At 55.8% G+C, this 119479-nt stretch overlaps 30 protein-coding genes across 30 annotated transcripts; 13 read left to right on the top strand and 17 right to left on the bottom strand.

Annotated features, from left to right (window-relative positions):
* Nucleotides 1–4539: 4539 nt before the first annotated feature.
* HRG_02175 (reverse transcriptase (RNA-dependent DNA polymerase) domain-containing protein) lies at nucleotides 4540–6361 on the bottom strand (the record flags this gene model as incomplete). Its single annotated transcript, XM_044860646.1, has 6 exons — nucleotides 4540–4733; nucleotides 4948–5495; nucleotides 5543–5663; nucleotides 5776–5920; nucleotides 5987–6035; nucleotides 6111–6361. 6 exons carry the CDS (start codon nucleotides 6359–6361, stop codon nucleotides 4540–4542), a joined length of 1308 nt encoding a protein of 435 aa, XP_044724279.1.
* A 6342-nt stretch (nucleotides 6362–12703) lies between these two features.
* Nucleotides 12704–14347, bottom strand: HRG_02174 (TGS domain-containing protein; the record flags this gene model as incomplete). The annotated part of the gene is made up of 8 exons (XM_044860645.1): nucleotides 12704–12726; nucleotides 12927–13047; nucleotides 13111–13357; nucleotides 13426–13816; nucleotides 13886–13942; nucleotides 13988–14171; nucleotides 14245–14265; nucleotides 14327–14347. 8 exons carry the CDS (start codon nucleotides 14345–14347, stop codon nucleotides 12704–12706), a joined length of 1065 nt encoding a protein of 354 aa, XP_044724278.1.
* A 708-nt stretch (nucleotides 14348–15055) lies between these two features.
* Nucleotides 15056–19782, bottom strand: HRG_02173 (ankyrin repeats (3 copies) domain-containing protein; the record flags this gene model as incomplete). Its single annotated transcript, XM_044860644.1, has 8 exons — nucleotides 15056–15574; nucleotides 15640–15866; nucleotides 15927–16925; nucleotides 16992–17406; nucleotides 17458–18876; nucleotides 18967–19165; nucleotides 19211–19391; nucleotides 19455–19782. 8 exons carry the CDS (start codon nucleotides 19780–19782, stop codon nucleotides 15056–15058), a joined length of 4287 nt encoding a protein of 1428 aa, XP_044724277.1.
* A 2025-nt stretch (nucleotides 19783–21807) lies between these two features.
* On the top strand, nucleotides 21808–22691 carry HRG_02172 (calpain; the record flags this gene model as incomplete). The annotated part of the gene is made up of 4 exons (XM_044860643.1): nucleotides 21808–21924; nucleotides 22008–22264; nucleotides 22323–22355; nucleotides 22457–22691. 4 exons carry the CDS (start codon nucleotides 21808–21810, stop codon nucleotides 22689–22691), a joined length of 642 nt encoding a protein of 213 aa, XP_044724276.1.
* Nucleotides 22692–22720: 29 nt separating this feature from the next.
* Nucleotides 22721–23784, bottom strand: HRG_02171 (3-oxo-5-alpha-steroid 4-dehydrogenase domain-containing protein; the record flags this gene model as incomplete). The annotated part of the gene is made up of 3 exons (XM_044860642.1): nucleotides 22721–23112; nucleotides 23163–23561; nucleotides 23616–23784. 3 exons carry the CDS (start codon nucleotides 23782–23784, stop codon nucleotides 22721–22723), a joined length of 960 nt encoding a protein of 319 aa, XP_044724275.1.
* A 564-nt stretch (nucleotides 23785–24348) lies between these two features.
* HRG_02170 (WSC domain-containing protein) lies at nucleotides 24349–27133 on the bottom strand (the record flags this gene model as incomplete). The annotated part of the gene is made up of 7 exons (XM_044860641.1): nucleotides 24349–25200; nucleotides 25298–25377; nucleotides 25564–25611; nucleotides 25851–26178; nucleotides 26260–26429; nucleotides 26516–26869; nucleotides 26926–27133. 7 exons carry the CDS (start codon nucleotides 27131–27133, stop codon nucleotides 24349–24351), a joined length of 2040 nt encoding a protein of 679 aa, XP_044724274.1.
* A 2650-nt stretch (nucleotides 27134–29783) lies between these two features.
* Nucleotides 29784–33124, bottom strand: HRG_02169 (PCI domain-containing protein; the record flags this gene model as incomplete). The annotated part of the gene is made up of 4 exons (XM_044860640.1): nucleotides 29784–30131; nucleotides 30219–32678; nucleotides 32739–33002; nucleotides 33122–33124. 4 exons carry the CDS (start codon nucleotides 33122–33124, stop codon nucleotides 29784–29786), a joined length of 3075 nt encoding a protein of 1024 aa, XP_044724273.1.
* A 910-nt stretch (nucleotides 33125–34034) lies between these two features.
* On the top strand, nucleotides 34035–34604 carry HRG_02168 (ubiquitin-like protein (HubA); the record flags this gene model as incomplete). Its single annotated transcript, XM_044860639.1, has 2 exons — nucleotides 34035–34155; nucleotides 34198–34604. 2 exons carry the CDS (start codon nucleotides 34035–34037, stop codon nucleotides 34602–34604), a joined length of 528 nt encoding a protein of 175 aa, XP_044724272.1.
* Nucleotides 34605–36472: 1868 nt separating this feature from the next.
* HRG_02167 (GGL domain-containing protein) lies at nucleotides 36473–36821 on the top strand (the record flags this gene model as incomplete). Its single annotated transcript, XM_044860638.1, has 2 exons — nucleotides 36473–36633; nucleotides 36701–36821. 2 exons carry the CDS (start codon nucleotides 36473–36475, stop codon nucleotides 36819–36821), a joined length of 282 nt encoding a protein of 93 aa, XP_044724271.1.
* An 848-nt stretch (nucleotides 36822–37669) lies between these two features.
* Nucleotides 37670–38306, top strand: HRG_02166 (rdx family domain-containing protein; the record flags this gene model as incomplete). Its single annotated transcript, XM_044860637.1, has 2 exons — nucleotides 37670–37771; nucleotides 37908–38306. The coding sequence occupies 2 exons, from the start codon at nucleotides 37670–37672 to the stop codon at nucleotides 38304–38306; spliced, it is 501 nt and encodes a 166-aa protein (XP_044724270.1).
* A 700-nt stretch (nucleotides 38307–39006) lies between these two features.
* On the bottom strand, nucleotides 39007–40218 carry HRG_02165 (calcineurin-like phosphoesterase domain-containing protein; the record flags this gene model as incomplete). The annotated part of the gene is made up of 4 exons (XM_044860636.1): nucleotides 39007–39102; nucleotides 39161–39460; nucleotides 39582–39983; nucleotides 40039–40218. The coding sequence occupies 4 exons, from the start codon at nucleotides 40216–40218 to the stop codon at nucleotides 39007–39009; spliced, it is 978 nt and encodes a 325-aa protein (XP_044724269.1).
* Nucleotides 40219–43206: 2988 nt separating this feature from the next.
* Nucleotides 43207–46901, bottom strand: HRG_02164 (PHD-zinc-finger like domain-containing protein; the record flags this gene model as incomplete). The annotated part of the gene is made up of 6 exons (XM_044860635.1): nucleotides 43207–44260; nucleotides 44327–45360; nucleotides 45420–45923; nucleotides 45978–46289; nucleotides 46365–46795; nucleotides 46838–46901. 6 exons carry the CDS (start codon nucleotides 46899–46901, stop codon nucleotides 43207–43209), a joined length of 3399 nt encoding a protein of 1132 aa, XP_044724268.1.
* Nucleotides 46902–48837: 1936 nt separating this feature from the next.
* Nucleotides 48838–51427, bottom strand: HRG_02163 (leucine rich repeat domain-containing protein; the record flags this gene model as incomplete). Its single annotated transcript, XM_044860634.1, has 5 exons — nucleotides 48838–49407; nucleotides 49465–50347; nucleotides 50405–51225; nucleotides 51274–51342; nucleotides 51395–51427. The coding sequence occupies 5 exons, from the start codon at nucleotides 51425–51427 to the stop codon at nucleotides 48838–48840; spliced, it is 2376 nt and encodes a 791-aa protein (XP_044724267.1).
* A 6870-nt stretch (nucleotides 51428–58297) lies between these two features.
* On the bottom strand, nucleotides 58298–59236 carry HRG_02162 (uncharacterized protein; the record flags this gene model as incomplete). The annotated part of the gene is made up of 1 exon (XM_044860633.1): nucleotides 58298–59236. One exon carries the CDS (start codon nucleotides 59234–59236, stop codon nucleotides 58298–58300), a length of 939 nt encoding a protein of 312 aa, XP_044724266.1.
* Nucleotides 59237–59729: 493 nt separating this feature from the next.
* Nucleotides 59730–61105, top strand: HRG_02161 (biotin-requiring enzyme domain-containing protein; the record flags this gene model as incomplete). Its single annotated transcript, XM_044860632.1, has 2 exons — nucleotides 59730–59802; nucleotides 59892–61105. The coding sequence occupies 2 exons, from the start codon at nucleotides 59730–59732 to the stop codon at nucleotides 61103–61105; spliced, it is 1287 nt and encodes a 428-aa protein (XP_044724265.1).
* A 217-nt stretch (nucleotides 61106–61322) lies between these two features.
* Nucleotides 61323–64226, bottom strand: HRG_02160 (OPT oligopeptide transporter protein; the record flags this gene model as incomplete). The annotated part of the gene is made up of 8 exons (XM_044860631.1): nucleotides 61323–61810; nucleotides 61888–62102; nucleotides 62171–62203; nucleotides 62286–62491; nucleotides 62553–62748; nucleotides 62795–63019; nucleotides 63068–63407; nucleotides 63470–64226. 8 exons carry the CDS (start codon nucleotides 64224–64226, stop codon nucleotides 61323–61325), a joined length of 2460 nt encoding a protein of 819 aa, XP_044724264.1.
* Nucleotides 64227–65159: 933 nt separating this feature from the next.
* HRG_02159 (3-oxoacyl-[acyl-carrier-protein] synthase 2) lies at nucleotides 65160–66633 on the top strand (the record flags this gene model as incomplete). The annotated part of the gene is made up of 3 exons (XM_044860630.1): nucleotides 65160–65561; nucleotides 65636–66358; nucleotides 66472–66633. 3 exons carry the CDS (start codon nucleotides 65160–65162, stop codon nucleotides 66631–66633), a joined length of 1287 nt encoding a protein of 428 aa, XP_044724263.1.
* A 365-nt stretch (nucleotides 66634–66998) lies between these two features.
* HRG_02158 (uncharacterized protein) lies at nucleotides 66999–67265 on the bottom strand (the record flags this gene model as incomplete). Its single annotated transcript, XM_044860629.1, has 1 exon — nucleotides 66999–67265. One exon carries the CDS (start codon nucleotides 67263–67265, stop codon nucleotides 66999–67001), a length of 267 nt encoding a protein of 88 aa, XP_044724262.1.
* Nucleotides 67266–69129: 1864 nt separating this feature from the next.
* On the top strand, nucleotides 69130–70193 carry HRG_02157 (ubiquinol-cytochrome C chaperone domain-containing protein; the record flags this gene model as incomplete). Its single annotated transcript, XM_044860628.1, has 2 exons — nucleotides 69130–69541; nucleotides 69625–70193. 2 exons carry the CDS (start codon nucleotides 69130–69132, stop codon nucleotides 70191–70193), a joined length of 981 nt encoding a protein of 326 aa, XP_044724261.1.
* Nucleotides 70194–70560: 367 nt separating this feature from the next.
* HRG_02156 (dihydrofolate reductase domain-containing protein) lies at nucleotides 70561–72542 on the bottom strand (the record flags this gene model as incomplete). The annotated part of the gene is made up of 7 exons (XM_044860627.1): nucleotides 70561–71070; nucleotides 71160–71331; nucleotides 71592–71663; nucleotides 71724–72207; nucleotides 72264–72304; nucleotides 72367–72445; nucleotides 72506–72542. 7 exons carry the CDS (start codon nucleotides 72540–72542, stop codon nucleotides 70561–70563), a joined length of 1395 nt encoding a protein of 464 aa, XP_044724260.1.
* A 517-nt stretch (nucleotides 72543–73059) lies between these two features.
* Nucleotides 73060–73750, top strand: HRG_02155 (short chain dehydrogenase domain-containing protein; the record flags this gene model as incomplete). Its single annotated transcript, XM_044860626.1, has 3 exons — nucleotides 73060–73153; nucleotides 73258–73448; nucleotides 73517–73750. The coding sequence occupies 3 exons, from the start codon at nucleotides 73060–73062 to the stop codon at nucleotides 73748–73750; spliced, it is 519 nt and encodes a 172-aa protein (XP_044724259.1).
* A 36-nt stretch (nucleotides 73751–73786) lies between these two features.
* Nucleotides 73787–74224, top strand: HRG_02154 (short chain dehydrogenase; the record flags this gene model as incomplete). The annotated part of the gene is made up of 2 exons (XM_044860625.1): nucleotides 73787–73849; nucleotides 73910–74224. 2 exons carry the CDS (start codon nucleotides 73787–73789, stop codon nucleotides 74222–74224), a joined length of 378 nt encoding a protein of 125 aa, XP_044724258.1.
* A 376-nt stretch (nucleotides 74225–74600) lies between these two features.
* HRG_02153 (ATPase family associated with various cellular activities (AAA) domain-containing protein) lies at nucleotides 74601–79601 on the bottom strand (the record flags this gene model as incomplete). Its single annotated transcript, XM_044860624.1, has 6 exons — nucleotides 74601–76301; nucleotides 76361–76636; nucleotides 76695–78397; nucleotides 78452–79098; nucleotides 79141–79280; nucleotides 79329–79601. 6 exons carry the CDS (start codon nucleotides 79599–79601, stop codon nucleotides 74601–74603), a joined length of 4740 nt encoding a protein of 1579 aa, XP_044724257.1.
* Nucleotides 79602–81928: 2327 nt separating this feature from the next.
* Nucleotides 81929–82294, top strand: HRG_02152 (uncharacterized protein; the record flags this gene model as incomplete). Its single annotated transcript, XM_044860623.1, has 2 exons — nucleotides 81929–82027; nucleotides 82082–82294. 2 exons carry the CDS (start codon nucleotides 81929–81931, stop codon nucleotides 82292–82294), a joined length of 312 nt encoding a protein of 103 aa, XP_044724256.1.
* A 429-nt stretch (nucleotides 82295–82723) lies between these two features.
* HRG_02151 (fungal zn(2)-Cys(6) binuclear cluster domain-containing protein) lies at nucleotides 82724–84286 on the bottom strand (the record flags this gene model as incomplete). Its single annotated transcript, XM_044860622.1, has 3 exons — nucleotides 82724–83443; nucleotides 83510–83647; nucleotides 83720–84286. 3 exons carry the CDS (start codon nucleotides 84284–84286, stop codon nucleotides 82724–82726), a joined length of 1425 nt encoding a protein of 474 aa, XP_044724255.1.
* A 7654-nt stretch (nucleotides 84287–91940) lies between these two features.
* Nucleotides 91941–94368, top strand: HRG_02150 (putative dihydroflavonal-4-reductase protein; the record flags this gene model as incomplete). Its single annotated transcript, XM_044860621.1, has 4 exons — nucleotides 91941–92798; nucleotides 92877–93813; nucleotides 93881–94260; nucleotides 94321–94368. 4 exons carry the CDS (start codon nucleotides 91941–91943, stop codon nucleotides 94366–94368), a joined length of 2223 nt encoding a protein of 740 aa, XP_044724254.1.
* Nucleotides 94369–95263: 895 nt separating this feature from the next.
* HRG_02149 (dihydrouridine synthase (Dus) domain-containing protein) lies at nucleotides 95264–96943 on the top strand (the record flags this gene model as incomplete). Its single annotated transcript, XM_044860620.1, has 3 exons — nucleotides 95264–95365; nucleotides 95435–96636; nucleotides 96715–96943. The coding sequence occupies 3 exons, from the start codon at nucleotides 95264–95266 to the stop codon at nucleotides 96941–96943; spliced, it is 1533 nt and encodes a 510-aa protein (XP_044724253.1).
* A 1156-nt stretch (nucleotides 96944–98099) lies between these two features.
* Nucleotides 98100–98580, bottom strand: HRG_02148 (uncharacterized protein; the record flags this gene model as incomplete). Its single annotated transcript, XM_044860619.1, has 2 exons — nucleotides 98100–98338; nucleotides 98412–98580. The coding sequence occupies 2 exons, from the start codon at nucleotides 98578–98580 to the stop codon at nucleotides 98100–98102; spliced, it is 408 nt and encodes a 135-aa protein (XP_044724252.1).
* Nucleotides 98581–99999: 1419 nt separating this feature from the next.
* On the bottom strand, nucleotides 100000–101242 carry HRG_02147 (uncharacterized protein; the record flags this gene model as incomplete). Its single annotated transcript, XM_044860618.1, has 3 exons — nucleotides 100000–100518; nucleotides 100570–100991; nucleotides 101053–101242. The coding sequence occupies 3 exons, from the start codon at nucleotides 101240–101242 to the stop codon at nucleotides 100000–100002; spliced, it is 1131 nt and encodes a 376-aa protein (XP_044724251.1).
* A 1374-nt stretch (nucleotides 101243–102616) lies between these two features.
* Nucleotides 102617–103585, top strand: HRG_02146 (uncharacterized protein; the record flags this gene model as incomplete). The annotated part of the gene is made up of 1 exon (XM_044860617.1): nucleotides 102617–103585. One exon carries the CDS (start codon nucleotides 102617–102619, stop codon nucleotides 103583–103585), a length of 969 nt encoding a protein of 322 aa, XP_044724250.1.
* Between the last annotated feature and the right edge of the window lie 15894 nt (nucleotides 103586–119479).

Genomic DNA, 119479 nt, shown 5'->3' with positions numbered 1-119479 from the left:
CCAAAGCCGGCTACTGAGGATGATGGCTACGTACACGATGTATGTAGGGGAAACAACGGTGGCGGATGTTGCCCGCACACATATGTATGTTTGTATGTGGTTGCAAAGCGCACATGCACCAGTGCAGTGCCGCGTCCAACGGGGAGGGCGAGAGACGAGCCTTCTTCCTCCCCCCAAGGGAGATGCAATGGAGGAGGCAGCGGTAGCAGCAGCCGTCTCAGTGGTGGTGGACGAATGCGTATGCGAGTGTCAATGTGTGAGCGTGCATACATATACAAGTACAACCAGTACCTGAACCGCTTCGTATGTACTCGATGCAACAAAGAGTCTAGGGGTGGGTGGGATTGAATCTAAAGGGGAAAATGGACGAGGATGGATGGATGTATGGATTTGGGGCTGTGTTTTTTCCTGGTGAGGATTTTGTATAAGGATAGATGAATGGATGGATGACCAGTGCCTTGCAGTTGTCTATGTATATATGTATTTGTATGAGGCGTTCTCTGCGGTAAGAGAGAGAGAGAAAGGGGGGACAGAGGAGTGACAAGAGAGGGACAGCGTGAAGAGGGTGGGAGAGAGACGGAGATGTAGAGACGGGAGCGGATGGGGGGTATGACGAGACAGGACAGGGACGACAAGCATGTATGTATGTACGAGTGAGTACAGGCAGCAAGCATGTACTCGGTACAGCAAGCCATTTATTCGTCCATCAGTCGCAGCTGGGGTGCATCTGATGTGCTCGTGGCCATGCTGACCTGACATGGACTCTGTGCCTTGGAGAATAGAAGCATTGTGGTGCAACCCTAGTCAAAGGTTGATGAGACGGGTGCCCAACGACGACGATATGCCTCGGTAACACAGCATCTGGAGGAGGGGGTCGACTAATATGATGGTGGCTCGTTTTTCAACGACCATCATTGCCTGTACCAACGACGCTAGTTAGCCGCACACACAGTACGAGGACGATGGCGCGTCGGGGAGAGGGCAAGGGGAGGACAGAGGGAAAAGTTTACTGTGTACATGGCTCGACGCCGCCATGTGCAACGGGAAATCCGGGGACGGATGACGGATGCCGTAATGGGCAAGGAATGGAGGGAGAGACCCCGGTCTCAGTTCGACCAGGTCCCCATCCCTTGGCTTGTTGTTTATCCTTTTGGGCTCCAAAGAATCCCGCCTTGGGCTCTTGGCAGGAGCGGCTGGCCCCTAGGGGTCCCCTAGAGATCCCCTAGGGATCCCCGACTTCGAATCGATGCATGGCTTGGAACCACGGCGATGGAGGCGGCCGAGGAGAAGGAGAGATGGGAATGTCTTTGACTTTGAGAGCGCGCGAGGGATGCACACGGAGAAGCAAAGGCTTGTTGCTCTGCCGAATCAAGAGCCGTGGATGTGGCTTTTGGACACTATCCATGTAATGCCCCATCATGGACAAGTTATTGGGGTGGCTGAATATTAGGCTGCTGGTCCCGGGAGGCTATTTGTTTGCTGCGGTCCGCCGATGCAAGGTCACAACGCCTCCTTTGCGACGGACAAGGGGTGCTTGTCCAGATGGAGAGGGCAGAGTTTTTCTTCCTTCCCTTGCTGGTCGAGCATCATGTTGCCGGCGACGTCTCAAAGCGCTCCTTGGCCCTCGCTTTCTTTTTCTTGCCGCTTGGCAGAGTCTTCTTCACCGGGGAGAGGCCCGGACCGCGGCCTCTTGTTGCCTGGTCCGAGACAAGACAGACAAGCCCCGGCGAGGCCGCTTTCTGCGAAGCGGCTGGACCACGGGGGCGGGAGCCGTGGCCGTGACCGTCGTTGAACTCTGTCGCCAGCAAGGCCGATTCGTTTCCTCGTCGTTGCGCAAGCGAGGGACCGCCGCGAGCAGGCTGAAGATGAGAGAGAGCAAGTACTGCATGTAGCCTCTTGCCATGACGGTCAGCTGATTACAAAGTACATGTACCGCAGGCACTGTACTTGGCGCGCACTGGAACGGTACTTTTGCCTCGCCAGAGCTGCACCTGTCCAGCCAGATATGCTTTGTTAGGCTTGTCTCGGAGCGCAGGCGACATGGTCATCAAACGCCATCAAATGCCATCATATCCCATTCCTCGCACCAGCTGGACAGCAATGATATCCCAACGTCTTCACCAGACAACAATTGGTACAAAAGCATGTAGCCATTGTTCTCTCGTCCGTCTCACCAAGGGTGGCTCGTCAACAACACTAAACAATCAGCTGAAGAAGTAAAGTAAATAAATAACACAAAAGTAAATAAAAAAACAGCATGTATGCAGCGGCCCGCTTCCGAGAGCACTTCGATCCAAATCGCTTCAGCCCGGCTCCAATCCAGGGGGGCGGATATCAACTCCGGCCTTGCTTAGTGCAGCCACTGTCTCATGCAGCACAGTTGGTGCCGAGAGCTGACCTCGATGAAAAGCAAGGCGTCCATCTCTAGGAGTTGAAGAGGTGTGTAAAGGGCAAAAAGGCATGTTGGCTCTTATACTTCCTACTTGCTCTCTGGTCCTAGACTTGGGCCCCTCCGTTCATCCCACCACTCAACCCGGAGCACACTGCTCCATTTTCATAACGGACATTGCTGTCTTCTCCAACACAATATCAACACGTCCACAAGCACGTTTATATCCAAGCGACTTCTCTCGACCTTTGTCGAAATATCTCGATGTTAATGTCCTAGTGGCCCAGTGAATAGTCTCTTGAGGTTTTGGAACAGGAAAAGCCCGCCAAGTTCCTCAAAGTTTCTCAACACTCGATTTCGCCCCAAAGCGTCTAGTTTTGCTGACGAGTGTAGATTAAGAAACATATCTACTCAGAACACTCTAACAATACAAACCTGACTTCTCACAATTCGGTGCTCCATATAGATTGTGAAAGGCTGGCCCGGAGTTTATTCAACAAGCAGGTGCCTAGGTGTTGTCTATCTAGAGCTAAGGAGGAAAAGAAGCTGAACTCGAGGCGTAGCCTCGAGTGCGAGCTTATATTGCCCTTCTCGGAATGTTCTCGCAGCTTCTGGGTCCGCGGGCCGGTGTTGCCACCGGAGCACGACCCACCGGACCCGGTACAACCGGGTTCACCAGCCGGGCACAGCCCGTGACATTACCCCTTGTCCTCCGACCAGGTCGGCGTCTGGGGTTCTTGCGTTCCTGCCAGCGTCTCGTACCTCTCCCTAGGGCCATCATTGGTCTTGATTGGCCCGTACTTGTCCTCGAATGCCTTCATCGCAATTGTTCCTTGCAACCACTCAACTGGCTCCCAAGTCGGCTCTGCGTAGCCCGTCCATCGCACTAGTGCTTGCCTGAATTCCCCTCGTCCCCGCTTCTTCCATCTCGCGCAGAGAATCTCGTCGACATCCCACAGATTCGTGCCGGACTCATCTTGTACCGGTGGTGGCTGTGCGTCATCTACCTTTGGCCAGGAGCCGGATCTTGATGCGCCCGCCGCAAAGGTCAACATGAAATCGCGGGTAAATTGAGCCACGAACATCGAGCTCAACAACGTGCGAACTAATTACCTTCGTGACTGTGTACTTGTGATGCAGCCAGTCGAGCTTCTTGCACGGTCGTGGCGATCTGTAGTTTGCCATCGAGAGCCACACCTTGTCACCAACTTCAAATCGCTCCGCAGGCTGTCGCTTTGCGTTGGCAGCCTCTTCTTGTTGTTGCTGTGAGGAGGCCATCACTGCTTGCATGTACTCATTGACCTCCTGCAGGCGACTGAGTAGGCTATCAGCTCTGCTTTCCTCTCTATGCCTCGGTGGCTCTTCCGATTCCTCGACGCTGATGGGATCGACGTGGTAACCATGCTCAGCGAAAAGGGGCTGATCTTGGTCGCTGCGGATTCACGATTGTTGAGTGCCAGCTGCGCGGCAGGGAGCAGTTCTCCCAGTCGTCCTGCACGTACGACACGTAGGCTCTCAGGTAGGCCTCGATCTCCTGGTTCATTCTCTCTGGCCTCCGTCCGTCTGAGGATGATAGGCCGTGCTCAATTTCTGCGTGACACCTGCAAGACGGCAGAACCTCTTCCAGAACCTACTTAGCCAGTTGCTCCCGCGGTCGCTGACGATGGACCGTGGCATTCCGTGAAATCGGTAATGACACTGGAGAAAACGGTTTGCACACTGCTCAGCTTCCATGTTGTCCATCACCTCGAGGGTCACAGCCTTTGTCAGTCTGTCCACAATCACCCACAGGTACCTTGCCTTGCTCGGTCCAGTAGGCGGCAGATCTGTGATGAAGTCCATGGACAAATGGCTTCGGGGTCGATCTGGAATCGGCAGAGGCTTGAGAAATCCCCTTTTCGACTGGCGCCAGATGTGTGCTCTGCCGCAGGTGTCGCAATTGGCTACGTACCGGCGAACCAGCTGGGACTGCCCAGGCCAGTAGAATCGCCGAGCCACAATAGCCAGCGTACCTTCCCTGCCGGGATGACCGGTCGCAACAGAGTCATGCGACTGCTGCACAATGCGGGTTCTCAACTGGTCTTTCTCAGCTTCCTCCTGGTTACCCTCCTCTCCGGATCCACCCGGCACCCAAATACGGTCTCTGAATGTCAGCCTTTGCCTGCGTCGATCGCACATTCTGAAATCTGGATCTTCAGGCCCAGCGAGGGCGGGAAGGCACGCTCGCGATCGCGGACTGCCTTATAGGCTGCCCGGAATATCGAGTCCTTCGCCACCGTTTCGTCCCAGAGTTGCTGCAGGTCCGCTACCTCGAAGACCTTCATCTTCGGCAGGGTGGATGCCTCTGAACAGTCAGAACTCATCGCGTTGATACATGCTCTTGTCGATGATGGAATGGCACTATCCGGTATCAACTGTATCATTCTTCCTTGTTCCCGCTCGTCGTCAATGCCCTGTGGCTTGTCTTGTTCACGGCGGACAACGCATCAGGCACGACAGCCTCGCTTCCCGGTCGATACTCGAGCTTGAAGTCGAACTGGGACAATTGGCTGCCCAACGGCTCTGCCGTTCCGTGAGCTTCTGGCGTGTCATGAAATACTCCAGGTTGCGGTGATCGGTAAGGATTGTAAATGGGCCGCAGCTCCTAAGTTCGGCGTTCCAGTTGTCGAGACATCTCATGATGGCAAGCATCTCCTTGTCGTGAATGGGATAGTTGTACTCCGCTGGCGAAAGTCGCTTCGAGAAGAAGGCGCATGCGTGTCGACGTCCATCTGGGCCTTCCTGCGACAGGACGCCTCCCAATGCGTAGCCTGAGCAATCCGTCTCCAAAAAGGTCGGGAGGCTCGGGTCCCACTGCTTGAGCACCGGTGACTCGCAAAATCGTCGCTTCAGCTCCTGAAACGCCTCGTTCTCCGCTCGTCCCCAATGAAAGGCAGTTCCTTTCTTAAGCAGGGCATCCAGAGACTGCGTGATCTTGGCATAGTCGGGGATGAAGATCCGGTAATAGTTGGCGAAGCCCAGAAAGCTTCTGACACCCTTCACCGTGGTCGGGGCCTCCCATTCGCGGATGGCGCGCTGCTTTTCGGGGTCGCAGGCGATTCCTTTCCTGCGTTGACGATGAACCCAAGGTATTTGACCTCTTGTACCGAAAACTCGCACTTCGCTGGGTCTAGGTGCAGCCCAGCGTCGGCGAGTGCTTGGAGAACTCGTCGCACCTTAGCCTCATGATCCGCCTTCGAACCGCTCGAGTAGATCAGTACATCATCCAGGTACGCTGTGACAAAGTCGTCCAGCCATTCGCGCAATACACTGTTCATGTATCGTTGGAATGATGCCGGGGCGCCGCTCAGGCCGAAAGGGCACACGAGCCACTGTAGAGCCCAAACCTCGTGCGAAATGCAGTCTTTCCTCTTGTCCCGGAGCCATGCGGATCTTATGGAAAGCGGCCACCACGTCCAACTTGGTGAACCACTTAGCCTTGGCCAGATTCTGCAGGGTCTCCGCGATGAGGGGCAGTGGGTATCGGTCGCGCTTGGTGATTGCATTCAGCGCTCGGTAGTCGCAACAAAATCGCAGCCCTCCATTCGGCTTCCGCACGAACAGCACCGGCGCGGCAGCCGCTGAGCTACTCGCTCGGATGAATCCTCTGTCCAGCAGGTCTTTCAGGGTCTTTCGCAAGACCAACAGCTCTTCTCGTGACATGTTGTAGAGTGGGCCCCACGGAAGGGGTGGCTCGTTGCCGTTCTTGTCAGGCTGCAGGTTGACTTCATGATCCACACCCGGTCGATGTGGCGGCAGCTTCATTGCCTCTCCTGGTGAGAATAGGTCGCGGAATTCTTTCAGCACTTCTGCCGGGACCTTCTCGCTCGGATCGACTGGCGGCTTCGGCTGAAGCGCCTCTCTATATCCGACAAACTGATTGCATGAATCGAGATCGCGTTGCACTTCTTGCGTCTCTTTGCGCGTCGACATTCCGCCGTGAATACGGCTGCCGACACGAGTCTTGCGCTTCGAATCGCGCGTATCTTGGCGGGCTCTTCCTGCCCAATGAGGCGTATCGTCACACCTGCCCTCCCATGGTACATTCGCTGCTTGGCAGCATCGTACACGACGTGATTTCTCTCCATCCAAGGCCGGCCGAGGAACATGTCCTGGCCCAGGCTTGGGATCACGTATGCAAAGACACGTTCGTCAAATCCAGCTGTCTCGACCACAACAGCCACGACCCTGGGGATATGACACTCTTCGCTGACTCTGAGAATCCCCCAATTTCTCGTGGTTTCGAGTCGACGAAGGGTATCCGCAGCTTCCGAACAAGGGCTTCGTCGATCACGGCATAGCAGTCACATCCACAGTCGACAAGGGCGCGTATTCGATAGCCTCGGTTTACCCGCGCGTTGACTAATACAGTCCGACTATTCATTCGTGGCTTGAACGCTTCCCAGTCCCGGATGTCTGCCTTTGCAGGCCCCGGCGCCCGCTTTCGCCCCGGGGCTAGTCTTTTCCCGCCGACTCGTCCTCACTGGATGCTGCGGTTGATTCCGAATCATCTGCGGCATCGGGCTTCTTCATGCGCGCAGCTTTAGGTCGCTGTTGCTTCCTTCGCCAGGAAAGACCACCTGGGCTGGGCAGTCCACGATAAGATGATCCGTCCGACCACAGCGATAGCAGCGGCGCTCATCCTTCGGCTTCTTATCGACATGTCGACGACCCTTCGACTCGTGGCCAATACGGTTGATGTCCGTCATCTTAACATCTCCGTCGGGGTCCTCCGGTTCCTCCTGGGTCGTTGCCTTGGTAGCTGTTGAGGCGTCCGCTCAGTCGACGTCGGCTGCCTACCGGGTTTCAGTCTCTCCAATCTGCCCGCAATTTCCTGAACTCTCGCAAGCCATCCCTGGTAGTCGTCGGTACGGCTGTGACCAAACTCTCTTGGAGGCGTGCATTTATTGCGTTCTCTAGAAATACGATCTTTGCACTGTCCGGCCAGTCTGCTCCCCCGGCTTCAGCTAATGCCTGTTCGAATCGGGGAAGGAAGGACGCGAGAGGTTGGTCTTCGCGCTGCCGCATAGTTCTCAGCGTGGCAGCAGCGCGGGATTGGATGTTGCTGTCCTGGTAGGTTCGGTCGAGGTATCGCATGAACTCTTGGGGTCGTAGCTACCCCAGGGCCTCCCGCGGCGTAAAGGTAGCGACCACTTGCTGTGGTCGCTCGTCCAAACATGAGTTGATGAGGTACCAAAGTTCGCGATTTCCACTGTAGTAGTGTGCATCAAGGTCCAGCTTGTCTCGCATCTGCCTGGCCCAGGCGGAGTAGCTCTTCCGTGAGCCGTCATACTTGGGTGGGTTGGGCAACGGTTTCCGCATTCCAGTACCGCAGGTTTTGGGAGGGCGTGCCCAAGCCAGGCGTGCTCTCGCCCAATCCTCGTGCCACTGGCGGCGATTGCAAGTCGGCGCTCTGCGGCTGCGCTCGCCCGAGTTGCTCCATCAGCAAGGAAAGTTGGTCCTGTAGAGGGCTGAGAGTCGCATTGACCGCTTCTTGAATGCGTTGGTCAATCCATTGCTGCTGGAGACTTGGGCTCACTCTGCTGGTCCATCCTGACGAGCAGTCTGCAGCTTGCGGTATTTAGAAGGAGCTCTAGATATGTGAAAGGCTGGCCCGGAGTTTATTCAACAAGCAGGTGCCTAGGTGTTGTCTATCTAGAGCTAAGGAGGAAAAGAAGCTGAACTCGAGGCGTAGCCTCGAGTGCGAGCTTATATTACCCTTCTCGGAATGTTCTCGCAGCTTCTGGGTCCGCGGAGCGGGGCCGGTGTTGCCACCGGAGCACGACCCACCGGACCCGGTACAACCGGGTCCACCAGCCGGGCACAGCCCGTGACATAGATGAATCGTGAGTGGGTGTCATTCTAAGCCATTGAGCGATGGCACTGGTAGCCTAAGCCGTCGCAACTTCCGATCCTTGGGCTGTCATCGTGAGCCATCTCTTGACGCGGAGCTGGCTGCGTGGCCACCGCCGACAAGAGAGCCATCTGTCCCTTACCAGTAAGAAGCGAACAACACAAAGCTGCGGGTCAATGTGCGAGTGAGGCCTTCATCAAAGACACTGGCTGTTTATACGAGTTTATGAGTGCTCCGATGGGTATACAGGTGCACATAGGTAGCTACCCTCGAATATCGCATGAGTGCAAGCAGAGAGAAATAAGATTGCCATTGCATGGCATCGCCAGTTGGATTCCTTGTCTCGTCAGGCATGGGATCACGGGCCCATTGGTGAAATGCTTCGGTGATATATGCCCTGAGAAGGTAAGCTTTGTAGTGATTTACGTGGCGAAATCCATTGAGCACACCATAACTTAACAATGATTCACATTTCGGTAACATCATGACAGAAGGGCGCGAGCGTGACACGTCTCGACAGATTATTATAGAGGTCGCGCGTTAAAAGAGCATTATAGTCATTAGATCCTCGGCTCTCCCGTCTCAGCATTGATTTCTCACTGAGCAACCATCGTCCGATGTCAACTTGGTTCGAATCCAACCATACCGACTCCGGCCGTTGCTTTCCGTCTTTTCAGTGTCGGACCACTCGGAGCCAGGTCTATGTTCCGAAGAAGAAGTAGTCAAGAGCACCGCGGGAAGCCGACGACGACAAGCCGATGTCAGAGCAGAGTGACGACTTCACCTATGGCCCCAGTGTACCTGGTACGTGTAGGACAGTGTCGACAATGAGTATTACCAGCTGGTCGGGGGGCTTGTCAAGGACATGAAGCGGAACAGGAAAGTACCGGGGACGGATGATGCCTTTGGGCCCGGTGGAAGCGCCGAGATTCATCACAAGGACGCCGGAGAGTGCGACACCAAGTTGAGGGCGCCCGGACGAGACGCCATAAGGACGCTGGCCGCGATTGAGCGAGACGGCTCAAGTCTGACAAGAAGCCTGCAAGCTCTGGGGGGGCAAGTAAGTCGGCGAGATGGTTTCGGGGCTGAGGAGCCCGAGGCCAAGGCGGTTGATCTCGAAAGCGCGAGGATGGCAGGGGCTTGCGCCCAATGAAGAGGACGGCTGCCGATAGACTTGTATCGTGCTTGGCCGACTAGTAGATACTGTACATGTCGATTGTCGACATGTCTCGAGGCTCGCCCCGGCAAAACGGACCCGGCCTACAGCATGTGGAGAGACGGCGCATGCCGAGTACAAGGCGGCAAAGTATTCGCCATGTAGGTGGATGAAAGAGCATTGGACACTCTCCCCGCGCGCACGGGCCAAGAAGCTGCAATTTGATGGAGACCTGAGGGCGTGTGTCTTGACAGGATACTCTTTCCTCCTTTTCCCTGGTCCTCGACTTCAGCCTGAGATGCTCAGCTTCAGCCTCTGGGCTTGCCCCTTTCTCCCATCAGACGAATTAAGCTACTGGGCTATCGATCTTTGCCGTCTCCGTACTTGCTCCATGGTCCACGAGGGGCAGAGCAGGAAAATAGTGCTAAGAAAGGGGTCCCTCGGGAGCCTATCAGCCGCCGCCGGTGACAGCAGCAGCAGCAGCGTTTTTTTATCTCCCTGTTTCGCGATAATCTCCGGCTGCGGGACGGACACGAACCGTTGGGCAGCAATCCATCATTTCAGTCTGAGAGAATGAAAGACTGCTCTCCCTTCCCCTTTGAATCGAGTCGGCTGCTTCGGACGAGGATTATTAGCACCTTGCCCACACACACACACACACACACACACACAGGCGTACACACACGCACACACAAACACGCACGCAGGGCAAGGTCGTAATTAGCAGCCGCAGCAGCAGAGGCTCTCTCCAAAGTCCGTCCACCGCTCGCCGGCTGGGGTTCCAGTTGGCCCGTCCCCGTCCAGACCCCCTGCCGGTGCCGCCGTCTAGGTACCTGCCTACCGTCCCATCATTTTTCTGTGTGGGGGGCGGGAGAAGTGACTGACTGGTTGGCTGTCTGTAGTCGCACAGGAGCCGTCATCTATCTCTTCCATTCCACTGCGTTATCGTCCGTGTCTCGGAGCCCAGGCCAGGCATTTCATCCAAGATTCGTCGTCGGCGAGGAAGACAGGGGCGACACGAGGCCTTGGCAATACTTCAACTCGAGGCGCTCAGACACAGGGCACGCCTCGGTTCCTGCTCATGTTGGATGCCACGCCAGAAGGTCGAGTCAAGCCTGGTCGACGCCTCGACGACTGGAACCCCCAAGGATGATGATATATCCCATCTGCGCCGCCGCCGCCGCCGCCGCCTATAACGCCGTGGTGGTGGCCCAAGGGAAAGAGAACGAGAGACGGCCAATGGCGAGCCCGGCCAGGACCAAATTGATGTGACGCAAGAAAAGCAGCAGACACTTGGCCTTGGTCATTATCCGCGGCGGTCGAGGGGAGAAACATGCCATCAGTCAGGCAAACTTGCTATACTGCACATAGTCGATAGTCGATATCCGTTCTGTCTTGCCTCATCGAGGCCACCAGGCCGTGCGTATGTATGCAGGCATTTCTATGTACACACAGTAAGTAGGCGGTAAGGTGGTAATTACGGCGGTGCTATAATTAGTCAATTACCATATAAACACATACAGTAATAAATAATCTACGTCGGTAGTCTGTCGTACGAGCCCACGCCTTCGGCGACGCATGACCAAGCAAGGTCGCGTCGAAGCTTTTTCTTGCCGGCTGCGACTGCTGCGAGGAACAGACACCGGACCTGCGTCTGGGCCGCATACGAGGCCGCCTTGTGCCAGTTGTCTGTCCCATGGGATGCAAAACAACGTGATTCCCCCCAAACGACGAGCAACGACACGACATGCTAACGTGCGTCCATGCAACAACCCCAGTTACTTGCCTAATCGGGCTCAAGCATGCGTTCGAGGAGATACACACATGTTAGCTTATAGCCTCCTCGTTGCCGCTATAGGCAGGTTGCCTGTTGCCCTTCTCCGTCTGCCAGCCGCGCCAAATGCTCCGCTCATCTTTTCGACATGTCTGTCTCTGCTTTCTGTCCCTTATACGCATTGGATACATGGTATTCTAATATTATTGAGCCAACGTACCAAAGGCGAGATATCAATCCCTTTGTTTCACCCATCAGCCCAGCTCGTCCGCCTCGCCTCATGCTGTATCACACAATGGCCAAAAGCAGCCAGCCCCCGACACCTCGTGTCGTCGAGTCCGCACGCGCTCTCTCTTGATACATACTTACATATAACTTATGTACGGCGTACACAACCCATCATCCAGACACTGGAACCGTGCCGCCTCAACTTTGAGCTCCCTCCCTCCTCCCCTCTTCGCCATCGTCGCAATTCCTACCCACCCGGAGGCGCGCGCAAGAGCCGGAATCTCGTCAATTGGACGAGTCCATACCGTCCTCTTCCCGCCCCGGCGGCAACAGGAGCTCCCTGAAAGGCCCATGGCCAGCCAACACACCCACCGAGAGAAGGAGGGAACGTCGATCCAGGATGCGGTAACCGCCAGCCAGCACAATCGTCGAATCGTCTCATCTCCAACCCAAGACCCGTCCGCATAAGCGCCCTGCATGCGAGACAAAGCCCGCCTGACCTCTGCATGCCTGGCACATCCTACACATCCTACACATCCTACACATCCTACCCATGTTCGTGAGCAGATGGGTGAGTGTGCACGGCTCGCTCACCTACGGTACATGCACGCACACGTATGTGCTGTCTACACTGTCCCGTCGTTGCTGAGCCCACGTTTCCTCTCTTCTTCTCGTGAGGCCGCAGATCGTCCAATCCTCGGCTATGCACAACAACGTATCGTAGATGGTGGCGCCCCCGCATATGCCTGCTTCGCTTATTCCCATGGCTATCGCCTCTAAAGTGCATGCTGCTTCTCGGCCGTCCCGCATTCTCCTCATCCCGCTTGCCCCCATCCTTGCTACTCCGCTCGCGCGTAGCCCATCTTGCCAGGCCTCTATTACCCTGGTCCCGGGCCCGCCTCTTTTATGACGGCATCTCTGCCGTCCATCGTCAATTATCGTAATGCCATTCCTCAGCTCTTTTCCCCTTCCCGGTCTCCCGCCTTTACCATCGGCGACATGCTGCTGCCGTCAGCCCTGCAAACTTGCCGAATTCGACCGCAGCCTTCCCGCACCAGTTTGACCGGGACGCCGTTCCGTCAGGGTGAGATCGACATCGGTGACAGGGTTTGTCGGGCACGGCCAACCGTCGGGCTTCCATGCGCACCCAGCACTGGGTGCACGAGGCGCCGCAAATGGAGCGTGAATCGAGATGCCGCTTGCGCTCGCCCAATAGCCCGACGAGGCCCCCCACCCTGTATACCCTGTATAGCCCGTTGCCCATCATCGCTTGACAATGGTCACTACTGCTGATTAGCGCCGCCGCGTCCAAAGGGGGACTCAACGAGCTGAACAAGGGGGCAGAGCGGTCTGTCTGGACGGCGCGCGCGCGACAAACGTCTAATGCACTACGCCGCTTCCGTGACGCACGAGGCTCTCGGTTCATGCTTTCCCGGCGCTTCCAATTGCGCGGCCTTCACGTGTGGGGGCAGCAAAAGGCACTCACCGACATCCTCATCCTCCAGCTCATGAGCCAACCCGACCCTTTGCGGTTGATGCTTGACCGACTTGCCGTAGACAATGGCTGTCTTGAACTGCTCCACAATACTGCGATGGATCGCGTTGCACTGCGCAGCAAAGCCAAGGGTCAGCCACAAGACACACCGCCACGAGTGTTGCACTCGTCTTACAAAATCTTCCATGGTGCACTTGGAGGCACGAAGCACGACGGGGGCCGAATAGTCTGGTTGTTTGCCTTTGGGCTTGGTGTAGACGCGTTTCAAGCTGAGCTTCTCCCACATGGACTCCATGAGCTCATCAACGTTCCAGCCGTGCTCGGAGCTGATGGGAACTGCGTTGGGGATCCGATAGAGGAGATCGAGCTCTTCGATACTGATTGAGTCAATCTTGTTGAGACAGTACACAACGGGTATATAACTGGTTTCGGCATGTCAGTCACGCGTCCTGCGTCCTGGGCCGCGGGCATCGTCGGGTTGGCGCCTCACCTGCGGCTCTTGGCTTCGAGCACGTCAATCAGGTCATCGACTGTCGCGTCGCAGCGAATGGTGATGTCTGCTGAATTGATGCGGTACTCGCTCATGACGGCCTTGATCTCATCCTGGTCGATGTGCGAGAGGGGAACGGTACTCGTAATGTTGAGCCCGCCCTTGTCCTTCTTCTTGAATGTGATGTTGGGCGGTTCCTTATTGATTCTGATGCCGAAGCCCTCCAGCTCCGCTTCGATGACGCGTTTGTCTGTCAGCGGCTTATTCACGTCAAGAACTATGAAGATGAGATGACACGTCTTGGCGACCGCAATGACCTGACGACCTCGTCCTCGGCCGTCTTTGGCACCCTCGATGATCCCAGGCAGGTCGATCATCTGCAAGGGGGCACCTGTCGATATGGAACCGTCAGCGGAGAGGTGGCTGCCATAGCGCCCGGTCCTTGGTGCGAGACACTCACCATTGTAAATGACTTGCCCCGGCACACTCGTCAAAGTCGTAAACTCGTACGCCGCCGCTTCGGAATGCTGGCCCGTCAACCTACTCATCAACGTACTCTTGCCCACTGACGGGAAACCGATGAAGCCAACACTAGCAACGCCAGTCCTCGCAACATCGAATCCCGAGCCGCCACCGCCGCCGCTGCCGCTACTCGGGGTCAGCAGCTCTCGCTTCAGCTTGGCCAGCTTGGCCTTGAGCTGACCCAGGTGGAAGGACGTGGCCTTGTTCTTTTGCGTCCGGGCCATCTGTGTGCCGCCGGAGACGGGGCGCGTTAGGAAAGGAATAATCGGGCTGACGAGCTTGTTCGTGGTTTCTCACCTCGGACTCGATCTCCTTGATCTGTATGCGGTTTGCAACGGTCAGTATCGTGCAGACGGACTCTTGGGGTTGGGGAGCATGCCTTTTCCACCGTGGTCGACATGATGGCAAGCCGCTACCGAGTGTTATGCTCTGGTGTGTGTTTCGTTTTTCCCTCGCGGCTCCGCGATGCCCTTCCAGTCGCTGCGCCTGGTCCTGCTCGTGAGAGAGATCAAGGTGCCGCCGCTGTGGTAGTTGAGCTGGTGGGGTAAATAATTTGATCGGGGGCTCGGCAGCAGCCAGTGATGTAAGCCTCCAGCGCGAACGCTAACAGTTGCTTACTAAGCCCATCTGCCACTCGTCGTGCCTCTTCTGATCGGCATTTGAGGCAAGACCTCACACATCATGAAGCATCAAAGTTGGGCACATCACAAGAATCGATCACACAAATTCATCGGAAACATCGCTTCATGTGGCGTCTCTCTGTCCCGTTCGGGCTCGGCAACGGCCGACAGGTATCTCGACAAACTCAAGACATCAAAACGCCCAGCTCATGCAATCGCCTTGCCACTGCAAAGCAGACATCTCAACACAGTAGGAAAGATGCCGCCGCAACCCGGGAATCATCGGGCTATCCCAGCCCCCAGTCCTTATGCATCGCAGTATGAACATGCTCCACGGCCCGAGTCCAACGTCAAGGCTGGCCGTCCGCTCTGATTGCTAGCAACGCTTGGCACACAAAAAGTCTTGGAGCACAAAATATCAACATTATAATGACAAAGGACCAACGAGTCCAGTCGCCTCGTCGCAACTCAGTTTCGGACTTCCGTGCTTAGGAGCCGTTGACGCCGTTCGAAGTCACCCCATTCGTGGCTGTGGGGCCGTTTGTCGATTCGTGTGTCGGGTGCCCGTTTGCGCCGTTCACCACGGGCTTGGCCGGAGTCGTCGTCTGACTGCTGGGCGACGAGTGGACTCCGTTCACCACGGGAGGGGTGTGAGGCCCCTTGATTAGGTGATCCAGGCCCTGGTCTAGGCAGATACGCTCATAGTCTGGGTCGTCGGGAAACACCTGCACCAGGCCTCGTCGTGGAACGCGGGCTTCTGGAAACGGCGTTTTGCTGGTCTGGTGGCGGGCCGGGACATCCTCTCCAACCATTTCTCCGTTGACGTAGTACTTGTTGCGAGGCGCGAAGCCATAAAACCGCTCGGCGCCGGGATCTTGCTTCCACTTCTGCGCGCTCTTCCATCCAATGGCCTGCTCTTCACTTTCCAAAAGCTCTCGATATTCTACGGCGAGCTTGACGTTTCGTAGATGCGGTATGTGCGGCACCGTGTACAGGAGATCGGACACCTAGGGGCGTCGTTGTCAGCGTACCAGACCGACCAGTCGGTATTCCTGCCGGGGTCGATGCATACCTTCACAAAGAACATGTCCATGGCGAGGAATCTCTCCCACGCTGCATTTTTAAGCCGCTCCTTTGTATCGAAGTTCATGGCGGATGGGTCTTCGTCGCCATAGTAGCCTGGAAGTTGCCGTCCAAGATCCCAAAGCTTGTCCGAGATGAGAGCGTAGCGGGTCCACTCGGTTCTCCAGATCGTGAGCTTCGCAAGAGATGAGACGGGTGCTCGCTCCCATGCTGTGTCTGTAAAAGATGACGTTAGCCTCAACGCCTGCAAAGGTTGGGGGTTCGCGAGCGCCTTACATCTGGAAAGATCGAGGTCCTTCTCGCCTAAAAGCAATGCCACGTGCGTGTTGAGAACCCACAGCTCGCGGCCTGCGGGAGTGCCGTTTGCTTCCTGGCGGATCGTGTCGTATCGCGCGCCCAGCATGCGTTTGAATTGCTCAGCAACAACAGTCGTTTTGGGGTTTGCACACATGTCGAGCCATCGCAGCAGAGGGGGCAGTTTGTCGAGTCGGATGCGCTCCTGCTCCTCACGGATGCGCCTCTGTTCTGCTTCCCGCGCTGCTCGTTTTCTCTCGACTTCCTCGCGATGGGCACGCTCCCGGCGCTCTCGTTCTTTGCGCTCCTCCTCTTCGCGTAGTCGACGGGCTTCTTCGGCAGCCTCGCGTTCGACTTGTTCCTTGCGCAATCGCTCTTCCTCCTCGCGCCGCTTGCGTTCTTCCTCTTCCTTCATTCTCCTCTCCTCCTCCCGCCGCTTCTTCTCTTCTTCTTGTAATCGGGCAGCCTCCTCGGCCTCACGTCGTTCGCGCTCTGCCTGCTCCTGGCGTTTCCGAGCTTCCTCTTCTTCCTGTTTCTTCCTTTCCTCCTCGGCTTTGCGTGTTCTCTCCTCTTCTTCACGCTTCCGAGCCTCTTCTTCACGCTTTCGAGCCTCTTCTTCACACTTTCGAGCCTCTTCTTCCTCGAGTTTCCTCTTCTTCTCCTCGGCTTCGAGTCGCTTCCGCTCTTCTTCCTTCTTCGCTTCCTGTTCCGCCAGCTCCCTCTTCTTCGCCAGCTCGTCTTCGTCGCTCTCAATCCGGGAAGTGTTTGCTTTGTCGTTGGCCTCCGGTCGGTCTATGTCCAGCATGGGCACGTCGACATCCTCGGACTTAACGTGGATCGACTTCTCGACCCCGATGTTATTTATTCGCCCAGACCCATAGTGTGAAGGGCCTCGCTGATCATGACCGTCCTTTGAACCATCATCACGCTCCTTTCTACTCCCCGTCACGGACGGTTTCGCTGAGATGTCACGAGACGATACTGTCTTGCGGGGTCGCCCATCAACGGAGACGGGACGGTTCGGCCGCCTTTCTGCCTGGTTCTCACCGTCCAGTCGCCGTCGCTTCACTGCTCCGTCGACATGGTCCTTGTCGCCGTCGCTAGGCCGATCGGGCGTCACGCTGGACCGGTGTCTCTTCGTCGCCCCTTCCCCGGGGGAATGGTCCCTCGATTCATCGCGCTTCAAGGCCTTGGTTCTGTTGTGGTACTTTTCCGATAGCTTGGACTTGTCCGTGCCCTCGTCAGTCCTCGAATCGCGGGGGCTTGCAGGCTCCTTGATTGCGCGTTTTTGCCTGTCCCGCTCTCTGCTCAGTTCCCCCTTGGATACCAGCTTCCTCCTAGGCTTAGCGGTCTCCCCTTCAGAGGACATGCCTGTGACGTCTGACTCGGTGCGCTTGGCCTTCTGAGGCTTGTGAGGAACTGCAGGCGAAACCTCGCGGTCCGAGACGTGAGAGGCATCTTTCTTGGCCCGTCCGGTGGCTCGCTTGTGTGAATCGTCTTCGCCTCGGTTCACGAGTGAATCAATTCGCTTCTTTTCGCGGGGACTGCTGATCTTGGGCACAGTGCCCTTCTTCCTGGGTTCGCCTTCCCGTGACGGGCTCGAGTGATTGCGCTTGTGAATCCTGGACAGTTCCTTGGAATCGTCGCGTCGCGCAAGTTTGTCTTCTCTGTCCCTTTCGCGCTCCCGTCGTCCTCCCGGGGATTTGGTCGTGAGAGCCTCCTTGTGGGAGCGTTTGTATTCATCGTAGGCGTTCTTCAGCATCTGTTCTTCTTCTTTCCAGTTCGTACCCTGGCGACGTCTGGCAATCTCGTAGTAGGTTTCTCCCTTGAATCTCCGGGTGGGGTCGAAGCCCTGCTGCTCCAAGAGTAGCTCGATGACCTTGATGTTCTCTTGGCCTATGGCAGCGAGTACAGGCGTTGCAAACTCGGATGGCAAGGATGGGGCCGGGCCGGGGTCCGCGTTGGCGCCTCCCAGGCCCAACAGTAACTGAATCACGAGGTCGTGCCCACCTCGGGCCGCGGCGACCATGGATTCCGGGTCATCGTACCCCTCTTTGACCTGCAGGATGCGCGCCACGGTTTCCTCGTCGCCTCGACCGGCAGCCTGACGCAGGGTCTTATCGTCGAGAGGCATGTACAGCAGATCGTTCCTCGTCTTGGTCGAGCGGACAGTCCCGCTCCTCCGCCCCGTCGAAGCCGACGCCAGGGCTGCTGGTGAACGACGAGGGCTGTCCGGGGCGTGCGAGTCATGGTAGTCGTGGTGAGAGGTGCGGTCTTCCGAGGTCCGTCGGCGTTCCCCCGCGCGTTTTCGGGCGGCCATGAGCGCGGCGCGAATGTCGTCGGCGTTGTCTGTATCCTCGCTAACGCGGTCGAGGGGCTCCTCGCCATTGACATTGGCTTTGCGGGGGTTGACCCCAGCATCCAAGAGAAGCTTGACGACCCCGAGGTGGCCGTTGTCGACGGCGTCGAGCAGTGGAGTGTCCTTGTCGTAATTGACACAGTCCAGATTGCACCCAGCCTCGATCAAGAGCTTGACGATGTCCTCGCAACCATTAATTGCCGCAATTTGCAGAGGTGTGTTGCCTGCGTAGTCGGCCACGTTCAGGTCCTCGGGTCGCTCCCCCAGCCGCTGCTTGGCAGTCTCGTATTCACCCCGGGCACATGCACGTGCCAGAAGAGTCTGTCCGTGAGCGTCGAGATGTTTCTTGTGTGGAGCCATCTTGGCCGGGGATATGTTGGAGTCCGCCGTCACTGGGGTCGCGAGGCTACGCAGCTTGGAGCTGCGCGGGTGGGGGCTCCCGCCGGCGGACGAGTCGTCGGAGTGGTAATCGGTGGACTGCAGGGGCGGCGGCAGACGCTTCTTCTTGAAGTGGAGACCGTTGGAGGACTGGGAAGGGAGCTGCGTGGAAATGCTCCGCCGATGCTGTCGTGGCTGGGGGGAGATGGAGCGCGCTCGGTAGTCATGAGGCTTGACAGGCGTCGACCTGGTGTCATTGGGCGGTCGTGGGCCGTCCAGCTGCACACTCGTGGTGCGTTGGCGCCGAGCCTTGCGGCAGTCCACTTCGTCGTCGGACTCGACTTTGGGGGCCTTTCGTTTGTGCGGCAGTAAGCGCTCGCCCGACTTGAGCTTGTCACGCAACAGCGCCTTTGAAGAGGATAATTTATGGTGGCTATGCTGCTCCGAGTCGGACGGTGACGAGAGGCCGGCGTCGGAGCGACGTCTGTGGTGATGTTGGGAAAGCTGATGAGGATGAGGATGATTTTGCTGCTGCTGTTGCTGCTGTTGTTGCTGCTGCTGCGATTGGTTTGGGGTTGGGGAATCAGGTGCTGAGCTCAAGCCGCTGGAACCGCCCTCTTTGTTGCGAGGGCGACGGTCCTTATCAAAGGATCCGGAGGCCGCGACGCGCTTCTTTGCTGCACCGTCACCCAGGTGGTTGCCAGGTGCACCTGCATGATCAGGCGCGCCTTTTTCATCGGTCCCGTCAGGCCTGGGCTTAAGCTTAGGCTTACCTGCCTCGCCATCGCTTTCGCTCTTGTCCTCCTGTCTGACCTTTCGAGCCTTGGAAGGAGAATGGCCATCTTTGCCCGGCAGCACGATGGTCTCGGCGTCGGAGTCGCGATCTCCGGGCACGTCGCCGCCGGGGCGGGCTGTCAAAAATGCATCAGCGGCGGCGGTGGCATCATTCGCCTTGGGCTTCTGGTCCCTAGGGGGGGGCGATGCCCTGAGGCTCGTCGGCGACTTGGGCCTGCGCTCAAGCTCGCAGCCCGGCTGCCGTAGAGGCGAAGGAGCGTCAGCAGGCCTCGTCTGGTCCGACTCGGCAGCATTCTGCGCATCCATGACATTTATCGGAGGGAGAGACCGGCGACTGCCACCATCCTGGAGGTGAGAAGCGAGACGGGCGCGCCGGGGATACGGAGGGGACGAAGTCGGGCGGTTGATTTGGCTGGTCGCGAGGTTGGAGCCGGCGACCCGACCAGACTCTGGCAGCGAGCAGCCCCTATGGAGAAATCGCCACAACGGAAACCCCTCCCGCAGGAGAAACGGAGCTGGAGCTTGGCGGGTTGGGAGGAGGCGAAATTGAGTGAAGTATCAGGGCGGTAGCTCTGTACGCGATAAATGAGGGGGCGATTCGAGGCGATTCACGGGAGTGTCGATTTACGTAGGTGGACAAGGTGAGAGGTGTTGGATGAGATGAGAGTGTCAGTCAAAAAGTCAAAGTCACGGCCCAGATTTCAGCGCCAGGTAGCTCGGTTAGAGAGCACTAGGCGCATTTGCTGGGGGGTGCTAGCAGGGCGGGCAGGTCAGGTCAGGTAAGCAAAGCGGGCAGGCGAAAGGCGGAGCGCTGCAAGAAGGAGGGAGCGAGAAAACGAGCCTGCCTTGGCCCTCTCAAGCGACTGAAAACGGGACCCCGAAGATATGCAGAGACAAAAGTCTGATCGCCACCGGCTGATTGGCCCATGCAGGGGGCGAGTACGGCGGGCCACAAGATTCTCGAGGTGCAGTTTTGGGCCGAAACACCGACCAGCCATCACGCGAACCGATTCTTTTTCCCCTCCCGGCCCCCCACACCTCTCTCTCGCGCGGAGCGTGTGCCGCGGCTACATTGCTTCGCCGGGGTTTGCTCTGGTTTCACTTCCCTCGACCTACGGTGGCCTGTCGTTGCAGCATCTTGGAAGAGGAAGAGTGTGCCGGTCCCTGGCTGGCGGGGACTAGTACCTCAGTACATGCATTAGCGTACGGCACAGTACAGAAGCGCCTGCCTCGGGTACCTGCTCAGGCCAGGCCAGACAGAAAGTACGAGGCATCTTGGCAGATACAGTGCAGACGAGGGGCCGCCTGTGCAATACGCACAGTAGATATGCACCTTGCCGACTGAACCAGGAAGTGAGGCCTGGGGTACTTAAGGTAGGCAGCATGGCAGGTATCTTGGCTGGCAGACACCCCACACAGTACAAGCAGCCTCTGCCTCACCTTAGGTAAGCTCACTAGGACACAGGTTTCCTAAGCTCCGCGATCGCTCCCCACACCACATATGTACCTCGCGCTGATGTAATGCCGTACAAGCAAGTTTGCTCAGTCAGGTGTCCAGTAGGAGTCATCGACGCCTTCCGCTACCGGCCACGGACGACAAATAGCACCAGGTGCCTGTTAGTGTGCGCGTTCTCGTGCGCCGCCCGAGTACCATGTAGGGCGAGCCAACCCGCCTGCTTGCCCTCCCGATGTTGGTCTCCATGTTGTACCTCGGGGAAGGTGCTGGTGGTACGGAAATCCATACCCCGGTAATTCGACATTGCAATGTACCTAGGTGTACATGCAGTATGCACGTATCGCGAATGATCCGTGCGCGCTCCCAGGTCAGCCGCAGCCCACAATGGAAAGACAACGCATGGCCAAGGGAGAGCGGGCGGAGAGCGGGTGAGGTAGCCTCTATATGTACATATTGTACCAAACCCCCGCCTTTCTTGTCTCCTCTGGCTCTTTGTTCGACGACGCGCCATTTTTGAGGCCCTGGCTGGCTTGGCGCGTCGATATGTCAAGTCAACAATAGCCTTCAGATCCCGCGTGCCTTCCTCCGCTGTCCCCGTCATCGTCGGCCGGCAAGAGCCCACTGGCGTTTCCGTCTGTTACACCGACGTCAGCCACGCTATGAGCGGTCCGTTGCGGCCCTCGAGCATGCTCATCCGTCCTCGTCTCACGCCTCTCTCCGCGTCAAGTCAACAGGGACGGCAGCCTACATACACGCACATGCGCTCCCTCGCCCGACTCGACTCCCGCCCAAGCAGATCAGCAGCCCGCTGCGCCACCCGATAAAGCTCCCCACCAATTTCCCTAGCTCCGTTACAACTGCCGTGGCCACGCATCATGGACGCCTCCCTCCCCTCGTCGCTCGAGGCCGCCAGGGTCCAGGGCCTCCCCTTGGCAGCATACTACATTCCCGATTTCATCACCCGAGACGAGCAAGACTGGATCCTTGGAAAGGTGCGCTATTCTCACCGCACCCGATGCTACAGGAGCCTCTCCGATAATTGACTATGGCCTGATCCTCGTCCTCCTTGAAATAGATTGCTGCAGCACCCAGGCCCAACTGGAAGCAACTCACCCATCGCAGACTCCAGACGTGGCCCTCGGGCCTTGTCCAGGACAAGCTGCTCCATGCACCGCTGCCCCCGTGGCTGGAGGACCCCGTCGTCACCCGGCTACTCTCTCTCCCAGTGTCGGAAGGCAACTTGCAACACATCTTTGCACAAAGCCCGCACGCGCGCCCGAACCACGTCCTCGTCAACGAATATCCCCCAGGCGTTGGCATAATGCCTCACAAGTTAAGTACTTGGCTCTTATAGTCGGGATGTCGCCTTCAGACTGCTCATCCAACCTAGGACGGCGCCGCGTATTGGCCAGTCGTGTGCACTGTCAGTCTAGGGTCCAGCCTTTGCCTGAACCTGCACCGCAGCAAGGATGGCGGTGCTCTTAACCCCACTCCAACCTGGCGAATCCTCCAAGAACCCCGTAGTCTGCTCATCACCACCGAAAGCCTCTACACGGATCATTTCCACGGCATCTCCGACATCGATGAGGATGTCGACCTGTCTGCAGAGGGAGGGGTGGTGAACTGGTCATTACTTGGCAACCCGCAAGAGTACGCCAGTGGTCGTAATATGCGCGAGACCCGCACCAGCTTGACATACCGAGATGTCCTCAGCGTATCCATGGTGGGGAGGAAACTGGGCCTCTTTGAGAAGCGGTGAAGCCAGACCGGTGATGGCCCCGACCGAGCCTAGAAGACGAAGGGAATCATCTTCCACTTGCCAGCAACTCGCTCCGTACCGAACTTGTCGACGTACCACTGCTTGGTGCCATGCGCCGTGACGCCAAGGTTGACTGCTACAAAGGTCAAGCCGCACAGCAGAGAAGCATTGAAAAGGCTACCAGCCGGTGCCGCCATCAAGGCAATGGCGAGGTAGATGAAACACTCGCAAGTGTAGTGAGGGCAGACGAGATGGCTGAACAAACCCTCGCTTGGGAGTGTGTATTTCTTGAGACTGGCGAGGTACCTGTGGCACTCGTATTGCTTGAACCAAGCCGTAAAGAAGAGGGCCAGAGTCAAGGGCACCCGCGTCGTCAGCAGGACGGGGGGGTCACGCGACTTCCACGACGCGATGATGGGGCCTGGACGAGTGTCAGTCGTGGAGCAAACGACAGCGAAGCGGCCAACGCACCGGAGCCATGGATCCAGACTGCCGTGTTCATGACGGTGTAAAAGGCCAGACCCAGGATCCAGTGGGCAGGCAGCATTGGTGTTCGTCCCGGCTTGACGACCCGGAAGCACTCGTACAGTCTCCTGGCACCCTGCAAGGCGAGCATCGACCAGGCCAGGAAGACGCGTCCCATGTGGGTCGAAGGAGCGTCCGAACCAGCCTCGGCCTGGGTCTGGGCCCGGGCCAGGGTTTCCATGGCGGACCCTCTGAACAGGTACTGCCACGCCCAAAAGACGGTCCAGGAGAGGGAAACGATGTAATAGTGCCAGAACCACGAGTGAGGCACCTGTCCGTAGCGACGGATGAGGTCGGCCAGCGAAGCAATCAAGTCTCGGCTTTGGACGGACTGCTTCTTGTCGTCTGGTTTGCGATGGGCAGCGGCGTTGCTGTTACTACTGCTGTGCCCGTTGCTACTCCTGCTCTCGTCGCTGTCGTCGTCGGGTCGCCTGGCCCCATACTCGGTCAGCGCGGCGCGGAGGTGGCGCGGGAGGATCTGCACCGCGAGAACGGCGGCGGCGGTCGCGAGGAAGAAGGTCTGGCAGCATAGCGCGGGAGGCACGGCGGCGAGGAGCTGGTCGAGCATGTTGGTGCCCGGCCTTTTCGCCCTCTCTTCCTGGGTGGGTGTGAGAGAGGAAGGTGTTGAAGCAGCGGACTGACGGCGACGACGATGATGAGAGAAGAGACCGAAAAGCAACAACCATAGAATCACGAAAGCTGCTCGACGAGAGCAGATGTCGCCGCCTCTTTATGCAACGCCCCGTCCTTGATGATCCAAGCCCCGGTTTAATCAGACGTCGAGTATTATTCAATATCTGAGGCGACGTGGCGCCTGGATGCAACTGGGACACACACCAGCCTTGCCTTGGCTACCCTGCACCTCGCCTTTTCGTGGCGTCTGCCACGTCACTTCACGCTGCTCGCAACACCTTGCATCACGAAGAAATAATAGGTCAATTCCACATCTGTCTCAGAAAAGCGAATAAAAGAATGACAATTCCTTCAACGGTCAACCCGGCAAGCCCTGTTGTGCTCTCCACAGGGCAGTCCAGCTTCACCGCCTTCTTGTTCCGCACCACCAAGCAAAAACAAACGTCTATATATCAAGGCATTCGCCAGGCCAGTCATCCATCCCCTTGATTCGCACCGCCTAGTAATTGCGACACCAGGTCTTGCACTGGTCGCCGGGATTGACCCTGCTGTTCACGGCGAGACAGTCGTTGTACTGGGCGCGGCAGCGCTGCTCGGCCTTGTCGGGCGTGTTGCCGCCCCAACCCCAGCAGTTGACCGAGTCGGAGCCGTGCCTGGCCCACGAGTAGTGGTCCTCAGTCGCGGCACAGTAGCCGTCGTTGCTGCTGCTGTTCGCATCGGCCGCCTCGGACTCGACGGCCCATGTGCCCGACCACGGCTGCGCGCGGCGCGCAAACTCGGCGTCCGTCTCGCCCTCGCGGCGCTTGTGGAAGCCCCCCTTCCAACCCAGCTGGCGGCAGCTGTCGACGTAGGTGTCGCGGCAGTGCTGGTACTGCTCCCTGCACGAGTCGACGCACACATTGGGCCGCTCGGGCCACCGGAACGACGGCGACTTGACGCTGTCGGGCTCCGTGTACAGCTTGTACGGCCTGGACCGCCAGTCGTCCTTGATGTCGTTGCACCCGACGACGGGCAGCGGGATGCCGCCCACGGGCTTGCCGGGGCCGTAGCCCCATCTGTCGTTGGTAGGCTGCTTGCAGATGTTGGTGGGCGCCGGCGGGCACGACGTGGCAGGCCGCGCAGGCGTCGGCTTGTCCGTCGCCGACGCCGGGAGACAGGGGAAGACGGACGTGGTCGTGGCTGGGGGCTTGCCGAAGCCGGGCTTGTACTTGCTCCAGCAGTCACCCTTGCCACACCGGCCGCGGCCCCTGCAGCTGCCGGCACAGTACCGCTGCACGTTGCGGCACCAGCGCTGGAAGTCGAAGCAGTCGATGGTGTGCGGCCAGCCGGCGTACTTGAAACACGAGACGACCTGCAGCGCGCACGTCTTGGCCGCAATCACGCAGCCGTGCCGGGAGTTCCAGTCGGGCAGAGGAGGGGCACACCAGTTGCCGCGCTGCCACTCGCACCTTGACGGGACGATGCTCGTGGCCGTACAAAGCAAGGCCGTCGTGGATGCCACCTCGTTTTTGGTAGTGGTGGTCGGGGCCTGGGTGGGAGAAGTCGACTCGCCAGGCTTGCCCGACGAGGCCGTTGTCTTTCCGGAGTTGCCCGAAGTGGGCGTGCTCGTCTCTCCTGATTCGATCGTGGAAGTTGTTCCTCTAGACTGGGTTGAGGAGGTCGGCTCGCCAGCGTTGCTCGATGAAGTGGCCGTCTCTTTATCTGAAGTGGTAACCGACGTCCAGCTTGGCGTAGACGTCTCGCCGGGGCTGCTCGACGGTGCCTTAGTCTCCGGAGTCGTCTCGACCGGCTCTGTAGTCTTGGACGACTCGCTAGGCGTGATGGACGAGGCAGTCGTCTCCTTCCCGGGAGCGGTCGCTGTGGAGCTACCAGGCTCACTAGACGAAGCGGGCGTCGTCTCGCCAGGTGTGCTAGTCGCTGTGCTCTCACTCGGCTCGTTGGACGTGGATCCATATGGGGTGGACGAGAGAGTTTTTCCAGGTCCAGTCATGGTCGTCTCACCAGGATTCGTCGTTGTCTCATCGGCCTTGGTCGTCTCCCCAGGCTTGGTTGTCGAAGACTCCTCAGGGCTCGTGGCAGTCGTCTCACTCGGCGTCGGCGTCTGCCCAGCGCTGGTCGATGACTCGTCGGGCTTGGTCGAGGCAGTAGACTCACCAGGACTGTTGGAGGTGGTCTCCTGAGGCTTCGTCAACGTGGCCCCCTGCGAAGGAGTCGAAGCAGTCTCCTCGGGCGCACTGGTGACCGTCTCAATCGGCTTGCTGGAGGTGGTCTCGCCGGGTTGGGACGTGGTATTGCTAGGCTGGTCTACCGTCGAGGCTGTCTCCCTCGGCTTGGTCAGGGCAGGGGTAGTCGTGTTGGGAAACTTGTACAAGGGCTTGGTCGCGGTGGCGATCGAAGAAGAAGTCGTTACCGGGCGCTGGCCGCACGGCTCCAGGGACTCGAGGTCCTTGGCGACGTAGAGGCTCAGGCGCGCGCGACCGCCGCACTTGTCCGAGGCATCGCCCCTGCAGGGCATGTTGCACTCCGACTCATGGACCTTGGCTGTGTCGTTGGCGAGAACCACGCCGCACCAACACTCACCTGCCAGCAACTTCCGTCAGCTTCCGCACGTCACTCGAGATTGACTGGTCCGAACATGAGTGAGCAAGATGGGAAAGTGGACGCACCTCCATACTCGGTACCGGCAAAGGGGAAGCCCCCCTTTTCGCAGGCAGCCAAGCACTTCTTTGTGGTAAAGGAGGAAGCGTCCGCCTTGACGGGCCACGACAGGGTTCGGCCCTTGGTGGAGTCATCAGTGAAGCAGCCCAGAGACTTGTAGTCGTCGACGGTGACGTCCTCGGGGGTCTTGGGAAAGGTGGGATCCTGCCAGACAGAGAGAGCCTTGTCGCCGCCGCAAGTCTCCGACTTGTTGCCGCTGCAGGGGAGGGAGCACTGCGAGTCTGGGACCTGCGGGCCGTTGACGGTGGAGCCGCAGAAGCAGACGCCGTAATACTCGAGGCCGGCGTAGCGGTAGCCGTTGCCTGGGACAAGAGTGAGCTTCCCCCGACGTCAAGGTGAGGAGTTGAGGAAGACGCACCCTTGCAGTCGGCGACGCACTTCTCGACCGTCATGTTGTGCTGGTCCAGGCCGGAGCGGAAGATCAAGGTCGGGTCGGATCCTTCCCGAAAGCAGCCAGAGCTAACAAAGGGCTTGAAGTCGTCCAAGCATGGCGGCAGCTCAACGTTCCACGCCTGTGAGAGCGGGACGAGGGCCAGGCCCAGGGCGGCAGCCAAGGCAGACCGCATACTCAAAGAAAGGGTGGCAGTGGAGTGCGGCCAGGGGGGTGGGGGCTCAGGAAGACGAGAACGAGACGAAGACTGAAGGAGATGTGGAATAAAATGCGGGAGGTGGCCCGTCCTGGAGAGGTGAGAGTGGAGGGTGAAGGCCAGAAAAGTCGAGACGATGAGAGCCCGGAGGACGAGGTTTATATACCGTTGGATATCCCCATCGGCTCGTTCTCGCCGCGGAACCCCCTCCCCAGCGCACGGCAGTCATCGACGACTCGTCAGCGGGAAAGCCAAGGCAGTCAGCTGAGACAGAGGCTGATTGGGGAAGCAGAGAAGCGAGGCACGACGATGCCACACTCATCCACCGAGAGAGGGCCCCTGTCGCCAGGCTGGCCCTGAATGCCGGCGGCGACGGGTTCAAAGACAGATGACCCACGCGAACGATGCGCAGGCTACATGGTGGCTGCACGGCTCCCCCGACTCCCAGGAGGGCCCGTTCCGGCAACCGGTGGGAAAGGGAGGGTTCACAGTTTGATGGAGCATCGAAGAGGGACGATGACTTGGTGGCTTACGGTGCGGACGCAGGGGCCGGTGACGGAGGCGTGAAGCCCGGGAGCATGTCCGACGTGCCGTGAGGGAAACCGAGAGAGAGAGATGGAGGGGGATCAATGGAGAGGGAAAGAGATGCGGAGCCAGGCCACGATGTGACTGCGTGTCGTCGGGTTGGCATCAGGATCCTGCGATGCAGGCAGGGATGGAGTGCAGCAGCCCTTTTTTGTTCCTTGCGTGCTGCAGGCAACCGGGTAGCCAAGCTTCCACGGTTGGATGGGGCCAGGGAGCGGAAGAGCCGAAGGAGGCGCGATGAATGTATGTACTGTACAGTACAGTATGTTGTATGTATTGGACTACTATCCCCATGCGAGAGGTGAGAGGTGAAAAGGGGAGGGGGGATAACAGAGGAAGCGGACGAGCAGGTAGGCTGCTGGATGAAAAACCCCATTACGGCTGCAACCCAGAGCTATGCATTGCTACGCTGCAAGCCAATGAGCGTCTTTGCCGCGTGGCTCGCGTTTAATAACCGTATTTCTCTCCTGGGGAAGAAGTCATCTCGTTCCGTCCATCGATATATCGCCAAATCCGTCGTGTAAATTGAACTCATGCACCGCGTTGCCACCACCACGCCCACCACGACGCATACGCACGGACAAGCCTCTTTCCGCCGTCCACCGCACACACACTCTCCCCCCCCCCGCCCTCCATCCTTGCCCAGTTGTATCTGGAGGCATAAGACTCGATGCCGTACACGGACAGCACACTCGGGCAGTCTGCATGCGCACACACACGCAAGGGCTCGCCCCCCTCCGGGTTCCCGCCCATCGGCCTGCTCCGCGACGGGCCAGGCCGCCACTGTTTTCTCCGTCTTTCATTTTTTCTATCCTGTCTCTTGACGCCAGCCCCGGGAGGAGGAGGAGCATGGAGTCGGCTTTCTGCGGCGTGGTCTCGGCCCGGCCCGCCCTCTCTCTCTCGTGAGCTTACATGGTGGTATTACACCTTTGTTTCACGCCCCATCGCTGCGTGTCCCCCGGCTTGACTGCGCCGGAGCTTCTGGTCAGAGTGCAGGTAGCTGTACATATAAACGCAAGGAGGGAGCACGGCGTGTCGAGTCAAGTCCGTAACTGCAGTACACGGCATTGCAGAGACTCTGCCGTGGAGCCGAGAGCCACGGCCACGACGGACTGAGCCGGACCATAATCTTCAAGCAAACGCCCCCTCTGTCTTGTCTTTCAGCTGTCCTCGGCTCCCGCCGGTAGAATGGAAAGAGAGGCATGGGGGGCTCATCGGGGGCCGAAAAGCAATCTTTAGCCGGTCATCTTTGTCTCTCCCTCTCTCATCTTGCTGCTGAACCTCCCACCTGAACTATCGAATTCTTTCCGCCTGGGGCTGCATTGCATATGTTGCTCTCCATCCACTCCTGTATGCACGGCCAAGGACAGACGCGAAAAAGGCATCAAAAGAGTCGACGCCGCCTTGCCCCTGCAGCCCAGCAAAAGTAGAGCCTCGAGCGTACATATGCATACATACATGCCTCGTAAGCGAGCCAGACGCCCCGCAACCCTTTCAGCCGTTCAAGGGAGCCATGCCGTGGGCGTGAACGGCTTGCGCGTGTTGGAGACGCTGTCTTGGGCCGTTTTGCCCGGGTCGACGGCCGTCATACATTCACCAAGGCTTCGTCCTCCTGCCAGTGTCAGAAACAACGCTTACCCGTGCACCCGTCGACTACGCCTTGTCCTCCCCGACCCGAGACAAGCCAGTTAACTGGTTAGCCAATTTGGCTGCCGCTTTGCCCTTTTCTTGCCTCCCGAGGACTCCTCCAAGCCTCCTCGATAGATCCCTTGCCGAGACTGGGAGGCTCACAAATCTGCACGGCTTGCCTACGGCGTCAGGTGGCTTGCCGCTCATTACCCGTCAACGGCAAGAGAACAATGTCGACTGCATGCAGTCACCAATCCACAACCCGCAATACCAGCTGCTACACCTTCTGTCATTCATTCTGCTGTGCTCGTACCTCAAGAGGACCAAGATTAGACCGAACTCTAGAGTACATGAAGCGCAACCTTTCCGTCCCGTAACGCCAGTGCAAATTTCACCTCAGCCGCTTACACTCGCCTCACGCCTTGTTTCTCAGGTGAGGAGGAACCCACTTGCCGGGAGCGCGTGACGACTGCAGAGGCTCCGGCGCCGGGGCTGGAGATTCCGTTCGCCCATTCTCCCCACGGCCCGACCCGCCGCGGTCCATGTCCTCGCCCCTTGATCCAAATCCCCTGCTGGCCGCTGGCGCCGGTGGTCCACTGTCCGCACCTCCGCCACCGCCCCCAACAGCCTTGGCCGCCTCGCGCTCTCGCCAGCTCGGCTTGTTGCCCGACAGCTGCAGGCGTGGAGGGCCCGACGGGCGGTCGTTGGACTCCGTTCGCTCCATCGGCGGTCCAGCCCGATACGGCGTGGGGCCCTCGGCCACCTTGGACGCTTCCCGCTCGCGCCAGCGGCTGGCGCCAGCGATGACGGGTGGTCCCCGCGCTTCCGGGGTATCCGTCTTCGACGGCACCGATCCCTTCTCCTTCTCAGCCTTCCGACGCGCCAGCGCCTCTTCCTCGCGCCGCTGTTGCAGTGCCGCCTTCTCCAGCATCTCCTGTCGCTCCTTCTCCCGCTGTTCCTTCAACTTGGCGAGCTCCGCCTTTTTGGCTTCCTCGCGCAGGCGCTGCTCCTCCTTCTCGCGGGCTGCGCGCTCTTCGGCCTCGCGGAGCTGACGCTCCCTCTCTTCCTGCTCTCGCTTCTCCCTCAGTTTCCGGTCACGGAACTCCTTCTTGCGAGTGGCGATCTGCTTCTCCAGTTCGCGCTCCGCATCCTTGCGGCGCTTCTCAAACTCGTCGCGGCGTCGCTCGTGCAGCGAGCGCCTAAAGTCTTCGTACAGAGGAACCAGGCGGCTGAGTCGATGCTTGAGCTCGACGCTCTCCTTGTGCTTCTCTTCGGCCTCCTTGAGCGTCTTGACCTTGAGGCTTTCATAGATTGCACGATCCTGCTCCACCTGCTTCGCGTAGTCCTCGCTCATCTTCTTTGACTCTTCCTTTCGGAGAGCTCGCTCCAAGTGGTCGATGCGCTTGCCGGTGACGCGGAGCTTCTCGTTGACGTCGTTCTTCTCGCGCTCCAGCTGAGCGAGCTTCATGGCACGAAGGCGGTTTGCATCCAGGTTGTCCAGGTCATCTAGGTCAATGTCAAGAGCCTTGTCACTCATCTTGAGATCGGCAATCTGCTTCTTGAGTTCGTCCTTGCGGACGCGGTCGCGCTCCGCCTTCAGGCGCTTGGCCTCGCGCTCCTTTTGCTCCGCCGCCAGTCGCTTGTCCTCGGCCTCCTGCAGGGCCTGCTCTCGGAGCCGCTTCTGACGGGCGTTCTCCCTGTCCCGCTTGGCCTGGATCTCGGACGCCTCTTCCTTGCGTTTCTGAATGACTTCCTTGCGTGCCAGGATCTCGAGGTGTTCCTTCTCGGCTCCAGCCTTTGCGCGAGCCAGCGCTGCGTTGCGGGCGGCCAGGCGTTCCTTGTTGAAGCTGGGATCAATGTAGTGGCAAGTCGTGTACAGAGACCGGACTAGACGCGTGAGCTGCGATCGAACAATCTCCGAGGGGGTGCTCTGCAGGCGCTGAACGGTACCCGTCTCGGATTCGGCGGAACCAGCCCCGGAGCCGCTCTGTCCGGCCTTGGCCGACGAGAATACATCGTTGTCGAAGCTGAGGACACCGGTGCCGTGGTCCATGCGAATGGCGAGATCACCCTTCTTGTTGCCATTCATGATGAACTTCTCAATGGTGCCGCGAGTGACCTGGTAGGACTCGGGGAATTGGGCAAGGTCCTCGACAAAGCTCAGATCAACCGTCTCGTAGACCTGAGACAGCTGCTGGAACAGCCTCGTGAGAATGACCTGCTGGAGAGGGACAATGTACCGCTCCATCTCGGCGTCGGCACCAATCTTTGTCAAGATGGGCGAGATCTTCTTGCAAATGGACAGAGGATGGAAGTCGACTTCGAGGATGTTATAGAGTTCTCGAATCTCGGGGCGGGCGCGCTGGAGCAGAGACTTGGACAAGGCGTCGCGGAAGAGCCGGGCGCGGGTTGGTGCCTGAGACATGCTCAAGAGGTGAGTGAGCCGGGAGTTCTTGTTCTTCTTGGCCTCGTCAAAGTCCACCATGGCACCGCGAGATCGGGTTGTGCTGATGACAGGGATGGCGAGGGCAGACAGGAGAACGAAGGATGCGGCCTTTTGGAGATCTGCATCCGAGGCAGGTGGGTTGTCCGACTTCTTTCCCTGCCCGCTGCCGACGAGGGCGGCCGACTGGCGGAGAAGCGTGTAGTATCTTGACCAGGCGGCGGCATGGAAGAGATAGTTCTCGCCAACCAGGAAGATGCGGGTGAGCTTCTCATAGTAGTTGGCCATCATGATGTTCTTTGGCGGCCGCTTGCTGAGGTTGAGTAGGGTATGGATGTCCTCGACACTGCGGAAGGCCTCCTGCCACAGCTCAAGCTCCACGGCGACGTTGAGCTGCTGGAAGCGGGTCTCGAGGTGACGCTGGAGAGTATCCGGGTCGCTCAGGTTGATGGCGTGCATCTGGGAAGAGTACTTGGCCGCGGTCTGAACGTGGTTGCGAAGCAGCTCGCAGAGTCTTCGAAACTCGGTCTTCCTGGTGTACTTGAGACAGAAGTCAAAGGCCTGCATGGCCGTGCTCTGGTAGAGAATCTCCAGTCGCGCATTGTTGCGGAGGATGTCGAGGACGGTGCGATACGCCTCCCAGAGGAACTTGAGCCAAGGGGTGACGATGGCTCGGTCGGTGCGATCACGCGACTGCTCGCCAGAGACGGTGGCGAGGAGAATCGACTCAGGAGTCTCGCTGGCTTCCAAGTCGTCAATGCTGGACGTGGCGGCGGTGGCCTCGATAGTGGACTGGACCTCGTCGGCTTTTTGCTGAGCGGCCGTGACCTTTTCGACGGCAAGCTCGATGAAGCGTTTCAAAACCAACTGTTTGCAAGCGTCAGCAGCGTGTTCGCCTCGTAATGGGAGCTATGCCTGGCGACTGACCTCAATGGTTCCAATGTTTGTGTTTTGCGAAATGTTCTTGTACTGGTAGAGGGCGTCCTTGGCCAGCTTTCCCTTCTTCTGCTCGACAGACAACTCGACCAGCAGAACCATGACAGGTTCCAGGGATGCGATGGGGACATTTCGGGAGCGCTTGCTGGTAATGTGCTCATGGAGCAGGGTCAAGGCCGCGGGGGCCTGGTTGACCCCGATGAGCTCGTGGGCGCGCTTGAGGACATTTTCGGGCTTTTGATGCGGCGGAGGAGGCTGATGGACGGTAGGCAGTTAGCACTAATGCCCGAGGGAGGCAGCGTTGAGTGAGGAGGGGAGGGGTAAGAGCAGATGGACGGTCCGGGAGGCTCGCGCGCGACTCTGGGTAGACGCACCATGCTGGGCAACCTCCTCTAAGAGTGGGTTTTGATGAGGCGAGGAGATTTGGCGGCTATGCGAAGCCGTCACAAGCCAGAGTGCGAGCAGAATGGGGCACTTGCTGGGACTCGTGGTGGTGAAGCGAAGCACGGCAGGAGGAATTTTTCAAATTCGTGTGTGGACGCTATCCGAGCGCTGAGGGGCTAGCGATCCGGGGCGAGTCACGTGCCGGGCCAATTAGGTCAGCACGCTGACAGAATGCAGTCATTGATGCACTAGTAAGGCTGGAGCATCGTGATTGAAGAAGCGCCTTGCACAACTGTGTTTGCTCCGGTTTGGAACTGCAACGGAAGGCTGCGAGGGGGCCCTCGGTCAACGGGCCCCGAGCAGTTGACGCTGAACGAGGCGTACCGTACAAGACCGAGCTAGGCGAGACCCAACGGTGGCGTTGGAGGCTTGCGAGGACAAGGCCGTAACGGAGAGAACACTCTATCGGTAAAGAAACCGCCGCCAGGGTCAGCTTTCTCTGCTGGTGCTCAACTTGCAATTTCTTCTTCTCTCTAAGTAGAGTCTGCAATGCGAACGGTCCTCGGCATGGTGCCCAAGAGCGGCGTGACCTTGTTTCCAGGCATATCCATGGTCTGCACTGCCAGGGACTTGTATCAGAACTCGTCAAAAGCCTTGTCTCCACCGAGGAGTCTGTCCAGTGAAGATGAGGTTTAGCCGACCCTCGTCCAACTTGCGCTCTCCCCAAGCGTGATCAACAGGGCGGGCCCAACTGTGATCAAAAGTCACGTGACTCATCACGGGCTACACCTAGCGAAGGTGAAGCTTCAATGAACCTTGCCAACTTCCCCCGTTTCCGACTCAAGAGACCGCGGCCCATATCAAGAGCTGTCACCTGGCACCCGCAAGCATCCATCCAGCGCCATGGCCGACAACTCTTCGAGAAGATCGCGCTCGCGATCCCCGCCTCGGCGCGCGCCTCGAGGCAGCAAGGGCTTCCGGTGGAAGGACAGCGCCCGCGGCAAAGAAGACAGTCACGGCCGCGGTGAGCCTGGGCGACGCCGAGACTATCGCGACCGCTCGCCAGATCGGCAGCGCCCGCGAGACCGCGACCGCGAACGGGATCGGGATGGGGAACGGGACCGCGGCACAGACAGGGAAGGCCGCCTACGCTCTCCACGGCCTCACGACTCGGGATCCAAGGACAAGGGCAAAAGGGAGAAGAAGGCGGCGGTGGCCCCGGCGGCGGCAGGCCAAGAGATGATTATTGTCCATGTCAACGATCGCCTGGGAACAAAGTCGGCCATCCCATGCCTGCCGTCTGATACCATCGGCCAGCTGAAGCTCATGGTTGCGGCGCGCATCGGGCGAGAGTCGAGCCAGATTATGCTGCGTCGCCAGGGCGAGCGGCCGTTCAAGGACCAGCTGAGCTTGGAGGACTACGGAATCTCGAACGGAGTGCAGCTCGACCTGGAGCTTGATACCGGCGACTGAGCGAGCATGCCCGTTCATCTGGTCCGCCGTGAACCAGGTGAACTTGGACCCTCGGTCCAGCTCGTGGCCTGTTGGCTGCCGGCCCTTGCTGCAGGCCGGCCACGGAAATCCTAGAAGGGCTTGCAACGATGCAACTTGATCGGGGCAGGAGAAACCAAAACGACACCATGGCTTGATTCCTCACAAGCCCAACCGGGTATGATTGCTAGAGCCCCCCGCACAGCAAGGCCAACTCGACTTCTTTCTGACGGCAGCACGCAATTTTTCCTGACAGAAAAGAAAAACACAAAGACAAAGGCCCGGCAGCCCAGAGATACGTTGACTGCACGGGGTCTGGGGGTTTGCGGGCATGGATGGCAAGGGCAAAGCTTGAGGGAGCCGGAAGTAGCTACGATGGAACTCGAGATGAGATGCGGCCAATGCATAGATGGCATCAGTTCGCCGAATCGAGCGTGTCTCTGGAATCCGTCTAGTCGGTGATGATGCCGATCATCTGCTGAAGAGCAGACAGTGTGCAGGTGCCGAGAATGGCAATGGCATCACCCATTCGGCTCGGCGCTATTTACCTCCTCCACCGTACCGGTGGGCCTCTCGAAGCTTGAGAGGAGGAGCCCACCAAGCGACCAGGGATCCTAGGGTCCTCCCTCGGTCTTTTGTTGCAAATGGGCTCCCGTCTGCGCGGGACATTTGACATTTGCGGCTTCTGTCCACAGGCACTGGCTTCAACAGCGCACGCCAATTTCCAGTGGCCACCTCTCACAGGCAGCCGCAAATGTCGCAGCGCCGGACCGCTCGTAGTGTGCACGTAGGTATGTTCCTTGTCTTGCTGCAAACGGGAGCGTCTTGGCCGACTTCCAAGGTTCAGACGCCTGTTTATTTCGGGCGCGCTAAGGTACCGTTACACAGTGGGTACCACGTCCAGCAAGTCAAAAGCCAGCAGAAGCAGATTGACGGGCGGAGGGGGGACGGGGCGAGATGGCCGCGTGTAGCGGGCTAGCCCTGACAAGGTAGCGGATACCTCACACCACCGCCTGGGGCTCTCGGATAATGGCGTGTGTGCGCGTGTGCGACGTTAGCGCGCGCAGAGGCCCCGAGTAGGCAGTACCTTGGGCTGGTCCGCCGGCTACATGCAAACAAACAGCTTGCGGCTAAGGTACTCTAAGGTACTCACCGGCAGAACCGCCACAAGCCCCCCAGTCCAGGTTGCCCAGCGCCGTCCGCCCCGACCCCAAAGGATCCCTCGCATCCATCCATTCCTCCTCCACGTCCCCGGTGCGTGCGTCGCCTTCAATCTTTCGCTCACCTGCTTCGCCATCGTACCGGCCATTGTTGATCGGTAAGTCGGGCGCCCCTCAATTGCCCTCTCCGGGCCGCCGGTTGCCCTTTGTCTCTCAATTGCACGACGCCTCTGCTGTGGGGAGGGGAAGGACAAAAGAGGAGACGTCGACAAGGGGGCCTGTTAGCATCTCGGGCTTCTGAAAAGGAGGCATATCCCACGACGCCGTCGACATTCAGACGCATCGTCCCAGCTTCCTGTCTGCCCACATCGCGCCCTCCTTGTCCTCCTCCGCCGCCGTCGCCAGCAGACACGTCTCTCCTCCACCATCCCCCCCGGCTGTAACGAAAATTACTCCACAGATCGCTGACCCGTTACCGAGGCAGCCATCAAACAGCTACCAATCTCGATTTTTCGCCGCCCGTTCCCACGCCCACAACCCTCCGAATCCTCCTCTGCCACGCCCTCCGCCGCCTCTGCGACAAAACGCGGAGCAACGCGCGCGTGGTGCTTTCCAGCAAGCCGTCGTCGCCCCTCACCTCACCCGCTGAGGTCCTCCCCACCACCCGATCCCCCCCGACCACCCGCCGCCATGCCTCAATACACGTCACGCGACGTCGGCGACCCGTCGCAGATCAAGAAGAACAAGCAGTCGATGGCTGACCTGAAACTACGACGGCTAACGGAGCTCAACAACCGCCTGCGCGAGGATCTCGAGCGTGAGCGCATCCCCGTCAGCACAGCTGCCAAGAGGTAAGACCGGCGACTGCTTATGCCCGTCTCTGTGAGTGTTTCCCGCTGACAGGATGTGGCAAAACAGCATCATCGCCTACTGCAACGGCACGAGGGATTACATGGTCCCGTCAGTATGGGGCGCGGTGCCCAAGGGAGACGACCCCTACGCGCCACAACAATCGGGCGGCTGCTGCGTCGTCATGTAGGCGAGGCGAGCGGTTACCCCTTGTCGCAGTGGAAGCAAAAAAACAAAACGAAGACCATCGATAATGATTTGGCGACTAGGAGCATGATGCCATGGACTTGGCGACTTGAATCACGCGCCGCCCACCGGGAAGCAACACGACCAGGTCGAACCGATGGGCGGACGGGACAAGCTACCGAGTCTGGACCCGGACGCGAGGAGGCGCAATGAGATACCCCGGAACCGGCACCTCGTGACAGTTGGGTCTGGGATGGGCGAGGAACAAAGGTTGTGTTGCTTGGCCTTGGGGAGACGGGAGCCCTCGTCTCCCGCGGCTGCTCCCGCCTGGATGGTGCATGGCGGGACGAGGGCCAGGGCAAGAAGGAAGCACACAGAAAATTTCGACATGGCCGGCCTTGGGAGAATGAGGCCGGCTAATCCAGCATGTACTAATTCCTTATGTTTTGGACGAAAGTTTCCTAGTCTCGTGTTTCTGTCTGGGTTCGTCTTGTAACTATTTTCCTCTACTTTTTTTTTACGAGGTGGCCTTGTTTACTTTCACACCCCATTTACGCCTATGCTCGTCTCTGTGACACGCATTATCGAGGGCTTTTCTCGTGTGGCTTTTGTCGCGACCATGTTTGAAGCACAGCTGCTCGAAGCCCGGTGCTGGGCCTCGCCGAGAGGCCCCAGACGAGGGGGGTACCTAATCAACCGCCCGCTGCAGGGCATCATCGCGTTTCCCCCCCTCCCCTCCCAACCTCCAGCCTCGCGCGCACCCCGCCACTCCCCCCTCTCCCGGACACCAAGAAAGCAGAGGGCAGACGAGAAGAAACAAAGCAGCAGCAGCAGCAGCAGCAACCCGCCAGCATGAGCACCACCACCACGCCCAACGGCCCTCCCGAGCCCGCCCTCCCCCGCATCACGATCCAGTTCTGCACGCAGTGCAAATGGATGCTGCGCGCCGCCTACGTACGCCCCCTCCCCGACCCTTTCTCCCTGAGAAACCAAAACTGTGCCCCCCCCCTCCCCTCCATCAACTCGAAGAAAGACAAGCAAAAATACAAAAGATGCCCGGGCACCTTGGTACTAACCACCACCCCGGCAGTACGCCCAGGAGCTCCTCTCCACCTTTTCGCTCTCTCTCGGCGAAGTCGCCCTCCAGCCCTCCACGGGCGGGACCTTTGTTGTCGCCATCCAGCACCGGCCCCAGCAGCCGGCCGGAGCCGTCGTCGCGACCTCGACGGCGACGACGACGACGAACAAGGTCCTCTGGGACCGCCGCGTCGACGGCGGCTTCCCCGAGACAAAGGAGCTCAAGCGCAGGGTCCGCGACGTCGTCGAGCCCGCCCGCGACCTCGGCCACGTCGATCGCCAGCACCACCCCGGCGAGCCCGCCCGCGACGGGGCGACGACGACGGGTAGCGGCGAAGAGGGAAACCCCGAGGTCAAGGGCGTGTCGGGGACGGGCGGAGGCGGAGACAACTGCGAGGATTGTGCTCCGTGAATCGGTACGGCATGGCAGCAGGCACGGGTACGCTTTGGTGCGCATCTCCGTGGGAAATACCATCTGGGCGAGGCCTTGGAGTAGGGCGCGAGCATCGCAGCACATTCCCTCCAAGGGACGTCACGCCCATCAGGAAATGGGAGCTCTGCACTGCCTCGAGGGACGTCATGTCGTCACGAAATGGGAGCCTTGCACTGCTTCGAGAGACGTCATGCCGTCAGGATATAGGAGTTTCTGGCGCTGTCCTGCCCTCCCAGATTTCCCCTCACCCAACCAAGTAGCCAGCAGTAATTCGCTCCCACCGCTTGGAGCTGGCCCACCAACAAACCAGAGAGGCACAACCGTGGTGTCAAAGTTTTTTTTTGATGTATATTGTATCTGTGAGCTAAGAAACAGCCGTTTGGTCGCGATCAAGTTCGCATATGAGCATTAGAGACGAATCCGAGCCACGCCGCTGACAAGGGCACACGGTACATCGACGAGACAAGCCCTCGACACGCGATGCCTCGGAGGCGGCCAACCCGACACATGCTCGCAGCCGGACCCGGGGCGTGCGAGAGAGTGAGAGAGTGAGGTTCCAGAGACGGAGAGCGCTGGCGAGGGGGCAACAGTCGTTTCGCTATGGCCCGCCGAGCCGGGCCGCTGGTTGTTCAACGTCGTCCGAACCTAGAGGGAGAACATCAAGTTCGTATAAACGCGCTCAATTCTTGGATTTGGCTTTAGGAGTGACTCGTTTGCTTCCGCTCCCAAGACCACCGTACACGTACTTTTGTTTCTTCTCAGCAGGCTTAAGGATCTGTCGAGGAAACGGGTTAGCAACCGTCGGGCGACACGAGGTAGGCGAATAGACCGACCTGGAACGAGCAGAGCAGGCTCTCGTCCACGCTCATCATGGCACCCGCGTTGTCAAACTCTCCGCAGTAGTTGGGGGCGCTGAACAGAGTCACGAGCTGTCTCTTGGAGAAGAACTCGTACCCGTCTTCGACGACCTGGTGGGCGCGGCAGATGAGATCCATGTCATGCTTTTGCAGGAATCGCGACACCACGTCGGGGCCAAAGGTGAAGGAGACGCCACGGTCGTTTTCGCTCCATCCAGTAATGTCCTTGTCGGGGTCGGACCAGAGCAAGTCGCAGAGCAGGCCGCAGTCGGGAATCTGGGATCGAGGTTAGCCCGAGCCCCGCGGACACGAACAAGACCAGAGGACGGAAGATGCGGCCTGAGTGGTCAAGCGACAAAACATAATGGTCAGAGGCAAGAGCGCCGAGTGCACTTACGTCCGTGGGCCGCATGACGCGGCGAATCTGCTCCATCGAGTTGAGGTCGGGGCTCAGACCACCGTGCATGGTGAAGATTTTCTCGTCGATGATGGCGGCGATGGGGAGGCAGTTGAAGCAGTCCGTAAATGTCTTCCAAAGCTTGATGTTGTAGCGGCGCTTGCACTCGTCGTAGAAGCCGTAGATGCGGTTGATGGAAGCGCACTCGTGGTTGCCGCGCAGGATGAAGAAGTTTTCCGGGTACTTGATCTTGTAGGCGAGCAAGAGGCAGATTGTCTCGAGCGACTGCTTGCCGCGGTCGACATAGTCGCCGAGGAAGAGGTAGTTGGCCTCGGGGGGAAACCCGCCGTACTCGAAGAGTCGCAACAAGTCGTAGTATTGCCCGTGGATGTCGCCGCAAATCTGGGAGGGGTTGCCGCGTCAGCCGAGCAATGGGCTGAGGGACGGGGGAGCATACCTTGATGGGAGCCTCGAGCTCGAGCAGGATGGGCTGGGAGATGAAGATCTCGCGCGCCTTAGTGCAGAGATATCGGATCTCGGCCTCGAGCAGCTGGACCTGCTTACCGGGGCGGCTGCCTCGCACCTCAAGCAGGCGGTCGATTATGGAGTCGAGATCGACCTCATGTTGGTCTGCCATTGTGGAGAGCTCCCTGGGCGGACCGGGGGGATGGGCGGCTGCGCGTGGGAGACGAGGCGGCGAGGAGCAGACCCGACGTGCGGGACGTGGCGGCAGCGGCGGTTGGGGGGGGAGCCTTGTGGTGCAACCAGCGAGAGAGGGCTAGGGGCGACCGGGTACGATGCACTGCGGCAATCTGCGTTTCCGACGTCAGCCTGCACCGAAAAGAAGCAGCCAATCGAGGTGCGGGGGCCAAGGTGGACGAAGCGGGCGTCGGGTGCGAAGGAAGACGAGCGGCAAATGAGGTGACGAGAATTTTTCTTGGTCGTCTGTCCAAGCAGTCGGCCGGCGCGCGCGGGGACACGCGGAAGGGGGCGAGAGCGAGAGAGGGCGCCAGGGCAGGAAAAAAAAGCGGCTACCTGGGGCGGGAGAAAGAGGGGGACCTACTCACGGACAAGGAGGCGACAGCTCTGAATAGGGCCCTATATCGAGGCGGGAAACGAGCGTCTATGTCGAAAGCTGCTGCACACAAGGCGTGGATGGAGCAGATGCGGGCGCCTGTCGCGGGGTCGTGGTGAGATGGCCTCGTCGGCTTCGTCGGCTGCGGAGAGCTTCAGGGGATACCTGAGCGTCGTCGTCGTAGTCGTCGTCGTCTTTTTCGCCTGGGCAGCGATGACCAAGTGGCGGCAGTGGAAAAGGCTGTTGTGGCCTCGTCGCGTCGAGATGGGAGAGGCGGGATGGCCAAGAGAGGAAGAATGACAAAAAAAGTATCTTGAGTCGCTGAATGAACAGTCGATGGCCGATATTCGCAGTCGTCAGAAAGAGCTCGTCGAAGTGGGCTCGCTCGAAGGTGGTTGTGAGGGGGAAAAAACCGCTTTTCTCTCCGCCAAGGGAGGAGGAAGAGAAGGAGGAGAGGGGGCGCAGAGGGCAGCGCAGAGGGCAGCGCAGAGGGCGGCGCAGAGGGCAGCGTCGAGGGATTGCGTTGGGGCGCTTCGCTTTTCCGAGTGGGCTTGGCTGTGCCGAGCCGTGCGGTTGCGGTGCTTTGCGGCGCTGTACTGGTGCGGGTTGGTTGGGCCTCGGAACGCCTTTTCTCTTGCTCTCGGCGAGGCAGAGTGTTGCAGCGTCGCGAGAGAGAAATGTATGCGCGTGTGCGTCTGTGTTATTTTTTTAATCTTTCCCTTAATCTTCTGTCTCGCTCGGGGGGGTGTAGGAAAGGAAGAGAAATGTCTGGCGAGGCGTGGCCGGGGAGACAGACACCTGAGCCACAGCGCAGGCACAGTGTTGCCAGTGCCTGCTTGTCGCCCAGTGCCTGCTTGTCGCCAGTGCCTCCTACCTGTGGCTGGCCAGCGCTGTGCTGTGCTGTGCTGTGCTGTGCTGTGCCCATGGAGCCCCCTGGGCCTGCCGACAGGGTGGCACCCCGTAGCTTCCAGTCCCGCCCGTGCTGGAGCTGCTGCCCCGGTTACCCAGCAGCTGCACCTCCCCGGTAAGGCAGTGGAGTTACAGTGCTTCGGAGTCCAACATGCGCCCATGCCCACCCGCCCTGTGCGCCCGTCGACATCATCCTTCTTCCCCTCGTCGCCAGCAAGAGAAACCGGGAGACATCTCCGACATCTCTGCGTCTTTGTTCGTGAGAGCGGCGTGCTATCGGGCGCCGTATTTGCATGCCAACCTGGTGCGAAAGCGGAATAGAGCATCTTCACTACAAAGTATACGCCGACTTGTCCACCAATAAGTCGTAGCTCGCCCAGAGGCCCCGGGCGCTTGTCGTTGTCTTCCTTGTTCCAGAACCGCTCATCATGGCCTTTTACCTCTCGCCCTTTGCTTGGCAGTCGCGCAATGTCCGTCCGGTACGACGCTCGCCGTGGTGCTGCGTGCCAGAGTTACTTTTTCCCTGCCTTGGCTTTGCCTCCCTCGAGTCCGCCAGGCTCACTCTCATCCACGTCGACCACACCGACCCTCCCGGGGCCACGCACAGACATGCAGTCGATGCCGAGTGTACAGGTCCAGATGACGCTTTGCAAGTATGTGGTTAGAAGGAAGACCTTGGGCTTCCAACCTGCAGACCCAGCATGGCGTCCACCACTCACCCGTCCTTCCCTCACTCCATCTCATGTCCCTCGGCTCAGCCAACAACCAGCATCAACTCCCCTCCGAGACACTGCCGTGACGCTTCCCCCGAAGACCTGTGACTGAGCATATACTACCATACTGTCTCCCAAAAATGACCTTGAGAAAAAAAGAAGAAAAGAGGCGACTTGCATCAACGAAAAAGGATCCATCCACAGCCTGCCTCCCTCTCTCGCCTTCTCCTTCTGGCTACCGTCCATGACCTTTACTTCGTCCATGGTCCTCCTACAGCATCATCGCCGTCTCCCGATGGCCGCCCGCAGTCCCACCCTCTCGAATCCCGTCGGCCAGTTTGCCTTTGGTCGTCTATGTAGATGAATCATGGCCCGTCGCTTCACATACTCTGCACATGCGCGTACATTTATTATACGAGTCGTAGTGCATGCAAAACTCCTTTAGCCCCTTGCATCGCTTCGTCCCATCCATACCACCACCGCACCTCGAGCTAGCAGTGTCACAGCACACCGCAAGTAAAAAGTGCCCGTAGACGCACGCTCACGGCCGCCATCCAACTCGCGCGCAAAGTCACCCTCGTCGGCACTGAATCGATATGCTCTTCTACTCATACAAGGGCTCCAAAGTACTCATTTGTGTATACACATATAATAACCCCGCCCCTCTCGGCAAATGCCTTGCGAAAAAAAAAACCCTGCCTCCCGGCCCAAGGGCTCCCGCTTGCAACCTCCCAGCGCCAATGTAAGCAGCAAACAAGAACAAGAAAAAGTGCCATGCCTCCGGATTGCAGACCAACCCTCGACGCCCAAAGCCTAGTAGCTCCGCACTCGGCATATAGTCATGAGGAAAAAAAAAAGAAAAGAATAAAAAGGGGGCCAGAGCCAAGCCACAACGGCTGTAATGGTACACGTGCTTCCTCCCTCGCCATCATCGTCTTCTCCCCGACGCCCGCCGCTTCCTGGCTTTGCTACTCGCCTTGCTCTTGCTGGTGCTCACCACAGTGTCCACCGTCGGCTCCGTATCCATGGCCGCGGCTGCCACGGCCTCGTCCACATCGGCCCCGAGGCCCCGGAGCTCCTCGTCGTCCAGGTCCGTCAGGTCTTCGCTCAGCATCCGCACCGCGTCCCGTCCCGCGGCCCAGTGCTCGCTCAGGATGGACGTGCCAACGGGCTTCATCGTCTTGAGGTACCAGAGGATGCCCCCCTCGGCTAGCGAGTCGCCGGGCTCCTTGCCAAAGCTGCCGTTGGATTGGGGGGGTGTGGGCGGCCCCGGCTGCTCTGGGCGCGCCAACGCTGGGAACCCGTGGCTCGCGGGCGGAGTCTCGGACGGGTCGACTCCGTTGCTCGCCGAACCTCTCTTGCTCTTGCGCAGCGAGACCTCGATCGCTTCCGAGGCGCCTTGATTGACGATGCCCAGCCCAGACGTGTTGACCTCGATGTTGCCGCCATCCTGACCCTCGCCATCTTCGGCCGTGTCCATGGCGTCGGCCTCGGCGGCGGCGGTGACTGTACCGCGGAACGCGCTCTTGACCGTAATCTCGGATGAGTTGGGCGCGTCCACCATGATGGTGTCTTCCTCTTCTTCGCCCTCGCGCTTCAACTCACCGCCGGCAGACGCCCGCGCCGCGTCGACACTCGCGTCCACCAGCGTCTCCAACTCCTTTTGCAGGTTCTCGTACGGCTTGTTCGAAATCTCGGACTCGACCCGCAATGCCGTCTCGAGATACGGCTGCACGGCCTTGAGGATCCGCTTCCCCAGCTTCCGGCGTTCGCGAATGTCCGTGAAGGCGCTCTTGGGCGGCGCCGCGTCTGCCGCTTCGAAGCGCTGCTCGGCAACCTCCTCCACCCTGGGCGCCGTCGCAATGCCCTCGCCAATTATGTCCCCGAGGTCCTGAGCAAAAGAAAGCGCCGTCACGTAGAACCGCTTTTCTATGCGGGTTTGCACCCCAGCCAAGCCCTTGGCGAAGAGGTTCTTGTCCAGCCTACGAGAGCATCATCCCCAGTCAGCATTTTCCTCTTCGTGTTTCAGTCGCAGGGGCGCCACGTACGATGTCGCCTTCTCAATCGCCGGCGCAAGGAGCTTCGCTACGGGAAAGTAGCATTCGTCAACAAAGTCTTGCTCGAGCTCGGCCGCGTCCACCTTCATCTGTTCGCGCTGCACCACCTCCTCGGAGAGCATCCTGAGTTGCTCGAGGTCTCGGATGATGCTCTGGCCAAACTCGATGCGTCGTGCCAGCCGCGCCTTGCCGCCGGGACCCATCGAGGCAAAGTTCCGCCTCGTCAGCTCCATGGAGGAAAACGTCTCCATCTGGAGCTGCAAGCGCTTGAGCAAGGCAGCGCCGCGCCGCGCCTCCCGCTTCAGGGTCCAGTAGCGACACGCTTCGCTCAGGAAATCCTTTCGTTTCCTAAAGGGGAAGCGCTGGATGGAAGCCTCGACCACGTCAAAGACGGCCTGCGGGATGATGGGGGCCCCGGACGGTAGCTTCCACAGGTTCTTGGGGGGCTGACCGCCCTTTTTCTTGTCGCCAAGCACGGCCGAGTTCTTGGCCCCTGTCATCTGGGACTCGTCTGGAGGGTGCTCGGTGATGGCATTGCGGTGCTGGGCGGCAATGACATTGGCAATGGCGTAGTTGTCCGCCCAGATGCGGCCCCTCATGTTCCGCTTGTAGAACTTCTTGGCCACCCGGGTGGCTTGATGAACATTGTTCTCCTGGGCGTAGTCGAGGGGGCAGTGCTTATTGCAAAACGCTTTGAGCACCATGCCGCCGTCCAGGACCGCGAGCGCGCCCTGGCTCGTCTTCATCTTAAGAAAGAGGCGAGCCCTCCTGGCGCAGGTAACATGAAAGGCCTGATAGCAATTCTTGTTTCCGCACTGGATGCACGCTCCCATCCTCTGATGGCAAATGTAGCAAGAAAGCTTCCACCTCGTCTTGGGCACCTTTTCCACATCCATGACGGGCTCCATAAAGGTGTGGTTGCCGAGCGAGATTTCGGGAATCCACATGGCGCAGAGCAGGTGAGCCCACTTGGACGAGTTGGTCTGCTTGAAGGCCCCGTCGGTGTTGGGGCAGAAGATGCACGTCTGTCAGGGCCTTGGTTAGCGCATGCGGGGACAGGGACAGGGTGGGCGGTGTAGCTCACAGGCACTCCGCGGCCGCAGAGCTGGCACTTTCGACACAGCCACTGGCCTTCGGGGATAAAGGGCACGCCGTAGCACTCTTGGTGGACGGCCAGGTTGCAGCCGTCGCAAAAGACGATGGCGTTTGTGTTTTCGCAGTCCCCGTCGTCGCACACCGCGCACTTGCTGTCTGGCTCGTCGCCCGCCTGCGTCTCGCCGTTGACGGCGGCAGCGGAGCTGGACCGTGGCCGGTGCGTCTGGGGGGGCTTGGGGTTTGGCTTGGGTATCCGTTTCTCCAGGGCGTGCCACTCCTTTTCAATCTTGGTCATGGTAATCTCAAACACCTCTCTGGTGATGGCCTCGAGCTCGTTCTGCTTGCGCTGAGCGTTGAATTGCTCCAGCCACATGTCGTCTTGCTCGTCCATGTCGTATTCGACACGTCCAAGTCTATAGTGGGGGGCGTGGTCATCCGCCTTTGGAGTCGTCGTCGACTGGTCCGCCTCGTCCTCGGCATTGCCGTCAATGGCCTTGATCAGGGTCGCGTCAGGGCGAATGAAGTGATCACTCTCTTGATAGCCAACATTGCTCATCGACTTGTCGACATAGCGCGCTTGGCCAAACGTCTTGCTCTCAAAGAGCTCGATGCGGTTCGTCTTGCGATAGGATGGCAGCTTCAGGTCGAGTCGCTCTTTCGGAGTCTGGTTCTGTATGGGTAGTATCTTGGGCGTCTTTGGGGTGGTGGCAAAGTCGACGGAGCGAGCCCCGTAGAAGCTCACCACGTCGCGATGCTGCCGCCGGGGGCGCCGCGACGGGGTCCCGTTGGACACATCAAAGGGATTCGGGTCCTGCTTGTCCTGCGGATTAGGCGTGTTACCCGTGGACGCAGGCTTTACCTGTCTCGACGGCGTCATCGAGGCGGTGGCTCTGGGCGTGCCCGGTGTCTGCATCGCCGGTGTGCTAGGCGCGACGTGCGGGGCGCCGTCCACCTCCTCGGCGGTGAAGACGATGAAGGGCTGCTCAATGTCGAGGTTGGGGTGGAACTCTTCCCAGCCCCGCTCCTCGCGAGGCTTGTAGTCCTCGGCCTGCTTCACCGAGGCGGCCATGGCGGCAGCAGAGCCCCACCGCATCTCCTCCAGGTCTTCGCTCGCGGCGGCTCGTGTGCGCGTGCTCCTCTCGCGTCGGGGAAGGGCGGACGGGGTATCTCCGTTGACAAGGTCGTGTCCGGCAGTCCTGGCCCTCGATACGGTTGCAGGGCCGGCCGCGAGGGGGGTGCCGGGGTTTTCCGATTCGAGGAAGCGTCCGCCGCCTCCAGGTCCTCCTGGCACATAGCGACGTCTTTTAGAAGGTGGCTCTGACGACGGAGACGCAGTCGTGGCAGTAGCAGCAGCCGCCGCCGCCGCTAGGGAGGCCTGTCTCGCGGCTCGTGCAGCATTGGTCGTGCCGGGAGGACGGCCTCGACGGCGGCCCGTGGGAGTTCGTCGAGGCGTGGGCGACGTTGGAGCCATATGTGTCAGCGCGGTCCGCCGTCGCCTTGTTGCGCCGGGAGGAGGGGGGACTTTTCGATGGAAGCGATGTGGACGGGCTGAATCAAGGACGAGGTAAGAGCGGAGGTTGCTAGGGGGTGCGCGCGCACTCGTCACGGGATGGGGCGGGGTAGACGATCATTTGAAAGCCGCCGACGAGGAAGATGAGCTCAGATTTGCCCACGAAGCAGTCGTGAACCGGTAAGGGGACCCTGTTGGCGCGCCGTCGATGGCAGGAGGAGGCATCAGGAGGAGACGTGACGTCGGCTGCGGCTCGGCGTCGGAAGGCGGGCGAAAAACAGACAACGCGCTGGTGCACGGACCACCCTTGGGACTGGTGCAGCTGCAGCTGCAGGGTGCAAGGGTACGTACCCATGTATGGAGTACTCCGTATCCGTACAAAGCATCCCACAAAGGGTGAGTCAGCACCTCCCGACGCGCTCCAGCTGCGGGCCCCCGGCCAATGTCGCCAGAGTCCGGGGAAGCCGGGCCTCAATCCCGGCTGCCTCACGATGCCCTTACCGGCGCCTGCCAAGCTACCTCGACTCCTCTCCAGATCCCCTTCTTCCCCGCCAGTTCGTCCTCAATGGCAAGTAACATGCTCTCCATCTTCATCGAGCCGGCCCAAGCTCAATGGCTCTCGTAGCCGCCCAGCAAAAAAACCCGTCTCCCGCCCGCGGCTCCGTGCGACGGGAAACCCCGGCACGGGACCCATCTCGGGACCCATCTCGGCAGTGCCCGATCCACTACGTGGCCGTCGCGTGGCTCAAATCGAGAGTGCCTCTCTACATGCTCTGCAGCACATGCATATGCTTGGTCGGGCCGTGTCATCGGGACTGTCTAGATCGCCTTCGAAATCTCAGATAAGATTCAGATCCCTGTGGCGCCAACCGGGGAAGCTTGCATCCCCGAGCTCGTGCAGGGCCACTGCAGTCTTCAGTCCGAGCAATTTTATGCCGCTGTTATTCCTGCGCCCTGCCCGTCGCCGACAAGTTTGTTCGGAGAACCCACAGGCTCATTCACTGCCAAGTCCAGAGCACACACCTGGCAAAGGACACGACATAACTTAATTTGCACCCAAACACTGCCTCGGCTTGTCCAATCACTGCCTGGGCAGCGTCGTCTCACTCGGCCCCCGAGAAACTCTCACTCCCCAAGGCAGCTGGAGCATAGACATTGGCAAAAAGTCAGCAGGCCAAAATAAGAGTGGCTACAACGATGCACTGGAAAAAATTCACTTGAGTGCAGAGCTCAGAGCCCACGTGCATTAGATCCGTCTACGCTACTTCTTGGCCATTTAGAAAGCAAGCCTGCTCCGATGCTCGCAAGCCCCGAGCCCGCGGTGCCCGGCCAAATCCCAAAATTTCCGAGCCAATCTCACAATCGGCTGTCATCAGAGCCGCGAAACCCACGGGCACCATTCCCAGCCGATAAGAGCACATCTTCTGACAAGAAAAGAGAAGAGAAACCAAGGGCCAAGTTCGCACAGCCGCATCTCACAGCAACTTCCGTCCTTCTCTGGCAAGCATCCTGCGTGTTCAACGGTCGCGAACCTGAAAGAAAAGCTCTAAAGACATAACCGGGCGCACTGAGAAAAGTTGGTGGCGGGTTATAGAGGGCTGAGCGCACTCATTCCGGTCGAGCCCAAACGCCGTCGTCGCTATGCTCCGTGATACCATTCCGTTACTCGTACTTGCGACCAACCAGTCGCCAACACAACCAACGAACATGAGAATCGACCAGCCAGTGTCTGACAGCCGGCGGGGTGGGGCCGGCATGCCCGAATCCAAGGGCAGAGTTGTAACAACACAACAGGGTTCAAGGGGTAGAGGGGTATCATCCAGGGTATCATGTCACCTCCAGGCCGGGGTGCCACGGAGTCGAAAAAGAAAAACAAGATAAAGACAAAATGTACAAACTAGCCCACTGTTCGGCCGCTGTGAACCGCCTGGGTGGGCAGAGCATTACTCGACATGTGCCCAGCCCGCAGCGGTGGAACGGAGGGGGAGCCCGCGGCGTTGAAGCTGCTTGTTCCGTCCCAGCTCTCTTCGCTCAAGACGCTGAGGTAGCCGCTTCCGACTCGGTCGCGCAGTGTCTGAATCTTGCGTCGGTATACCTCACCACCGACGTCCCAGTCTTGCGACTCCATGCCAGCGGCGAGGGCGCCGCTCGTGTCGAACCCCAGGACCTTGTCTGGCGAGAGAAGGTCGGGGTTGACAGCCGGCGGGCCGCTGCGGCTCTCCGACGTAATCACGGGGGGCAGCAGGACAGACTCGGCGGGGCGAGAGATGCGATAGTTGCCGGGTGGCGAAATCGCCGCGACCTTGATGTCGGGCGTTGGCGGCGCCTCATTTCGCAAGTCAACGGACAGTAGAGGCGCAACGGCGTCGCCCCTGGCCAAATCAACGATGCGTCTCTTTGAGGCCTTGCGGCGCCGCGCCGAACCAGTGTTGATCTCACTCGTCACCGTCTTCGGCGTTGGCCTCTCCTTGCGCAAGACACTGGGCTCTTTTGGCGCCCCGTAGACGATGGTAGGCTTGCTGACCTCGACAGCGGCGGGCGCGTCGGCGGACTTGGGCTTGACCACGGGAACCGAGTCCGGAATGGGGGCCCGCTCGATCAGGAGACGCCTCTCGCTATAGCTGGGGCCACATCCGTCAATGACAATGTCCACGGTGTACCCCGGGGTTGCCCGAAACAGGTTGAATATGGTCGTCCGATAGTCTTTGTGCGTCCGTGTAAAAGGATTGCCCTCGACCCAGATTTCGCGAAGGTCGGGGATTCCGGTCAGCCTCGCTAGCTCGAGAGGATCGGTCAGTCTGTTGTCCCGCAGATCCAACCTCTCCAAGGGGTACAGCTTCTCGACACCGGCGAGGGACTGAAGCCTGTTGGCGCGCAAGTTTAGCGCAGTGATGGCGGGCAGTGGATTCCGTGTGAGGGAGTGGAGAGAGTCGATCATGCAATGCGAGAGATTCAGAGCTCGGAGCGCGGTAAGGGTTGCCAGGCTATCGGGGATCTGGCCGAAAAGGTTCGAGGACAGGTCGAGCGAGAAGAGGGTGTTTGAGAGGGGCGCCAAGCTCGTGGACTGGATGGAGGTGATGGCGTTGTCCGCGAGGCTGAGATGACGCAGAAAGCGCCACTTGGACGCGGGCAAAATGCCCATGGCCAAAAGGTTGCTGGAGCTCCCTCGGGCGTGGTGGTGCCAAGAGTCTGACATGCTCGAATGCGAGCTTCCGGAGCCGGAACGCTTGATGCGCTGCGAGGTCCGCACGTTGGATGAGTGGTTCCTCGAACTGGCGGGGCGTGTCGGGGAGCTGCTTCGCGGCCGCGAGCGCTTGGTCGGGGATCGAGGGTTCCCGTCCGTGTCATCGCGGGCAAACGACGTTCTCGTGGCATCGGAGGCGTCGGTGTCCTCCACTGCTGGCTCGCTCGGCGTCATGGAGCCGACACGCAGCTCGGCGAGAGCGCTTCGGGCGTCCGGGGACCCGGGGGCCGAGGCAGCTCGGATGAGGTCGGGATGGGGTATCGTAGGGCTTCTCCGAGGGCTATTGTTGGAGGCCAGGGTCGCGGTAGGGGAGGACTGCGACTTGGACGTCCTCCGGCGCCTCTTGTCCATGTCGTCCAAGACGATGTCGATGAGGATGTCGGCGGGGTCTTCGATGCCGGCGTGTCGCAGGCTGAGGGACCGGAGCTGGTCCGCCAGCCGATCCCAGCCAAAGAATTGCCGGAAGTCGATGCTATTGACCTCGAGAGCCTGCAAGTTCTTGAACACGTAGAGGGGCACGGCCGAGTCAAAGGGAAACTCCTCGTAGCCACGAATCAAGCGGGCCCGCCAGTCGGGCGCCAGCCGCAGGCAAGGTATCTTGGTAAAGGCAGAGTAGAGGTATTTCAGATCAGCTTGGACGGCGGCCTTGTGGCGCTCCGTCCGGGCCGCCGAGATGCTGGCTCCGATGCCGAAGCTCGCCCACAGGGCCGACATGCCCGACATGACGCTCCGCATGCTAGAAACGGAGTGAATGGAGCCAACGTCGGAGCTGCGGCTCCTGGACCGCCCAGTGTTGCCGAGAAACGAGACATAGTTGTTGGAAGACTCGTGGAGATTCTCGAGGCGCACCTTCATGGGCCCGACATTGATGCCGAGCTCCTCGATGCGGGAAAGCAGATAGAAGAGGTGGTGGGGAGTCAGGGCGAGCTTGGCCGACTTGACGTTGTGAGAGGTAAAGTTGATGGGGCCGAAGGAGAAGGCGGCAGCTAGAGAGTTTGAGGTCGAGGAGGAGGTCGAGGGTCGCTCGGGCAATGGAGGAGGCTGCGTGAGAGTGGCCGCGCTCGTGCTCTGGGAGGCGCGGTGACGGACCTCTCGGCGCTGGAACTGCAGGGCATTGGCGAGGGCCTTTTCGTGGGTTCGCACAAAGGCGGCCAATTGCTGGGAAGGCGTCAGCATTTCCGCTCCCGAGTCGCCCAAAATTCCCACGTACCTTGGTGAAGTACTCTCCGTCTTCGGAATCCATGACTGTGGCCCCCTTTCACGTTTGGCTATGCATCGAAAAGCGGTCCGGACAGGGACGGTCGGTATCGCGAGTAAAGCGCCGAGGAGAGAGCCAGGAGATGCTCTTTACAGCCAGCTCGCAGGGCGGCACAGCGTGGGGAGTGGATGTGGACTGACAAGCGCCAACCTGGTTAGCCAAGGAGCGAAGAGAGAGGGCGCGCTTGACAATTTACACTCGAAAACGACGTCGCAGGAAGTGGGAAAGTGTGAAAAAGGGAGCAAACAAGGGCTGGCCAGGTTGGAGAGAGAGGGGAAGCCGGCGGTGGATAAAAAAAGAATGGTGCGGCTTTGAACAAGCGCAGGCCAGGCGACAACAAAGGGGATCGATGGCTAGCAAGGGTAATGCGGGCGTTGCACAATGCCGGGCGGGAAAATCTCACGTATGCTGCGACCGTTGGTGAAGGCCGAGTCGCCAGCACTGTCACGGAGCACACGAGGGAGGACGAGGCAGCTGGCGGTCAGGCAAACAGGGCGAGGGAGGCGGGCCTCGAGATAACGCGCGCGGCGGGTCGACGAGGGGGAAAAGGGCGGGTTGCAGAACACGGGCAAACGAGGCAGCACAGCTGAGAGCGACCAGGCCAAGAGAGAGAAGGAAGAGGGTAACTCGAGAGGAGGAAAGGGGAAGAAAACAACATGGGGCCAAGCAAGAAAAACAAACGGGGGCGGTTGCGAGGTGGGAAAGCCGTGACAAGGATGGGCGGAGAACAAAACAGCGCAACAACAGCGACCACTCACCGAGCCTAGTAGGGCGGCAATGCTGAGCAGCGAGCAGAGCAGCGAGCAGAGCGCATGAGACCGAGGCCGACAGCGAGCAAGCGCCACGAGGAGGGCCTGGCGAGAGAGGGCGGTATCGTGAGTCCCTTTTTTTACACTGCCCGTTGCCAGCAAAAGCAGCGGTTGGACGGGGGAAGAAGTGGAAGAGAGGAAAGTTGACGAGGAGAGGAGAGGCCGGGGTCCAGAAGGAGAGGGGTCCTCGGCTGCTAATGTACCTCGCTGTAGGGCACAGTACATGGCGCGGTACTTGCAGGGTGCCCTTAGCCTTACTCGCACAGGTATCATGCTCGCACGCCGCTAGTCTGGATTACAGCCAGGGCCCCGGTCGCCCCGGCGGGCACCTCGGGCTCGGTCCCAGCGCCCTGCTGACTTGCGTGCAGTCACAGGTCCCAACGGAGGGGGGGGCGCCCTGGGGACCACAAGTACCGGCTACTTGAGCAAGTCCAGGGGATGCGGGCCTTGCCCAGGAGTGCCGCATGTAACAGATGCAGCAAAAGTGCAGCAGAAGTGCTGACCGAGGCAGGAAAATGACTTGAGGGCACCGTGGTCGACGGGTTTACGCCCTCTCGACCTCTCTCGCCTTGCATGCATGCCCCGGGCACGACGGTTTGATGTGGAGAGTGCACGAGAGTGGTGAGGACTCGAGATATCTACAGTGCTCGCCGCAATGGGTACGGTACCTATCTCGGTGCCTCTGCCTGTAATGCAGTAATGCAAGAGGTCAGCCAGTCAGGCGAGCCGGCGCACCCACTGCCGCCCTGGGCGGGTGGTGGATGGACAAGCACCTCATCAGTTGGAACTGCACGCACCAGCCACCCAACAGCGAATCATCGGGTGGGCAATCTTGGCTGCCAAGGGTCCCGTGCATTAGCACTTGCAGCCAGACGACGTCTCTGCCATGACATTGCTTTCCAAATTGACGACCGTGGGCCATCGTCTCTTTTTCCCTTCCCGTCCTGTCTCGGACGCAATGTCTCTGTCTGCCAGCACGTTTCGCTGGATTACTTGGCAAAGCGTGCGACTTTTTGTTCTGTTTCTGATTCACCAGCGAACCGCGGGCTATATTTGACGCGCAGTGGCGTCGCGGATCGTGTTCGCAGAGGCACGCCACGTTCGAGACCCCGGGGCTGTCTTGGCTCGTCAACAAGTCCCCGGGGAGCTCATCGAGCGCGCCCAACGCGTCGGCAGAATTCCAGTCCTATCGCGACGACGGCGGCGGCCAGCCGCTGATGGGAATCAAGAAGGCAACAGGAACAAGGAAATGGCGGCATCGCGGGAGGCGCACGGCGACGGCGGTGGAGTCGCCACTCTGATTTAACGACGACGCATTCGCCGGCGTTGGGCGTTGGACGTTGGAGCAACCCCTGCCGCGCGGCGCACAATGGCCGGTCCGTCCACGCCAAGGCCGTCGTAGCGTGCAAGAGGCTCGGATTGGGGGACCTCTTCAGCGCTTCAGACGGCTCCTCCTTGGCGCCGGCTTTGGGGCGCGGGTGGAGAGGAGGGGCCGCCCAGACCCAAGACTGGCTCGCTGTGCCAAGCAAGGTTGTGCGACCCGAGTTGACGGCAGATGTCCGTGGGCACCCAGATGATTCTCAGTCGACGATGCTGCGAGCCATCGAAACGCCTCCCCCGCTGTCTCGTGCCCGCCTCTCACGCTACCCCACACGCGAGGTGAGGTACCTGGGCAGCGGGTACCGACCTTGATGATTTGCCGAGTCGAGACCTCTCGAGTCGGCCTTGTCGAGTGCGCCGGGGAGGTATCCGGATAAGGGACTTGGCTCGGCGTACTTTGACCGGAGGTGACGTCGGGGTAGAGACGGAAAAGGCCGCGTGCCATATGCAAAAGGCCTCTCTCTCTTGGCCCACGCTCCAGTCCGATCAAGGCCGGGAAGAAAAAGGACAAGCAAGTCGTGGCAGCTTCCGCGCCTCCATCAGCCCACGGAGCGCAAACCACACCACCGATGCTTGCCGCAGCTTTGATTGACTACATATTGTACGTACTCTGCAGGCGGGCAGCCCTCGGCAACGGGCGTGACGACTCGCCCGTATCGAGGCATCATGGTGGGCTATTATGTGGACGCATAAATCCGGCACGGGGAGGTCTTGGATCCAAAAAGAAATGTCAGCCACCCATCATGACCACCATCTTTGGTCTCTTGCCCGCAGCAGCGTCGGCTAGTGCCGAAAAATGCACCCATCGAGGACTGTCGGCTTATCTATATATACTGGGTTATATACTGGGTGTGCCGTACACCGGCAATCCGCCAAATCGCCAACATGTCTGTACCTACCTTTGCCGAACCAACGGCCACGGCCCGGCGGCTTGCTGCGAGTTTACTTGGTACTAAGTGTCCGTACAGTGAGTGAGTGTACTGTATGCTCCATGCCTGCCGACGTCGCACAGCGCCTTGTCAGGGTCGCGAGGCGCCGCTCATTTCTCGGTCGCCGCCAGCAAGAGCGTCGTGAGAGCTTCCTTGCGACCGACCCCCTGGTCCCCCGCTTTCCCGGCCGAGTCGTGCCCCAACAGCAGCGGCAAGCAGCCCGGTCTCAAAATGGCCCCTTAGCGCGACAGGTGATGCCGCGAATGGCCCGCCCGGCGCTCACCACCACCCGCTCACGCGATCATTCACCGACGGCACCGTCGCGGGCATCATCAGTCGCGGGAATCCGGGGTCAGCGCTCCTGGTTCCCCCACCTGTCGTCGACACGGGCCGGACAAGAAAAGGGGGGGCGCGCCATGAGAACAGCGGAGGGTGACCCATTGACATGTCATTGTGCCTGCCAAGGGCCCCCCCCTCCCCCCTCCCCTGCGACCCCTCCGCACACCAGAGACAGATGCTGGCCAAGTCGCCGGTACTTGCATCCTCATCTCGACTCGCAGGAAACGTTAAAAAAAACGAAATAGCTTGCACGGCAACGGGGAAACCGCTGTCCAACCATGGTCGCCCGCTCTATTCGTTCCCACACACACGCATCAACCAGGGTTTATGTGCCCCCCCGGGTATGATGGGGGATAAACAGGGCAGGACGCGGTGAGTTGGACTGGACGGTATCGGCGCTTTTTGCCTGTCTTGGCACCCGGGGCCGGTTGAGGCTCAGTTCGCCAAGACGCAGATCATGCCTTGTGTACGGAGTACAGTACATACTGTAACTGTATCTACAGTACAAGACAGACACCCGAACTCTGACATTGCACCGTAAGGTAGGTACTGTACAGTGCAGAATGTATATCGGACAGGACCCAAGGCCTCCATCCAGAGCGCCGCGCAGACATGATTGGCATCAGCAAGCGCCACGCAACTCGGTTTCACAAAGGCGTGCGCGCCCGGCCGACGGCAGTCCAAACCCGCGGCACCGTTTTGGCCCTGTGCAACACGCCAACGAGTCGTTCGTGGTTTGTGCTTCCGCCCCCTCCCCTGGGCGTCAGTGTCCGGGAAACTTGGCGTCGACCGGGTTGGCCCCTGTCTGGGGGAGCCTGCTCTCGATTCGCGCGCATCGACCGACGAGGCCATGACTATGCAGTCTATTGGCCGCACCCACGGTGCATTACAGTAATTACACGACAAGGCTTTTCGTTCTGGGGGTGGGGGAGTACCTCTCCTGTAATTAACCCTGGATAACTACCCGGCAGCCCAAGCCAACGCATGGCGCCCCGCGTCTTCCAGAAAGAGTCGGCGATGCATTGGATGCTTGCAGGCCAATCTGCTAGAAATACTTTCCGTGCTGTGCATACCACGTCTCTGCGCCCTGGATGCGACTGATTGATTTGCTTGCAGCTCTGGGCGCTTGCCCTCGAGACTCTTTCTTTCCCAGCCTGGCCCTTCGGGCTGCGATCCGACGCAGCTCCACGGACGAGAGCCTTGCGGCGAATACCGGGCGTCTGCACCGAGGCGGCCGAGCTGCCCATAACTTACATACCTGCTGAAAACTCTGCAAGCTACATACACACGGGTACGGCGTATAATCAGCCAAGACAACATGACAACAGCAACGGTGCCTCCTCGGCATGCATGTCCAGCCTACTCCGTACCGAGAGGCGCATTGGGAGAGGCTTGTGCACGGAAACCAACAGCTGTAGATGCAGTAGCCCCCGGGACCGTCTAGATGGCCCGCCCGTATGGGGAAGCCCCGAAGCAGAATTGCATCGTCATCCCGTGAGGGAAGGGGGGCGAATGGGGACGGGGAAACGCCACGACGGACCGTGTTGGAGGAGCGGTGGGGGGAGCTTTGGCTGCGACGACGACGAATAAGGGAGAAGAGGGTGGCTGATCAGTGGCGGCGACAAGGCTCTTCAAGGATTGTATTTTGTATTGCAAGTTACATGGCTGGCTGCACGAGTAATAATCCGAGGGGGCGCGCTTGACGTGTAAGTCGTTGATGATCGGGGGCGATGATCCACCTCTTGCGATGAAGGAGTTGCTCCTCAAACGGGAAAACAAACGACGGCCGGGGTGGCTTGGATGGATGGATGGATGGATGGATGACTAGGGGATCAGCAAAAATCGTGCATGCGTGTGTGTGTGTGTGTGTGTGTGAGTGTCAAAGTGCCAGTTGCGTGCGAGTGTGCGCGTGTGTGTGTGCGCGCGCGCGTTGCGTGGGTCTAGAGTTTCGGCGGTGTGCCTCGACGCTCTCTCTCGTCCATCCCCTAATCTCTAAACAAGCCATATGCATCTTAGTAATGAATGAGACGTCGTTTCGTCAGCTCATAAGGGTCCCTGCTTGCGAGGCCGATAGCCGCCGGCGCCGGGCAAAGGGGGGAGGGGAGGGGGGGCAGGAGAAGCGGATGCGATTCGGCAGAGGCCCAATGCAGAGAGAGCACATCCCCATCCCGTAGATGCACCATGTTCTTTCTTCTCCGCCGCACCGCACATTCCAGCCATCACCAGACTCCATGTCCATGCAGATATACTGTAATACTGTATATATGCCAACCAACGTACAGCGAAGTACCGGTGTGTGAGAAGGAACCTCGCGAGCTTCGTCATCGTCGTCATTTATCAGCTTCTGCTGCTTCTCCTTCGCTGCCCCCCCACCCCACGCGCCACCTGCGGCTGTCTCTGTCTCTGTCTCTGTCTCTAGACCGCCTCGGCATCTTTGCTCGCCCACCTTCCTCGCCCACCTTCCTAGCCCACTTTCCTCCCCCAACACGTCACGATGCCGGTGTGGGAAAAAAGTGCGTCATGGCATTCGGGTCGAGTTGCACTCTGTGCTGTGTGTACGTACGGATACAAATATCTCTTTTGCTTTTGCATCCCCCGTCTGAGCAAGGCCCCGCGTTTGCGCGACTATACCAACAAGTATGTATACGGATACCTATCTCTCTCTATCCCTTACAGTGCGTGCATGTGGCATCATGGCCGCGTCTCTCCACCAGCAGCCACGGTAGCAGTCAATCCCATGCTGCATCTTGAAGACCCATGTCCGAGCTGTAAGCGCCGCACCCCCTTGAGCCGTTGGATTCGCAATCTGCCAAGCACCGACGACCGCGCATTTCCGGCCCCAATCCGAATATAGGCCCTTTTTAAAAAAATAAAAAAAAACTTTACATGCGAATGCCTATCCTCGACGCTCCTCGCGTGCATGCATCGTCTCCACCACCATCCACCACGCCGTGGCTCTGTGCGCCCGCCGCCTTTGTCTCCCCCCCTCCCTCGCCACTCGCCAATTGCTCCGCCTCGCTCTGTTGCCTACAGCATCGCCGAGTCACATGCTGTGCCAAGCATATCACATTTCCTCAACCACCTTGCCAACTGCCACCGTGGCTGAGTGGGAGGCTCCAGCGGTGTGTTCCCCTCTGGATGCTGCGTCATGCAGCCTGCTCCGGTGATAAAAGGTGTGCAGACACGTGGGTAGCATCGTGGGTACGCATTGGCTGCTCTGTCTAGGTATATGTGCTTCCCTTCTTTTCCTCTAGTCGTACCTGGTATGCTCCTCGTCGCCCGACTCGGGCCTCGCATATCCGAGCGACACTCGGCCGCGCACTCCCTTCCAGCCGCTCCAGGACCGAGGCCGTTGGCTCCGAGTGATACATGCATCGACCACCGGCAAAGCAACCGCGTCATTTCCACCCTATCTTGACGAGGCGCTCCAGCGTGCGGAACCCGTCGTGCGAAAACCCCCGCATCACGTCCACCTTGAACTCCTTGCCGTCCACCCGTATGAGCCCGAGCCCCAGGTCCGTCCACGCCGCTTTGACGCCCCGAAACATGTTGACAAGCCCGCGGCCCATCCGGCGGAACGGCATTGTCAGGAGGTTGGCCACGTCGATCCTGCGCAGCTCCGCGCGCCGCGCCTTCTCCGTGCGCTGGTGCTCGAGGCGCTTCAGCTCCGGAACGTACTCGTCCGGCAGCGAGAAGCGCGACTTGAGCGCCACCTTGTCCAGGCTCGCCGTCATCACCTTGGGGGCCAGCAGCGGCATCATGCGCTTGACGCTGACCTCGAGGACCGGGCCGCTGGCGGCCCCGGAGGCGGCGGGCAGCACGCGGATGGAGCCGACAATGTTGGGCGTCTTACTGATGAGGTAGAAGCCCATGCAGCCGAGGAGGACGTAGGCCACGCCGTAGACGACGCCGACCCATTTGGGCACGCCCTCGGGCTGGTTGACGACGGTCGGGCCCGTAAACACGGTCCAGGATATCAGCGTCAGCCCGCTGGTCCAGCAGCCAAAGTAGAACCAAAAGTGCGACGGCGCCTCGTAGAGGAGAGTAGGTGTCGGCTTGGTCGCGAGGTGCTTGATGAAAGCATATCGGCTCGGCGCGAGGGTCGTGGCCTGCTGCGCGGCGGCCGGAGCAGGTGATGCCGCCGGCGCCTTGGCTTTCGAGACGCGTGGCAGAGGCTTCGCAGACTTGGGCGCGGCGGCTCGGAGGCGGAGGGACGTGGTGAAGAAACGGGTCGCGCTCGTGGCTTGCGGTTCGACGGCGGCCTGGAGCCGGGGCCGGGGTCGGAGGAAGCTCTGCCTGCCGCAGGGGAACAGGAGGCGCCTCGCCAAGCTAGCCATTGCCGACGACGACGGGTGCTCGGTAGAGACGACGGACGGGGGCCACTGGGGGGTTCAGCTTGCAGGATGTCGTCATGAGCCTGCGGCCATCAAAGGCTTGGTCGCGAGGACGGTCGAGGCCAGCCCGGTGGTTGTTCCGATGCGTGGAAGAAAAAAAAGTCGAGGCTGCCAGGGACCTGGCCGACGCGCTAGACAGGGATGATGCGGTGCCGGGCTCGGTATGTACTGAGACCTATCCAATGTGCCGGACGGAGCAGTTTAAGCCAGCTTCTCTGCCGTAAGTGCTGAGCAGTAGTTTCTTCATCCGCCAACGCAGGTACCGGTACCTCGTAGCCCCGTCCGCCCAGCATCGGCGCCCGCTGTCCCAACATTGCTCCAGACGCTCTTTTGCACACGATGCAATCCTCAACGTCACCTCTTGGGGCCTCGACGGTCGCAACGCACCCCGACTCATCTGCGCCGCCTCTTGCCCGCCCAATCGAGCCTCTTCCAAATGGCCTCGTCGCTCTCGGCCGTGTGCCGTGCTTCGGCCCGCGTCGCCAGCCGTCGAGCCGCCGCCACGCGTGGTATGTTTGGACAATTGCGAGAGACGCGAGAGGCGAATGCTTGCTACCACCCGTTTGCTGACGCAAGACTCCGGTCGACTTTCCTGCAGGGCTCGCCACCTCGGCACGATGCCTCGCCGCGCACAACTTCACCATGCCCGCCCTCTCGCCCACCATGACCGAGGGCAACATTGCCGCCTGGAAGGTCAAGGACGGCCAGCCCTTCAGCGCCGGCGACGTGCTGCTCGAGATTGAGACGGACAAGGCCACCATGGACGTCGAGGCCCAGGACGACGGCGTCATGATGAAGATTCTCTCCCACGACGGCAGCAAGTCGGTCCAGGTCGGCTCGCGCATCGCCGTCGTCGCCGACGCGGGCGACGACGTTTCCGCCCTGGAGATGCCCGCCGACGAATCGCCCAAGCAGCAGCAGGCCGCTCCCGAGCAACAGTCCTCGGCCCCGCCCACGACGACGAACCGGAGCGAATCGGAGCCCGCCCGGGCGGCGAGTCGTACATCGTCGAGCAGCGACAAGAAGCACGAGCAAAAGTACCCCCTCATGCCCGCCGTCGAGCACCTCGTCAAGCAACACGGCCTCGGCCCCGACGACGTCGCCACCATCGCCCCAACCGGGCCCGGTGGACGGCTGCTCAAGGGCGACGTGCTGGCCTTTGTCGGCACTATCAACGCCGAAGCCCCGTCGACCGTCTCGTCCCGCCTCGAGAAGCTGTCCCATCTCGACCTGAGCAACATCAAGGTCGCCCCGTTGAAGCCCGCCCCCGCCAAGGGTGCCGGGTCGCGGGAAGTCGCTGCGCCGCAGCCTCTGCGCATCAATGTCCCCGTGTCGCTCGCCAAGGCCGTCGAGGTGCAGAGGAAGATCCAGGAAACGCTCGGCGTCTTCCTGCCGCTCTCGACCTTTATCAGCAGGGCCGCCGAGGTCGCCAACGACGACCTTCCCCTCATCTCCCGCAAGCCGTCCTCCGCCGAGCTTTTCGTTCAGATCCTCGGACTCGACAAAGTCAAGGCGGCAGGCTCCCGCGGCGTCTACCTGCCCCAAATATCTGCCATCCCCCACGCGTCGATGCTCGCTCCTCCGCCGCAACCCCGGTCTAGGAAGGCCGTCGATATCATCGATGAGCTGGCCGGCCCCAGCAGCCGCAAGTCTGCGCCCAAGAAACCTGCCGCCCCCCATGTCCCGGGGCTGTCGAGCGGCGCCAACGTCTTCACGCTTGTTGTGCCCAAGGAGGAGGAGCAGAGGGCCCAAGTATTCCTGGAGCGGTGCAAGTTGATTCTGGAAGAGGAACCTGGGCGGCTGGTCCTGTGACGCTGAGCCTTCTTAATCTTCTTCTCAACAGCCCTCTCCTTGAGTCTCCTGTAACTATACGATATTAGACTAATGGAGGCATCTCTCCATCACGTATCCAAACGCCGTTTGTCCAAAATGCATCGGTGCTGCATCTAAATGCCTGGCCTACAATGGCCGCTTTTTTCCCAACGCACGCCCACAAACGAGGTTACCCCAGTGGTCAGGCAAGCCTCTGCTACCACAACTCGGGGCCAAAATGCTGGCCTGCCTCCACCTTTGCCCTCACCGCTGTGCCCTGGACGTCCATGGTGGTGGCGACGATGGTGTTCCCCCACCACTGAGGCGGCTCGACGCCATGCATGGAAAAGGCGAAGAAGACGAACAAGGTACCAATGGCAAGGCCGAGGTCGAGGCCGCACGAGGTGAGGAAGTTGAGGCGGCTCCACCACGCAGCGTGGCGGTTCTTGATCCAGTACTGGAAGATGAAGCCAACGAGCCCCCACGAGAAGAAGTTGAGCGGCGTGGCGGGCGGGATGGCGCCGGCGCCGCCAAAGATGAGCGGTGCCATGAGGTACCGCAGCGGCAACCTGGGATACCGCTTGGCGGCGTAGTAGATGGCGACGGGGGTGACGGCGCCGAGGATGAAGAAGATGAAGAGGCCCGAGTAGATGCGTCCGGGGGAGAACATGCGGTCGGGGCCGATGAGGCCCCAGATGACGGATGCTGGGGGGTGTGTCAGTGACCATATATGTGCGTGTGTTGGGGTGAGGGAGGAGGGGGGAATTGGGAAAGAGGATTACCGGAAAAGAAGACGCGGCCGCCGGGACAGGTGAAGCGGTCCCGCTGCTGGGTGTCGCAGATGTTGTCTATGCCGCCAATGGCCAGGTTAAGTACGGCGACCTGGACAAAGCACGACAGCGTCGTGGCGACAACTTGAGCCCAAAACATGGTCCTCGGTGGAATCTTCATGTAGTGACCAAACTTGAGGTCCGAGATGAACCGCAGCGCTTGCGACCTTTGGGGAAGTCAGCGGCACGGCCTATTATTTCCTATTGTAAGAGCAGCAGGCAGGAAGACACGTACATTGTGATGAAACCAAAGGTTTTGAAACTGTTCCTGCCAAGTCAGTCCTCTCTTCTTATTCTATCGGAATCCTGGCTCTGAATCGGCACGGAAAGGACGGAACGGGGCGACTTGCATCATCAGGGCCAACGGCCTGCCCGGCTGGATGTAGCCGTAGACAAACTCGGTGAGGACATTCAGGCCGATCTGGTTGTTGGTCACGGCCTCGATGATGCCGATGGGCAAGGCGAACCCGTAGGAGATGGCCACGGCCAGCAGAAACGCCCACCAGGAGAGCTGGGTGGGATACGCCAGGACGGTGTAAAGCCCCAACACGAGCATCTGCACAAAAGTTAGCCGCCAGCCCCCATGACATGAACGTGGTTTCAGGAGGGCGACCAACGGTGGCAAAGAGAGACATGTACCACCAGGTCGGGGCCTCGTCATACTTGCTCATGAGCTTCATGTGGATGTCGGGCTTCTCGCCGGTGCTGTTTTTGTATTGCCTCCAGATCTGCTTGCGGTAGTGCAGAAAGGTATGGACGATAAGCGACGAGATGGACGCAAACGCGAGTCCGTATGCAATGGCAAAAGTCGTGCTGTTTCGGTCAGCCAAGGGCTACGCCTCCTGGAGAGCCGGCGTACCTGATGAAGAGCGGGGAATAGTCCTTGTACGCCTGCTCGTTGAGGGTGAAGTCGGGGTTGAGGACGCGCGTGGTGTTGTATGGCTGGCCCGTGTTGTCGTACGTGTTGGCGTCGCTCATGGGCAGGAACTGGGCGTACCACGCGCCCGAGTAGTGCAGTACCGATGAGCCGACGACGTAGAAGAGGGCGACGCCGATCAAGACGTTGGCAATGGCGTACCTGGCGCTGTAAGAAACGAGCCGGGAATCGAGGAGGCAAAAGGGGGCGTCTTACCAAGGAGGGATCAGAGGCGAGCCGACCCAGCCAGCGATCTGGGTCCAGTCAAAGGTGATGGGCACGAGCGACAGGCCAGTGGTGCCGCCAAAGAGCTGGTTGACGACGGCGCTCTGCGGGGCGATCCAGGTGGCAAAGGCAAAGACGCTCAGGCACTGGGCTAGGAAGCCGGGGATGAAGTAGTAGAAGAAGGAGGCGACGGTGACGACGAGGAACCAGCGGAACCGGGGCATGGAGCCTCCGACGATGGACGGGTTGGGCAGGTCGTTTTGCTCATACATGGCATTCATGAGCGTGACGGCGACAAGGATGCCGGGCCAAATCATGGATGCCGGATACACTTGTCCGTGGAGAACGAGTCAGCTCAGGGTGGACAGGGAAGCAAAAGGGGACAAGGCCAACCTAGGAATTTGCGCATGACACCGGCAATGCCGTAGCCGATGGACTGCGTCGAGATGGTGAGGAGGAGCTGAAAGGGGAGGCCAAAATTTTGCTTGTAAAAGACGAGCTGGGCGAGGATAATGTCGGTGGAGTAGGCGACGGAAAAGGAGACGCTGGCCATGACGCCGATGACGCTGTGCTCCTTGACGGTAAAGGGACCCGGGTTGAGGCGCCAGCGCAGGCCGAGGGTGTTGAAGCGGGCGTCGGGCAGGAAGCGTGCCCAGGCGTGGCCGAGGGGCCAGGCGATGATCTGACCGACGAGTGAGCCGATGGAGATGGAGGGCTGGCGGAGGGAGAAGAGGGTGTTCATGGAGGCGCCGACGACGACGAGGGACAGGCCAATGACCCAGGCGCGGACCGTGTTGCAGGCGAGGTCCTCATCGTAGTTGCGGATGGCGGCGCGGACCTCGGGGTAGGGCGAGTCCTCTTGCTGGCCAGATAGCTCGGCATCCTGCCCGGGCACCTTGAGCTCGTCGTCGGCGAGCAGGCCGTCCTCGTCGGGGCGTGAGCGGTCCATGAGCTCGAACTCGTCATCCGGCAGGTTAGGGTCCATGAGGGGCTCGTTCTCAAGCTCGCCATCGCCGCTGGTGCGCGCCCAGGTCGGCGAGAGCCCGTCGATGGAGTCGGACCGCCGACGAGACATGGATGGCCTTGCGCCGGGGCCGGCGGCGGCGTCTATGCCCGAGGCCTCTGCGCCGACGCGGCCGGACGCTGCCATGTCGGCGTCGAGAGGCTTTTCGAGCCCGGACAGGTCAATGGGGTCTCGGGCGCAAGCAAGGGCCTTGCCGAGGCCATGTGGCTCTGGTGTCGAGCTCGCGCCGAGGAGAGAGGGCGAGGATCAGGACGGTGGCTGAGAAGACGGGCGGGTTTGCGAGCAGGGGTCAGAGATGAGAGCCGGAGGCGTGAGGTGAAGATGGAAGCAATTGAGTGAGCAAGTTCTTTGGATTCGTGGTTGGTGAGACGTGAAACGTCTTTGCCGGTGAGATTTGGGTCGTGAGCAGACGTCGGCCGTTGCTGTCCGTCGGCCCGGTGGCTTGTGTACATACATGGCCATCATCTGAGGTACCTGCCCGGCACAGGACGGCGTGGAGGATACTTCAGCCGTTATCAATGCGAGGTACCCAAGATGCTTTTGGTACGCGCAAGCCGTGCTAGTGGAAATTGCTCATGAGCTGGCTTGAAACGGTCTTCATCTGAACTCCGGGTTAATATCTATAGTTACTCGTCCAATGTCCCGTGGGCGAGGCGAAAAGGAGCTTCAGCCCTCCCTCCAGTGAGCCTGTGTTTCGCGGCATTACAGTGCTCCGAGTGCTGGAGCCTGCTGACATGGAAGAATGGGAGGGCATGTACTTTGTCAATGTACATATGTACACGATCCTTTGACGCCGCAGATTCGAGCCTCATTCCACCGACGAGCCTCAGCTCACCATCTTTCCTCTTCCTTCCTTGTCATAACTGCGCCCGAGTGCTCCCGTATTAACTGGCAGAGGTACCAGTCGACCTCTCTGCCGCCGTCGACTCACCCACCTTGCAAGCACAAACTACACATAGCCTCGCCTCTATCCGTCTCACCACCCACCAGCCCTCAGATGAGAGAGCGCGGCAAGCCGAGGCGCCGAACCCATCACTCGCCCATCGCCGGCGGAGCACCATGCGCCGAGTCGTGGTGACGGGCCTGGGCGCCATCACGCCGCTGGGCGTCGGCATCCGGCGCACCTGGTCTCGCCTCCTGGCCGGCGACTGTGGCATCACCAGCGTCGCCTCTCGGGAGCCCCGGGAACGCTGGCGGGAGCTGACGAGCACCGTCGCTGGCATCGTGCCCCGTGGCGATGCCGAGGGCCAGTGGCGCGCCGCAGACTGGCTCTCTGCGCCCGAGCAGCGCCGCATGTCCGCCTTTGCCCAATATGCCGTCGCCGCCAGCGACATGGCCCTCAAGGATGCCGGCTGGGAGCCGACCAGCGCAGAGGACCGCGAAGCAACTGGTGTCTGTCTGGGCAGCGGCATCGGGAACCTCGACGACATTTACGAGACCAGCCTGGCCCACCACGACGAGGTGAGTTGAGCTGGCTGGCATATTCTCATGTTGCAGAAATGAAGAAGCCGCTGACACGGGCAAGGACTGACCAGGGCTACAAAAAAGTCTCGCCCCTGTTCGTGCCCAAGATATTAATCAACATGGCAGCCGGACACGTCGCCATCAGGTACGGCTTCCAGGGGCCCAACCACGCAGCCACGACTGCTTGCACAACGGGCGCACACTCCATCGGCGACGCATCGCGCTTCATCGCCCACGGCGACGCAGACGTCATGGTCGCAGGCGGCTCCGAGTCGTGCATCCACCCGCTCACCTTTGCCGGCTTCGGGCGCGCGCGCTCGCTCTCGACGGCCTACAACGACGACCCGCGCCGCAGCTGCCGACCCTTTGACGCCGGCCGCGACGGCTTCGTCGTCTCTGAGGGCGCCGCCGTGTGCGTGCTCGAGGAGCGCGAGCACGCGCGGGCGAGGGGCGCGCACATCTACGCCGAGGTGCGCGGCTACGGCTGCAGCGGAGACGCCCACCACATGACGGCGCCGCGCGGGGATGGCAACGGGGCTTACCTGGCCATGGCGAGGGCGCTGCGCAACGGGCGGGTGAGGCCGGCTGAGGTGGACTACATCAACGCGCACGCTACGGGCACGCGCGTCGGGGACGCGGCCGAGGCGGCTGCCATAGGACGGCTCATGCTCGGCGACGAGGGCGTATCGTGCGAGTCGCAGGTGACGGTGAGCAGCACAAAGGCGGCCATTGGGCATCTGCTGGGAGCAGCCGGGGCCATTGAAGCGCTCTTTGCCATTCTGACCATACACGAGGTATGCAAAGCAGACGTCACCGTCACCATTTGCTTCCCATTCCCAACCCTCTCTCACTCTGCTCTCGCGTCCTTTCTTGTTACCTGACCCCTTTGACTGACGTGAATGCACAGGGAGTCGTGCCCGCGACGCTAAACCTAACAAAGCCAGACGTCGGGACGAGCTTCAATCTCGTGCCGCTCGTGCCGCAACAAAAGCAGGTCAAGGTGGCCGTGTCCAACAGCTTTGGGTTTGGGGGGACCAACAGCAGTCTGGTCTTTTCAAGCGCCCAGTGAAGCCATGGGAGTTGTAGACACGGACCGGTCATGGACAGAGGGTCATCAGCACTGCACTCCAGCAACGATGCGCCATTCCGAGGCAGAGACGGCCTGATTTTTGTATCAGTGTGTCATTCATCTACTTGGCACCGTCCGACCTCACCCTGTCTCTTCGCGGCCCCAGGTGCCGTGCATGAGCTATCCGGGGTGACCACCTGGCGGATACTCGATTGACTGACATGTTCCTTGGACACCGCAGGGGACCCAGCGTCCGGCTGCGAGAAACGACGGCTCTCGATGTCTTGAGACAGTCCGGTTCCGGGGAGCGGCGGGACATCAAAGTCCAAGTCGGATGGCAATTGGTTAATGGCTGAGCATATTCTCTAAAGATGCGCTGGCATCCAGAGGTCATAGATATCTTTGGTAAACCGATACGCCGTCCAGTTCTCGTTGCCTTCCGATGCCGTGAAGTTGAACTCATGGATCGGGTGACGGTAGTATTGCATATCCTTCTTCTCTACGATCACCGGGTAGTAGCCGTAGATCCGAACCGTCCGGTAGTCGTGAGAGGCCGAGAAGGTAATGATCTGACGGTGGAGCTCGTTGTCGCGCTTTCCCGGGCGGAAAAGCTCGACCACGGCGCGCGCCATAAGACTGTCATTGAATGCATTCTGACGGTCCGAGAGATCCAGTACCGCCACGCTTGACCTCGCACGTCAGAAATGGAAAGTACAAGTGATACGTCGCCATGAAAATGGACAAATCGCCAGATATCCAATTGCCGATGAATGGTGAGAGCTTATCAAGTTGGTTTTCCTGCGAAGCCTCATGCTTGAATCCTACAGAGTAGTCCGGCTATAGGCGAGTCTCGGTCAGGGAGATGGAATTATTGCATTCTTCATTGATACTCTCAATCAAGAACGCAAGCTTAGTCGCACCGAATGTCGCAAATCTCGGCCGAGGGAACGATCAATGGCATGATATCTCGAGCGACTCTCGTCTCATTTCCATCCTCTGCTCTGCGGCACGCCTGTTTGAGGGGGGCATCGCAAAAAGAAAGTCCGTTGGAATCGTCCGTTCCGAGCTTAATAAGCCGTGATATATATCCGACTCCGAGTCGTCTATAAAACTGCCCTTGGTCGCCAGTAGAGTCTTGTAATGCGAGTTTCTCTAGGGTGCACTCTTGTTTTATCTCGGCTTCCGATCACCCAGAGTTTGGGAGCTGTTGGCGCTTTGTTCAGACCGCTTGCGGCCAAGGGAGGCCGGTGACTTCTCCCTCGCAAGCGAGAGTCACACTGTATTCCCAGAGTCGAAGTATTCTGACGGCCACTGTCCTCGTTGGGTCCAGAAACGAAGAGGGTTTGCCGGACTCTGAGTATTATCGCTTGCCATCTCCAGTAGCAGTACCTCCAGAGAGAGGACATCCAGGCGATGGCCGTCGGCGCTTCTGGGGGGATTCGTCAGGAGCTCGTTGGGATCTTGATCGGACCCGCGTCGGTCTGGGGGGATTGACCTCCGCCAAGTTGTCGCGCTTTTTCGGCCGTGCGTGTGGTGAAACTTGGGAGAATCTCATGTTTTTGCCGAGGCTTGGAGTCCGGCTGCGTCGAGGGGAATATATAGTGGTGCATTACCATCTAGGCACCCGAGCAGACCTAGCACACCGTAGACGATATACGTACTGATACTGCCCTGTTCCAGTGGCCCGCAAATGCCCTGCCCTGGAGCCTTGGGATCGCGTCTTGGTGAGATGGGGGTCGCCATGTTGGGCTCGACAGGGAGACGACGGTTATATGCGTAAAAGAATGAATACCAGCTGCGCTTGAGACCTAGGTTGGTAGGTAATGCTGAGAATACCCAGTGGCCTCCATTATGCGAGTCATCACCACATCGACATGAGGGGATGTCGTTGCTCGTGCATCGACGCCTTTCGTATGACGACCAACAGCTTTCAGATGGTGGTTGGTGTGCGGGTGCGGCTGTACGCACACGCGCGGCAAGCTGGCTGACTGGCCAATGAGATGGCATCATCTAAGCGCTGTCGGCCGCCCGACCCCCACCAACAAAGCTCACCTGCGGAAAAATTGCGCATTTACCTTAGCCTTCTGGACGCACCACCCGGCTGGGTCGCGTAATCAAAAGACCCAGAAGCAAGTGATATGCTTGATTCTCTTTCGAATGAGACAGCTTTTAATATACTTGCTATTATACTTCACTGGAATCCAAGTTTGGGATTTTTGGTGGGGTTAGTGTCGTTTACCTAAGCATAAAGGGGCCGGAGCGGTGGAGCGCATTTTCCTCTGGGGCCCTGGATAAATGGATAAAATCGTCGGCGTCATGGATGCTTGGGAGAAAAAAGAAGGCGAGTGACAGAGGGCGCCACCCTCTACAACCGTTGCCCACGCCACCGCCGCCGTTGCCGCCGCCTCCTTATTCACGTCTCGATAAAGCTCCAAGCCTGCCATTCTCCTCCTTCTTGCTCTCCTTCTCCTCCTCCCCGTCTTGGCGGTAGCTGCAATGGCCTGCGAGAGGTGCAGATGGCAGGTCCGGAGCCTCGTCCAGGTCGCCAGCACTGCCAGAGCCGCTGCCACGAGGACGACGACGACGACGACGTTGACTACGAGGACGAGTGCGCCGACCACGACCAAGCACCATGCCCTCCTGTCTCCTCGAACCCCGTCATCATGGGCCCAACAGCACCAGCACAGATGGTTCAGCGGCACGGCTGAGAAGAGGATCCTCGGCATGGGAGGCTCCTTGGCCGAGTCGTACCGCGTCCTGGGTGCGTCGGAGCGGCTGTACAAGGTGTGCTCGCGGGCGGCCGACTACCACATCACCGAGGAGGCGCGCAAGAAGGACGAGGTGGAGCGGCTCGAGGATGGAGAGGAGCTGGGCCGGCCCGCCGACAAGAACAACGTCTGGCATAAGAGTGCGTACTACATACACCCTTCGGGCACGGATTGGGTGAGGAGAAGCACCATGAACTGACCTGGCCTGGCGCTCGGCACGCAGCCTTCCAACTACACCCCAGCTTCAGCACCTGGTCACACGTCACCATGCTGCACCTGTACCTGCTCAACGCGCGCGCGCGGTGCTTTGAGCGCGAGGCCTACCGCAGCTGGCAGCAGCAGCTGGTGGACCACTTCTTCTTCGAGTGCGAGAAGAAGATGCACCTCGACCACAACATCACGTCGAGCGCCCTGCGCCAGCGCTACCTCAAGGACATCTTTGTCCAGTGGCGCGGCCTGCTGCTCGCCTACGACGAGGGGCTTATCAAGGGCGACGCCGTCCTCGCCAGCGCCGTCTGGCGCAACCTCTTCAAGGGCTCCCCCGCCGTCGACCCGCGCGCCCTGCTCGCCATTGTTGGGTGGCTGAGGGCCTCGCTGGCGGCGCTCGAGGCTACCTCGGACATGGTCTTTGCCGAGCGCGCAGAGGAGATTCTCGCCAAGCCTGTCGGCGTCTTTTGGACCAGGCTCGAGGAGCCGTTTAAGCAGGGTGCTGCCGCTGCCGAGTCTGCTGCCACAAAGCCTCAGCGCGTTCCTGTGCAGACGTCGTCGCCAAAGCCCGCCGCCGCTGCCTGAAAGCGAGCGCAACGGTCGTACCACCAATTTGCCGCATCAGTTCTCGGCGAAAAGGCTGCAGAGAAAAGGGAGGATTCCATGCATGGTGGAGGGCGCAAGGGGGTTGTCCTGTACTATATGCTTTTCTACAATGAAGATGCCGGTCACGCAAGGCTACTCCGAAGAAGTCGGAGCAATCATGTGTGCGCAAGGCTGGGACATATTCCAAAAACAGTCGAGGCGCGCAAGGTGACTGAAGACGGTTAAGACATCTGTAGAGAGGCACATAGAGCCGCCTCATCTCCTCTGCCTGCACTTACTGGAGATGCTCTCTCCATTTCTTTCATTATGCGTGAGCCTCGTCTAGCCATGTCATGAGCCAGCCCGCTCACGAATCCTCTTTCTCCCACATCTGAAACTCGTACGACGTCCCATTCTCCTCGTGGCGCACGTCGTTGAGCGTCTCGCCCGTCCACTGCCGCAGCTGGTCCGACGAACGGCGCACCCACTCCCGCGCAGCGTCAGAGCCGTCGGCGAGGTTGAGGGGGAAGAAGGTGTCGCAGTGCAAGTCGCGGTCGATGGACGTGAGGAGCACGCGGCGGGTGGCCGGGTGGGCGAGGGCGGCGGCGTAGACCTGGGCGCCGCCGACGACGAAGACGCGGGCTAGGGCGCCGTCGGCCTGGCGGGCGCGGGCGTATTCGAGGGCGTCGTCGAGGGAGGGGACGCGGATGGGCGATGTCGACGGTACTGCTGCTGATGGTGCCGTCGCAGTCTGAGGGGGAGAAGCGGAGCGGGTGATGACAATGTTGAGTCTGCCCCTGAGAGGGCGGAACTTTGCAGGAATCGAGTCCCACGTCTTGCGGCCCATGATGACGGCGTTGACGGCTTGTGGAGGTGCCTGTTCCCTCTCTCACTCTGTGTCACCACTTGTCCTCTCCCGTCCACCAACTCGAGTATTCTGCTGCAGGGGAGCACGCAGAGACTCACCTGGGCTGGCAGACGCGAGGTGACGCGCGCAAAGTACCGCATCTCCTTGCGCAGGCCGGTCCAGGGCATGGAGCCGTGGGCGCCGATGCCCATGCTGCGCGTGGCGGCGACGATGAGCGTCAGTTCGGGGGGTTGCATTCTGGCGTTGTTGGCAGACGGGATACGCCGATTACTGCGGTGTGTGTTGGCGATTGGATGTGGAGGAGAGCGAAGGGTGTGGATGGAGGTTGGGGGAGGAAAATGAGAGGTAGAGTTTGATGGGTCGTGGCTCGCTGGTTCTAACTTCTTGGTGTCGTGCCGCATTAACAATTCGGCGCCTCGCAATTGGTAAATTTACATTGACTTCACAGCTCTACGAGTACATTGCCTCAATTGATACATGAAAAAGGCACCCATTTCTCTCCTACTCCTCAATCCTCGCCCTCGGCTCACAGCTTAGACTCGGGCGCCAACACCTTGGCGTCCTGGTGCGCGATGCCCAGGTGCTGGTATATCTGAGCGAATCTACGCCTCTGCTCAGCCAAGGGACCCTTCCTCTCTCGTGCGCACGGAGAAGAAACTCACCGGTCACTGCCGAAAAAGGGCTCAGCCTTGCCCGCGCCATCCGTCACCCACAGCCACGGCGCGCCAAAAGCGCCCAGCTCGAGCGCCCTGTCCGTCTCGGCCTTGAGGGCGTCCCTGAAGGCCTCGCGGCCGGCCATGATGCGGCGCACCTCGTCGGGCGCGAAGAGGCGCTCCCCGTTCCCCGGGCCGCCGCTCGAGCCGGCGGCGTCGGCCAGGGCGGCGGCGAGGTTGTCGTCGTCGCCGAGGAAGACGTGCGGCGGGGTCCAGAAGCGGCGGAACAGGGCGAGCAGGGCGGCGTGCAGCACGGGCGGCGGGTGGTTTGCCTTGATGAAGAGCAGGGCGCGTAGCGGCGACATGGTCTTGGCCATGTCGAGCAGGCGCGGCGGCGTGGCCCAGTCCGTGATGCCGACGGCGTGGGCGGCGCGGGCAGAGTCCCACGAGAGATAGGCGCCCTTGGCCTTGACCATCCACGGCGGCCTGTTGCCTGGGACGGGGTCAGAGCTGCGGAGACGGCGAGGGCACGGGGAGCGAGGGCCGCACCGGTGCTCTGCATGATGCCGCCGAGGAAGACGGGGTGGAACCTGGCTCGCCGGAGCATCAGCGGCGTCTTGGCTTCTTGAAGGGAGCGACAAGAGGCACTGACTCTACCTGGACCCCATTGGCAGCCAGCTTGTCGAGGTTGTTGAGCAAGTCGACAAAGGCGACGTAGCTGTAAAAGGACGCTGCCAGGGGGAGTGAGTCGGGGGGGCCGTTCCGGCGGTCAGGAAACAGGGAGCGCGCACCGATGTCCAGGTAGCAGTCGATGCGGCCGCGGCCCATGGCGTGTCGTGCTCGGCTGTCCGGCTGTCTGCCCGTCTGTCTACCTGTTGCCCGAGGTGGCCGACAATGGACGATGCTGACGATGGCTTTGTTGCCGCTGTCGACTGCTTATTGCTTAATATCCATCCACCAGAGAAGAGAAACAGCCGAGGCCCGGCCGTGGTGACAGCAGCAGCAGCAGCGGTGAGACAAGAAGGACGGCGGTTCGTGCCAAGGACCCCAGATTGTTCCGAGCCGTGCGCTGACAACTCCCTCGCCCCTGAGGACTCAGCACTCTCGTAATGCGCGGCTTTCGGCGGTTTTGGATCCCGCTTCGGCCCCACCGCAGCTCCGCGTCTGCCGAGGCTCGTCTCCACTCCTCCCTCTCGCTGTACTCTGCCAACAAACAAGCCCATCATCTGCTAGGAATAAATAGAGACGGCTCACGGCCTCCCCTGCCAGATACCATTCACCCCGGACCGTTTTCAAACAATAAAATACTAATATAAAAAGAAGAAGGAGGAGGAGAAAAAGAGCCATGCCCTCCCCCAAGCCCGTCGCCCTCGTCGTCGGCGCCTCCCGCGGCATCGGCCGCCAGATTGCCCTAGACCTCGCCCGCAACGACTACGCAGGTACATTGACCGACTTCCCGTCTCTTCCCACCCTGCGGTAGAGTAAAAGCTGGTCAAGCGCGAGCAAAGGAAGAGTAGTAATAAAGCGGTGGGGAAACACACAGTCGTCGTGGCCGCCAAGTCCGTCACCACCGCCGCCTCCGGCTCCGCCCCGGCCCCGGACCCGAACTCGCCCGCGTCGACAATCACGACCGTCGCGCGCGAAATCGCTTCGGCCGGCGGCGACGCAACCGCCATCCCCGTCGACGTGCGCTCCGAGCAGAGCGTCGCCGACCTCGTCGCCAAGACCATCTCCGTAAGCATCCATCCAACCCTCGTCGTCCTCCGCCGCAAGAACTGACCGACGGACAACCGGCACCCAAGACGTATCACCGCCTCGATGTCCTCATCTACAACCCGGGCGCCATCTTCTGGGCCTCGGTCGCCGACACCCCGCTGCGCCGCTTCCAGCTCATGCAGCACGTCAACCCGGAGGGCCTCTACGCCGTCGTCCAGGCCGCCCTGCCGCATCTGGGCCGTCGCGGCGGCCGCATCGTCGTCGTCAGCCCGCCCATCTACAGCCGCTTCTTCCGCGGCAAGACGGCCTACGCCATGTGAAAGGTCGCCATGAGCGTTCTGACAAAGGGCCTGGCCATGGACTTTGAACGGCAGGGCCGCGCCGCCGACCTGGCCATCACCAGCATCTGGCCGGCTGTGGTACGGACTCTGTTCAACAAACGCCGAGACAAGGCACAGCAGCCCCTGACAGTCTTCTAGGCCATCGAATCCGCCGCCACCCAGCAGTTCACAACCGCCAGCCCGGCCGAGAGAGACCACCTCCGCAAGCCCACCATCTTCTCCGACGCCATCCTCGCCATCCTCGCCGCGCCCCCCGCCCTCGTCAACGGCCAGCTGCTCCTCGACGAGGACTTTCTCCGCGCCCACGCCGGCGTCTCCGACTTTGCAAAGTACAGCCTCGTCCCGGGAACCGTCCCCCGCCGCATCATGCCCCAGCTCCTGCCCGACCTGTCCGTCGCGGAGCAGGCCGACGAGGGACGCCGCATCGACAGCTCCAAGCGGGCCAAGCTGTGACCTGGCTGTCGTCGTGGCCCGTGACGACAGCAGCAACGAGTTGAATGGGGCCAGTCGGGAAAGCACTGGCTGTATACTGACTGTATTCACCCACCGAAATACACATGTGCCAACTGTACATGTCCCTTGACTCGTATCAAAGATAGATTCCTCTAGAGTGTACATCTAGTTGTTAGCAATTGCTCATGTCCCGGTGTCACAGCCCTCAACTCCTACCCTCTCCCCTTTGTGCCCGCGCCCACACGCTTTGTCCTCGGTGTGAATATTACAAAAAGCCTGCCTCGCTCTGCGCGCTTCCACGCTCTGTCGCGTCAGCCCCTCACCCCCCCCTTTTTTTCTCCTTTTACCTGCCTTCGTGTACTCTTCTCCATCATCTTCATTGGCTGAGGGGTCCCATGCCCTGGGAGACCTCAATCTCGCCAATCGTGTCGTTGAACACTTGTGTCACGTGGCCCAGCACTTTGATACGATTCCACTCATGCCTGCGTCGCCAGATCTCGTCCATCAGCTCGCGGTTGATCTGCTGCAGCTGCTCAATGGTGCACCCCGATGTGCCGTCTGTCACCTCGGTCAGGAAACTCGCCACCGCACCCTCCACCGACAGGGGCTGCGAAGCCGATGAGCCCGAGTTGCGCATCGAGTGCAAGTCTTCTTGTAGCTCCTGCGACGCCTGCGGCCCCATCGATGCCCCGACGTCGTGTCGTGCCTGTGACTGCGAGGACGCCTGGCTGCCCGCCCGGAGTGCTCTGGAAGCTGCACCGTGCCGGGCCATCCCTTGGGCCTGCGAGTGAGGCCACGCCTCGTCGCTCGACGTTGTCTGGGTTTGGATACGGAGCGTGTCGGGTATATCCGCGTCGCTGTCGTTGCCCCCGCCGCGATGTTCTCCATGGTTACCGTTGGTCAGCTGCGTGCTCCAGTTCGACGATCGATGCGTCGACGGATCAGACGTCTTGGTCGATGCGGCCTCGTTGATTACGGCAGACGGCGACACCCCGTGCGGCAAGGGAGTGACAGCAGACTTTTGCGATATCTGCGTCATCCCAGCCTGGCTCTTGGACACCGGCTGATCGCCGTCCGCCTTGGGCGGCGGTCCCATGACCGACGAAGAAGGGGCGGCCTCGGCGTCTTCATCGACGCCACTCATGCGCACATCGGCGACCTTGGGCGTCTCGAAAGACGTCGCATCTCCGTTGCTCATGGTCTGCTGGCGTTGATGTTCTTGGCCCTGCTCCCTCTCTCCATGGCCATTCGTCGGCGGACTACGCAGTTGGAAGCGAGCCGTCGTCAGCGACCCGGGAACCCTCTCGCCCAGCGTCAGGGGGCCCTGCGAGTCGCTCTCGTTGCCGCCTGCCTGCTCCGACTGGAAACGGTCCGTGATGGACTGCATTGCCTTTCGTTTCCGCTCCTTCTCCGCAGCCTCCTTTGCCCGCTGCAGCTGGCGTTGATAGAGGCCCTCCCATTCCATGTGCGCCGTGCTGTTCTCGATGCCAGCCACATCAACCTCGACGTTGCTCAGCAGTTCGTTTGCCTTGAGCGTACGCTCCTTGTCTCCCGCATTCTTGGCGTCCCTGGCGAGAGCCTTGATGTCAAACAAAAAGTCCTTGGGCCGTGCATAGAATCCATTCGACAAGCGCTCTTCTATCGTCGTTGTCTCCAGGTTGTAATAACACTTGCCTGTGGCCGTGTCTCGCAGGACGTCGTTGCCATGCTTGTCCTTGACAATTTCAAACGGCCGAACTTCGCTTCCGGGAATGTCGGGGCGCACATAGTTCGGATCAGACTCGGCGAACAAGTAGTCGATCTGTGCCTGGGGGATGACTGGCTGTCTAAATTTCTTGTACCTTCGGTTGATCTGGTCCATGATAGGCTGCAGCTGAATTTTCAGGGCATTCAACAGTTGGTGATCCCTCTTTTGCAACGCCTTCCTCTCCGCCTTGGTCGGCGGCTTGGGCGCAATCGGGGGGGCAACGGGGAGCTCTTCGAGCACTCGCTTCTTGCGATTCTCCGGGTCCGGGAACTCGGCTGGCTTCTTCTTGACGTACGCAAGCGTTGCCTCAAAGTACTCCATCCGGTTCGCCTGCAATGGAAACAAAGTCAGCTTCGACGTCGCGCAAAGGGTGCAGCCGCGATACTCACCCTCTCCGGTCGGGGAATCTCCATCCGATTCTTGCGAGAAAACCCAAAAAAGTCACGGGCCAGGTCGATGGGGATTCCCGCTTTGTCACACTCCGCCGTGGCAAGGACAAGCACTGGGTCTGTCGGAACAATAGACTTCAACATTGTCTGGAAGGTGGTCAGGGCAACTGTCCCCGTCAATGTCGCATACCAGGCATCTATGTTGGGAATATAGATGACACTGGGCTTGTGACGTCGAACTTCGGTGAATAAGCCTACAATGACCTGCTCCATGGGCTGCAACGGCGTTAGCTGGCACGCCTCAAGGGAACAAGCAGTCGAGTCATAGACTTACCCGCCCATCAGCAAGCAGGCTGGGGAGATCAAAGTTCTGCACGTGGACTCCTTCAAAGTGGTGTAGCACCGCCGATGCAATGTAGCTCTGGCCCATTCCGGCAACGCCGTAAATGAGGAACCGGGGTCGGAAGATCCGAGACCGTTCAAACTCTTGATGCATTGTCTCCCGGCCGAACCCGTAGTCATCGTCGTCAAACTGCTCATACATGGCCTCCTCCAGCGCCGTGAGTTTCTTCTTGCGAGGCAGTAGATCGTCCAGGGCACGCTTCGCCTCGTTGAACTGGGCACGCAGCAGAGGCTCGACAGACTTGGGCAGAGGCTGAGCTCCCGACGTCGCAGACCGTTCCGAGGATGGAATCAGCCTCTTAATGGACATCATAAAGTCGGAGGCATGGACCGCAATTTTGTCCGGGTCCACCACGAGCTTCTCTCGAGACGAGTAGATCTGGGGGTACGTGCGCTGTATCGAGTTCAGTGCCGCCTCAGTGCACAGCGCCCGGATGTCGGCACCTCCGTACCCTTTGGTCTTCTCGGCAAGGGAGGCCTTGAAAGTATCCGGCAGGCCCCAGTCTTTGGTCTGGATGTCGAGGATGGCACGACGCCCTTCGATATCGGGCAGGGGAAAGTAGAACTCTCGGTCGAACCGTCCAGGCCGGCGCAGGGCAGGGTCAATATTGTCCGGCCTGTTGGTGGCACCAATGACGATAACTTGGCCGCGGCCATCCATTCCATCCATCAGGGCAAGCAGGGTAGAGACGATGGAGGCATGGATCTGCTCCTGCTTGCTGGACCTGACGGGGGCCAGCCCATCAATCTCGTCAAAAAATATGATGCTCGGCTGAGTCTTTCTGGCTTCCTCAAAGAGGAGCCGCAGCTGCTTCTCCGCCTCGCCAACCCACTTGCTCAGGGCATCGGCGCCCTTGCGCATGTAAAAGGAAATCTTTCGCCCGCCCGAGCCGACAGAGTTGGCAAGGGCACGAGCAAGAAGGGTTTTGCCCGTGCCGGGAGGACCATGGAACAAGACGCCCCGGGGCGGCGTGACGTGGAACTTTGTGAACAGTTCCGGGTAGAGAAGCGGGAGCTGCACCATCTCCTTCAGCTGGTCAATGTGTCCTTGCAAGCCTCCAACCTTGCTGAAGTCGACGTTCATGTCGACACCCAGGGGGTCCGCATCAGCGAGAGCCTTGCGATCTTTGATCTTGCCGACATTGGGCGTGGCGCCAACAGTCTCGGCGGTCAGGCCACCATGCCCAGTGCCCAAGAAGCCGCCAGGTGCCGCAGACGTAGGCGTCATGCCTACATTGCCCGCGACACTTGAGCGGTGCACCATCTCGTCGTCGCTGCTGTCTGAATCAGCCCCGCCGGCCGCCACGGTACCCCAGGGCCCGGCCAGGAGCGATCCGCCGCCGCCGCCAAAGGGGCCGAACGTGGTGTTGAGATTTCGGTCCCAGCCGCCGCCGCCCCCACCTCGTCCGCGGCGGTTTCGGGAAGGGGTCGGCGCCGGGTCCTCGGCTTCCTCCTCTTCAATGTTGACCGCAGTCAACGGTGGCATGTAGTAGTTGACCTTGGCCCGGGACCGTCTCGTGTGCTCCTGGTAGACAATGGGGGACTCGCGCCTAGGCCGACGGCGTGGTCGAGAGGACTGGCGCAGCTCGCGAGCTTCCTCGTTGAGCTCGTCGAGGTCAAACTCGTGGTCTTCGTCTCCGGAATCAGGACCGCGGCGAGAGTTGCGCCCACTTCGTCTATTGGGCCTACCTCGCGGGGTAGGCGTGTCGTCGTCATCCTCTTGAGCCTTGCCGGTCTCAGACTTGGACATCTCAGCGTCGTCGGAATCATCTCCAGGCTCAAAGTCGCTGCTAGGTTCCTGAGTGGACTTTTTGATCCGTGACCCGCGCGTAAGGCGACGGCCAGTCGTTTCGGCGACGCCGTCGGATTCTCCCCCCTCGGGCGCCAAGAGACTGGCACGAGAGGCTCTGGTCCTCCGAGTGATGGGCACGTCGTCGTCGTCGTCGTCGTCGTCGTCGCCGCCGCTGCCAGCCACTTCCTCCTTCGCAGCGGCCTCTTCCTTGGCAGCGGTTTCCGTTTCAATCTCGGGAGCAGCAGCATCCTGCATTACCTCATCGCTGCCCAATTTCGCCTCAGACGGCTCGTTATCCCGGGAGAGCTCATCGGGCTGTTCGGCGTCGTGCGCCGGCGGAACGCTGCTCTCCTGCGTGGCTTCCTGGATAGGCTCGATCGGCTCGGGGGCCGCCTTAATACCCTTCATTGCGCGAGACGAGCGTCGAGTACGTATGAGCGCCTCCGGACTCTTGCTTCGGGAGTCGCGAGAAGGCACAGCGTGCCGACCGGAGTTGGAGAGCTCAACGAAGTCATCCGTCTCAGCGGTGCTCGCACGAGTCGATCTGCGGGTTGTGAGGGCTTGGGCTGGTTTGGGGACCCTGAGCCTGACGAGTCTCCGCTTTGTGAGCTCCTCCTGCTCAGACTCGGCGACGGGTTCTGCCTCGACTCGGCCCCGAACTCGGCCTTTGCCCCGCTTTCCCTGTTCCATGTCCTCATTCTCCCCTTCGTCGTCTTCGCTGCTCTCCTTGTAATTCAGGTGATTAATGGCTGCCTTTCGGGCCCGTCGACCGGCCGCGTTGACGGGGGCGTTTTCGTCTTCTTGAGATTCGTCATCGTCGCCAAAGGAGTCGTCCTGGCTGTCGGAAAGCTCCTGGTCCTCATCGTCGTCAATGTCGGAGCCACGATATCTGGTGCCCTTCTTGCGGCCGGACCGAGAAGAGCGCGAAGGGCGGGCCTTTTTGGAGCTTTTCTGAGGCCGGTCTCTGCTGGGATCGAAGTTTTCGTCTCCGGAGTCCGACTTGTTGGGATCGAACTCCTCCAGGGCTCTCTTCCGCTTGCTGACCATGGCGGTCAGTTGTGAGTGGGAACGATGCTGGGTAAGTGATTTCGGAAGCGGTATCTGAGTGGCGCCGGGTCGATGAGAATACGGCAGCTTCAGACGCTCACTGTTCAGCCGGGGTGATTAGTCGTGGTGCTTGAGTTTTAGGGAACCATGAGCACGGCAGAAGGACGTGATGAAAACGTAGAGGGGGGGAGCGTAGCTACCTTGATGTGTCCGCGTGCGTTCAAGCAGCAAGGGCCACAAGCAGGGCGAAGGACTGTCTGAAGCTCAGAAGGCGCTGAGCGAATCTTTTTGCGAGGCGTGCATGAGCTGTTGGCGCCAGCCAGCGCGGGATCCGCGACAAAGGCCGCTGGACAAAACAAGTTGTACGTGATGAGACGGGGCGCTGGTCACGTAAATACAGCAAGCGTATGCGTGCGGGAGGAGGGGTTAGGGCTGGCGCTGAGGGTGACACCAGGAAGCGGCCGTCGAGCTGGTGATGGGCGCGTCACCGTCGCGGGTTTGTCGTGGAGGCGTCTGAGGCCAAAAGGGCGCTTCTCACGTGCAGCTGACGGCGCCATGGCTGATTAAGGCAGGGTGGGGCCAGCTGGTCCAAGCTTTTATTTCAAGGCCAGTCCATCATTAGGTAATGGGAACCCAGAAATCGACGCTTTTCAGACGAGTCCAAGACTTGAAGAAGAATGAAAAAACGACAAAATCTGTGGGGGTATTGGAACGCCAACTTGCGCAAGGAAGAACTGACCATGCAAGCACGCTATGCTATGCGACATTGCAGCTCCCTCTTTTGCGCGACACGTATCGCAACGGCGACCTGCCCTGGTCAAGACAGTTGGATCCGAAGCAGTCTGAAATAGCCCTCCGATACGAACGGACACAGGGCCGATTCCCCAGATTTCCATCTGCCAGGCACCGACCGCCCAGGAAGCACATGGCGTCATGCTGGGCGGCTCAAGCTCCCCCCCGTAGGGCTGAGGTGCCGGCCGCCGGCCCCTCGTCCCACCGCGCTTCTGCCCCGGCCGTCATGAAATCTACTGCCCTCCGCCATGGCGATTGAAGCGGGCCAAACCCTACATGGTTGCCCCTCACCAACCATTTCTCAGGCTGCGCCACCAGGAGCGTCATGAGGCCGGGACGCCCACGATTCCGACGAGAGACCCGGTCGTGGAGCCTCTCCGTTTCAGAGGAGGACTTCGGCCCTTGAGGATGACTGTCATCTCAGAACAGCCCCCCCCCCCAAACAGAGCCAAGCATGGCTTGGACCAGGTACTTGCACTCTGACATGAAGCACAAGTGGGTGTCTGTGTGCCGCTGAGGGACCGCCTGCCTAGAGGGTTTGTCATCGTGGAACCGCCTTCTAGAACAATTCGGCGGCGCGCGCCAGCCCAGGCCCAAGGTACGGTAGCCGCAGCATCCATTAGCCTGCGTTCCCTCCAAGCAAGCCGAGACGAGCAGCGTGGCTCAAGCAAGGCTCAAGATTCTTGGGTTCGCCTTGCTGCTTGGCATGTGGATGCAGACAGAACATTGACAATCGGTGATCTGCGACATCACGCAGCATTATTATTCCTCCCACCTCCGCAAACACACTGGGCGGATCAAGACCACCTAGATGAAAGAACGAGATAAACAACGTGGCTTCTCTAAAAGCACCCAAGCAGAGAGCAACGCTTCATTCCACGCCTTGTTGTGCCGTCACGAGGCCTGGCACGTGGGGCCTGGACGGGGCAGCGGCCCACTAACCGCCCCGAACTCCACTGCTCCGTCACCCTCGACGGCGCCCGCATCGGAGCTCCCTTCCGCCCTGCTTGTTTATCCTGCTGCCTTGCGCGACGACGATCCCCGCCGGCCTCCCCGTCTGGGGGCCCAGGGGGTCAAAGGGCCCTCTCATTATTGGCCCGTGGGAGGTGACTGCTGACCCTCAGCCGCATGCTGCACCAGCTTGTTGGCTTCACTCTGCATCCCCCATCCCTTATGTATCACTGTATCATCACCCTGGCCGAGGACAGTCACGCGTGCATTTATATCTCGACCTATCCCCTTTCCCTGATATGCGTGCTCTTTATTAAATTTCAGTCCTATCTCTTCTTATATGCGACCTTTCTCCTCATTCACTCACTCATCGCCCGCTTGATTGTAGAAGCCATTCTTGGTGATTGGCTTCTCGTCGCTAGTAGACCTCATCCACAAAGGTACCAGCTGGAAGTACACGCGGAGTCATTGGGTACGACAATAAAAGCCACCCCGTCCATTGCCCTCGAGCGCGATATCCATCCCTTCAAACCAACAGCATCTTGCCTCGTACCCTCAAGTCCACGTCCCCTCGTCAGTCAACCATGAACGGCTCAGCGCGACCTTCTCCAAGCGCCGCTGCCGGATACAGCCACACCACCGAGACCAAGCCCATCGACATTCCAACCCTCTCCAAAGCTTCGGTACGTTGCCGGCCCCGGGTATCAAGCACCCATGGCTCTAACGCATCGAAACAGCGCACCTTGTCCTCGTCGAGCGACGCCTGCAGCACCCGGCCCCGCTCTCCCTCCTCCTCACTGTCCTCGTCTCTCCGCAAGTCGCCCAGCTCCTGGCTCAAGGCCTCGCCCACCGTCAACGTCCACACGACGTGCGGGCGGCACACCGATCAATATTTCTTTGGCGGGCCCTCGCTGACGGAGCTTGCTCGCTCCGTCATGAAGAAGTCCTAGGTGGACAAGGGGGGGGCCGTCGTTGCGGCCATGGCAGGTTTTTGATTGCTATCATCTCTTATTACATATAATCGCTTCTCGATCCTGGCTGGCACGGGACGACCCTTGATGACTCACGATGAATGGAATGGGAACAGGTTAGAGCTTTTGCTAGAAGATCTGGAGCAGAATTCCCGAGGTCGCAGCCTCGTGATGTTTCGTGCCAATTGATAGTCAGCTACTTCGTACATACAAACATGCACCGAGTTTGTCTTCTCATCAGGACACTCTTCGAGCACATTTCCGCTCATTCCGATTCACTCCGGCTGTTCTCCTTGGCGGGCTATCCGTGCGAAATTACCCACGGACGCCAAGGAAAACCTGGCAAAGGGATGGATCACGCGCCAAGGGCCACGTGCATACGCAGCTGTTGCCTTGCCCTCGGCTGGTTCAGCACGGTTGTCCAGCTTCAGTATCTTTGCTGGGGCGATGATACGTGGCGCCGTCTATTGCTGCATATATGCCCTTGAACCTGTCCAATAGGGCGACGATCCAGCGTTTGTGCTCCGAGCTCGCAAACTCGTACGCTACGCGGACCGAGAATCCCACGCGATGCGGGCCCATGGTGCCTGAGCCCACGGACTCGACGGAGCGGAGAATGTTGCCTACGAGCTCCTCTCGCGGCTCCTCGTAGCCTCCAGGCCACTGGCACTGGGCCAGGGCCTCCTGGAAGATCAAGATGCTGGCCCAGTAGCCCATGTGCATCGATCCCATCCAAGCTATCCGGTGTTGGAAGACGGTGGCAAAGGGCGAGGTCTGGTCCCGACTAGGAACCTCATCGGGCATGCCGGCCAGGGCCTTGAAGTCTTGGTACCACAAATCGAACAATCTGCGGCAGTTGATGGCGCGCTGGGCCAGGGCAGCTATCTTTTTCGGCTCCGGCTGCTGGACGGTGCCCATGGTTCTGGATTGGCGGAGGCTGTACGTCGGCATCACAATGGCCGGCAGCTCGGCAAGCCGTTCAAAGAAGCCGTCGGCAATTTCTATCGTGCGGTTGGGCAAGTGCGGCGGGTGAATGAGGTGTCTGCCGCCATCGCGGATAAGGGGCTTCCACCCTGGCCGTGATAGAAAACATGGCTCGCTGGTTTGATTGAACATGTCGCACATGATCTTTGGCCAGTCAACATCGTGTCTAATAAGACGGGGGTCTTCTCGGAATGGTGGTGGACGGCCTACCAGAATGCCTCGGAACGCAAGTAGCATGGACGCATCCCACCCCTCAGCATGAGCTGCCGGGCCGCGCTGCTTGATCAAGGTTCCCAGGCCTCTGGCATGACGCAGCCACGCATCAGAAGACGCTGTGCCGGCGAAGAGCTTTTTAACGTTGTCAGCAGCGCAAGATGAAAGGAGAAATCCGCGTTGTCGTTGACCTGGGAGCAACCTCACCTCAAACACGCAGAGCAGCATTGCTGCACAAAGCGTCTCCGACGACTTCCACTCGGTAGCGTGCCCCAGGCTGGTCCGGAGAGCGGCCAGGGACCATCCGTAGATCGTCCGGCTGTGGACAACCATGGCTTCATCGGCCCTCTCTTTGCCCACGAGGTGCGTGGCGACGGCGCACATGGCGCCGTCCAAGACGGCCCGCGCGCCGAGTCTGCCCAGCTCGATCCAGCACAAGAAATCAGTCGCGTCAGAGAGGGAGATGCTGGCGCGGACGGTGTAGACCATGGTGCTGATGTACTGGCCCCGGTTCGGCCTCGGCGCGGCCACGAGCGCCGTCAGGTTGTGCCCGTCTTGTCCGTAGCCCCCACGGGCACCGGTGCATTCGCCATCGCCTTGCTTGCCCTTTGGTCGAATCTGGTGCTTGCCGGGTACAAACTTGAGGCCACGCTCGAATCCAGGGCATCGCACGCCGTACTTGAGGCAGTTCCCGCAGCCGGGCCGGCCCTGATCACACTTGACTCGTCGCTTCCGGCAAAGCTGACACCCACCGCTTCTCGGGACACCGACCATGGTGGCCTTGGCGAGGACGCCAACGGCTCGATACGCCGGCCGTGGGCTGAGGAGCTAGGAACGGGGGCCAATAGCTGGGTCAGCAGAGGGCGCCTCAAGGTCCCAGTGAGCCCCAGCGGTGACTTGCCGGGGAGCATCGGAACGAAGCCTCATGTTGACTGATGGGCGGGCGGCCATGAGACAGGTTAGGGTATAGGGTAGGCCGCTGCATGGATGCAGTTGATCGGCGGCTTGCGGGGTCCGGCTAGTCTTATGTAAGGTGGATCCCATTTGAACCACTATAGGGGACTTTTCAACAGTGAAGTACATAAGGCAAGTTACAGTATGTACGTGCCGAGTGCCACCTCGAAGCAAGAAACACTGATGCCAAGTATAGGTAGACAATGTGAAACGACTTGGCACCGGGTAAAACATGGCTGTAGGCATCTTTTAATGAGTTAATTATGAAGGAGACAGTCTGTGACTCGATCGAGCAACTGTAGCGTAGTTTAGGTACGCGGAGAGCAACTCCGCAGCCACCGCCGGCGTGGCGCCAAGACCAAATTTCGGGCCAAAAACTGGCCCGCCAAAGTGGAGGCGATGCAGAACGGGGAATTCGACATGCTGTAATTGCAGGCAGGCTCTCCAGTATCCGCATCGGCCAAATGTGCCGTGTCATATGTCTCGCCCCCTCGACCTGCGATCGTGGCACGATGTGGAGACTGCTGGCTGGCTACGGAACTTTTTCATTCTATGTACTATATCTCGCCGGCTGCGTCATTCGTCGAGCATGTGCTCTTGGTACATCCGGACACCGACAGGCTCGCATCGGCCTACGAGGATGGCTGCATGCTGGATACACCGACATGCTGTAGCACAGTGCAGACACTGGACAAAACAAAACAGATACGGGGATAAAACAAGTCAATTGGGGGTGGGCGAGATGTCGCAGCACGCCGAAACAGCGGCCCCAGACTGACCGACAGCCATGGCAATGTGCCCGGCGAAGCTTGATGCCTTGCCCACAAGTCCTGTCCGTAAGTCCTGTCCGTCCTTGGAAATGCCCGCCGCCGGCACAGTTGCAGCGAGTCGGGGACGTGGATGCCCACGAAGCCCCAGAGACACGGTACCGCGAGGTTTCACCAAGGTCGCTAGCCGCGGCGGCATCAACAGCGGGTATCCTTGGAAAGGGAATCAAGTCTTGGGCGCCGAAGCCATTGGCCGCCCACCATGCAGCGCTGCACCTTGTTGCTTGTTGGCGGTGGCTCCTTGTGCCAGCTGAGGAGAATCGAATCCACGGGGCGCCTTGGGAAAGATGGCCGACATGTGACGGGCGCTGCTGCTCCTAACCTGTTATCGACTTGCTTGCGTGATCGGCCCTGGCCCTCCTTTTCGTCAAGTAAAAGACGATGTTTGGCCCGGGCGTGTGGAAACTAGAAGCGCGCTTCTAGGCCAGCCGAGAACAATGACAGCTAGAAGCGATTTCCGACCTTGCCGGGCGCTGTCGTCTCTGATCATCCGAACAGGTCGGTCCCACCCCCGGTCATGGAGGCGGAAACAGAGCATGTACGGCCTAGCGCTGGGCTTTCCGGCCGGCCGCGAGCAAGAAAGCTAACAAGACGTCAGGGTCTAAGCCAAGGCCAGCCGTCATGGGGATTCAAGAGTTAAGCTTTGTGATATCTTGTTCCGCTCCCGAGCCGCGCTGCACGCGCCAGCAGTTAGGGGCGTGCAGTAGGTGGTTGCTGTATAGGTAGTCTCTCTGTAGCTCGAGCCGCATCCGATTGAGCGGCCTTGGCGACGGGCGCTGAACTCTTCACCGAGCCCGGCCAAAGAGGCTCCTGTTTCCGGGACCAGCGAACACGGCTTCCGTCACACGGCACGCGACGCAATGATAGACATGGCGCGCCGGACCGGCTCGGGAGCAGGCAACGAGGGAAAGAGAAGCGACAAGAGAGAAGGCGAGCGAGAGAGTTGGGGTTCTACTTCTTTCCCCACGTCGACTTGGTCTCATATCACATTTGCCCCCCGCCTTTGCCCCCTCCCCAACGCACTTACATACATACAGTACACATGGCCGGAATCGCGGTGTAATATCAGTATGTATGTGCTGTATGTACGTAGCGTAGGTAGTTCCATGCAAGGCATCCATCCTTCACGACGGCACATGCACTGTACTGTGCTGTCTGGGTGGGGTGTTGCCAGACGACGGTGGAAGTACGGAGTACCTCGCCGAGCAATTCGGGCGGGTACCCACCCAGCATTCTGTGCCGCACATGCTGCCCGTTCTCCGTGTCCTGGGTACATGCTTGCCGAGGGCATCCCATGTAGCGTGCAGCGCATAGTCCAAACGGTCGACTGACACCTGCTAATCAATACGAGGCTGCAATGTTGGCCGGTAGCATGGGCGTTGAAACAGCAACATGGAAGGGAGACACATTCCTCGTCGCTTGCACTAATAATAAACCGAGCGACAAACAACTGCGGACTCGTGGCCACAAAGACGGCACAGACCAGAAAAGGAGTTGACAGGAGAGAAAAACATGGAGAGACAGCCAGGGGGCAGGATTGGCTCATGCCGATCCCCGGGCATGGCAATCCCTCATGCACAACCCTTGCCCAGCGAGGCGTCGAGACTCAAAATGGCGCCAGGCCGAAGTGTAATGAGTGGCAGATGGGGGAAAGGGGGAGGGGGTTAGTCGTGCTTCTTATCAATCCCCCAAAAATGAGTCATCATCTGGCCCGGCCGGACTGCGAGAGAAGATGGAATTACGAAATAAACGCCCGACTCCTTTTTCGATGTGACCCAAACTTTAGCTCGTCATGCTCGTGTACTGTAGGAGTCATGCCTGCTCGGATCAAAAGGAGGGCAAAGCCAAGGCCATTCGGCAGCAGGGGACGACGAGTTGGCCCGGCTATTATAGCGTCGCCACCACCCGCCGCTACCACCACCGGCGGGCGACACATCCACTACCGGACACGGCCTCTGGGCCTGTTCATGCAAGGCTGCATGTACCGATATCTCCCCTTCAGACACGGTGGCACAAAGCCGTGCAGCTGGCCATCTGGAAAAGAAAGAAAAGGGTCTGTTAAACCATCCCGGGCTGCTTTGCCATCCCCGTCGGCGAGGCCCAACAACCGACAACGCTCGGCGCCAAAAGCAACACTGTGCAGAGGATTAATGCAGGGAAAGATGAGGGCCGCGTCACGGGTACTTGGCCGACGCGTACGGAGTAGGTACGGAGTAGTAGGTACGGAGTAGAGAGGCATGCACGATGGGCGGGGAGGGGGGCGTCTAAAAACACGAGCGCGCCACGAAAAAAGAAAAGGGCAGAAGCAGCCAGCAATAACAACATCGGCAACAAGAGCAGCGGTGACGACAACGCCTCACCGGGCAGCGGGACTTGTTCTTTGCGAATACTGAATGGCAACATGTCCCCTGTTTGTCAAACCGGGCTTCGCAAGCGGGTTTAAGCAGCCGGTGAGAAAAAGCTTCTTCGTACCTGATACGTGCGGGCTCCCGCATCTCGCCGTACTCAGTGGCCCGGAAAGTCGAGGCACCCCGTTACCGATAAGCCTGGGTCTACCTCGTGCTATAAGTCGTGGATAAGTACGGATACCTCGTGCCAGGTCCCTGGTTTAGCGCAGAAACGGGTCAATGCCACGGCGAGATGACGGTCCAATCATTCGCCTCGAGCATGGGGCACATCCCCCCCCTTTTTGTGGTGTTGTGCGTCTGGCGTCGTCAACACGGCTTGCACGCTCCAGGCGGATCAGGGCAAAGCATCAATTTTTTTTTTGAATGTGTACTGTAAGAGGGAAGGTCGTTGTTGGCCGTGGCAAGAGGCACAAAAGGCACCTGGCTGGGATACTGGGCAGCAAAGCGGACAAGGCTCTGCATCCTGACAGGGCGGCTCCCTTGCGATAGCCAGTAGCGCCTTGGCCGGTTCCTCAACCCGCCGTTAATAATTATCCATCCGAGAAATGGAGCAGCGTCATCTCAACAAGAACGAGCCCGCGCTGACCGTACCCGTGCCACGCCCCACTTTATTTGGAATTCGCAAGCTCCCACCTCCTAAAGTTGGTGCTCACCACCAGTATCCCCACACCACCGGAATACCCAGAATTTCGACTCCCCGACTTCAGCATCCCTATATCTTAACCAATTCACGATCTCGTCGATAGCCGAAATGGAAGCACGTGTACAAAACGCTCTTCGATATATTGAAAATTTTCCGGTGCTAAAGTCGCAACCGTAGCGCGAGAATTCGGTGTAACACGTGATCGATTGCGATACCGTCTTCAAGGCCGACCTCCTAAAACTGGCCAGCGAGCTAGAAATACGAGGCTTTCCGAACCAGAAGAGAAGGCCCTATGTCGCTATATCGATCGTTTGGATAATATAAACCTTGCGGTACGCGTCGAGTTCGTTACTGACGCGGCAAACTGTATCTTGCGCGAGCGGTCTAGCCAGCGCGACGCTCCTACCGTGGGGCCAAACTGGACTTCTCGCTTCTTAAAGCGTCACGGCTACTTCAAAAAGCGCCAAAAAAGGCTTCAAGCAGAGCGCCAAGTCTCCGAGAATCTTACACGAGTTAACCAGTATTTCCAGCATCTTCGGCAGGTTATCCAAGACAATGGTATACCTCCTGAGGATATCTGGAATATGGACGAGACTGGTTTTCGCATCGGGGTTGGAAAAGACCAGCTGATTGTGACAAAACGGAGGAGAGCTCATTATTTTGGCATTCCTGAGAATAGGGAATCCGCTACTGCGATCGAAGCTATCTCGGCGAATGGGGAGGTTGTTCCGGCTTTTTTTGATACTCGCTGGCCAGATGCACATGGCTTCATGGTATCAAATACCTGAGCTAGATCCTGACACAGTTATTCGACCCACGCCTACTGGTTACTCAAACGACGTGATTAGTCTGGAGTGGCTCCAGCATTTTGACAAGCACTCGGAAAAAAAGCTCAAGAAGCTCGAAGCGACTTCTAATTCTTGATGGTCATGGCTCTCACCATACCAGGCAGTTCATTGAATACTGCGACAACCACAATATTATTCCCTTCGGCATGCCGCCTAATCTCACGCATGCACTTCAGCCTTTGGACGTTGTCGTTTTCCAGCCCCTAAAGCACTATCACGCCAAGGCTTTAGATGTCATGGTTCGAGATGGCCTCGTCAACATAACCAAGCTTGAGTTTCTCTCCTGCATTCAACAAGTACGATTGCATGCTTTCAAGGAGAGTACTATACGCTCCGCATTTCGCAAGACAGGAATCTTCCCATTCAATCCACAAGTAGTACTTCAATGTTTGGAAGCTCGTCAAGCCACGACACCCACACCTCCTCCCAATTCAGGACCACACTCCTCACCTTTCGAGACACCATTGACTCTACGACAAATAAACAAGGTAGCGGACAAATTAGATCTCGTCCTTGAAGACGATAAAAGCCTGGATCCCGACTTTTCTCACGATCTCAGTCGATTTATTCGAGGATCGCTATCTCTGGCGACTGAGCTCGTGCAGACTAAAAGGGACTTGGGACGAACCAAAATGGCGGAGCGGATCCAAAAACAACGTAAGGCTATGAAGAATATACAGTTACAATCAGGAGGAGTATTGTCAGTGGCCCAAGGACGGGAAATGGTGCAACAAAGGGAGATGATCAGATTGCTAAAGCAAGGAAGGTAGTAGAAGACGCGGAGAAAAGGCGCATAACGCACGCAAGCGATGGTTTGAGGAAGCAGCAAAAAAGGCACGCCAATGGAGGGGTTCAGGAAGGTTAGAACGAGTGGAAGTACGCGATTCTGAGCGTGGTACGCGGTGGTTGAAGCGATTCTAGGTCGGGGAGTCGAAATTCTGGGTATTCCGGTGGTGTGGGGATACTGGTGGTGAGCACCAACTTTAGGAGGTGGGAGCTTGCGAATTCCAAATAAAGTGGGGCGTGGCACGGGTACTCGAGTAGCGCCTGTTCAGTCATTCTGTGTAAGAAAAAAGAACCGTCGGCCTAAAATAGGCTACGGTCGACAATGGCAGTCGTCGGCATGTAGCGTGGTCATCAAATCGCCGGCTGCATGCCTGCGTCTCGTCTTCTCGTGACGTGCAGTCAACAAAACCGACTTGCACGTCTGGTTTCCAGCCATTCAGCAATCCATCAATCCCCCTGCAAAGCTCCTGCAAAGGCTTCTTCCAATGGGCCCCGCAGCCGTCCTGCGGGATATTGATCTTGTAGCAGGCCGTCTGCCACAGCACGGCTACCGCAACTCTAGGGGTCCTGGCTTGTGCCTAAGCCCGCACCCGGCCATCCTGTCACCGGTACTTCCCTCCTTTTAGTAGCCTTCGACTTGCACTTAGCGGCCCTCCGCAGCCTGGCCGCCCCCTCCCCACTGAAACCCAAAGGCATGGAGAGGCCAGTCACCCGCCCGCTCTCGCCTCCCACCGCTTTCCACTGGCTTCTCCATTCCACCTTCGCCCACCAGACAGACAGACGCTCGACCATCATCACCACCCTCCTGTCTTCTTTCCTTTCCCATCTTCGACCTCATTGTACCGTCTCCTTTTCCTTTCTTTCTTCGTCGCCCCCTCCCCGTCGACTCCGGACGAGCGAACGACGCGTAACAGAGCGGCCGACGCAAGCTCGCCTGCCACCTCTCGCAGCGCCCCCTTTCCTCCTCTCCGCTTGGCCTCCACCAGGGACCAACGCCGCCCCTTTCCCCCCTTCAATCATTTCTTCGTCTTCTTTTCCATAACTCGAGCGCTGCGTTGCACACATTCGACTTGTCCGTCTGCATTGCCTCTTGACCCTTCCCTTTCCACTCCTCCCCCCTCTTGTGACGTTCTGCGCTGCCATCGGAACGCTTGTCCTACTCGACGCTGAGCTCGTAATACCTCGCACAAGCCGCCCGACCTATCCCCCACGGCCGTTCTATCCAAGACGGCCCCATCGTCTGCGCGGCTCCCATGTTTTGTCCGAGCTGGCTGCAGATTTGACCGTGTCCTCTTGTCTGCGGCACCTGGTCTCTCAGCCGCCCTCCTCCCTCATCCGAGTTTTGCATCCGACTCGGGCAACGAGTTTGCCGTGAGCGTCTCTGTTTTCGACACGACCACTCTCTTCTCCCCGGCCGCCGGCGTCCTTCGATTTAATCGTCCACCTCTCGCTTTTCTTGCAACCTCAGCGAACCGGTAAAAAAAAGATCCAGCAATCGCTATTCTCCTTTCACCTCCAAAAAAAACCCCTACTTGCAAGGGGAAAAGAAAAAAGGAAAAAAAAAAGGTACACCCACCTCGCCGATGAACGCGTCTCTTTCAAACCACCTTGCTTTGCCAGATGGCCGCGTCATGAAGGCTTTGTTGTTGTTGTTACCAGCTGCCACTTGAAATGTTCTCTCCTTGCAGTTCTTCCCTTTCGGGTCATCGCTGACAATGTTCTCCAGGTTTACTCCTGTTCTGCTTCAGGCCACGCTCTGGTTCCTATCCGCTTTGCCTCCCTCGAATTATTCGGCCGTCAACACGAGTGTATAAACACAAGGGACGCAACCCGCGTTTTTCGGAACACACTGCTGCGTACCTGTGAATTGGAGGAACTATGGCTGCGCTGGTTCAGACGTATCCGCAGCAGACTGGTACGGTAACAATGCTCCAAACGCGGCCATCCTCCACCTCGGGCATGATGTCGGCGAGTCAGCCGCACGCCAACCACCAATTCATGGGAAGCGCCCCCCAGCCCCCGAGATCCCCGTACCAAGCCGCCGGGTCGTCTGGATATCGAGGCAACACTGCCCCGGTGCAGCCCTATGCCTTCACCAGTACCCCAAACCTCAATCAGACCATGTCCTGGCAGCAGTATGGTGCCTACAGGACGGCCTCGTCCCCCGCCACCGCAGGGGCTCAGCCCTACGACCTCAACGCCAACTACCGGGCACCGCTCCCGAGTGGTCCTCCCGCTACAAACGTGGGATACTCGCACTCGTTTGGAGTTGGTAACGGCGGGTCGCGTGACGACTCGGCGCTCTCGACGAACCGGAACATTACCCCGACGTCTCGGTCACAGTCGTTTTTGGCTGTCAACTCACAACCTTCCTTCAGCTCGGGCGCTCCCAGCAGAAACGCCCCTGATCGTTACCGGCGGTCGAGCGGTGGAAACCTTCATTCTCGCTCGCAGAGCTCGACCCTACCATCGAGCATCTCAATGGTGAACAGCCAGCAGTTGTACGCCGCACAGGGCAATCCGAGGTACTCTGCGCCAAACTTTCCGGGTAGCCGAGGCCTGGCCGCCGTCTCATCTTTCGACGACATGCATCTTCACAACCGATCACTTCAAGAAGATGGTAGGAGAATGCGTCGTCGCAGCATGCACACGATCGACTTGCCCAATACCTCCAAGGCTAGCTTGAGCCCCGCCGATGCAATACGCCCTGAAAAGGACTCGAAGTCACCGCGCTTGTCTCCCCACGCGACGACCCATTCTCGCAGTGGCAGCTCGGAGAGCACTTCTTCGACTCGAAGCAGCAATTCGCGTCAGTCTTCAGTAGGTTACGCCCCGGACGCTGCACATGGCGCCAAGTCGAAGGAGCGATGCACGCAATGGGTACTAACTGTTGTGCAGATTACCAACCGCAATATTCCCGTCTCCACCGGGAACCCCTCATCACCTGCCTCTGACGATACATCCTCCAAGGCGGACCAGGCCAAGCTGCTAAACATTCCTCCACGCGGCTCGTCTTCCGAGGCGACCAAGCGCACGCTCAGTCCCTCTCCCCTGTCGAAACCGGCGACGATGGCCAATGACGCTTCAGACGAGTCGTCTCCGACGTCTGCTGGATCTGCGGGCGCCAAACTCAACTCCCCAGCGGCAAAGCAGCTGGCTGCGATCAACCAGAAGGGAAGTAGGGCTAAGAGCAAGACGTCTCGTCTGCGGAGGGCTTTCTCGTTTGGCAGCGCGGCAGACTTCCGTAAGGCTGCGGGCGGTGAAGAAGATGGCGTCGAAAAGATGGAACCATCAAAGCTCCACAAAGAGCCTACGCCCGATGAAGCCTACGATGCCGAGCAGGCTCGCATCGCCGAGGCGCAGGAGGCGGCGGGCATAGGCAGCAGCATCTACGGCGGACGCTTTTTCGGCTCGACTGACAACCTGTCCATTTCCTCCACGGCATCGTCGGCGTCGGTCATGATTCGCAAGATGGGGCGCGGGATGAAGAAAAGCACCCGCTCGCTCGTCGGTCTGTTTCGGCCCAAATCGATGCCTGGGTTTCCCACCCCAGATGGACTGCCACAGGATGCCAGCCAGCCAGCCGTGTCCATGATAACTGTCGAGGCCGAGACTCAACGGGTCAACGTGACTGCTGACCCTGCTCTGACGAACGGCGGCACCGGGTTCCCCCACCTTGAGCGGAATTCTCTGGACGCTGCGCAGGTGTCAGACATGGCGTCAGAGCGCCTCGACAGTTCGGGTACGGACCAATCGGCCCCACGCAAAAGCATCGTCGGCGGCGACAAGGAACGTGCAGAAGTGCTGGCTGCTGTCCGAAAGGGAATACTGAAGCGTAAGTCGTCGATGTCATGCAGTAAAGTTGGTACCCTCGTCCACAGCCATGGCTGACTGTAAAACAGGTTCTTCGAGCCCGTCTATTCGCGCAGCCGATGCATCTCCGGACCTGGTGCTGCCCAACATGCCAGCCATCTCGGATTCGCCGAGCTCGAGTGCGCCCAGCACACCAAACGACGAGTTGCAGGGCCACAAGAGGACTGACTCGATTGCTATTGGCAACGAGGACTACTTCATGTCTGCGCTGCGGCTGCGGCAAGACACCAAGAGCCCGCCCGGAACGCCTCAGGGAACGAAACGAAGCGCCACCTTCTCGCCCCGCATTATCTTCTACGACACTTGGCCGAGTCAAGAGTATGACCGACGGGGTGACGTTGCGACGTGCAATCGTCTCACGCCGATGCTGGCCCAGCAAATCAAGGAAGAGCTCAACACGTTCAAGATGGTGAGTACCTTGGGTTGCGAGGCTTGGTGGTCGGAATGGATGCTGACTAGGTGCGCACAGGAGATGGAAGTCCACGAAAACTCCAAGATTTACACGCACTTCTTCTGATGACGGTCACGCCGAATAGAGGGAACCCATTCAGCTGATTGCTTCGTCGACGATGGGCGGCAGAAGCCCGAGACAATGTACTTGGACCACATTTTTCATTGAGGGCGTTTGGGGACAGCATTGTATGGTGTCGGATGGCGTTTGTCAGTTTGTGTCACATGTCGGGCGGGAATTTAGCCCCAGAGTCATCACATCTCCTTAATATTGCGGCCAGGCCAGGAGGCGGGGTGGGGGACCTGTTGGAGCAAACGGCGGGCTAGAGAGAGCGGCTCGGCCGAGGAGCATTGAGACGAGGCACTGCTCTGGATTGGCGCGTGCCTGCGCAAGCAGGAGTCGAGTCGTGGAGAAAGAGGGGGAGGGCCACGGGCAGCGGAAAGGAAACCAGCACAAGCGAAGAGACTTGACGGCAAAGCGGCACAGCGGACTAACGGTCCATGTGTGATTGTACTTTGGCGACGAGAAAATGTCTCTATAGCGCGACTAGCCCACAAGCGAGATATATTCTAGGAGTGTCTGGATGCTGAATTTTCAAGTGCCGTATGCCGGTGTGTCGAAAGACGAGAAAGGCCGTCGGAATTGTAGAGGGATGAAAACGGCCTCGGCGACCTCGACAGGAGCGTGGACCCCGCGCAGACCCAGACCGGACTTAACGTAGGCAGAGAGACCCAAAAATACAAGGCTACGATTTTCCTAAGCCTCAAACTCTGTTCCTTGTCAATGTCCCGATTGTTGAATCCAAACCTACCGCAGCCTTCCGTGACGCAGACGAGAAGCGCGACACTGGGAGCCGGTTTCGTCCATGCGACGGGCGGGCGTCGGGTCTCGGGCTTGCGCGCTGCTTCGATCCTCTACCGGCAGGAAACCCGCTGTGCGCCGGGCCATTATCGCCGCGACGATGCACACGGCCACGGCAGAGAAGCTCCATGGGAGAGCCTTCTATGAGAGCATCGGGAGCCCCAAGTATATTGTAGCTCCCATGGTGGACCAGTCCGAGTTTGTATGTTGCCGGCTGATGTCTGCCCTTTGTGTCGTCACTCGCTGACGCCTCTACTCTTTCTCCATCTAGGCATGGCGCATGCTCACCCGGTCCTTTATGCCCGAGAGCGAGCAGTCGAAGCTGCTCGCCTACACACCCATGCTGCACGCGCGTCTGTTTGCGCACGAGGAAAAATACCGCAAGGCGCACTTCCAGGCCGTCCGCCCAGGCTCCGACGAGCCCTGGCTCGACGGCAACCCGTCCATCGACCGGCCTCTATTCGTCCAGTTCTGCGCAAACGACGCCTCGGTCCTCCTCTCGGCCGCCAAAGAGGTGGCTCCGCACTGCGACGCCGTTGACCTCAACCTGGGCTGTCCGCAGGGCATTGCGCGCAGGGGCAACTACGGCGCCTTTCTGCAGGAGGACCAGGAGCTCGTCTTTCGCCTCATCAATACGCTGCACAAGGAACTGCCCGTGCCTGTCACTGCCAAGATTCGTATCCTCGAGACCAAGGAAAGGACGCTCGAGTATGCGCAGAACGTGCTCAGAGCGGGGGCCTCGATCTTGACAGTGCACGGGCGGAGGAGAGAGCAAAAGGGCCACATGACTGGGCTCGCAGACTGGGCCATGCTGAGGTTTCTGAGGGACGAGCTGCCCCCTGACACCGTCATCTTTGCCAACGGCAATGTCTTGCAAGAGGGAGACGTCGATGCGTGTTTGGAGGCGACAGGGGCTGACGGCGTCATGAGTGCCGAGGGAAATCTGAGCGACCCGGCCATCTTTGCCAAAGCTCCGCCCGTCGGCCAAGAGGGCCGTGAGTACTGGAGAGGCAAGTACGGCAAGGGTGGCTGGAGGGTCGACGCCATGACGAGGCGCTACCTCGACATCCTGCACAAGTACGTGCTCGGCGCCGACCCACCGAGTCGCCGACCGCTCTTCCAGTCCGGCGACGACACGGCGTGGATGGAGGAAGGTGAGCGAGCCGACGCCGACGCTGACGCCGAAGAGCCACCCAAGAAGCGCCGCAGAAAAGACGGCGGGCCCAAGAATCAAGACCACACGGCGTCATCGTCGTCGCCGTCGCCCAACCTGTCGGCCGTGCAGGCACACCTCTTCCACCTCCTCCGCCACCTGGTGACACGCCACACCGACGTGCGCGACATGCTGGCGCGCAGCTCCAAGGGCGGCGGGGGAGTCGCCGCCTTCGAGCGCATCCTGGCGGCCGTGGAGCGCAAGGTGGCCGAGGGCTTGCTCGAGTACGAGCGCACGGGCGGCAAGAGCTTCGATGACGAGTTGGCCGCGCTGGGTGGCACCGCGGCCGGGGATGGCGACGAGGCGGAGAGCTCGCTCTGGGCGTTGCGGAGGTGTAGGCGGCCGTGGTGGGTTGCGCAGCCTATCATTCGGCCGCTGCCGAGCGAGGCGCTGGCCAAGGGCGCCATTACCTTGAGCAAGAAGGAGAAGAAGGCGGCGGCCAAGACGGTGGCCGCAGGTAAGGGGGTAAATGGTGTCGACAAAGGGGTGGACGATGGGCGGGAGAAGGCTCTGGCGGAGGGAAAGAGGGAGGAGATTGCGGCGCGGGATGACCTCGTGGCGGGGTGAGGCTGGGTGATGAGTCGTACTGGGTCACGTATAGATGGACGGTGCTCGAAGAGCTCGCTGTAAATGAATATGGGCTGCAGCTGTCGAACGAGGTTCGAGGACTGGGGAGAGGGGGTGATAGATGACGATAGATGCCGTGGACGCGATGGGGGCGTTTGACGATTCTATGAACTGATAACACGGGCAAGATCAAGTGTTATAACCCACTGTCTGCATACGGCTGAAACTGCCTACATCACTGGCTTCGACGGGCAAAGATGCCTTGACCTTTCCATCTGATCATGGCGACCGCGGGAATGGCAGAGTCGACGCCAGAGAGCTGGCTCGCGCGACCTTGGTCATCTACAACTCCCTCTTGGTGCCCTCGGAACCTTTGGCCTTCTCTCCATGCCCGCCATATCCTCTCTTGCCATCCTCTCTTGCCGCCCATCCACATTACGCAAGAAAGACGCCGCGGTGCCGACGCCCTGAACGACGCCGTTGACAATGGCCATGCAGTTGCCGCCCATGGCCGTGCTCTGGGCAACAGCGGCGAGTGATCCTGCAAAGCAACCCGGTTAAGCCTTCTGGGCCCCTTTTCTCAGAAAGAGCCTCTCCCCTTTATAAGAAAGCAGGTTGGACATAGGAGACGAACCTGGTTGAGTCCCCGTTGCTGTGAAGCCACAGGCGCTCAGCAGCGGTGCTGCAAGGAAGGCTGGCAAGACGGCGGACGTGATGCCAGCGCTGGCGACGGCGGCGATGACGGGGTGTGGATGCATGGCGGAAGAACCTTGGGGCTTCGAGAGGAGAGTCTCCCGACTTGCTAGAGGTGTGTCGTGTTGATTTTGTCGTGGTGAGCGGTGTGCTAGGCGAACAACGATGGGGATGAAAAGGAGGGAAGAAGAGAGAAACACGGTTGTCTATGGCAGACCGTGGCTCTTTATATCTTAGAAGGTGGTGCAGTGAATATCGTGCCGAGTGAGTCTAGACCTTTAAACATAACCTCGTTTGCAACAACAATCCAGGATCGACGGATGATCTGCCCTTCCCTGGTTGCCTCTTAACCCAACGACGCCGAAATATCAAAGCCGGCGGAGAGAAGATGGCTCGGCCGGGCTTGAGCATCTACAATTCCAAGATGCCCTCGCCGCTGCCGATTTCTGCAAGGGAACTGTGATCAGTTCTCCCCTTGTCCGTTCTTGATACCCTCGATATCCTCTTCGTCGCCGTCGCCCTTGGTGTCCTTCGTCTCCTCTCCGTACTCGCCGTCCTTGAGATCCATCTCGCTAAGCGCCACCAGCGCTCGTACGGCGGACGACACGGCGTAATAGGCTCCAAGACCCTCAACGACGTCGTTCAGAATGGCCACGCTGTAGGCGGCCAAGGCCGCGTTGGGGGCAATGGCGGTGGCCGGCCCTGCAAGTAAACGAAAGAGCTTGGTTAGTTCCCACACATTCCTCCCTTCTCGACATCCCCGAGAAAGGAATACCGGCCGCAAAGGGGCACGGACTTGCCTGGATCCCTGCCGCACTGCGGGCATTGGAGCTCAGCAGCTGTCCCATCATGAAGGCTGACAAGACGGCGGACGCGTTGCCAGCGCCTGCGGCGGCGGCGCCGATGATGATGATGATGAAGTATGGGTACATGGTGGGAAGCATCTTTCGTCCTTGCGGGTGCTCTGTTGTCCGGACTTGAACTTGCCAGGGCTGTGGTTCGTCTTGGCCTGGTGAGTTGAGGAGTGGTGCTAGGTAAACGAGAGCGTTGGCGGTGATGATGATAATGAAGCAAGAGGAGAAGGAGAGAGTGGCTTGGCGATGGCCAACTGGTGTTCTAATACCCGGAAAGAGGCGTGGTGAATATCGAAGAGATGGGTATAGCAGTGAATTTTGCAACTCTTGATATATGTCAGAACTTGGGTTCCGCGGCTTGCTTGCTTACAACACCCGTGCCTCCCGCCAATAGGGGGTTTTCCGCAGCAAATCCGAGTGCGTAAAAAGCGCGTCTCTTGCTTCATGCCATCTCTTGGAATGGCTGCTACGCGTAGACGATAAAGACTTCGTCAAGAGATAAGATGGATTTGGTTTACCTTGCTATGGGCTTCTCCACAGCAAATACACAGCAAGTATGCCAAATTCGTGCTCAAACTTCTTCATGACTTTATCTGCTTACGTTATATATATATATATATATATATACATATATATAGAGCTCGAGGCTTAAAGATATATTATTTCGTCGAACTAAGCGGGCCCTTACCCGCCTTGCCCGCCTGGCCGAGCCTGCTGGCGGCGGCCTAGCCGTGCTACGAGGCGTATATCTCTATACGAGTTCGTGTCTATATAAATCTTATTGCGCCTCTTCTTATCGATGAAAGCCCTGACCATCGATCTTGAAGTTGATAACTTGAAAGATTGTGGAGTTGCTATGTATCCTAATGGAGAAGACGAGGATCGCGGTACCTTTTCAGTCACGTAGAACAAGCGGCGGCTGATGTACTGTTCAGCGTGAAGCTTCTCAGTGGTCAAAACCCCTAAACGATGCCACTTTGGAGACCTAAGACCTTTAAAGGGATAACTATATAATATTCGCATAGGCTTCATGATAACCCACGTGTGAGGCTCACACCGTCTCAGGCCCGTCAAGCCTGTCTCAGTTTTTAGTGTATTTCTAACAGCCGCCAGCGAGTTGCACGTTCTTCCTGGCAAGCTAGGCAACTGGGTGCCGGTTGCCGGCAGCGCAAACCGGCTCCCCAGCATCTACATCACCACTAGAGCCATAAGCCAGCCGCCTATCGAGGGCATTTTGGACTGGATTTACCGTATACATTTTCTCCAAGATATCTAAACGCGCCGTTCACGCTCACGGTACTATAATGAGCTTTCATTTCATAATTCAGTCTCTTTCTTTCTTTCTTTTTAAAGTCACATTAGCTTAAATCGCGCTTGGAGATGCCTGTATTTTGTCACCCAGTTGATAGGGAGGCTCGGATGTTCACTTCATACTGCTTTGTCCGGTAGCCCAGCGAATTTGCGAGCGTACCTGGGAACCAAATTCTCTCTGCTTGGACCGTTCGAGTTCTAACCGCCGGCCTCCTTCTTCGATCCTCGCAAGCAGTTCCCCCATCGAACTTCATCCTCCTTTCCGAGAGAGCCGGGGAAAAACTCGTGACGCAAAGCGAGTCCCACATTCTCATACTCACTCTCGACCTCCAACAAGGTCTCCATGACACTTGGCTTGCCAAAGACCTTTTTGAAGTCTAGGATCAGACCGAAGGTCTCGGGCCGTCGCGGCGCGCCAGCAACGTAGATGTTTTGCAGGATGCCGATGCCGCCGACGGCGACGAGGAACCAGGTGTTTTGCTTCAGCCCCGCCGCCGTGAGGAGCAGCATGATCCATAGAGCGGCCAGACACAGGAGGGCAAGGCGAGTAGACGTGTTGGTGGCGACCATGATGTTGCCTTGGCCGGTTGCCAGATCCTCGAGGTTGAACCCGTGGCCGTTTCCCATAACAACAATGGCGTGCTGGGAGCCGTTTCCTCTCGTCAGAACGTAGCTGTGTCTGGCCTGCCTTCGACAAGCCCACTTCTCCCTCTTCCACTGCGGAAGGAGCCCAGTGAGTAGAGAGAGGACAATGCCGGCTGCAGTGACTAGGAGTATCCCCCAGTCGCCAAACAGACCGCAGGGTATGGCAGCAATGCCTAGTTGTAGGGCAATGACCAGCAGGCCGATGCGGTAGACGAAATCGCGGCACACTGTGCCGGCCTCGATGTCCCTGCTGGGCTCGTATACGGACACGATCAGGCCTGCGATGGGTGGCCGATTCGCCGCCGGGTCCTTCTGCTTCAGCTGCTCCCATCTCTTGTCCAAGACCTGGTCCAGCTTCTCCTGCACGTCGGGGTGCCGCCAGAGGCCAAAGTCGCGGGTGATGCGGCCGAGCACCCAGCTTGAGTTTTCACGAGCATATGCATTCTTGACGTCGATGATCTTGCATCGGCAGTCGGGGTCCAGGGGCATAAGCTTGTTCTCGCCGACGGCGGAGACGAGGGCCGAGATGGAGTAAGCCACCCATCCTAGAGTAGGCGACGCTGAGTAAAAGCCAGGCAGCGTCGACATCGTCAATCAAGGCCTTACCGAATGAAAAGGCCACGGGCGCCAGTCCCGACCCAGTTAGCTGTGCCAAAGCCCGTCCGACGACGTCACCGCCGAGAAGGAGGAGGACGCTGAAGACATCGCCGGGCGTGGTCCACTGGGACCTGAACGCAGTGGCTGGTCCTGAAGGGTCGCGAAGGAAGGAGGCACGCGTCGAGAGGAATGGAGCCATGGGGCAGGAAGAGGGAATCGGATGGAGACGGTGAAGGGGATATTCAGGCTACGATGATGGACTTATGCACTGGTTGTGGCATAAGCCCTAAGGCACGTATGCGCTCACACGCGTTAGCCTGGGCGGGGTTGGGCTCGTTTCCAGTAGCAGGAGACTCCCAAGATCCCAAGAGCCATGCCTCGCGTTGCACTTGGGCTCGCTCTGATGCTGTTGGCCGCCCTATTCCCGTTGAATCACTCTACAATGAGCGGTGTTGGTCAAAGGAAGCCACAGTCCCAATTGTTCGGGAATCCAGCATGGCTCGGGTATCCCCACGATGGCTATCGAGTTGTGCCCTTCAATCAGTACCTGGGAATTCGACCGTCGAGCCCGCACGGGGGGGTTGAAGAACAGCGGGACATGACGGCTGCAGCCATGCAGAGCTGGCTCACGTTGGGATTGATGGAAGCTGTCATGGAGAGGAATGTCCCGGAAAGTGTAATCGTCCAGCACGACGAGTCCGGGAAGCGATTCATGACCAAGCACGGTCTTGCCGAAACGCTTCGCGACTGGCTTCATCAGATCAGGCGAGGCAGCGAAGACGAACTCAGACCTTGGCTGGGACGAATTGACCACAGTCTAAAACAGACTCATGCCATACTCATTGGGCTTTTGAAACAAAATTTCTCGACGTTCGATCCTTTAGATGACGACGCACCGTCCATGGTCTGCTTCATCGTCCTGATATGCGAGGCGTTGGTGAATGCGAGACAGGCTTTCCCCCCAGGTCTACCCCGAAGTGGCTTTTCCTGGTCCATAATATGGTCCCCGAACCAGCGGGCAATGCTGAAGAAAGAGATGGCCGCTGATGGATGGTGCCCTTCTGTCGTTGAATACCTCATCAGCACGACTTCTGTCTCTGCGTTGGAATATGCCAGTGCATCCAGACCAATAAGAGATGGCAACCGACACGATGCTTGTTCAAGTGACTCTTGCACCGTCTATAACGTCGATCCCGAAACCTACATTCCAAAGCACACTGCGCTGTGCGGATTGCAGACGGCTTCGTCAAGCAACGACTGTGAATACTCTGCACCTCTCTTGGACGAAGTAGAGCAGTACATCCTCAGCGGAGACATACCCGTCGTGTCATTACGCGACGTTCCAGGCCAACCGTCTGTTATCCACGTCCACAGCTCGTCGGACGTTCCGTACATCGCCATATCCCATGTCTGGGTGGATGGGCTGGGGAGCACGACAGAGAAAGGGCTTCCAATCTGTCAGCTGCGTCGAATCGCTTCTCTAGTTTCCAGTATCAGGCCCGAAGCCGCGTTTTGGATGGACGGAATATGTATTCCCGACACACCCACTGTCCGCAAACTGGCTATAGGCACGATGGCACGGGTATACCGTGACGCGGCTGCCGTCCTGGTGCTCGATGGCGGCCTTCAGCTTTGCCGCTCTACCGAGCCTCTCGCTACGAGATTAATGCGTGTCCTGACTTCGGGCTGGATGAGACGCCTCTGGACGCTCCAAGAATCGGTGCTATCCAAGGAACTCCATTTTGCCTTTGCTGACACTCGGGTGTTGATGAAAGATCTAATACCGTCGACTGCCGATATTTACATATATGCACACCTGGGCGACCTGGCCGCAGAGTTGTTTCGACTCATGAAACGATCATCGTATGGGTCATACTCAATAGGCGATGTCGCTCGATCACTACGATGGAGGACTACATCAAGACCATCAGACGAAACACTAGCGGTTGCCAGTCTGCTGGGCATGCAGCCCTCGGTCCTTGTGGAGCTGAGTCCGGAGCGCAGGATGATACGTCTGATACAAGCCATGGGCAGGGTTCCCCGGAACGTGCTCTTTTTAAAGGGGGGCAAGCAACAAGTTCCGGGATTCCGCTGGGCTCCAACGTCGTTCATGGCGGCCCATGGAGGGAGTAGCGGATTGCAGCTATCAACATCCGAATCCGACGCGGTTGTAACGCCTCAGGGTCTCGAGGCCACGTACTACGCTCTACTTTTCCCCAAGACAACCTTTGAAGGAGGAAGGCCTTGGCAACTGAAGGATACCAAGACTGGCAGACTATACGCAGCAGGAGACGTGCAGCCCGGAGCCGGAAGCTATACATGCGACATGGTGTTAACGATGAACAGCATACAGCCCGGAAGTGCTACTTCGTGCGTCGGCGTTCGAAAGAACGGGCAACACGTGAAGTCGAATGGGACCTTTACTGTTTACTGCGAATGCCAACGTCGTCTGGTGCTGAACAGCGTGGCCTCCTTGAGAGAGGATTCCACCGAGGTGGTTGTCTGTCATGTGTCTGGAGAGCTGTCAGTATGCGTGGGCTAAGCTGATAACTGTCACGACCCAACGAGGGTCTCAAAGACCCAACAAGGGTCCCAGAAGGCCACAGACCAATGTATAGCTATTAAAGGTTAGGCTCACGCCTACACGCACTAATGGGCGCGCCCCTCATCCCTATAAGCAGAGACGATGCTATCGCCGTATCCGGAGGCACCGAATGCGGTAGTTAACCTAAGGGATGCTAAGGAAGTTACTTAATAGATCCGGATAACCGTAAGCTACCGGATTAATAGGGAAACCTATTCCCCCCTATACTTCGTATATATATATAGTTATACCTATAGACTCCTTCTTTTAAGGAGGATAGCGTGATTTATACCTTCTTTTTTTAATATAAATATAAGGGAACACGTATCACGGTACGATCAGTCAGGTAGTAGAGATAGCTGGAGGTACTGCGCTGTGTGTATTGTGTTCTCCTCGTCGTAAGACTAAAGCTTGCGAGAAGAGGAATTTCTCCTCTTCGGTCGGAGTGGCGAGTGGTCTAATTATGACTTGCGAGCGGGGTAGGCACGATGAGTATTGCTATTTATACACACACATATCTCTATTCGTACAAACGCCCCATTTTAAGATACGTACCAACGCCAGCCCGCCCCGCCTATTTATACCGCGCCCGCATAGCAGGTAGCGGTACCGCCCAAATGCCCGCGCCCGAGCCCGCCCACACACACACACCACATATAAGGCAAGAAAGGCCACACAACGCATGCCTCTCAATTCGCTTAAATAACGCATTTCCGGGCCTTAAGCTCGAAGTTAAAATAATCGGCCCGTTAATTGATCCGGCCCCTCTAGCGCTTACGGCTATGTGGGCGGCGGCGGCGGCGGTCGCCCCCACTTAATGGCCTCCTACTTAACGAGCCCTCTAACGCCTGACGAAGCCGGCGGCCCTGACGAAGCCGAAGGCGCGCTCCTCTTGCCGCGTCCTCCTCTTAATCCCCTTCCCCTTGTATTTCCTCGGGCTAACGATCCTTGTTGTGACGCTGCGAGAGAACGCGGGCTATAGCTAAGTTCGTCTATCTCGTCTTGCCCTCGGTGCCTTCGAATGCTCGCGTTAAGCCGCCTCGAGCTGGCCTGACTTGAATTAGGTAGCTATAATGACCTCGTCGCCGCCGTAGCCACCTCGGCTAGCTACGATGCCTTCGCTGCGAGGGAGCTTAGTATAGATAGCTTATTATTACGGGGGCGGCCGCGTATAACTAACGACGTCGGGATCGCGGATTCGTAATAATAGCTCCTCGAGGTCCTAATAGTAATAATTAGTAAAGAAATTACTAGAAAGGGGGGGGGTCTTTACTAATAGCTTCTTAAGCTACTAGCGCGAGAGAATATTATGCTTTTTAAGTGTTAACCTAGCTTCGAGGCGTTAAAGGATCGCATATATATAAGGTAGCCTAGATTAGTATTTAAATCGCCCGCTATAAGGCTATAACGGCTATAGCTCTTACGTTAGCGAGGGCATCGCGGTAAGGGTAAGCCTATATTACGTAGTAAGTAGGTTAACTACTTTATAGGTAATTTTAACGGTAAGATCCCCGAGCTAAGTCTGCCTAAGGAAATAACGCCTTTATTATATCTCTTACTAAGCGGCCTTTTATATATATATTATTTCTATATTCTTAATTATCTATATAAGGGCATTAGAAAGATATAAAAGGTTAGGGGTACCTATAACTAAATACGACTTTATATCCTTATAGGTAGTCTTAACTAAGCTATTTACCCGCTGCCTAAAGTTACGATACTAGCTAATAAGGTAGCCTACCTATTACTTACGCTATAGTATATATTTATTTAAGATATAGGTTATAATATAGCCTTACTATATACCGAAGATCTTATCGAGCCTCTCCTATACCTTATAGAAATTCGCTTCTATCTTTACGTAAATAACGCGCTTCTAAGTAAGGAATATACCCTTATAGCTATATTCGACTTCGCTATCTAGGTCGAGGTTTAAATTAGCCGCCGCGGCGGCGCTTTACTTAGCGGCGCCTTATTCGACGGCTTCTTAAGCGAGAATAGCTTTAACCTCTAAATAGATCTCTATATTAATAGGGTTTTTAGGGCTATTAGGATTTACTTCGTCTCTCTAGCGTAACTAGATTCGAGCCTAAACGTTACTATTAACGTAGAATATATAGAGTTATTATTATATAAGAGGGAAAATATAAAGAAGGGCGTTTTTAAGGGCAGCTTCTTTATCTATAATAACTATATTAGGCTCTTATATATTAATCGCCCTACGAAGCTTATTAAGAGACTTATAAAGCTATTAATATCCCTCCTCTTTCTCTATATTAATCTTAAGGTATATAAGTAAAACCGGAATTTTAGGAAATTAAGGAATTATATAAGACTACGTAATAAAGGGGAAGAAGGAGTATAAGGTAGGATTTTTAATAGAATTTATTAGTAGTATATTAGTATATAAAAGAGGTATTAAAGTTAATAATTCTATCTCTATCTACTAGCGGACATACTATCTTATATAGATAATTATAGCTAAACGGAAGAACCTTTTAGGACTAGATTTAAGCTGCCGTATAGCCCTAAGACTAAGGAATTCTATAATACCTTAAGTATATCTAGAAGTGTCTTAGTTCTACTAATATTCGTGTTTAAAGGAGGTTAGTTATGCCGGTGTTCTAAGAGGTCTTAAGAGGTCTTAGCTAGTATTCTAAGCTAGCTCTATTCCTTCGATTCCCGATTATACGATAACCGGCAACCCGTTTAATTAATAATAATATGTAAATTAACGAGCGATTCTTACTCTATATAATAGGATTTTGTCTATAATTAATATACTACTTATTAGCTTATATAATTAGGAGAGTATATTATAGCTGCTTTATTTATAATAGGAAAACACCGTTCCTTATAGCCTCCCTTAAAGAGTAGATTTATATACTCTTTACTAATTTATTTATAGTAGTATATATATAGGGTAAAAACCTAATTTAGGAAAACTATTTTTATACCTTAATAGGATATATAAAAACCTATTCTTTCTTAGGAAAAAATTCCTTAGGTATATACTAATAGAAAAACCTATAGTAGGAAAAATCTATAGTTATAATAATTATTTATAGGATAACCTTATATAAGGTAAAACCTATTATTACTAGGAAAATCTTAATAGATAAAAACCTAGTAAATATTTCTTTAAGAAACTTAAAAAAGGAAAAGCTTAGTAAGGGAAAGATATAGAAAGTATAAGAAATATCTAAAAACCCCTTTTAATTGCTTAGGAACTTATATTAAGGATAGACCGTCTTTAAATTTATAAAGTAATCTAGGTCTTAATTCCTTTATAAAAATATTAGCTATATTATCTTTTAATTTAATATAAAAATCTCGAATTTCCCCTTCTCTTATTTTAGTTTTAGTATAGTAATAGGCTAATCTTATATACTTAGACCTTTTATAAAATTCCGGATTTTCTATTAATTTAATAGTAGTAGTATTATCTATTAAAATAAGAGGTATAGTATTAAGAATCTTAATAAATAGATCCTTAGTAATATATTTAAAAAGTATATTTAAATAAATAGCTTCTTTATTTACCTCTCTAAGGCTAATATACTCTACTTTATAGGTAGAAAGGGTAATAGCTTTCTACTTAAAGTAAGCCTAGCTTATTATATTATTATATATATAAAAATAGTAACTAGAAAAGGGTTTTCCGTCTATTAAATATAACGCTTAGCTAGAGTCGGTAAAACCCTTTATATATAGATAGGTAAAAGGGATATTATAATTATATTTAATCTTTAGGCTAGGGAATTTATTTAAATATTTCTAAATTATATTTAAAGCCTTAAAATATATTTACTCGGGCTTAGCCGCGAATCTAATATAGGAAATTATAGAATATAAGATATCTAGCCTAGTAAATAAGGCTAAGTATAATAGAGATCCTATTTCTTTTTAAAGTTATAATATATCTTTCTTAAAAGGTAATTCCTTTACTTTTATAAGCTTAAAGCCTACTATAGCGGGTAAATTTAAAGTTCCTAAACCTTTTTTATTAAATTCCTTTAATTTATTTAAGGTATAATCTTCTTAGGATATATATAGCTCTTTATTTTCTCGGTTTATTATAATATTTAGACCTAAGAAGTCTTTTATATCTCGTAAGATAGTAAAATCTAGGAAATTAGATAATTCTTTAAATAATCTTTCTTTTATTATAGATTTAAAAGGCCCTACTATAAGAAAGTCGTCGACGTAAATTACTGAGGCTATACTATAGTCCTTATTTATATATACTCCTTTATTTATTAAAAGAGGAAGAAATCTAAGTTTATTTAGTATAATTTTTAAATAATTATACTAGAGCTTAGGACTTTATTTTAGGCTATATAATACTTTCTTTAGCTTTGCTTTAATTTAACCGGTTTTATATAGGTCTAGGAATTTAGTTAATTTAATTCCTTTAGCTCTATAAGCTAATCTATATTTTAAATAATATTCCTTAAGAGCGTATTCTTCGTAGCTTATAAGAAGATCGATATATACTTCGCTATCTATATTAGTATATACGAAGGTATTTATTATATCTATTTATAAAGCTTTAAATTTATAGATAATAGCTAAAATAAGTAGAATTCTAATAGATTTAGGTTTAGCTATAGTCGAGAAGGTATCTAGGAAATTTAAGCTATAGATCTACTTAAATCCCTATATTATAAAATAAGCTTTATATTTTATTATATTATTTTAACTATCCTTCTTTATAGTATAGACCTAGTAACCTCTTATAGCCTCCCTATCCTTAAGGAGGTAGGAAAATTCCTAAGTTTTATATTTAATTAGCTAGATAATTTCCTTAATTATAGCTTCTTTCTAAAATACTACTTTAGGGCTATTTATTACCTATTTATAGGTAATAAAAATTTTTAGATCTTAATTTTCTATACTAGCTAGAATTAACTTTATAAAATTATAGTTTAGAAATAAATTAACGTTAGGGTATTCGATATAGTTAGAATCGAACCCTTCTAGCTTCTTAGGTAATTCTACTACTATTTTACTAGTAGTAGGAATAGGATCGTTATTTAAAGACTCTTCTTTTATAGAGGGTAAGGGACTTTTATCTCTAGGTTCTTTAGTAGCTTCCTCTATAGGGATATAGCTTTCTAGCTTATCTTTATATAAAATAGAATTAAAATTAAAGGTATTATTACTACTAGAAATTTCTAGATTTTTTATAAATTTATTTTCTAGTATAGTAATATCTCTAGAAATAGTAATATTTCTCTTAGTAAGATCCTAGATTTTATATATATTTTCTAAATAGCTTACTATTACTCCCTTAAAAGCTCTATTATCTAGCTTATCTTTAAGGTCTTTATTCTTATAATATATAGGGCTTTTAAAGGTCTTAATTTAATTTAAGGTCTTAAAGTATAGTATTATATTATCCCTCTTTTCTATAGGACTTTTAAATCCTATCGTAGAATACGGTAATCTATTATATAAATAGGTAGCTACTAAAATAGCTTCTCTTTATAGATATCTAGGAAGCTTAGTAGTAAATAAAAGAGCTTATACTTTTTCTAATATAGTACGATTTATTCTTTCTATTCTACTATTAGATTCTAGCATCCTAGGAGGACTAGAATTAAAGGTAATTCCTTCTTTTTTATAGTAAAGCTTTATTTTATATATAAATTCTTTAGTATTATTAGAAAATGCTTCTTTAATCCTAGTATTTTTAGGGTTATTTTCTATCCTATTTTTAAATTCTAGGAACCTATCTAGAGCTTCCCCCTTTTTTCGAAAAAGGTATATTTCTAGATATTAGGTTCCTACGTTTAGGAAAGAAATATAATAGTAATATTTATTATAAGTAGGTACTTTAATTAGCCCTTAAATATCTAATACTATTTTTTCTAAATAGGTATAAGACTTATATAAAGGTTATTTATTAACTATATTCGTTGCTTTAGCTTTAATATATATTTCGTATTATTTTATTTTATTTTCCTTTTTTAAAGGCATTTTTATATCCTTATTATATCTTTTTAATATTTCTAAAATAGCCCTACTATTTATATACCCTAAGCGTAAGTGCTAAGTATAAAAATCTATATCCTTCACCTTTAATGCCTTTAAAGATATAATAAGGATTAATTAGCTTTCTAATAAAGGTTTTATAGGAATATAATATAATTTATTTCTAAGAAATCCTTTACTAAGGACCTTAGCCTTATTATCTAATAAAAGGACTTTATTTCCTCCTATTAAGGCATAGGTATTATTAAAATAAGATTAAGATAGTATATTTACCCTTAATTTTAGTATATAAAAGTAGTCTTAAAGGATATACCTTTTACTACTATATAGGAACTTAAATACTAAGTCTACCTTTCCTTTTACTAATATAAAGGAAGCTTTTCCCTAGTAAACTTTAGACTTAATTTCTTTATAGTTAATAAGGAAATTCTTATTTAATACTATATGCTTAGTAGCTCCGGTATTATAAATAAAATTAAAGATCCTTTTATTCTTATAACTAGGAAATCCTCCTTCTCTTTCCTTTAAAACTAATTCCTTTATTCTAGGAATCGAGGCTTCTAAAAGTCTTAAAAGAAAGTCTTTATTAGCTTTTACTATAGGGGTATTTATAGAGGTTAAAATTACCTCTAAATCCTTAGACGTTTATATAGGGGTCGGAGCCTTAGAAAGGTCTATAAGGTCGATATCTAGGTCTATATTTTTATATAAAGCTATATTTAAGACCTTATTACTATCGTTTAAATCGGACTCTAGCTTTATAATTCGAGCCTTCCTTCTTTTATTAGTAATAGAAATACTACTAAAAGGGGATTTCTTCTTAAAAGAAAAAGAAGAAAAAGAAGATTTTCTCTTCTTAGAAATTTAAGTCCTATCTTCCTTTTTTCCTTTATTTAAAACCTAATAAGTAGGAGCCTTATTTAAGTATAATTTATAGTAATTTACTATAAAATGCCCTAGCTTTTTATATTCCTTATAATAAGGAGTATCTATAGAATCTCTATAGGACTTCTAAGGCTTCCTTTATATTAAGAAGGCTTTTTCTAAATATTTATCTATATCCTTTATTCTTTTAGGTTTATCTAAGAAACTAGCTATTAAGGATTTAAAGGTAAACGCTATAGGATTATACTAAGGCTCTATATAATATTTATAATATAGCTTCTAAATTCCTTATTAAGGTAATTAAGAATCTATACTATATTATTATTATTAAGATTACGCTAAAGACCTAGCTAGAGGTATCTAGAACTATAATATTAAATAGGAGGGAAAAACTAAAGTACTTAGGGGAAAACCCTCCCTTCTTTTAGTATAGGTCCGCCTTAAACGAGGTCGTAGTAGTAGTATATAGGAAATTTACGCTAGCTACCGCGGGCTCCTCCCGCGAAATCGCGTCTCGGCGCGGGCCCTCTTAGGCTATAGCCGCTACTATCCTAAGCGGCTATAGCCTAGGCTCGCTAGCCCGGGCCTAGGGTTATAGGTAGTAGTCTCTCTCTAAGGGCCCGACTTATAGGCGCCTCTATTTACCTTAGCTCCCGCGTCGTAGCCGCGTAGCTATAGTCGTATTAGCTTATTAGTCCGTTAGTTAGTAAGGTAGGTAATATCCGGTTACTAGGCTAGGCGCTAGTATAGGTCGCTCCTAGGTAGGGCCGGCTAATTAAAATTCGGTCGGCTAGCTCCGTTAATTATAAATTAGTTCCTATCCGGCTACGCGACTTCTTAATTAAGGGCATAGTAGCCTATATTTACCCTTTATCTTATAGTTACTAATTACGCGCGCCTAGCTCGCGCTTATATATACCTACCCTCCCCCCTTAGTTCTATATATACCTCCTCCTATCCCTCTATTATCTATCTCTTTTATAGGCCTAACTACTACCTCGCCCGCTTTATTTTTATAATTCTAGGTCTCCTTAATACCGTATCTAGTTTACTCGTTATTACGTCGTAATATCTAACTAAGAAGCTAACTTAGGTAGTAGTAGCTTACCTCCTCTAAAACCCCCTCCTTATAAGAAAGTCGCTATAGTAATAGGATCGGAGCGCTCTATCTTATATTTTATATATATCGGGCGTCTTATTAATAAGCTTACCTATAAGTTATTTACTAGCTATTAAAACTAGTCTTATATATATTAATCCTAGCTTTATCTTAGGTTAGTCTTACCTTTAGTATTTTTACTAACTTTAATAGCTATAAAGGCTAAAGTATATATCGCTTATATTAACTCTAACTAGTCTTATTACTAAGTAAGTAACCCCTTCCTACTATAGTACTATCTAAGTTTAGTATTAATTTAAGTTCTAGATTACCTTTAAAGGTAAGAAGGCCGCTAGTACCCTTTACTAGGTATAGTCCGAGGTTAATAGCCCTTTCTTTATTAAGGGTTTAGTATAAAAGCGCCTTTATTATACTACTTTAAAAACTTATATTCGCGCTAGTTAAAAGGCCCTTACCGTTAAAGGTAAGGGCGTATTAAGCGAGTCTGCCTTTAGTTTAGCTATAGTCGCTAAGAATATAAAGACGCTCGCGTTAGCTTTTACCTATTTTATAGATAATACCTATTATATATATAAGTCCTTAGAGAAGTACTTAGGTAAGTTTAGCGACGCTATTAAGACCTTAGCTTAAGTCGGGCCTAAGTCGCTCTTAATTACCTAAAAGACTCTTATAGTAGTTAACGATCTTACTAACTATTTCTATCTTATTACTAGCGATAGCCTTAACGCGGAGGATAGCGGCTTTAATCTTATTAGTCTTACTAAGCCCGTTCTAGCCTTAATCCCTATCGATAAAGGGAAAGGTAAAGGTAAAGGTAAGGCGGTAGCCGCGTTTAAGGCCCTATTTAAGGCTAAGGCTAAGGTATCTATACCTACGGCTATTATAGAGCTAGCTTAGGAGCTAACTATATCTCCTTTTAACGCCGAGCTATAGCCCGGTAGTTCTCTTAGCGCCGAGCCCGCCTTAAAGCGTCCTTATCTTACGTCGCTTACCGATCCTACTAATACTCTTAACTTTATTTAGTAGCGTTTTTATAGCTATCGCGGTTTAGTCTTAGCTAAGATTATTACTAGTCTTAACCTTAATTAGATCTATAGTTATAGTATAAGCTATAGTAAACGCCTCTATACCGCCGCTAATATAAGTCCTACCTTAATATAGACCTTAGTTATTACTCTATCTTATAAGCTAGCTATTTAAGCTAGCTTTAGTTTAAGTTTAAGGTTAGGTTTATTTAGTCGTTATTAAGGTTCTTATATTAGTAGTAGTCCTTATACTCCTTATAAGCCTTAGGTTACTCCTTCCTATACTCCGCGTACTACCTTAAGGGGGTCTTATCGTTCTTACTATAATAATAAAGTAAACGTTACTACTAATAAGCTAAGCTAAGGTTATAGTTTAAAGGGGGCTAGTTATCGGCTTTATCTTAGTTTAGTTCTAGGTTAGGTCTTATTTAGTTATAGTCTTTTAGTAGTAGGTCTTATTTTATAGCTATTAAGGTTAGTTCGGTTAAGTTATATTAGTTTTATTTAGTTTATAGTTTAATTAGCGAGGTTTACGCTTAGTTTAAGTTTAGTTCGGTTAAAGCTATAGTTTTATAATTATAAGTCCTTTCCCTTTCTAGGTTACTTTAATAAGAAAGGTAGTTAGCTAGGGTAGTCTTAATTAAGGCCGCTCTATCCTTAGTACGACCTCGGTTTTATTATCCGGTATATTTATATATAGCCTTTAAGCTAGGTTAAACTAGCGGAGCCTACTTAAGCGGAGGAACTATTATACTAGCGGCGCCGCTATCCTTTTCCCTTAAAGGCCCGCTCTTACGTTACCTATATCCTAGGCCTATATTAAGAGGGACTCCCTTACCTCTACTATTAATAGATAGTCGATTATTATATAGTAGATAGTATCCTATCTTTATTTATAGGTATATATTAGCGAAACTATACTAAGGACTTATTAGTTAAAAAGGAAGTTATTAAGCTTAATCTTTCCTATATATATTTAGGTAATTACTATACTAATATACTTAAGGAGGCCCTTATAACGGTTTAGTATTATCGCCTTATTAAACTAAAGCGGGAAGTTAGTAAGGTAAAAGGTAGTCTAGTATTATTAGATTATATCTTTCTTAGCGTTCTATTAAGCGGCCTATTCCTCGTTTAGCCTTTTAAGCGACTTAGCTTTATCTAAGAGGTCGTCCGTTCCTATTTAGCTCTAAACCCCTCTTATCTCCTCCGCGAGGGGGGGTCTACTTAAAGGTAGTACCGCTAAGGGTCTACCTTTTCTCTAGTATCGCCTCCTTTTAAGTATACCCGCGACCGCGTTAAATATATATTAGATTTAGCCTAAGAGCCCTAAGTCTTCTAGCCTTTAAAGGGTATTTATTATTCTTTAGTTTAAGTAAAGGTCGATTAAGGGTACCTATACCTTTACTTTAACTTAGTAAACTAAGGTCGCGCGGTAGGCACTTATTATTACCTAGAGGTAGGCTAACTAGTCTTAGGTAAGGTCCCGCGCGATTCTGCGTAGTTTCCTCTCCGCGGGCGTTATCTTATAAAATATAACTATAGCGTAGGAGATTAAGGACTAGATTACCTTACTATAGACTTTCCTAGCGCGTAGTAAGGTATAGCCTTATATAGACGCCGCGAGCCCGGTTAAGGCTATAGTCTAGCGCTTTAACTTCGCTTAGAGTTATTTTAAGTACGCCTTTTAGTATAGTTTCTAGTATACCTAAACCCTTAGTAGGCGGGCCTCTTAGACTAAGGTTACTATATTAGCCTTAAGGTAGACTAGCGTTATTATCGCTTATCTCCTTTATATAAAGTATAGTAATTTACTTTTTAATAGTTTAAAAGTAAAAAACTTCTCGTAAAACTAATATATGCCTATAGTAGGTATATATCGCGACTAAAATACTAACTAATACTAGGAATTAATTTAGTAGTATTAATTACCCTTAGTAACGATACTACGCTAAGGCTAAGGGGTAAGTAAACGTAGTAGCGGCCCTCGATATACTAGGCTCGATTAAAGCGCGTAGCGTAAAGAGACGCTACCTAAATTTATATACCCTAATAGAGTAAGTTAATAAACCTAAAGCAGCGATATAATACTAGCCTAGGCGCTAAGCGACCTTGTAGAAAAAGTAGTATATAACGAACTCGCGGGCGTTATCTTAAGCGTATAGTTTAGTAGGGTATAGGTAGTAGTTAAATAGCTCTTTAAGGCGAAGAGCCGCGCTAGTAGCGCGTCGTTAGCGGTACTCCGCGTAGACGAGAGCTTTAAGACGATAATCTAGGATATAATTAAGGAGGTAGTTAAGGAAGAACTCCGCTTAGGCATCGCTTTAGGCCTAGGGGGCCCTAAGCGAACCTAGGCCATAGTCGTAGCCGAGACTAAGGGACTAACTTAATATAAAGCTATAGTAAAATAGGTCCTACCGCGCTATAAACGCGAGATTATCGTAGTCCTTACTTATAAGGAACGGTGTTCCTACTATAAATAAAGCAGCTATAATATACTCTCCCGATTATATAAGCCAATAAGTAGTATATTAATTATAGACAAAATCTCATCCTGTAGAGCAAGAATCGCTCGTTATTTTGCATGTCATTATGCATTAAACGGGTTGCCGGTTATCGTACAATCGGGAATCGAAGGAACAGAGCTAGCTTGGAATGCTAGCTAAGACCTCTTAAGAACACCGGCACGACCAACCTCCTCTAAACACGAATATCAGTAGAACCAAGACACTTCCAGATTCACTCGAGATATCACGGAATTCCTCAGTCTCAGGGCTATACGGCAGCCTAAATCTGGTCCCGAAAGGTTCTTCCGTTCAGCTACAATTGTCTATATAAGACAGCATGTCCGCTGGTAGATAGATAGAAAATCATCAACTTCAACACCTCTTCCACACACCAATACACTACCAATAAATTCCGTTGAAAATCCTACCTTATACTCCTTCTTCCCCTCTATCACGTAGTCTTACGTGATTTCTTGATTTCCCAAAATTCCGCTTTTGCTCATATACCTTAAGAGGTTATGAGCCCGGCTTGCTCCTTTTAAGCCGGGAAATCAACTACTTATACCTTTGAAATTCCTCGTCGAAATATTCAATCAAAATTCCTTTCGAAATTCCCCCTGACTTCTTTTACCTTCCTACGCTCTTAAACTCCCGTCTAGACTTCTCGATCCCTACGAACGAAATAATACCGAATTTATATAAAATAGGTGGACAGAAAGAATACGAATTTACTAGACTTAAGGGAAATTCAAATTATACCTTATGGACTACGAGGATGGAAGCTATCCTTACAAAAGAAAAGCTTATTGCTGCTCTAGAGCAAGCAAATTATATATAGACTACGGAGGCTTTATCTATAATATTCCTTCGAGTCGAAGATGGTCCCTTAATGCAAATTCGGCATCTAAAAAATGCTAAAGAAGCGTAGGATGAGCTTAAAAAGCTATATAATCCGTCGAACTTTTCGTCGAATTATCTGCTTATTAAGCAGCTCTTTAATCTTAGTCCCTCGGACTCTAATTTAGAGAAATACCTTTATAAGAAGCTATATTACAAATATTACGCAGAGCCTTAGGCATAATTCTACGGCGTTTACCCTCGAAACCCTTACAGCTAGTCTTTTAGACGAAGCTAGAAGAATAGAGGATATAGACGAATCTTCGGAGAAAGCCTTCCTAATACGAAGGAAGCCTTGGAAATCCTATAGAAATTCTACGGATACTCCTTATTGTAAGGAATGTAAAAAACCAGGGCATTTTATAGCAAATTGCTATAAATTACACCCGAATAAGGCTCCCGCTTATTAGGTATTAAATAAAGGAAAAAAGGACGATAGGACTCGAATTTCTAAGAAGAGAAAATCTTCTTCTTCTTTTTCTTCTAGGAAGAAATCCCCTTCTAGTAGTATTTCTACTACTAATAAAAGAAGGAAGGCTCGAATTACTAAGCTAGAGTCCGATTCGGAAGATAGTAATAAGGTCTTAAATATAGCTTCGCAAGAAGAAAATATAGACCTAGATATCGACCTTATAGACCTCTCTAGGCCCTGACCCTATATATACGTCTAAGGATTTAGAGGTAATTTTAACCTCTATAATTACCCTATAGCAGAAGCTAATAAAGACTCTCTTTTAGGACCTCTAAAAGCCTCGATTCCTAGAATAAAGGAATTAGTCTTAAAGGCAAGAGAAGGAGGATTTCTAGTTATAAGAATAAAAGGATCTTTGATTTTATATATGATACCGGAGCTACTAGGCATATAGTATCTAATAAGAATTTCCTTATTAGCTATAAAGAAATTAAGTCTAAAGTTTGCTAGGAAAAGCTTCCTTTATATTAGTAAAAGGAAAGGGGACTTAGTATTTAAGTTCCGCATAGTAGAAAAGGTATATCCTTCGAGACTGCTTTTATATACCCGAATTAGGTAAATATACTATCCCAATCTTATTTTAATAATACCTATGCCTTAATAGGAGGAAATAAAGTCCTTTTATTAGATAATAAGGCTAAGGTCCTTACTAAAGGATTTCTTAGAAATAAATTATATTATATTCCTATAGAACCTTTATTAGAAAGCCAATCGATCCTTATTACGTCTTTAAAAGCAAAGGATATAGATTTTTATACTTGGCACTTACGCTTAGGGCATATAAATAGTAGGGCTATTTTAGAAATATTAAAAAGATATAATAAAGATATAAAAATGCCTCTAGAAGAGGAAAATAAAATAAGGCAATGCGAAATATGCATTAGAGCTAAAGCAACGAATAAGGTTAATAAACAACCTTCGTATAAGTCTTATTCTTATTTAGAAAAAATAGTATTAGATATTTAGGGGCCAATTAAAGTGCCTACTTATAATAAATATTACTATTATATTTCTTTCCTAGACGTAGGAACCCGATATCTAGAAATATACCTTCTTCGAAAAAGGAGAAGTCTAGATAGGTTCCTAGAATTTAAAAATAGGGTAGAAAATAACCCTAAAAATACTAGGATTAGAGAAGCATTTTCTGATAATGCTAAAGAATTTATATATAAAATAAAGCTCTATTGCGAAAAGAAGGAATTACCTTTAATTCTAGTCCTCCTAGGACGCCGGAATCTAATAGTAGAATAGAAAGAATAAATCGTACTATATTAGAAAAGTACGAGCTCTTTTATTTACTGCTAGGCTTCCTAAATATCTATAGGAGAAGCTGTTTTAACAGCTACCTATTTATATAATAGATCACCGCATTCTGCGATAGGATTTAAAAGTCCTATAGAAAGAGGATAATATAATACTACCCTTCGAGACCTTAAATAAAATTAAGACCTTGGAAGCCTTATATATTATAAGAATAAAGACCCTAAAGATAAGCTAGATAATAGAGCTTTTAAGGGAATAATAGTAGGCTATTTAGAAAATGCATATAAAATCTAGGATTTTCTAAGAGAAAGATTACTATCTGTAGAGATATTACTATACTAGAAAATAAATTTATAAAAATCTAGAAATCTCTAGTAGTAATAATACCTTTGATTTTAATTCTATTCCGAATAAAGATAAGCTAGAAAGCTATATCCCTATAGAGGAAGCTACTAGAGAACCTAGAGATAAAAGTCCCTCGCCCTCTATAGAAGAAGAGTCTCTAAATAACGATCCTATTCCTACTACTAGTAAAATAATAGTAGAATTACCTAAGAAGCCGGAAGGGTTCGATTCTAACTATATCGAATACCCTAACGTTAATTTATTTCTAAACTGCGATTTTATAGAGTTAATTCTAGCTAGTATAGAAAATCAGGATCTAAAAATTCCAAAGACCTATAAACAGGCAATAAATAGCCCTGAAATAGCATTTTGGAAAGATGCTATGATTAAGGAGATTATCCAGCTAATTAAATATAAAACTTAGGAATTTTCCTACCTCCCTAGGGATAGGGAGGCTATAGGAGGCCGCTGGGTCTATACTATTAAGAAGGATAGTCAAAATAATATAATAAAATATAAAGCCCGTTTCGTAATACAGGGATTTAAGCAGATCTATAGCTTAGATTTCCTAGATACCTTCTCGACTACGGCTAGACCCGAATCTATTAGAATTCTGCTTATTTTAGCTATTATCTACGAATTCAAAGCCTTGCAAATAGATATAACAAATGCATTCGTACATGCCGATATAGATAGCGAAGTATATATCGATCTTCCTATAGGCTACGAAGAATACGCTCTTAAAGAATATTATTTAAAACATAGATTAGCTTATAGAGCTAAAGGAATTAAATTAACTAAATTCCTAGACCTATATAAAACCGGTCAAATTAAAGCAAAGCTAAAGAAAGTATTATATGGCCTAAAATAAAGTCCTAAGCTCTGGTATAATCATTTAAAAATTATACTAAATAATCTCGGATTTCTTCCTCTTTTAATAGACGAAGGAGTATTTATAAATAAGGACTATAGTATAGCCTTAGCAATTCACGTCGACGACTTTCTTATAGTAGGGCCTCTAAATCTATAATAGAAGAAAGATTATTTAAAGAATTATCTAAATTCCTAGATTTTACTATCTTAGGAGATATAAAAGACTTCTTAGGTCTAAATATTACAATAAACCGAGAAAATAAAGAGCTATATATATCCCAAGAAAATTATACCTTAAATAAATTAAGGGAATTTAATAAAGAAGGTTTAGGAACTTGAATTTACCGCTATAGTAGGCTTTAAGCTTATAAAAGCAAAGGAATTACCTTCTAAGGAAGATATATTGCAATTTCAGAAAGAAATAGGATCTCTATTATACTTAGCCTTATTTACTAGGCCAGATATCTT

Source organism: Hirsutella rhossiliensis (assembly GCF_020360975.1).
Source record: "Hirsutella rhossiliensis strain HR02 chromosome Unknown scaffold00002, whole genome shotgun sequence".
NCBI lineage: Eukaryota > Fungi > Ascomycota > Sordariomycetes > Hypocreales > Ophiocordycipitaceae > Hirsutella > Hirsutella rhossiliensis.
Note: the sequence above shows the minus strand (reverse complement) of the source record. Positions and strands in the feature narration are given on the sequence as shown.